Genomic DNA, 144,179 nt, shown 5'->3' with positions numbered 1-144,179 from the left:
CTGTGGGTGTCCGTTGGGGACTGTGAGTGGTCCCTGATGGGACTTAGACACCCACGTATGGCATCTAGTTTGTCTGCCATGCGGTCAAAGCGCACCCGCACCTGTTCAGCCAGCTGCTCCTGGCATCCCAACACACGGCGTTGGAAGGCCATGTGTTCGTCGTGGGGGTCCTGGGAGGCAGCCGTGGTGGTGGGTGCTGGCTGCTGTGTGGTCTGTGCAGGGGGTGGGGTGTCCCTGTTGCAGCTGGGCTGCCCTGCTCCTGGAGGTGGGCTGCTGAGACTGTCAATGAACTCTTGGAGAGCGTCGGAGTCGAAGCTGTGGTGGTCCTCTTCGTCATCAGAGAAGAGAGGTTCGGGCTGCTCTGCTCGAGGTGTTGATTGTCCCTCTGCAATGTGAAGGGGAGATGGAGTTTGAGAATGTGTTCACGTGTGTTGTAGGATTGTACATGTTCACATACAGACTGCATGACTGTGTACATCGTGGCTATTTTGGAGGGGCTGCCTATTTGTTGCGGGACTGTGGACATTTCGACAATTTCACGGATGTGTGTTTGAAGTTGTACATTGTCGACTCACATTTCCCTGCAATGCCACTTGTGATTGGCCAGTGTCTACACCCAGTATGCACCTGTTGTGTCCTGTGTTCTGTTGTGGGCATGTTGCGGTTTGTGCCACTTTGTTGTCAGTGGTGATGTGCTCTGCATGTTATGTGTGTGTGCTGCATTGGGGGAGTGGCCCCAGCTGCTCTGTTTTGCTGCCCCTTATCCCTTTCATGTGGTGTGCCTTTGACTTCTGTGCTTGTACAGTGCTGACATGTAGCATGCTTGGGTACCTTGTTCTCTTGGTGGGAGTTGGGGTCTGGGGCATGGTTTGTCCACAGTTGTGCTATGCTTAATTGTGCATGTGTGCCATTGTGCCCTTCTCCCCCGTACCCCTAATCCCTGTTCGTTACTCACCCTGTTGCTGTTGTGTCCGGTCCTGTTGAGCAGTGTCTGGGCCCCCAACTCCTGCTACCGTCTTCCCACTGATGACTGTGGACACCATTTCCTCCATGTCGTCCAGCTCCTCCTGTGGCGCTGGACTGCCACCTCCAGTCTGCATTGCTGCCTTCCGGTTGTTGGCGAGTTTCAGCTTGTTTTTTTGCTTGACATCGTTCCAGCGCCTCTTGACCTCGTCCATTGTCCTCTTCAGCACTCCGACTGCATTCACCTTGTCCACGATGGACTGCCATAGTCCATTTTTTGTTGCTAATGACACAATGGAGGTGACGAACAGTTGTTGATGGTGTTTGACCACCTTCGTTATCAGGATCCTGTTTTCCTGTGGACTGAAGCGCTTCTTCCTACTCTTCTTCTCCTTGGCCTTCCCTGACCCCGAGGTCCCAGGCAGGTCCTCCGGGGGGCTGTTTCAGGCAGGTCGCTCCCCCACGCCGCACAGCACCACCTGTGCGTCCCTGCCCTGTGCTTGCTGCCGCTGAAAGTTCGAGGCCCCTGTCTCAGCTGTGTCTCTCTGCCTCCCCCGCGCCCCCTGTGCCCCGTTGTTGCCCTGCTTATTTTCTGTGCCCCACTGTTGTGACTATTTTTTCTTTCGTTTTTGTGCCCCTTTGTTGCCTTGCTTATTTTCTGTGCCCCACTTTTGTGAATTCTTCGCTTCTGTGCCCACTGCTGCCCTTGTCTCTGTGCCTCATTGTCTCCCGCCTCCTCCGCTCTCTGCCCGTTTCCCGCCGCTGTGTCCCCTGCGGCCCCGCCCCCCCTGCTTGCCCATTCGCCACCCCGCTCCCGCCTCCCAGCTGCTCCTCCCTCCCACCTTCCCTTATATGGTGTCCGCTGCGCGTCCGCGCCAGAGGTGCTCCTAATGCAAGCTTGTCTGTGCCCGTGCATGCCTGGACCACGTCCAGCGCCACGCCCTGTGGTCCCCGCGAACGCCACGACACCCAATGCCGCTACGACACCAGCACCCTCCACGCACTCAACACCAAACGAGCGCACACCTGCTTCCTGGCCGCCCCAAAGCACACCAAAGGACCCTTCTCCTGCCGGAGCTGCAGCTACACCAGCCTCCGAGCCACCAAACCGCCCAACGTGACAGGACGCAACCACCTCAGATGCATACTACTGAACACCCGCTCCGCACGCAAACACGCCGTCGAACTCTGGGACCTGCTCGACACATCCTCCCCGGACGTCGCCTTCCCGACAGAGACCTGGATGAACGGCTCCTCGGCACCCGACATCGCCATAGCCATCCCGGACAGCTACAAGATCACCTGCAGAGACCACACCAACGGAGTAGGAGGTGGCATCGCCATCATCCACAAGAACACCCTCAAGGTCTCGACCAACTCCGACGACACCCTCAGCACCGCCGAACACCTGCACTTTCAGATCCACACTGATTCCAACACCACCCTGAGAGGAACTCTGATCTACAGACCCCCGGACCCCGGCGACTCCATCGCCGACTTCGTCAGCACGCACGCCCTCGCCTCCACGGAATACATCCTCCTCGGAGACCTGAACTTCCACCTCGAGAACAACAACGACACCAACTCCACCACTCTGATCGACAACCTCTCCAACCTCGGACTCAGACAGCTCGTTACAACGTCCACCCGCTCCGCCGGCCACACGCTCGACCCCATCTTCTCCGCAAGCTCCCGTGTCTCCTTCAGCCACACCACCGAACTCCAGTGGACCGACCACTGCTGCATCCACTTCACCTTCCAGAAACCCACCATGCACCACCGCACCCAACAGATCCCCCGCCGCAGCTGGAGCAAAATCACCGATGACCAGCTACACACCGCCCGAGCCCGAAGCCCACCCGCCAACCCCACCGACCCCAACACCGCCACCAGCAACCTCAGACGTTGGATCGACGACTGCACCAACACTCTCGCCCCGTTCAAGAAACCCTCCAACAGACGCACCAACAAGAATGCCAGCTGGTTCACCGCGGACCTCCAGACCTCCAAGCAAACCTTCCGAAAACTAGAGAAGAAATGGCAATGCGAACAGACACCAGAGAACCACGCAGCCCACAAGAACGCCATTCGCCAACACCATCTCCTCATCAGATACGCCAAAAGGACCTCCTTCAAAGACCGCCTCGACAACAACGCACACAACAGCAAAGAGCTCTTCAACATCGTGAAGGAACTCTCCAACCCGAGTTCCAACACCGACTTCCCACCATCGCAAGACCTGTGCGACTCCCTCACCACCTTCTTCCACCGCAAGATCGCAGACATCCATGACCGCTGCGACAACCCGACCACTCCAGCAGCCACCAACACCTCAGACCCCACGACCACCATCGACATTGACCCCCTGCTCACCTGCACGAACATCAATGACGACGGCACCATCAAAATCATGAACACCATCCACTCCGGCGCTCCGTCAGACCCGAGCCCACACCACATCTTCAACAAAGCCAGCGCCACCATCGCACCCCATCTCCGCAAGGCCATCAACTTCTCCTTTGTGACCGCGACCTTCCTGGAGAGCTGGAAGCACCCCAAGATAAACGCCTAGCTCAAGAAACCCAAGGCGGATCCGAGGAACCTCAAGAACTTCCGGCCCATCTCCCTGCTCCCGTTCCCGGCAAAGGTCATCGAGAAAACAGTCAACAAACAGCTGACCCGATACCTCGAGGAGAACAAAATCCTGGACCCAATCCGGGTTCCGCAGCAACCACAGCACCGAAACTGCCCTCATCGCCATCACCAATGACATCAGGGCCCTGCTGGACAACGGCGAAACAGCGACCCTCATCCTCCGGGACCTATCAGCCGCCTTCGACACTGTCTGCCACCGCACCCTACGCATACGCCTCCGCAACGCAGGAATCCGAGACAAGGCTCTGGAATGGACCACCTCCTTCCTCTTCGGGAGAACCCAAAGAGTCCGCCTCCCCCCTTTCCGTTTCGAAGCCTCCGAAATCATCTGCGGCGTGCTCCAAGGATCATCCCTCAGCCGAACATTGTTCAACGTCTACATGGCCCGCTCACCCACATCGCCAGACTGCACGACCTCAACATCATCTCCTACGCCGATGACAAACAGCTGATCTTCTCCCTCACCAAGGACCCCCTCACCGCCAAAACCAACCTCCACGAAGGAATGAAAACCTTCGCCGAATGGATGAAGAACAGCCGCCTGAAACTGAACTCGGAAATGACGGAAGTCCTCATCCTCGGCTCCACCCCCTCAGCCTGGGACAACTCCTGGTGGCCGACCGCCCTGGGAACAGCACCGACCACGCACGCAACCTGGGGTTCATCCCCGACTCAACGCTCTCCATGGCCAAGCAAGACAACGCCGTCTCGTCCTCCTGCTTCGCAAGATATACAGGTGGACCCCCACCGAAACAAGAAGAACGGGCACCCAGGCCCTCATCAGCAGCAGGTTGGACTATGGAAACACCCTCTACGCAGGAGCCCCGGCCAAACTCCTGAAACGACTGCAATGCATGCAGAACGCCTCCGCCTGCCTGATCCTCGACATCCCTCGACACAGCCACATCACACCCCACCTGAGAGAACTTCACTGGCTCCCCGTCAACAAGAGGATCACCTTCAAGCTCCTCACACACACACACAAGACACTCCACGACACTGGACCAGCATACATCAACAGACGACTCACCTTCTACACCCCGAACCGCCAGCTCCGCTCGGCCGACCCTGCCCTCGCTACCGTCCCCTGCATCCGAAGAGCGACCTCCGGCGGCAGATCGTTCTCCCACCTCACCCAAGACCTACTAACCTTCAGGAAGCTACTCAAGACCTGGCTATTCGAACAGTAGCAGCACCCCTCACCCCTAGCGCCTTAAGACCCTCTGTGAGAAGTTGGCCTGGTATATGCTGTCCACTAGTTATAGTGGGCACACTGTATCCAGTCCAAACAACCCCTTATTAGTTATAGGTTATAGGTTAAAGACAACCTTTATGAAAGCCTTCAGGCTAAGACTTGAAGGAATGTAAAGCAGCTTGTTTTACCAGTCTATAATCTCTTGAGTGCCTAAATGAAAGACAATCACACCAGGTATATATATACAATATATGTATTTATTTCTAAACACACCCTCCTAGACTCTTTATGAGACTAGAGGTCAAAACTCATAAGTTACACTTCAAATATGACAGTAATAAGCACAAATACAGGTCAGGCCCTAGGGGCGAGCCAAACCATATACTAAAATAGTGGTATAAGAACCACAACTTAACTAGACACAAGGCCTAGAGCCTGTATAATCGCTGGGACCCCAAGGAACCACCCAAGGTAGTGACACAGGGGACCCACGGGGCTGTGTGGTGTGTGTGAACACAGCTGCGAGCTCCCGTTAGGTTCTATGGGGAAAGTCGCGGTTAGATTTTTAAACATTAGGGACACTTAGAATTGAGTCAGGACCAAACCCTTTGGGACTTAAGAAGTTCTAGGGCCAACATCCACGGGAGCACCGGAGTACTCGTGTTACCTCACCCAGGGAAGCCGGGTGCATAGGTGTCAAATGGTGTTGGGTCGCGTCATCGTTTTCAATGGGAGCTGGCAAAGAAGTGCTGCTGCCGGGAAGATGCGACGTGTCTGAAGAGATCCAAGCCTGGATCGAAGATGAGAAGAACCTGAAAGCAGAGGGGACAGAGTCTGGGTCACTAGCCAGTGACCAGGAAGGCAATAGGCAGATGCCCACCGATGTCGAGTGATTTCAGGTGAAGCTTGACTCTTCAGCCATGAGGACCAGGAGGCGTCAAGGACAACCAGGAGCTGGATTCGAGCTATTCCACAAAGGATGTCGAGTACTGCAGTATCGGTGCCCGGATTGGACACAACAAGCCTTGGCAACATCAACCCACGCAGAAACAAGAAAGATGCTTCAGTGCAGACCAGCGAGACGAAACACAAAATGGCGGCCCACAGGTCACTCGGGGGGGGGGGTCTAGGCCGACAATCTTCAGAAGATTCTGTGCTCGAGGTGGGGCTACAAGTAGGCCCAAGCACAACTTCTAGAGACGACGAGGAGTTAATGCACTTGCAAAAGTGCACGGTGACCAGGAGTTCCGGTTCCACGCTACTCACGAGGGCTGCGGGTCTCAGCTCTGCTGGGGACTCGGGTCGGCCTGTGAGATGTCTGGAAATCCTCTTCCTGGGCTGCAAATACTCCAGAGTCCGGCGGGAGCTTCGGAAATGCAGACTGGCAAATTGCTTTGTTGGTGCCTGCCAAGCAGGGGAGTCACTCCTTGACCCCAAGGAAGATTTCTTCAGTCCTCTAGTCTTGAGTAGAGCGTCGAAGTTCCAGGATTCAGCTTAAGAGTTTCGTCTAGGGATATCTAAATTTCTGGTTACAAAGGTTCCTTACTTATACCTAAGGAAGGGGTTGGACTAGCTCTGGGGACCCACCTATGGGAGGGTTTGGAAAGAGGGGTGGCTACACCCATTTCCTTTGTCCAGTTTCGTGCCAGAGCAGGGGCTGGAAGCCCCTGAACCGTTATGAGCTGGACTATGCACAGGGACACCAATGTACCCCCAGTGCAGGACTTCGAAGCACTCTGAGAGTGCTCCCACCCAGCCCCAATACACATCATCCTGTCTGGGAGGTGGTTACACCTCCCTGTGACAGGAAACCTATTGTCCAGGCCTCCCCTGCCGGAGTTTCGGTCAGCAGCAGGAGGCCAGACCTGTGTCTGTGGCTGCAGCATCCATTTTGTTATGCCAGGGCTCTGTTATGTTTCTACCGGGTATACCAGTACTGCCATGTCTCTCCCTCTAGAAGGGTGGGATCATACTCCCACACCAGTTACTGGTGTGGGGGTATGATTCCAAGGTGTTTGACACCAAACACGACATGTTTCCGTGCAGCCAGTCCAAAGTTAGCATTTATCGTTTGGTTATAATGCACTTAAGAGTATATGGTCAGGCTGCACCACTGACAGCCCCGGAGAAGAGATTACGAAGGCTGCAGAGGGGCTCAGCTCATGCCTGGGCACCCTCTCACATATAACCAAGCACCCTGCCTTCGGGATTGATAAGGCCTGCCATAGGAGTGACTGATAGGTTTGTATGGGCAGTGTTAGGTGAGGTATAGTGAACCTATACCTCAGTAAGGGGTGCATGTGCCACCTTACCCAGGCTGCAGTAGCAAACCTGTGGTGTCATTTTGGGTGGCTTTCCAGGGGTGGCGTAATACATGCTTCAGCCCCTGGTAGGCCTCTGGGGTGCCTATGCCCTGGGTACATAGTATACCATATACTAAGGACTCACAAGGGTACCTCAGGATCCCATCTGTGGTGTACCTAAAGTACATGCAATCAATTTAGAGAGGAAGCAGCTAGGCTGGGGCCCTGAATAGCAGGGTTCCAGCCAGACTAAAGTCGAAAAACAGTGAAACACCAGCAAAAAGTGGGGGTAAACATATGAAGCAGATCCTACTCTCCTACACCCTCAGGGGTGAGTAGTGCGCTCTACAAATTTCTGATTGATTGATTGATTGATTGATTGTGGGGTTCTGGTTCTCCTCCGTACTTGCTCCGGCAACATCCATTGTGCTTGGCTGTTTGGCATTTGTTTGTCGTTTTTTAGGTCTCGCCTTGCTATCGCGTAAGCGATCGCCAAGCGAGACTAAAGGGGCTTTTAAAAGTGCTCCCAAAAAGCGGATTGCATTGCTAGCACGCGCACAATCACGCGCTTGGTGCCGCCATGCACTCCGCTTTTTGGGAGCACTTCAAAGGGTTTGCTCCCCTGCCCCCAAGCGCGCGCGCGCCACGCTCCGCCGGGTTTCTTTTTTTTTGTTTGTTTTTTTTTTAACTTTAAGCGCGATGCACGCGTGCGGCCAATGCTTGTTTGGGTAGGTGCGTTGTTAAGGTCCACTGAACACCAAAAGCGAGCAGTTGAAACACAAGCACAAGCAAGCGATAATGCACACGTGGGCATGCAGGTAAAAGTTTTTTCTACTAGGTATTCATTAAATAAAGAGCGTTTTGAATGCTTATGTAAAGAAACTTTGGTTTTTTTAATGTTTCCAATATACTTTTCAAAATTGTTAATCCACGTCTTTTTATGTTAAATCTGCGGGCATTGTCTGTTTCGCGATAGTTGCGTGGTCAACGGTAGGAAAGGACGTGCTGCTGACTCTTTACGGCAAGCGTAACTTCATTGGGATGCTTTTTTTTCGGTTTGTATTTTGTTTGCGATTTTTCTGTAGGACATTAATTAATCAGTCTGTTTTTCTCTATTCCGCCTGCATTTTACTTTCAATCGTATTTGCTTTTCCACGGACTACAGTAAGCGAGCAAGAGGTACACGTGCAGACCGAGGTGCAAGTACCTTTTGGTTAACTATTATGTTTTTTTTTTCATTTTCATTTTAACCTTGTTTTTCGTATTACGCGTTTGCCTTAAACAATGGCGGACGTGCTTTTTATTTCAGCAGCAGCAGCAGTGATAACTTTATTTCGGCCAAGAGACCATAAAAGTACACATAAGTACATCAATAAGTACAATAAAACAATAAATAATTTTACAATTTAAAAAGAATTAAACAGCACGTTATCATGTGAAAAGTAGATACAAAAATTAATTTAAAAAGATTCGTCTCCTGCGCCACATGCCATATAAATAGCGAGATACGGCAAATACAATAGGGGGGTGGGTATCATAAGTTAGAGACCTAAGGGCCTGCTTAAAGTGACGGAATCCCAAATTCCTGCAAATGGGAATTAACCAACATTTTCTAATTGCAGAGTATACAGGGCAGAAGAACAACACATGTGAAACGGTCTCCAATTTGTAGTTACATGCGGGACAACTTTCCTGATTCTGTGTCTGCCACTTAACTGAAAAGGACCTGACTGGTAAAGTACCGTGTCTTAGCTGAATGTATAATTTTCGAGCAAGTGGGGGTTCGATTTGATCCATGAATTGCTCAAATTTTGAGTCAGATTTAACTGTGAGAAACTCAGAAGTCAGTCTACCCACTGTTATAGAGCTCGAAAGTATTTGGAGATTCCGTATGCATATCAGTGAGGATAATTCTTTCTTTGTTATTCCGGTACAAAAAGTTTCTGGGGAATCCCAGAGTTCCGGGAGTCCTAGACAGGTGCTGGCAGCTTTGATATGTTGGAGCCAGGGGATCTTTTTAGATTTAAGGAGAGGCCAGATCGCAATGAATTCAGTTCTGTATGAGGCCAGTTCAGGAACCGACCACAACCTTTTCCAATACAAGATTGGTCTGGCACTTACAATCTCATCTATTGAGACTAGGCCAAAATCAAATTTCAAGGGAGTCAGAGGCGTGCTAGAGGGGAGCCCTACAAGTGTTCTTAAGAAGGACTGCTCAACCTTAGTGAGGGTATCTATTTGCTTATGTCCCCACAAATCAGCCCCGTAAATTACGGCCGCTCTGGCCTGTCGACAAAAAATCTCCAAAACAGGTGACACTGGTTTATAGGTCGATTTTTTTTAAACTTTATTGAGACCCCCCACCAACTGGGAAAGCTTAAGCGTCGACTTGGCTATCTGCTTATCCCAGTTAAATTTCTCAGTCAGAGTGAGGCCTAGGTAAACAAAAGTTTTAACCCTTTCAAGGGGAGTGCCGTATAAAATTGGGTTTGGACGTACCCGCTTAGGGGGGTTGAAAATCATAAATTTTGTTTTCCCCAGGTTGATTTCCAGTCCCCGCTGCTCACAGAACTTTACAAAACCATTGAGTGTGTTTTGAATGCCCGATGATGTTCTAGACAACAACAGGGTGTCGTCTGCGAACATCAGAGCGGGCACTCGTCCTGTTGCCAGTTTTGGGGCATCGTTGTTTTCCACACAATTCAAATGGTCGACAAGGCCATTGATGTAAAGGCTAAATAGTGTGGGAGCCAACACACACCCTTGGCGGACACCTTTGTGAACAGGAAATCGATCGGTAAGGTCACCATGCTTGCCACATCTCACCTGGGCAAAGTTATTTTCATGGAGCATGAATAAGACTGCTAACAAATAGTGCGGAAGGCCCAAATCAGCTAGAACCTGCCACAATTTAGTTCGTGGAACTAAGTCGAAGGCTGCCCGCAGGTCCACAAACACAAGGTAGAGGCTGCCACCCTCCGCCTTGGCTGTTTTCCAATACAGGACCTGCAGGCGAAAAATCTGATCGACAGTAGAAATACCAGCCCTAAAACCTGCCTGGAAGATAGAAAGGATCCCTTTCTCTTCAATCCACTCCAAGACCCTATCCAGCAGAATCCTCCCCATTAATTTTTGGGAAGTATCAATTAGGCTAATGGGTCTGTAGTTGGAAGGGGTCAAGGGGCAACCCTTTTTTAGGATAGGGACAATTTCAGCTCCAAGCCAAGTTGGAGGCACATTGTCCCCCTGTAAAATGCAGTTAAATAGGGTAACCAAGTAGGGGGCCCATATCTTTGGTTGTGCCCTGAACAAGTCTCCAGGCAATTATGTTGGGGAGCATCTTTCCTATCGCTGTTTCCACTTCAATCAGAGTAAAAAGATCAGCTGAATCACAGCAACCGGGTGGTGGTAAAAATTCAGGAGTAGCAATAGTTAAACCGTCCTGATCGGGCATACCGTATAAGTCACCAAAATGACTTTCCCAGATTGAGGAGGCAATATTAGGTGCAGGAGCATGGTGTTGTCCACCAACTCCAGTTTCTACAATGGACCAAAAAGATTTGGCGTCATTTCGGCTAAGTGCCAAACCCAGTTCTTCCCACATTACAACCTCCCGTTCCTTCTTCGCGTCACTAATTGCTTTTTTGTACTGGGAGCGATTTACCCTGATGACTTCTCTGTCGTTGGTTTTAATGGCCAGCAACAGAGCCTTTTTGGCCATACGACAGGTCGTGTTAAACCAGCGAACAGTTGTGGTCTGAAACTGGGTAACCTTCTTTACCGGAAACAATGTGTCTTTTAGAGCCATAACCAGTTGGCCATGTATATCAATTGGGCTGGGCGATAGGCCAATTTTCCCCATCTCTTCGAGAAATGGTATGCTAGTCTCGTAAAGTTCCGCAAGTTTACTATCAGACGTTAGGAATTCAGGCCATTTGACCCTCCTTCTGCAATTTGTAATGACCAGTGAACTAGTTACTTTATTTAAGTTCGGTGAGGGATTTTTTAAGCCAAAGCTCCCCGGTTTGAGTGTCAATGCTAAGGCATTGTGGTCACTATCAAACCTCTCAATGACCTCAAATTTACAAATCCTGTCCCAATACCTAGCTTCCAAAAAGATATAATCAATTATTGAAGTATGATTTGGTCGGTTAAATGTTGCCTTCCCAGGTCTATCTGGATTCACCCTGCCATTGCAAGCTCGTAGTGATGCCGCTAGGACCAGCGACTGCAATTGCAAAACAGGGGGAGTCCAGACTTTAACCAATGGCATCAACGGATCAGGGATATTCCATAATAAATCTACTTCATCTACATCTCCTAAATTTGGGTCCCAAAGGGGCTCAAAATGACAATTAAAATCCCCGCCCAGTAATATCACAGTGGAGGGGTCGAGTGACTGCATAAGTTTAGACAGTTCAACAATAGTCTCAGAATCATGGCCCCGCTTGTTTGGCCTTGCATAAACATTAATCAATGCAATTTTGGGGCCATTTACTGGATCCAATAAAACGAGTTGTACATCCCGAGAGTTGGTTTGAATTTCCACTGCCTTTACTCCTAGGCATGTACCAACCCATATGGACAGGCCACCCGAAGGTCTACCCCTAGTGCCCATACTTGCCAAGATATCATATGTTGCAAAGCCCAAAAACACACTCTCATTAAGCAGCCAAGTTTCCTGGAACAAACAGATATCAAAAGTGGCAATGAACGCACCCCACTCAGCAATACGAAGCTTGTTTTGTAGACCCGCCACATTCCACGAAAGGATTCTAACATGGTCAGCAGCCATAGCATTCTTAAGTAATACAGGGTCCAGAGAACCATTAGAATTGCTCAACGTAGGTGAACCAACACCAACCCCTTTGACAGGTATAGAATTTATGGGGAGACAAAAAGTAGAAAAAGGGATAGGATGGAATTCAACGAAGGGTTCTAAAATCTGGGACCCATACACTGCACAGAACGTTCAATTAGGTCAGGTTTGCCAATATCCAATGGGCTGAAGATGTCATTTGGATTAGATTGGGCAAGAACAGGGGGTGAATTAGTCAGTGACCACGTATGTCAGTCACATCCGTCGAGGCCAGAAAGAGCTTCATATCTATTTGCAGCCTCGAACGGCATGAATGGCATCAGGTGGTCCATCCTCCTGCTTCTATTCCCATAGTTCCTAGGCGGTATAGTATCCCACCTTGGGGCATTATCCAAAGCTTTTGGAACATAGTTTGGTTCTACTAATGTATAGCCATCATCAGGAGGTGCACGTAGGTTAAACTGGGGGGAATCACAAACTACAGGGTACCCAACTCTAGTCCCTTGAGTTCTGGGATAGAAGTATGTAAGTTCAAGGGGGACAATAAAATTACCAGGGTTCCCTGCTGGCCAGTTTAGGATGTGTCTAACAGCCTTGGGATCTCTAAAATTTATAACGATTAGGTCCCCCTTGATATCCTTCACCCTGCTTCCTAGCCAAGAAAGTCGGCGTACATGGAGGATCTCACCATTGATGTTATAAGGAAGGGGACGATTCTGTCTTAACCAGTGTACTGTTTTATTTTTAAGTTGAAAGAACCCTTCCCTCTTGCCTTCTGGTAGTTTAGGAACTCCCGCTAGTACAACTACGTAAGGGACGGATTCTGGAGGTAGTTCCACTTGGGGCTCCTTACATTTTATATCCTTAACAGTACTAGAACTCCTATCGACACCCATATTTCCCGCACCCTGATTTTTTTCCGCCCTAGATGTCGTGCTGGGAGCAGGTGGGACCGAATGCCTTACAGGTTTGGGAGATATAGGCCTCTGTTGCCTGGAATCTGGAGTCGTACTACCTGCAGTTGGGCATTCACTTAAGGCAGGAGTAGAGGAAGGCGTAATAACTATAGGAGGATGGGCTAGAACCGATAGGTCCTTAGCCTGTCCTACTTTACTACAGGTTGCCAACTCCAGATTCCGTAGCCTTTCCTCAACCCTCTTTAGCCTCTCAATGATTGGAAGAATGAATGACCTTATGAGATGTTCAATATTTGCCAACTGGTCAATATGCTGTATTTCCTTAGGTGGACAAAGTGGGATAGCGACCAATTCCACTGGTAACGGAGCTGTGTTAGAGGCAACCTTTGGGGTAGGTGTATTTACTATAGGGGCCTTAAGAGTAGATGCATCCAAATTAATGGCATTAATTTTTTTTTTCCCAAAGTCACTATGGCTAATCCTAAGTCTGCTTGAGTCTCCCCCCTTTTTCCTTCTTTTAATTGGTGGTGGACCAGGAACTTTGGAAGACACTAATTTCCTAGTCTTCTTTTTAGCTATCACCGCGTTTGGCAAAGGAGAGTTATCTATCTCTTCTATGTCCACTAAAGAATTAACGTGAGTGGAAATGGAGTTCGTATAGACAATATCATGCGGGTTGGGTGGAAGACTTCGGGGAGATAGCTCCCGCAAGAGTACAGGAACGCTATCTGTAGACAACAAGTCATCGCTTTCATTAAAAGGGCTGGCATCAGGCAGGGTAACTTGTTGAATTAAATCTGTGAAGGGCCTATTCTTCATGTATTCCACTGACTGGCGACGCTCAGCCCGTCGCTCGGCTAGAGTGTCTTCCTTCCCTCCATCTATGAGAACCTTACTAAAATAACAATCTAATGTACCTTTCGTGGGACCCCCTGCCTTACTTAATGTCACAGTATCGTGACTCTCAGCCATAATTGATAAGCGAAGGAGGAAAAGAATAAAGTAGGGAAGATAATTAATAGGAGGGAAGAGGACCAGGTGCAGTAAATCAGTCAAACAACAAAGCGCCCTGGTCCTCGCAGTCCCGCGATAGCAAATAATACAAATCTATCCCTATTAGCTCCTCAAACGGTCCAAATCCTCGAACGGCGCCCGCAGAGCGGGGGCCGGGAGGCGCTTTATGCAGGCAAAGGGAAAAGTCGGGAAGAGGACCAGGTGCGACAAATCAGTCAAACAGCAAAGCGCCCTAGTCCTCGCAGTCCCGCGGTAGCAAATGATGCAAGTCTATCCCTTTAGCTCCTCAAACGGGAAGAAGGTTCACCGCATCTGCCCCGAACAGAAAGAGTCACGGTCCAAATCCTCGAGTTGGAATAGGAGTACAGCAGTAATGCAAGGGGGTAACAATGTCAGTTACAGAAAAATATAGAAAGTAAGTGGTGCTCACCAGACAAGTGACCTCTGGCTGTCCTTAGTTGTTAGGGGTCTCCAGGGAAGCCGGGAAATGAAGTTCCGGTGCGCCGTTCCCCTCACGGCGATGGCGGAGGCGTCCGCGAGCAGACCAGAGGCAAGAGAGGAGAAATATCCCCGCTGAACTGGCCGTTCCCCTCACGGCAGGTAGGTCAACGAGGCAGCAGGCAGGTCGAAGTTGTTTCTCCCCTTATACTCCCCCCCCCCACCCCGTCGTCCTCCCCACCGCTACCCGCCCCCTTTTCAGTGCTGGTTTACTTTATTTCGGAGCGCAGCGCCAGATTTAGGGTCACCACGCTCCGTTTATTTATTTAACTTTTTTTTAGAGTGCTTGTTAACTCCTGTCCTGAAGCTGTTGGGCTGTCACTTGTACCTTCGCTCCCACCACTTGCCACGGAAGTAGAATAGCCCCCCTGCCGCCTGCAGTGGTAGTTGTCAGTCTGTGCCACTGCTCCGTCACAAAGCTACAAGTGAAAGAAAGTATTCATGGGGCACATCGTAGCCACTCCCGTGGCTCACCCGCCCCTTTTATTCTCATTTGGATCACTATCTTCAGTGTGCTATCCGTCCCGAAGTGCTGCAAGCAGCTGAGCGCTTATCTCGTACATTGGCTTAACACATAAATTGTTCTCGGTGCGAATGGTTGATCACACGTCCCATGTAGGATGTTGCCGAAAAAATGCTATAGTGCGCAGCTCTCTTTTAACCTGGCTTAAAGTGTTACAATCGACCCATACAAGGAAAACTAAGCCACATTCTTAAATTTTAAGTAACAGTAGAGGGCCTTGTATACATCTCCCTCTTTCTCTGACGTTTTTTGCAACAGGAACTGACACCAAGATCAATAAGCCATATCATTTATTTCAGCTTTAAGGAGTTGCCTTATAATGAAGTATTATCCAGAGTGTGGCTGCAAGTATTTTAACGTGTTGGAGCGAGGTCTTGTACAATTTTAGCTTTCCTCCGGTCTCCGGACATTACTTAAATGACAATCCGACGCTATTCAGCCCCTGCTGTTAGAACGCTGAATTTTATATTGTTTATTAATTCAGTTTTAATAATGACGTATGGAACGTCTCTAAGTTGCTATGGTTTTCAATATTTTGTTTCAGAAAAACAAAATGGTTTTAATTAACTGAAACAAACTTACTAAGCAAACTGTTAGAATTGCGCTCGTCGTGCCTTACTCTTTTTCGGAGAGTTCCAGTGGCAGAATGTAATGCTTCCAGCACCGGGGTCTTTTATTACTAACAAGGCAGTGTGAAAAGAAAAACAATCACCGTTAAATACCTGCCAAGCTCTGACCTAACGATGATAATGTAGTAATTCATGATCATATATATTTTTTTGGTAGTGTGGGTGCAGAAGGTTTTCTTTTAGCCTTACTGTGCTTGGTTTTTTTTTAAACTTAAAGCGCGAGGCGCGCGTGCGGCCAATGCTTGTTATTGTTGCCTCGAAAACTGCAGGACGCATAAGGAACTCTGCAGCAGGTGCTTTTCAATGGAGTTCTAAACACGGCGCCCGCTTTCCCCATCCCCCAAACTGAGCAGGGCCGATGGTGCACACTGTGCGTGTGGGAGCCGTTTGGTCCAGGTGTAGGGAATTGGAAGCCTCAAGTGCTGTGGGGGCTGGGGCCGCAACGGACGCTGTGATACAAAATGCCGGGTTTGCTCAACACTAGTTTTTTTTTTTTAAATAGCTTGAGGCATTTTGAATGTTTATGCAGTGTGCTCGTTCCACTTTCACTATTTAGAAAGGTGAACTTCCCAATTTATTACAAAACACCATCTCACTTTCTCCCGCCAAATCTACTTCTTGGGTATTCTAAACGGGTGGCATGCAAAACGTACTTTGACTGGTGAGAATATCGCAGTTTGAACATGGCGCACCATGAAATAGCAACCCGAGGCCTTGCTGCCTTTGTTGAGAAGAGTGCGCCTTTCTCTTTGAATTGCTTCAGCTCTAATGGAAGTGACAAGTTCTTGACTCTGTCTACACTCTTGGCGCCATGTTGCTTTGGTCTGAAGGGATTGATGACGTGGCTTTGATGGACTCCAGCCTGCTTCTTCACACTTGGCAGTGTGATTGGCGTTAGCTCTGTATGTTGTGAATAGCATCCACTGTCTTCAGCACTGCGAGCGAGACAGCAGCTTCCACTTCAAAGGAAGGTGACACAAAATGCACCTCCCTTTAAAAGGGGTATTTGAGGGGGAGTTAGAAGACACAGGGGACTCGCCTCTTTGAGACACCAGGCTTAGACTGACCCCCACTGTGCCGTCTGCTTGCATCAAATAAACAGAAAAAACATGCTCCCAAAACTACACATTGACTTCAGGTTGGTTAGAATTTTCTTTTAGGACCGAATGCATACGTATTTTTGTTTTCTCAAACTAAAGAATAATAAGCTATATAATATTTCTAAATGCACCTAGTAGCTGCAGAATTACCTAAAATTAGAAAATGTTTCTCAGACAGAAATGTCAGGTCACCCAGTAAAATTCCGAACCCTTTTTCTCATCTGAGCATCAGCAGTCGTTTTTAGGTCGAGCCTAGAACAGCGCATGCGCTGTTGCTCGAATTTTTGTAAGGGGATTTTCAAAGTGCTGTAGCCGCTGGCCTAAAGCCTGCGTGCATGTGCGCGTGAACGCGCGCAGCCGCCATATGTCTCCGTCACGGGTACTTCATGAAGGCGCTTTTGCTATAATCGGGCACCGGCGCTTTACTTTTAATGTTAACAAGCATTTGCAATGCATTAGGTCTCGCATTTACGTGAGTTTAAGTTATTGGCATTGTAAATAACAATGCCTTTTTTTTTTTTTTAAACGGAAACAAAAATAAAAGGCATTGTCATTTGCAATGTCAATAGCTCAAACTCACGTAAATGCGAGACCTATTGCATTGCAAATGCTTGTTTCAACTTTTATGGTGATTTTTCACACCTGACGCGTGTGAATTGCAGGCCTGTAGCTGATTTTCACAGATTTTTGTATCGCGATTGGCCTCATCGCCGCTTTTTTGTGTTCGCGTTTTGCATTTTTGCGGCGTGGTGTTGATTTTAACGCGATCAGTTGACACTTTATCTGGGGAATATCACATGATGCCGCCATGTTGAGAATGCTCTGTTAACACGGTGTAATTTTCCCGCGATAGACTGCGATGTTGAAGGTTGTGTTAAGTAACTTTTGTGATGGTTATCACACGTTCTTGTGAATATCCCCCAAAATTCATTAATCCGCTGGGGAGATATTTTTGATTTACAAGGAGTCGCAACACGACGGGGCTGATTTAGGCTTTCATCCATCCCTGATAAAATGTTTAGAGGAACTGTAATCTATTATATATTTTTTCACGCTATTAATAAGCTGGAATGCATACCATGCTGCACTCTGTTACAGACATCCGCCTCCCTGCTAAGGTAGAGCTCTTCTCTCGTTTCAATGTGTGTCCTCTGGTACGAATGTAGAAAGAAAAAATGTAACTTAAAAAATGAATTGCCAATATTTTGACTCGCTAAACGACACCTTTTTAAGTACTTTAATTATATTGGCTTGCTTCCGTCTGCAGCCACATCTGATTCTGTCCACAGAAGAATTTTAGAAACTGCTTAACAAAGAAATTTTATTACCTCATTAATCAAACCGGTGTCCCAACCAGTCTTATCTAAAAGGAATCCAAACATTCCCTTTCTCTAGTCAGAGAAAGAAGGCACAGAAACACTTTCATAACAGCAAGTGATTTCAAGCTATGCCAGAGCAGGAATTCGGGAGAAGTTCAGTGGGTTTATTTGAAAATGATTGTGTGGAATCTGGATATTTAAACAGTCGTCAGTTCATCTGACCTCCTTAGAATACTCTGTATTTTCTTTAATGCTGATTTTTGCTCCTGTGTGCCCCCAAACACTTGTAATATCAATAGCATTCGAAGTGCACTAAAGAGAGGGGAATATATTTGTTATTGTATTTTTTTCTCGTGATAATTAATTTAAGATATTACTTTGGCAGGCCATGATTATTTTTTAGTTACGATATTGCAAGGAGTATGACAGATATTTTCATAAAACATGTTTATTTATTTGAAAGGATACCTCATTGCCATAAAATAGCATGGAGATTTGGGGAAGTGTCGCATGCTCCGTTTTTTGTAACATTTATTAAGGAAACAGCTTCATGATGACCTCATACAGAATGTTATAGCTCTGTTGACTTGCATCGAGGCACTTGTCTTTGTGCTTTAAAGTGCATTAGAATGTGTCCATAAATGTTTACTAATGCAAGCATAGATTTCTAAATCAGACTATATGAACTAGTGTGTAACAGTTGTATAGCTCTTCAATTCCTGGCTGCACAACACCCAGGATAATGTCCTGCATGGCTAAACAATTACAAGGTCCCAAAAGCGAGACCTATTGGCTATGCCAATGCTTGTTTTTTCAGGGGCTGCTTCCCTTGAGAATTCACGGCCTCCATTTGAACTATATATTAAAAAGCCAATGGAATAACTTTTTTTTAAGCTACAACTTTCTGTGTGTTAATCATGATGATGTGTTTAACTATAATGTAGTGGGATGTGTTTGTGATACTTTGAGACTGTAGTGCTGTAGGTCCATCATCCCCTTTGGTTTTGCTTTGAATGAAGAGCAATGCAGTGTTCTGAGGTAGTTGCAAGGTGCTGTGTGCTGTAAGGACAACGATCGGAAGGTAGGGCAATGTTTAGGTGGTGTGTCTGTTTTGCTTTAGTGAAATAATGTTTGGATGGTAATATATTGTGTAGAGATCACACAGTGTTGTTGTGAAGTACTGCTGTGGTGGGTGGTGAAGGCAGTGGAGATGATGATAAGGTGGTGTATGTGTACACAGAGTGGTGCAGGAACAATGACAGTGCAGCACCTGCTGTGGCAGTATGGAGCTGGGGTGGTAGTGCAGAGCTGGGATTTACCCTTCAAACGCAACATAATTCCACATTCACTAATTGTGGGTATTAATATTGTGGGAAGATATATGTGGCTAGAAAGGGTTAAATTATACAGATAATGGACTGTAATTCTGTGTTGTCTGCAAACTCAGTTTGCGGTTCTCTGTTGACCCAAAATGTAACACAAATGCAGATTTGATTGAGCGAGGAAGCTTTATTCCCCCCTTAGACATTTCAGAGGAGCCCATTCTGCCCTTTGAGGATCTGCAGAGCCCCTCTCAAGAGAGCCTTTTGAAATAGCAGAGCTCTCCCGTGCCAAAGTAAACCACAGCCATCTTCGTTTCCTGACTGACCTCTGCATTACTTTGGGTATGACCCCTCATCTGGGGCATAGCTGGAGCAAACTAGTATCAGGTGTGGCAGCATGGCTGTAATACTTGGACACAAACTGATAATGCCAGGATATTGCAGGTCCCCTCAAACCCCAGGATTAGAGGAGCAACCAAGAATATAAAACAAAAACTGCAGCACCTCTGATTACCCTGAACTGATGTTAGATTCGTTCTGAAGGCCTCCATCCAACGTGATGTATTACATGTTTTCATCGACCAAGCAGTGTGTGCTCACCAGTGCAGACGATAGAATATCTGCTTCGGTAGTGGAACACTATTTGGTGCCATTCGTTCTGAAGAGGACTGGAAGTAAGACTGAGGAAGGCCCTGGGAGCTCGGATATTGCAGATCGGCTTGGAGAGGAAGACCTGCCACACTGTAAGCCGCTTCACTGTCCGCAAGAAAGAGAGACGAACTCCCAGTAACGAACAGTGTCCAGCTGTCGATAGTGATCTGTGTGAGACAGCCTGACAGGCTGCGTCTGCCCCGGTGACACCTGGTCACCTCCAGCCAGCCGGCGTGGAAGAAAGATGTGTAACAAAAGATCAGCTAAACTTTTGGGACGCTCAAAGCTTTCCAGCCAACACTCCGATCTGTTTTATCTCACGATCATTCCTCACTCCATAGGAAGCATGTATCGACCTCCCCCCCCCCCCCCGCAGGTTTCCTCTCAAGAACTTTTTTTTTTACTTGGTCCATTGAGGTTGACTGTCTTGACTTAAAAACTATAAGAATTATCACTCTAGCTGAAACAATTCAGAGGTATTGGCCTTTGATCCCCGAGCCAGCACCCTGGAGAATGCCCCGCCACCTGAAAACCATGACCGATGTACTCTAAGGTACAGGTCCCCCAGCTGACCATTACTTTGAGGTACATTCAGGATGAACTGCACCCTGACCATCCACCACCTGCAGCTACTAGTCAGTCCATAGTCTGTTGGACATGCACTCAAGGGACTGTTTCGTGTACCCTTTTGCTCCGCCGTTGCATCACTTTTTGTGACACAGCAGCAGCGCAAACATTGCGCCACATTGTGGCACATTTACAATGTGATGCATCTAGGGAGATGCATTGCGTTGTATAGCCCTGCGTCACATTATACCTGCGTCAGGTATAATGTATGCAGCGTTGGAGTTCCCACATGGGAAAGCCTCGCAGAAGTGATGCAGTGAAATCTAAGATTTCACTGCGCCACTTCTAGGACGCCACTGAGTCAAAACCCTACGCCTGCTTGGAGTCGGCATAAGGAGTGACGCAGTGTATGAGGTATAGGCCTCGCCATTCATTGCTGGAGTCGCGTCCTGCTTGCAACACAACTCCAGTAATGCGTGACTTTTGCACCGACAAATGCGTCAGAATTTCTTAGGCATCTGTCAATCCTTGCGCCATGGTGTACCGTATTCTAAATACGGTGCATCCATGGTGGCGCAAGGGTTTAGCAGGCTGGCGCTGGGAAACTGATGCAGCTCTACAGATGCGTCAGTTTCTTGTAAATATGCCCCTAGGTTGCCACCATCACACCACAAGATGCCTCTAAAGAAATGCTTTTCATACAGTAAGGAGGGCTCTTCTTTCCTCTGGAAGGGAATTTTAGTGAGCATCTTGAATATATGTAACAAGCATATCAGGTGCTTTCCTAACCGAGTACTCCTCCTGAGATTACTGCTGACATATTCTCAGTTTCCTAGAGTAAGTGCCATGTATGCAAGAATCTGTGTGAATCAAATCCACAATTAGGTCAATCATGAATTAAGCACAGTCTCTTTACTAATATAAGGTAAACACGGACCTATTCTAAATATAAATTTAAGGCAACCTGATATCAGTTATACAGCATGTGTTAGTCAAGACACTGGCACATGTTTCTGACAATAGCGCCTCTTTTTCACATCTTCTATGGCCAATGTTTCAGAGCCTATCTCTTTATGGGAGAGTTAGCCGAGTCCTTCCACATGGTGTTTTGTGGATGGTTAGCACCTTCAGTTCACAAGCGCTATTTCTTGAATGAGGTTTAGCCAAAGGCACAAACAATTCCTACGTTTCCTTGAGAACTATGGACAGGGTCTCTTGCCTCCCAACTACTTACATTCCACAAAGGCCCAAGGCAGCCATTTTGAATCTCAAGTACATTTATTTCATTATAACATATTGGTCTGAATTAAGTGTCAGAAGAAGCATCAATATTACCTTTTCAGAAGCAAGATCTTCTAGTTTCTAAAAGTTTTCAGCAATGGCTTTCTTTACTTCCCACTGCAGGCCTGAGTTCCCCTTATTCTTACAAAACTGCAAAAAGCCATAACATCAGTTTCACATTTTTCCACTGAAAACTATGCACATCACTTTGATAAAGGGCACTTGTAGTAGCAATAGACCATACCCTGAGCTAAGGATTCAAGAATATAAAGTATATGGACATGTTTTCAGCACCATCTTCTCAAGGTAGGGTAAGGTGAAGATTGGCTCCTGGATACATGCTACCAGGACCTAGATCAGGCCAGGGTGGTTGCTGAGAGACTGGGCCAGGGCTTCATAAGGCTGTTTGGTCAGTGGTGTGCAGGTGAAGCGGGCTGGTGTAGCAAGTGGAAAGAAACTCAACCGTGTGTTGCGGTCAATCTTGTGATCACACAATTGTACTCCACACCCTACTACTGGCAAATCACAATGAGAATGTTGGGCGTGTGACATGTTGAACCAGGACCGGATGGTCTAACAAAGGAGGTATTCAGATGAGGCAGCTAGAGGACAGAGTAGTGTCCACCGAGGAATCCTAGGAAGCGTTATGAGAGTGAATGATGGTGGTAATGCTGATGGTGAGGAAGCATTAGACAATGTGAGAGTGGGATAGGATTAAAACTCCTGAACATTACAGGTTTGACAAGCATGATAAGCTAGTGAGGGGGAACTCCTTGCAGTAACCATGAAGTCAGGTTGCCAAGGAGACATGATAGTTTCATAATCCAGTTCTTAACATTATGTTATACAAGCTTTTACTTGTAAGGCGGTTTTCATTGTTCTTGGTGTAAGATTTGCTCGCTGATTTTCTGTTTTTTCATTTCTGCATTTTTTGTTTGTTCATAGTTCTTTGTTCACTGGTTATTTTGGGTCTTGTGTGAAGGAAGGCAGGCAGGTGAGTTGAGTCCTGTTCCTAGTCCGCCGTTATGGAATCTGGGGATGGCCTGGCTTTTTGTTTTAGGCTTTTAGCAGTTGCCCTCGGACCCAATGTGGTTTCGAGGCACCGCCAATCTTATTCTGTGACTCGTCAATTTAATTGGGGGACATTCATCGGTCCCTGTCCTGTCTCCCTGTCCTGTCGGAAGGGTGGGTGAATGTTGTCAAAAATATGCGAACTGCATTTTGTCTGCTTTTTTAGGTATCGCTGCCTCTACGAGGCATCAAGTAAATAGTATGTTAGGTGAAATTCCGTGTTATTTCTGTTGCTGCTTGCCATTTGTTAAAGTGTGTCATTGATTTTGTTAGATGTTTTTTTATTGGCTGTTGATGCGATGCTGACTTCCGTTTAGTCTGGAAGCAGCAGCGCCTAACTACTATTTTTGTCTGCCAGATCGCACTCTGTTTTGCAGCTGCCTCCTGCTTTTGAAGCGTAGGCTTTCACTTTTAAAATACGGGCACGCACTTTTGGCGCCCGTGCTCGTTTTAAAATCCCGGTACTTCTCCATAAATGCTTCACATTGCCCCTCTCCCTGCACACCACACACTAAATGGAAAGTCATGCATTATAGCCACAACTTCGCTGTCAAAGCGGGAGTGCTTCTAATGCACCTTACTAGTGTGGAGCCGCGCTGTAACTGGCGAGGAGTGCTCTGGCAGGCTTGGCACTTGGCTCAGCTGCTGTTACAATGTAACAAGTTACACGTGGGCACGGCGCACTGCACGCACCTCGGGATTTTGCATACTTTATTTAGGCGGGTCGGTTCCTCCCTCCTGCCGCCCGAGGCACAGTCAGCACAGTTCCCAAGAAAAGCTTTGGCGCACCGTTGTGGGAAATTTATTAATCACAGAGTCAAACGCACGCTGGCAGCTGAGTGAACCTGGTCGCTGGAGTGGTTCCTCAGCTGCAGCCTCAGCCTGTACAGAGCACACCGAAGCCCGTAGCTTTAAAGCTTGCACTAAAGCTGTGTTGTCGTAGGCGGGCCGCCTGGGAGAGTCTGAGTTGTGGGCATCGGCTACCAGAAGGCATGTTGCAGCTGAAAAGAAGTAAGTGCTGCTTGCAGTGCGTGTTCCTAATTCATCAAATGAAACGCTGTGTGATGACTAACCTCCGAAACAAGTGTTAATTATCTTTGAGGCCGCTTGTGAATGTCTTCTCTGTACCTACGTTTTGCAAGGTGCTTTTAGCAGAAACTGCTGTTGCGCTGCTGTCTCTGAAGGGTTCTGTTTCTGTAAAAAATTAATTTTTTTCCTGTTGGAACAGGATCATTAATCAAGTAAAGTTGTTGTGGGTGAGGGGAGTAAAGCTCGTAACGAATGGTCCAAACACCCTAGTATACAGTTCCCAGCAATGTAAGGCTGGGGGGGGGGGGGGGGTTGCGCAGCGGCCCGCCCCTTTGAGGGCGGCCGCCTTAGTGCCACAGGAAGGCACAGGGGTGGGAGGTCGTGTCCCTGGGATAGACCAAGGGAGACCCCAGCAGATAGCTGCTTCCGGCGGGGAGGAGCCAGGGGGGTACATATTCTGTCTCCGCCCCCTCCTCGCCCTCTTGTCCGCTCGTTCGCCTTAGCGTGTCCACTGGAAGACCGACGGCGCCCCGCTATCCGACAGGCGGTTGTGGGTCTGAGCAACCGGGGGCTGCCATGTATGCTCCGCCCACCCATCACGGGGGGGCGTGTGAAGCAAGTGGACTGGTGGTCCACGGATGGGAGGGGGGGACCCTCCCAACATTTGGTAGACACCAATTGGCGTTGCCATGGTGTCTCTAGGCTTATCAGACGGGCAGGCGGCATAGGGGCTGGCCTGCCCTGGGATCGCCCGTAAAATAACCCACCATGTTTGCATATTGCTTATGCTAATAAACCGCCAGCAATATTTCTCCACTTGCATTCAGTGTCGTGTGTTTTATTTATGTACTTATGTGTTTTGTGATAACTGTTGCCGATATTGGCACTAACTCTATGGCTTTTGAGTTCAGCAGGTTGCTCAAATTACATTAATTTGGAAAGTGCCTGTGAGCCCTCCAGACTACCTTATGCTGCAGTTACACTTTGCCGGGCTGCCTTCTCCGCCCTCCCTCTCTCTCACACATGTGCCTGCCCTGGACTTTTCTTTTAATAATCAGCACTGTCGCTTTGTTCAGTTGGACCAGCCAATCCGGACCGGTCAGCACTACATACAGCTCCTGGAATACATTACGCAGTTAATGAAAGTGAGTCGAGCAGTGCTGGTTACACGGTGTTACCTGGCAGGAAATATTCAAATGTTTATTGTTAAGGCCTAAATATAGTGCTTCAGTTTATTCAGCCTCTGCGGGGGGGGGGGGGGGAGGGGAGCTGCGGTGCAGCTGCGGTGCGTGTGTGTGTGTTAATTAGCAAATTCCTTTTTGGCAGAGCGTGATCAGGCAGCTGGTGCTGGTTGCACAGTGTGTCAGATTGTAACACATACAGTTCAATTCAATTCAAGAATCTTTATTCGGTGATTAAAAAACACCATAAAAGCACACATACATATACATAGATAAAACGGCATTAAATATTAGTCAAGATCCTTGTGCATAAATAACAATAAAATACTAACATACAAGGCTGTAAATTTAAAACAGGGAGTCACAAGTCTTTTAATCCTCTCCCCTCGTCTTCCTTAGTCGGACCGCAACCTTGATAAAATTCATAACACAACACAAGGTTAGCGGGTCAGAAGCTTTTTGCAAGTAGATTAGTGCATCTCTGGCATGTTCCAGGTGGGCCTTTTTTAGGATGTCTACTAGGAATCTGCGCCTGGGCATTGAATAATAGGGACAGAGCAAAGTAAAATGAAGGGAGTCCTGCGGAGACCGATTGTCGCAGCCGCAGGGTCCCTTCTGCTCGATTGACATGGTAAAACCTGCTGGCGAGGCCAACATAAAAGGAAGTAGGCTCAGTCTGAAACGGCACATAAGAAATCTGTCCTGTGTATTGTGTACAAGATACAGGTAGGGCTCCATACCCTCCACACTCTTCACCAAAGTATGAGCCCTTATTGACTTTTTTTCCCCTTCAGCCAGAGCACGGCATTGGGTTTTCCGCTCTAGGAAAATTTCCCCTACTTGTTTCTTGTGCTGTGCTGAAATGGTGGTGGGGTTCTTGAAGAGGTTTCCAAACCCTAGTTCCTCAAGAGTGTTTCTCACATATTTGAGCCATGGGATGCGCATGCAGTGGGTCCTACCTAGGCAGTCCAGTAAGATTTTTCTACTTAGATGCGCGTCTGGATTTACCCAGATTTTTAGCCACGCCACAATTGGCCTAAGTTTTAATAAATCGACCAGATATGGCCTCCCTAGCTCCCTGTGAGCTATGAGTCCAGCAGTGCTGGGTGGTACCCTCAGGATAGATTTCAGATGTTTGTTCTCTTCCTGGTCAATTCTAGAGGTATTCACGAAGCCCCAAACTTCTGACCCATAGCTTACTTTAGCGCATGTTATGGAGCCGTACAGGTTCATCACCTGTTCCGGACTCCATCTGCCCAACCTCCTGCCATATCCGGCTATTGCCCCGTTAGAGGCAATAATTTTATTACAGCGCTCTTCCACCAAGGAGTTAAATTGAAGAGCACCATCAAAGGTTACTCCGAGATAGGAGAACGTTTTAACCTCCTCTAAACAATGGGAGCCTATTGTGTAAGAAAATTTTGAGGAAGGTTTTTTGCCTGCCAGGAGCACGTAAGATTTGCTTAGGTTGACAGATAAGTCCAGATCGCTCATAAACTTGACGAACCCATCTATCAGAATCTGTAGGCTTCGTGGTGTACGCGCCAGCAAGACCGCGTCGTCTGCGTAAAGCAGGACAGGGATTTGCCGCGTCCCAACCCTTGGGGAATCTGCCTTTAAGCCCAAAAGAAACTGTTCCAAATTATTAATGTAAAGGGAGAACAAAAAAGGGGCAAGAATACAACCTTGTCTGACTCCACTTTTGCATGGAAAGGAGTCCGTCAAACCTCCCTCCCTGTTAAATCTAACTCTAGCCGTGGTGTCGCTATGCAGCTCTCTTAGTATGGTAATTAGGCCGCTCTCGATCCCCATCCCTGCCATCATGTCCCACAACTTCCCTCTGTTGACGTGATCGAATGCTGCTGCCAGGTCCATGAATCCCATATAAATGGGTTCCTTACTGGCCAGAGTATATTTGGCAGTCAGCATATATAGGTTCAGGCATTGGTCGCTGGTGGACCTCCCTGACCTGAACCCATATTGAGCGTCCGAGAAGATGTTGTTCTCTTCGGTCCACTCGGACAATCTATTCAGGAGTGCCCTTCCCAGAAGTTTAGCCGAGACGTCAATCAGGGAAATAGGCCGATAACACTTGGGGTCGTCCTTGTTGCCCTTTTTAAAGATTGGCACAATGATCGCTTTAGACCATGATGGAGGGAGACCGCAGGTGATAGCAGTGTTTAGGACCCTGGTCATCAGTGGGGCCCAAAGATCTATATTACTAAGAAAAAGGTCAGGGGGAATTCCATCTGGGCCCGGGGCTTTATTCTTAGTTAGACTCTCCATCCCTGCCGTGATCTCCTTAAGGGTAAATACTACCGGAGGAGCCTGACTTGGGGTTACTGATGACTCTACGTGGGGACCCGATTCATGGTTATACAGGCTCCTAAAGTGTGTGACCCACTGCTCCGGGAGGATGTTAGCCCCTATCTCCGGAGAATCATTTTCTTGAAAGGTCGGTTTATTGATGATTCTCCAGAACCCCGCTAGGTCCCTTCTTTCCCCTGCCTCTCTCAGATCTGCCCAAGCTTCTGCCTTCAGGGTGAGTTTCCTCCTTTTGGTCTCTTTTTTATATTTTTCTCTGCATGCCCCGATTACTTGTGGATCTCGTGGTTTTGACTTAAGGGAGCATTTCAGTTCCCTCAGTGCCTTGGAACAATCTTTATCAAACCACCGGGGATTGACCAGATTACGCGTGGGCGCACTGGACCTTAATAATCCGTCTATCAGGTTGGCAATGTGGTTAAATGCTTCTAATAACCTTGGTCCCTGGACTTCCAGATCCAAACATTCATTTATGGCCAGCAGACCCTTATCGCTCAGGTTTTTATAGAACTTTGCCCCATCTATTTTGGACCATTTCAGTCTCCTGCCTTGATCGGTGACCCTCTCCACGATTGAACGATGGGCATTGGAGCCAATACCCGCCCTATATGCGAGCATTAAAACAAGCGGGTTATGGTCGCTGAAAGTGTTCCAGTCTATCCCTACACTGACTACTTTATTAACCAGGGATCTCGAGACCAGAATATAATCTATAATAGACGAGCAGCCCCTGCCCTTAAAAGTTGGTGGGAGTGTACCATCCGACTGTGGGTCTACCATATTAATGGTGTGCTCTAGGTCGTACTTAAGCCGAAGCAACCTAAGAGCCGACCCAGTAGGCGAGTGAGAAAAATGCGGTCCCTTCTCAATTGGGCATTGCGCCCAATCTGTGTTCTTTTTGACCAGTGCCGGACAAAGGTGACAATTAAAATCCCCCACCACAAGCAGTCCACCAGACGGTCCCTTATTCTGGGATATGATTTCTTTTCCTAACCTTTGGTCGAGTTCAGTTAATACCGGGGTGTGGCTATTTTCTAACTCGGTGCTATATATGTTAAAAACAGAGAAACGTAACCCCTTTCCCTGGAACCGAACCGCCTGTATCCCATATGAGAACCAGTCTGGAAAGGACCAGGTGCCTGGCAGGTCTAAATCTACATAGATGGACAAACCGCCCATTGCTCTCCCTGAGCTAGATTTTCGGGCGGGAACAAAAAAACACTTGTACCCCTGCAGATGGTAGTTATTCTCCACAGCCCATGTCTCCTGTACACATATAATGTGAAATGTTCTAATGAAGTCCACCCATTCCTTATTGTTGAATTTACCCGCTATATTCCATGAGATAAGTCTCACACCCTCTCCACTCCATTCAGCACCCCCCTGGGCCCTTGGTCTTCTTTCCCACAATGATCTTTGCATTCCCTGCCCATGTCCCCCTCCTGTCTTGTCTACAGCTATTTCCTTTGGCACAACGCAGTTTGGTTCCCCCTCGCCAACCACCAGGATTTGCTGAGCCTTGGATCTTTGCTCCTCCAGTCTTTCTACCGTACCTCCAATTTCTATACAACCCTGGGGGGCATTGTCTGTCTGTCAATCGACCCCTTCAAGGCCATTTAGGCAATGGAACCGGTTATAGGAAAAAAAGGGTTGTTCAGGTCGGCCAAAAAACGGCCTAGGGTTAAAGGCCTGGTGACTCCCCCTCCTGCCAACCCTCTCCCAGTTGTCATGAGTTTGGGGTTGCTGAGATAGGACTGGGATGATGGGAAAAAAGAACGACACATGGAGGGTTTGGATGGTGGATTCCCTAGATCTGTTTTTCCCTTGACATATATGGGACACCGTTCCTGTGTCCCTAAAACTCACCAGTATGCAGTCCCCTTTAATGGATTTTTGTGTTCTTCCCACCCATGGTACCCTTCTTACCATTATAATTTCGTTATTAAAATGTGTCGGGAGGGGTCTATTTATGTTTAACCACTTGATTACCCTACTTTTTAGGGCACAAAAGTCCTCCGTTTCACCTTCCTCAAGTGGGGGGACACCTGCCATAACGACAGTAAAAGCATTGGTCTCTGGAGGTAAATTGGGTCTGCGTGGTCTCAGGGTGAGCTTCATTAAAGGGGTCGGGGTGCTCTTGTCTACCGGCTGTGCCGGGGGTACAGATCCTAAAGGAGGGTTGGGCATATAGGTGTTAGGGGGCTTAGCTGTTGCAGGATTTGGCCTTGCGGGTTGTTGCGAGGGTGCCACATTCACAGCTTGTGGAGGGACTGGATTGGCGACACTATTTGCCGACTACTTAGGGGCTACAGTGGAGGGAGTGGACTCGGATTGCCTTCCCTGTCTGCCAGCTGGAGTTTTCAGACTGCCCAATGTGGCCTCTAAAATGGTTAGTCTGATCTCAATCTTTTTAATACTCTCGCTGATCGGTAATAACAGGGACCTTAGCAAAAATTCTAGGTTTCCCAGCGGGACAACAGACAAGGGAATATTAGCAATACCAACTCCTGTGTCTTTTATCATAGTAGGAGCTGGATCCTCATGAGCAATGGGTTTAGGGTGTAAATCGACCAATGGTTTCTCTACTAATGTGGGGGTTTTTAAAAACTTCCCAAAATCCGAGTGTGGAACCTTGGGTTTGCTCTTTCCTTGAACTCCCCTCGATTTCCTCCTGCGTTTATTTGGAGGAGGTCCAAAGGCTACTTGTGTGTTAGTTGGCTTAGATTTAGTTTTCCTAATCTTCGAGGCTGGAGGGGCCGGAGGGGGTTGGGACACTAAATCAATGGTCACCCTTGGGGGGCTAGAACTAATTTCTGGGGCTATACTCAAGGCTTCAACTGGTGACATGTTAGTGCAATCCCTCAGCAATAGTGGGACATCATCAATTCGGGACAACTCCTCCCTTGGTAAAATAAGTTGGTCTCCGAGGGGCGTGTTTTTCATATTATCTATTGAGCGTCTCCGTTCTGCCCTTAACCTGGACAGATTACACTCTTTGTCCCCCTCCCCCACTGCCCGGGAGAAATAATTCTCTAGAGTCCTATTCTTTGCTCCACCCGGTTTTAGTGGGGTGCTCTCCCTTGCAGGGGACGGCATAATGTTCACAATAAATTAAACTCGGCGGGCGACTCCACCGAGTGTAAGAGACCAGGGGTCGGAAGCACAATCCAAGAGGGTAGGCCCAGCCCGGCCACCTTCGGCCCCGGACGGCCACAGACGGTCCCGCCCTTGTCCCGGGCTTCTCCCGGGCTTCTCCCGGCGCCCTCCCGCGCGCTCACAGGTCAGTCAATGTCTCCCAAAGAGCTAGGGACAAGCAGGCTCTTTTCAGCTGTGCTTAGGGGGCGTGGCCAGCAGGGAGAGCGTCCAGGTGCAGGAAATGATGGCAGCACAGGGACTCCTGGGCAATGGAGTCCCTGATCCTCACCTGGCGCTCGCAGCCCTGCTCCCCGAGATTCAGGCAGCTCCCCTGTCAGGAATCAGCAACGATGCGCCCAGGCACACGGGCGAAGCGGGACCCGCAGAGCGGGTTCCGCGAGGTGCAGCAGCAGAACAAACAGCCCAACAGGAAGGACCTCGCAGGACAGAGCTCGCGCTCACAGGTCAGTCAATGTCTCCCAAAGAGCTAGGGACAAGCAGGCTCTTTTCAGCTGTGCTTAGGGGGCCTGGCCAGCAGGGAGAGCGTCCAGGTGCAGGAAATGATGGCAGCACAGGGACTCCTGGGCAATGGAGTCCCTGATCCTCACCTGGCGCTCACAGCCCTGCTCCCCGAGATTCAGGCAGCTCCCCTGTCAGGAATCAGCAACGATGCGCCCAGGCACACGGGCGAAGCGGGACCCGCGGAGCGGGTTCCGCGAGGTGCAGCAGCAGAACAAACAGCCCAACAGGAAGGACCTCGCAGGACAGAGCTCGCGCTCACAGGTCAGTCAATGTCTCCCAAAGAGCTAGGGACAAGCAGGCTCTTTTCAGCTGTGCTTAGGGGGCCTGGCCAGCAGGGAGAGCGTCCAGGTGCAGGAAATGATGGCAGCACAGGGACTCCTGGGCAATGGAGTCCCTGATCCTCACCTGGCGCTCGCAGCCCTGCTCCCCGAGATTCAGGCAGCTCCCCTGTCAGGAATCAGCAACGATGCGCCCAGGCACACGGGCGAAGCGGGACCCGCGGAGCGGGTTCCGCGAGGTGCAGCAGCAGAACAAACAGCCCAACAGGAAGGACCTCGCAGGACAGAGCTCGCGCTCACAGGTCAGTCAATGTCTCCTGTTTTGTGATAACTGTTGCCGATATTGGCACTAACTCTATGGCTTTTGAGTTCAGCAGGTTGCTCAAATTACATTAATTTGGAAAGCGCCTGTGAGCCCTCCAGACTACCTTATGCTGCAGTTACACTTTGCCGGGCTGCCTTCTCCGCCCTCCCTCTCTCTCACACATGTGCCTGCCCTGGACTTTTCTTTTAATAATCAGCACTGTCGCTTTGTTCAGTTGGACCAGCCAATCCGGACCGGTCAGCACTACATACAGCTCCTGGAATACATTACGCAGTTAATGAAAGTGAGTCGAGCAGTGCTGGTTACACGGTGTTACCTGGCAGGAAATATTCAAATGTTTATTGTTAAGGCCTAAATATAGTGCTTCAGTTTATTCAGCCTCTGCGGGGGGGGGGGGGGGGGAGCTGCGGTGCAGCTGCGGTGCGTGTGTGTGTGTTAATTAGCAAATTCCTTTTTGGCAGAGCGTGATCAGGCAGCTGGTGCTGGTTGCACAGTGTGTCAGATTGTAACACATACAGTTACTTACTGTGCTATGGTGAATCAGGCCAGTCTCAGACCTACGTTTCCCCGTGCAGGAAGAGTGTGTGTCAAGATCTACTGTTGCACTGACTTGCTATGCTATAAAAATATCTTTTTACTGAAGCAGTCACGTTACTCAAATGGGTGTAATTTCAGATATTTGTTTCCCTCATCTTATCTGCTTGATTTCTCTCGTGAGAAAGTGTCACTCCTTGTCGGTGAAATGTCACTTATAATTACTCTGAAGTTATAGAAATGTCACACATAGCAATCTGAAACCTTGGCAACTATGCTGTACTCTTCACGCCATACTCAGCCCTGCTCACTACCAAGGTACAGCATTACCAGATTGTGGCATGTCACTGGCATACTCGGTTTTCAGTACTGGCTTCTTTATGATAAATCAGTAAATTCTGGCAACTGTACTTCTGGTTCCGTTTAATTAAACCAATTTGATGAACGAACGTGACACCTACTTGTAAAATGAAGACATAGGACTGTTTCGAGGCGTCGTTGAGTGGTCTGGTAGTTCTACACACCGGCTACAACAAACATTTCCTTGCACAGTGAGGCTGACAGTGTCACCTGTCAGGCTTGAAGCTAGTCGGGCTGGGGCAGAGTCAGTCTCATGTCAGGCAGCAGGGCCCTCTTAGAGCTGTGCTAACAGAAATAACTGCGGATTTCGGAAGAAATGTTTAATCGGTAGAACTTGGAGGATTTGGTTAGCACCACCTCCAGTCAGAGCTCGTTTCTTACAGATCGTTCTGGCTGGTTAAGGGTCAGCCTCATGCCACACGGGGTGTGAAATGCCAGTCAGGTTTCGGAGGGGTCAACCACACACTGGCCGCCCCCTGCCGGCCTTTCAGAGACTGCAGCCTCGCAAGGACCATCTCCCAGCTGCTGGCAGGAGAGGCCAGTCCGTCTCGGTGCCCCAGGGCATCTCTCCAGAGGGCGCCTTGATGTGGCAGCGCTATTTATAATCTACAAGCAGACCATTTTTAGAATAAAACTGCAGGGCACGAGAAAGTGTGGTTAAAAGCTATCCTCCCGTAACCACCCTGAGGTCTGTGGTGAGTGGGTCTATGCCAATGGCAGGCTCGACTGGCAGATCTGTACCGCAGACGGAAGGCGCTGCCTTGTGGATACGGAGAAGGGGGAAGCACTTGATAGCAAGCATTTGCAATGCAATAGGTGTCGCATTTTCGAAACTTTGACCTACTAGTATTGTAAATGACAATGCCTTCTATTATTGCAGGTTTTTTAATCACACAAATAAAAGGCATTGTCATTTAAAATGCCAATAGCTCAAAATCTCACAATTGTGAGACCTATTGCATTGTAAATGCTTGTTCTCTGCCGGTTGAAGATACATTGTGCAAACGTGTACACGTTTCGTGCAGTATACACAGTTCCTCCTATAACTGCATGAATGCTGCAGCGCTGAAGCATGCATGCTGTCTTTAAGATCCGTAGAAGGCGACCTTGCGTACGTGGCATTAGCTCCCACAGCACCAATTGTTATGCGCTTAAAGACTCTTTTCCTTGTGAGTGAGGATGAACACTTTTTTTTATCCACGTTTGCGGAAGGAAATCACAGTGGACTCCCGCAGTCCACCACGACTGGGTCCACGCGGTGCGCTTCAGGCTTGCCTGCTGAGGAGCAGCAGGTGCGCTTTGCGACACCCGAGCTCCGGCAGAACCAATAAGGGGCACCACACTGACAGCCTAGCAACCACAGGGTCATTCTAGGGCTTGGTTTCTACACACCAGTATGACGAAAAATATAGTTTTTTTCTGGAATTTGTATGTTACATAATAGTTAGATGGCGACTGGCACTAAGGAACGTGTGTTGGCCAGTTCCTTCTACCCTCATTCCCCGTGGGTAACTGAGCATCTAGGAAGCTAAGTGACAGAAAACTGCCGCCCATCCCAAGGCCTGGACGGAGACGCAGGCAGAGAGAGGCCTAGATCCTGCCAGCAAGTGAGAATCCGAAGGCAGGTTTAGGCTCCAGCAAACCCGATGCACTGTGCACAGGAAGTGACGTAACTTTCACCACTGTTCACCACCATGTAGCAGATGGTGCACTTGGGGTGCCACAGGTAGGCATGCAGACTTGTAACCCAGAACTCTACACTGACCCTCCGTCCAGGATAGAAAGATCTGCACCTTCCTGGGGAGGGGCACAACAAACTCTGATTCTGACACCCACACAGAGTCCCCCGCAGCCTCATTTCCTCTTAGGCACAGTTCCAAACATGAGACCCCAACGACTGATGGGCTTGTCATGCCACCAAATGTTAAGAAGGGACCACAAGGATCTTGTGCCAAGGAGCGTGCTTAATATAAGTGTTGTATGACGCTACAACGCAGGGTAATACTCTCCCTATATATCCCATTTTTAACCCTGCATTTTTTTAGCGCGCATATGCTTTTACAACGTATGCCTTTACTACGCATTGTTATATATATATATATATATATATATATATATATATATATATATATATATATATATATATATATAACAATGTATTTGTGGGGAGAGCAACTCCGCACCCCTGAACTTATCTTAAATGCATGGTAAAGGCATGCGTTGTAAAGGCATAAGCGTTGTAAACACATGCGTGGTAAAAAATGCAAAGTAAGGGCACAACATGGTAAAACCCTCGTTGTAAAGGCTTTTTCCCAATATAAGAGTACAAGGGTACGCAAGAGAAATCACCCAGCTGCTGAGTGTTCAACCTGCTACAGGGAGATCACCCAGACACCCGCCAGCAGTGTTTGTTTGCTGAAGATCCTATAGGCTGCAAGTATACCCATGGTTGCCATGCATCTTCAATGCATGGGGCAACACAAGACCAGCAGCAAGACCACAGAGGGTCAGGGAACGCTCATGTGATGAGGCCAAGAACTAGGCTGGTGCAACATCTCGTACCAGACACAAGCCGCGACAGCCAAACTTGCAAAGTTTGCAATGATTTTAAACCATGTTACTCCAGTTCATCCTTTTTTATTCCATTTCATTCCAATTTTTAAACCTGGTTACCACGTTTTACACAGAGGCTGCGTGATTCCATACTTTCACTGCTGCAAAAATGCCCATCCAGGCCTTTGTTTGCAGCCCGTTAGAATGCACGTGATTCCTGAGTATGAATCATGTTGTCAAAATCACTCAAAAACTAACGTAAAAACATTATGGTGTGCATTTTATCAATCTTCATGATAGCTTTTGCAAATACTGTCCCACTTGATAATTTGCACCCTCAAGACAAGTATCATCACAAATCATTGCAAACTTTGCAAGTTTGGCTGTTGCGGCTTGTGTCTGGTATGAGATGTTGCACCACCCAAGTTATGGAATTCTACAGCCGTGCTAAAAGGACAGAGCGCGCTAACAAGCCTGCACGCCAGCATTTGAATCATGTTGTCAAAATCACTGAAAAACGAACATAAAAACATTATGGTGTGCATTTTATCAATCTTCATGATAGCCGAGGCCAAGAACTAGGCCACAGCCACCACATCCAACCTGCATATGCGGGCCATGTCCCTCTGGGTGTAAAGTAGTTCTTGTGCATCCTTTATTCCTGAATTCAGACTTGCCTACGACGAGTGAGGCACAATATTGGTCTGTGGAGGACAGCGGGAAACAGCAGCTCCTAGAAGTGTCAGTGCAAGACACAGATCCAAGGAGTAAACCGAGGAGACACAGCAGAGAAGAACAAAACTGCTAGCTCCAGGTGATCTTGTAAAGCGCGACAAAACCCTTCTTGAAGCTCTAACTCATTACCATACAGTAAATTTAGGGAACGGCTAGATCTTTAGCTTCCTCTGAATCATTACAATAGTGCCTTCTATCCTCAGTTCCATGGATGGAATACAACAGAGATTAGCTGCACTTAATGATAGTAATCTAACACCAAATGTGTCAGCCCAGGAGCTTTCATTTCAACAACGCAAACCTAAGGCACAACCCATGCCTTGTAACCCATGTGCCAGCCATCTACTCCCAGTGCTGAGGGCATGTTAATGACACATTGTTAAATGGTAGCGGCAGTTTCAGTCGATAATCTTTCAAGTATTTGCCCGGCGGTAATCGCCTCTCATACCACTCGATAATTTACCAATAAAAGAGGCAGGCGCCGGAGACTGGAAGGCAGGAAACAAAGTTTTATTCCGTCGGAGCAGAACACATCAGATCAGACAGCAAGGTATCGTCACGAGGTGCTCTAACTGCATCTCTGAGACCTGGTCTCTTATACACTGGTTTATTGCTTTATTACACACAGTATATTCTTGAGATTCCCTTGATGCCTGAAAGAACATCCCCTGAAGCCCCGGCTCAGATCCGATCCCACACATAGATACAGTAGAAGTTCCCACCCTACCCGCAGTGGGAGATGGCTATCGCGCAGCAGGGAATTCCGCTAATTCCCGGGGGTGTGTGCAACCGGCCGGGTCTCAGGGGGTAGGGGCTTTGATTCTACTGTAATCCCTTTGATGTGGGGTGTTTCCCTTACAGTAGGGGCAATAAACTGCATCCGCAGGGCTAGGCGATGGCCTGGGACCAGTTCAGACAATGGGGCGCAGAGGAAGAGGGTTATCAAAGGAGAGGCATGACCATGTATGGGTTGTCGGTCGGAAGTGGTTCCGTAGCAGGGTCGCGCAGAAGGAGAGGGTTTATGGCCTGTATGAGAGAGCGGGGGTGGCCAGCGCGCGGGGGATGCTTGCAGCGCCAGGGGAAAGCGCTGGCGGTCGAGAGTGAGCGGGGAGAGAGTGGGGTGCCTAAAATGGCGGCCGTGCATTCGCTGTGCGTGGCGCTGGGGAGAGGCAAGATGGCGCAGATAATGTTCAGTTTGCACGCTAAATTTCCACAGTCCTCCCTTTTAACATGTCTCGCCAGCTTGCCTAGTTTGGATCTATCCCCATAATACCCCGTACCTCCACCTCATTCAGAGCTTTCATCCGCTCAGTTTCAAAGTCCAAAGTCTTAGGGCAGATGCAGTTCATGAAAAGCGAACATAAAGGTGGCAGACACTGAATCCCCAAGCAACATCCACATAGTATCATGATTGGTATGAGGATGAATGAAAACAGCCTCCATCCCCAACCTTTAATAGCGTCCCAAAACCAACTCCCCAGTGACCATTCCTCTTGTTCTTGATGGACCTCTGTGGACAGTCTGTGGAGGTGTTCAATTGCTTTGTAGACTGAGGGTGAGTTATCCGGTACGTAGGTGCAACAGCTGGACCCAATGATGCGGCATGCTCCTCCGCGGTCAGCCAGAACCACATCTAGAACAAGGCGGTTCTGGAGAGCCACCAGGCGGACGGCCTGAAGCTCAGCGGTGTTGTTGGCGAGGGCGCCAGCTGTAATGTTCATTGCTGTTTCGACTGCCTGGGTTAAGTGGCGGATGGCACGGCTGTTTGCCATCGGACCCCAGAGCGGAACAAGACCCTTTACTGCGTCCATGAACTGTGCTCTGGTGGAGTCGGTTTGTACAATGTCTTTGGCACGTTTCTGTCGGTGATGGTTTGCTGGAGCCACATACGTCGGAGGAAGGACAAAGGCGATGTAGCAGGTGCCTCCCCAACCTTTCGGGAGCCAGGTGTAGGCCTTAGTACCACACACGAAGTACATATTCGGGGAGGCAACAAAGGAAGGTGGGTCAACTGAGTCCAATGTTCGGGTGATGAGGCAGGAGCTGTGGCCCACCAGCTGTGCCCCCAGGCCTTCGAGGCATACAGATCCAGTGATGTTGATGACGGACAGGGCCACTGTTAGGGTGGCGGCCGTCCGTTTTCGGAGGTAAGAGAAGGTGGGTCTGGCTGGATTGTTGAACACTTGCATTTCAACTCGTTCTTTGGCAGGGATGTCCATGTGAAAGGAAGTGTTCGATCTCAGAGGGCAGAAGAGGGCGGAAGTTCTACCAGTTTTGTTCAGCCAGAACCCATGGTAGAAGTGTGACATGGTTCTGCCGGAAGTGGCATTGTCCTTGTAGCTCTCCTGCAGGAGGATCAGCCAGGCGAGGCAGGAACCATGGACAGAAAAAGGTGAAGGGATGAAAGGGATTGAGTGCCCAGTGGCATGTGGTAGCAATCCACAGATCCAGCAGTTAGTGGCGTTGGTGGCAAGATTGTGTTGGTGGAGTAACTGCACAAAAGAGTTATTCCAGAACTCCTTACGCCTTTCTCGGAGTTGGGGTGAAAGTGAGATCAGATGGTGTTCTTTCGTGGTGGTAGGTTGAACGGTAGTCAGCAATGTCTTATGAGCGGGTGTGCTCTCCTCCATGATCCAGAAGGTAACCACGAGGAGAAGGCAAAAGAGAAGGGAAATGAAAAGTGCTATTGTCTTAAAGCTGTGCATTCGGTCAGTCTTTGGGTTTTTGAAGTGGATCTTCGGACGTCCAGTTGCTTCCATCATCTTCATGTCGGGCGCTTCCATCACCTTCAAGAGACTCGGTAGCGGGCAGAACCACAGACTTTGTTTTAGTTTCTCTCCTGGTGGCCTTTGAGGTGACTAGGCTACCGTTCTGAGATTTCCACTTAGCCTGTGGTCTGCTTAGCCGAAGTTCTCTCCTTTCGTCGCAAGTTATACCCTTCTTTGGATGGCACAGTGGGATCGGGATATTCAATCAACTCAAGTGTCTCTGTATCCGGGCAGCGGCTCAGGGATGGTCGGTCTTTGTCCAGTAGTTCCTCTTGGGCGGTGATGTTGTCCGTGGTTGTCAGGGTCGGTGATACCTTCTTGCAGTGGTGTGCATGCAGCCAATTGCGTTTCCCCTCCACTCGAAGAGCTGTTCGGGTGGTGATCAGGACTTGCAGGGGGCCCGTCCACCGGGGCTCCAGACTCTTGGTGCGCTGGAAGTTACGCACTAAGACGAAGTCACCGGGTTGGATGTCGTGTCCCGGGCCCCTGGAAACATCGGGAATGGCGTGCAGCACCTGCTGATGGATAACAGACAATGTCTTAGTTAGGTTATACAAATAGTCAGACATGAGGACGTCCGGGACGTCGTGGATGGATGATGGTTTTGGTGCAGTCCAAAGGTTCATGGGCCGCCCAAAGACGACCTCGTAGGGGGTTAAGTGGTGTTTGGTGGGGGTGGAACGCATTGATAGCAATGCTAGTGGGAGAGCGTCTGGCCATCTTAGTCCTGTGGTGGCGACTATTTTTGCTATCTTAAGCTTCAATGTGGCATTGTGTCGCTCAACTAGGCCTGCAGATTGGGGATGGAAGACCGCATGGAACTTCTGTTTTACACCCAACCCTTTTAAGATGAGTTGGATAACTTCGGCTACGAAGTGGGGGCCATTGTCGCTCCACAAAATTCGACAAAGGCCGTATCGGGGGAAGAACTCCTTCAGTAGTACTTTTGCGGTAGTCATAGCGGTGTTATCATGGGTCGGGTAGGCTTCCACCCACTTGCTGAAGGCACACACAACGACAAGCACATACTTTAAACCTTGGCACCTTTCTAGCTGGACGTAGTCCATTTGTAGGACTTCAAAGGGGTGATTGGGGACCCCAAACCCTCCCCGGGGTACAGCAGTTCCTTTCCCAGGGTTGTGTTGGAGGCATACTAGGCATTGTTGGACCAGACGTTTGGCTGAGTCTGGTATTCTGTCGTTGTGCCAGACTTTGGAGATGAGTTCGATCATGGGGGCAGACCCTATGTGTGCGGGGGAGTGTGCCATGGTCAGCATGGGGATCAAGTATGAGTCGGGTAGCAACCATTTGTTCGAGTCTTTAGTTCGCCAACAACCGTCATCGTCCTTCAATCCTACCCGGGCCCATTCAGTTAATTCGTGTGGTGTGCTGGCTAGTTGGATATCCCTAATCGTTTCCCTAGCATCCTTCCATTTCTCAGTTTGTGACCTGGTCACGTACATGCGGGTCGTGGACCTATTCTCGGCTGTGGTTCGGGCAGTAATGTCAGCTAGTGCATTTCCCTGACCTATAATGTCTGTCACCTTCTTGTGTGCCTGGCATTTGATCACAGCTATCCGTGTGGGGAGGAGGACTGCTTCGGTCAGGGCAGAGACTAGATCTCCATGCAGGATGGGCGTGCCATGAGAAGTCAAGAATCCCCTCTCTTTCCATAAGAGCCCGAAGTGGTGAACTACCCCAAAGGCATACTGACTGTCTGTGTAAATGTTTGCGGTTGTCCCTGCTGCCAGGATGCAGGCTCGTGTGAGGGCAATTAGTTCAGCCGCCTGTGCGGATCGCTGTGTGATGCGGGCTGTCTCAACAACTGTTCGAGCTGTGGTGACTGCATAGGCAGCTGAGGTGGTGCCATCAGGGAGCTTGATGCATGAGCCATCCACCCACAGTTCTCCGTCAGGGTCCGGGAAGGCAGTATCCCGGAGGTCAACCCTACTCTTGGTTTGTTCGTCGGTGAGGGTCACGCAGTCATGTATAGGGGATGCATTGGGGTCAGTGTCAGGGAGAGGTAGTAGAGTAGCTGGATTCAGAGTGGTGCATCGTTTCAATGTGATATGGGGTGCAAGCAGAGTCAGTTCATACCCAGTCAGTCGTGCGCTAGTCAGGTGCTGAGTCTTGGTTTGGTTCAGGAGGGTATCAACAGCATGGGGTACCAATACTGTGAGGGGGTTCGAGAGCACGATCCCCTCACTTTGTCGGATAGAGACAGCAGCGGCGGCTACTGCTCGAAGGCAGGCGGGCAAGGCTCTGGCTACGGGGTCGAGAGTGGCAGAGAAGTAGGCACAAGGGCGTTGCTTAGGGCCTATGGACTGGGTTAGGACAGACAACGCACATCCCTCCCTTTCGTGGGTGTAGAGGGAGAAAGGTTTAGTGTAGTCTGGGGTTCCTAGGACTGGGGCCGAGCAGAGGGCGTCTCGTAATTCTTTGAAGGAGGATTGGCATTCGGGTGTCCAGGGGAGGGGGAAGGGGACATCCTTAGCCAGCAGGGAAAGCAGAGGCTTTATGGTGAGACTGAAGTTTGGCAACCACTGTCGACAAAAGGAGGTGAGGCCCACTAGGGATCGTACTTGCTTCTGAGTTTTGGGAACAGGGGTTTCTAGGATGGTTTGAATTCGGTCAGGGGTAAGTTTCCTCCCGTCTTTGGATAGTAGGTGGCCTAGATAAGTTACCTGGGGCTGGCAGAATTGCAATTTCTTTCTGGAGACCTTGTGACCGTTCTCCGCAAGGAAGCGGAGGAGGTGAATGGTGGCTGTGACGGCAAGAGGAGTGGTGTCGGCCGCCAAAAGAATGTCATCGACGTACTGTATCAATACCACTCCATCGGGTAGTTGGACTGCATCCAGTTGCCTCTTGAGGGCTTGGCTGTAAATACTGGGACTCTCAGTGTAGCCTTGGGGTGCCCTGCAGAATCTGTACGAACGGGCTTTTAAAGTGAAGCCGAACAGGTAGCGGCTGTCTGGGTGGATGGGGATGGAAAAGAATGCGTTCTTGAGGTCAATAACAGTAAAGATGGTGGCAGTGGATGGAATCAGGGTGAGGATGGTGGTGATGTCTGAGACTACGGGGTACTGGGGTATGACTACTTTGTTAACCTCTCGCAAGTCAACAATGAAACGGTAGGCTTTCTCATCCCCCTCGCCTTGCTTCTTTACAATGGGTAGGATAGGGCTGTTGCAAACATTACTCACTACTTCTTCTACCACTCCTGCCTCGACCAGGGACTCGATGATTTCCACCAATGCCTTCTCGCCGTCGGGTGATATCCGATACTGTGGAAGCTTTGGGAGCACTGCGTCCAGTCGGACGGTTATGTGTACCGGGTCGATCACCATGCGCCCTACATCTGAGTCGGTTTTAGCCCATAGATGTGAAGGTAATGTGTCGAGTAGGGACATATCAGCATCGGTTATAGAGAGCATACGCCGTGTGTGACAGGGTCTGGACAGATCTGGGTTATCGTGTAGGATGACTCGAACTCCGTCTGGGGAGCATCTGATAGTGGCTCGAAAATGTTTTAGCAAATCAAGTCCCATAATAGCATCGGGGGTGTTGGAGGAGAGCAGAAAGGTCGTGTCAGTGGTGTTATCTTCTAAGTCAAAGGAGATTGGTGCTGATAAGGGGTTAGTGGAGGGCGTTCCGTCAAAGCCTATTGAGGTTACGTGTGAGCCAGACAAGGGTGCCCTAGGAATCAGTCGTTTAGATAACGCACTACGTGTCGCCCCAGTATCTACCAGGAATGGAGATTTTGTGCCCAAGACCTTAGCGGTGACGTAAGGACCTTGCTGGTCAACACGGAGTTCGACTGGATCCCTCCCTTGCCCCTGGCGGTCCTATGCGAAGTCATGAGTGCTCTCATAGTCGGACTGCTGACACTGGTTTTGGCGGGGGCGATCAAAGGTGTTTGGTCTGCCTGGCCTGTCGTTGATGGTGTTGTTCGTGTGCCCTCGTCCCTGTCCTCTATTTCTGGGGTCATATGCTGTGTCTCTGGGGTCCCTATTCTTGTTTATTTCCAGAAGGACCGGGCACTGGGATTTCCAGTGTCCGAACCCTCTACAGAACGCACATTGATTTCCATCTAAGTCTCTCCGTCCGTTGTAGGGTGTAGGTGTATGGTCTCTAGGGGGTAGCTTTCTAGGGGCGGTTGGTTGGTAATTCTCTTTTGGGGGTTCCCTTCCTATGGTCACCCCTTGCAACTGTGCTATCATCACCCTCTCCTTTAATTCCTTTTTCTTCTTCTCTGACGCCCTATCGTTCTCGTTCTTCTGGTTTTCGTAGTATTGGGCCATCTGGAGAATTGCTGCGGGTTTGGAGGCTGCCCAACTGCTCTCGCTGGTCTGTAGCTTCTGGGAAACTTCTTGAGACAGACCCTTTACATAATTCTGGACAAAGAGGTGGTGTCCGGTTGCGGTGGTCATGTCTTGGCCACTGTAATCGGAAAACACAGTCTCGAATCGGGAGAAGTATTCAGACACATCCTCCTGGGGTTTCTGGCGGCAAGCCGTCACTATCGACCAGTCTACCTTTCTTTCTGGGATTAGAGTCTTCAGCTTTTGTACAATCTTGTCTGGGAGCTCTAAGATGGCTTTCGGGGGTTTCTGTCCAGGTTCTCGCTGCTTGTCTATGGTATCGAGTTGTATCCAGGTATATCCGAACGGCTCAGCGTGGTCAACTTTCCGGATTTGTTTCCACACATCAGCCGGCAGGCATAGCCCAAAGAACAAGTCGATATCTGCCAACGTCATTATCGTTGAGCCTAAGGCTGTACCCAATTCAGTGTAGAAGGCAGTCGGGTTCTTTCTCAAGTCGGGTAGAGTCTTTCTAAAGGTCAAAATATCTTGCCGGTCCCACGGCTGGTAGACCCAGTTATATACAACCCTTCCCTTCGCATCTTGGTGGTTGATGTCGTCGTGTGTTCCCTGACCCCGTGGGGGGACCCAGTAGGGGGCAGCTTCTTTAATGGGCATCATGGCATCGGCCCTTCCTCCCTGGGGTTTAGTTGCTATGGGGGTTTCTGTTTTGGTGGTCTGTCCATGTTCTTTAAGGTGTCGGTAGACCTCGAGTGTACGAGTGAAGAGGTTCGTTACATCGCCCTCTCCTTCTTCCCCAATGTCTACCTTCCTATATAGGGCCGCTAAGCCTTCGGGACCTTTATCGTGGTATCTGTCCTCATATGCATTCAGGGCGTGATAACAGAGCCGTACGACGAAGTGTCGTCTGCGGCTGTCGGCATACGAGCTATACACGTCTGTTATGTACTCCTCACTTTCTTTTCGCTCCACCAGCGTCCCTACTATCCTATCGATTCCTGATCTTTCATCCTTAGTTAATCGATTCATTCTGGTGGACTCTTTCTTTCCCATCTCATGGTCATCTAACGTTGTAGTCGACATCGGGTTCAGTACAAGAGGCTCAGCCGGCGCGGAGGCCGTGAGGGCCGAGGCCCCTGTACTGCTTTCGCTCGTGTTCGGGGGTTGTGGGTGTTGCACTACTGATTGGGAGGGTGCATACGGAGGGGGCATGTAAATGATCGGGGGACCTAACAGTAATTCGTCATTCGTTCGCTGCTTGGAGGACAACTCAGGGTAGAGCAAAGAAGGGGTCCTAACAGCGTACTGGCCTGAGGTTTCGGGCTCCTGTCTTAGTTTAGTTTCCCTTCTCTCTTTTATGTCTTCTTCTAACTTTTTAGCGGCAAGGTGAGCTGCCTTTCGTAATTCCTTTTCTGCTTTTACTTCTTCCCTCTTTTTCCGTTGTCGCTTCTTTGCGCCACATGCCAATACTGTCAAGCATAGTAGGCGTCGTCTTATTGTTACGCAGAGCTACTTCTAGCGCTTCTATCTTGCGGTCGTCGAAGGATCCCATCAGTGGCCACTGACTTTCGGGGTCCTTCTTGGTATATTTATGCCACAGCTTGCTATAAGCTACGGCGACTAGTCCATATTTAGTGAACATGTCCTTATTAGGGGTGCCTTCCAGTGGAGCCGGGTGGTTCACCTCTAATAAGCGGTCCGGGCAGAACCAACTACCAATCAGTGGGGAGAAGATAGGCATGACGGGTTTCAACGGGGACAAAAGTCAGCACTACCTATCTTTTCACTGCTTGCAAAGACTAGACAGAATATCTCTATTCCTCGTTATTTGTAAGCAGAGAATACCTCCAAAGAACCAATATCGAACAACTAGTGTTCGGACAATCAATCAATCAATCAATGGGGAGATAAAGATAGGCACGACGGGTTTCAACGGGGACAAAAGTCTGCGTTACCTACCCTTCACTATTTGCAAAGACTAGACAGAATATTCCTATTCTACGTTATTTGCAAACAGAGAATATCTCAAAAAGCACTATTCTTCAAAACAATCAATGTTCGGACAATCAATCAATGGGGAGATAAAGATAGGCACGACGGGTTTCAACGGGGACAAAAGTCTGCGTTACCTACCCTTCACTATCTGCAAAGGGAGAGAGAGAGAGAGTATTTCTACTCCTCCCCGTTTGTAGACAGCGAATATCTCAAAGAGAACAATCAATGAGCAATACTAGTATTCAAACAATCAATCAATTATTTCGCACTTTTGTTGTATTTCACGACCTTACCCGGACCGCGTGGACAGTTTCTCGTCTTCCGCCTCCAGCGCCCGATCGTCCTCTATTCTCCGTATTTGCCGCGGCACTCCTGATGGTTCCCAGTCAGGACCGTAGATCACTCGAGAGAGGTCTGCTCGGAACCAGTGAAGTTCGGATGATCGGCTGCCAGACGAGGGTCTATTGGGCAGGAGCTCTCCCGATCGTTGCAGTCGTTCACTCTGTCGTCGGGACCTCTCCCACTGGATCCACGTGTCGCTGATGGGCCCCACGTTTGGGACGCCAATTGTTAAATGGTAGCGGCAGTTTCAGTCGATAATCTTTCAAGTATTTGCCCGGCGGTAATCGCCTCTCATACCACTCGATAATTTACCAATAAAAGAGGCAGGCGCCGGAGACTGGAAGGCAGGAAACAAAGTTTTATTCCGTCGGAGCAGAACACATCAGATCAGACAGCAAGGTATCGTCACGAGGTGCTCTAACTGCATCTCTGAGACCTGGTCTCTTATACACTGGTTTATTGCTTTATTACACACAGTATATTCTTGAGATTCCCTTGATGCCTGAAAGAACATCCCCTGAAGCCCCGGCTCAGATCCGATCCCACACATAGATACAGTTGAAGTTCCCACCCTACCCGCAGTGGGAGATGGCTATCGCGCAGCAGGGAATTCCGCTAATTCCCGGGGGTGTGTGCAACCGGCCGGGTCTCAGGGGGTAGGGGCTTTGATTCTACTGTAATCCCTTTGATGTGGGGTGTTTCCCTTACAGTAGGGGCAATAAACTGCATCCGCAGGGCTAGGCGATGGCCTGGGACCAGTTCAGACAATGGGGCGCAGAGGAAGAGGGTTATCAAAGGAGAGGCATGACCATGTATGGGTTGTCGGTCGGAAGTGGTCCGTAGCAGGGTCGCGCAGAAGGAGAGGGTTTATGGCCTGTATGAGAGAGCGGGGGTGGCCAGCGCGCGGGGGATGCTTGCAGCGCCAGGGGAAAGCGCTGGCGGTCGAGAGTGAGCGGGGAGAGAGTGGGGTGCCTAAAATGGCGGCCGTGCATTCGCTGTGCGTGGCGCTGGGGAGAGGCAAGATGGCGCAGATAATGTTCAGTTTGCACGCTAAATTTCCACAACACCCTTTAGTTAATGCTTCTGCTTCTATGGGAACCCAGCAAGGTCAGAGAAAGAGAACTGGCACAGGGACAGTCTGTCCATTCTTAGGGAACAGGGAACTTGTGCTTACTGCTCCGAGGGGGAGGGATGGGAGTGCTTCTCACTAATGTACTCCATCCAGCACCCTATGCTGACTGAGCAGGGCTGAGAGACAAGTTAAGGTAGAATAAAAGAGAAGTGATCCATATTTATAACAATCTGGAATCGTATCAAGAGCTCCTTCCTTCTATTCAGTGCTCAGTCGCCCTCCAGCTAGGCTTGCGCTACGTAAATAAAGTGGGTACATCAGTTTCTCTTTGCACCATGGTGGTGTCAGATTGTAGACAGATATCCTAAGTACCTTTTGGTCAGAGGCATAGTCTAGAGAGCATTGCAAGAGGGTGGAGGCCAGACACTGCTGGACAGCAGCTTCTCCCTGGATCACTACTAATATAGAGGGGTGGGCGTATTCAAAGTTTGTGATGAGTGAAGGATATTAACCACATACCATGTGACAGACCAGCACACTGCTGGTGGTGTTATACTCTCCCCCTACATAAGAGGGAAGCTTACAAATACAGCTATGAGCTAACTAGCTCTGCTCCCCCGTCGGTTTGGTCTCCCCCTACGGAGCTTACAAATACAGCTAAAATCTGCTTTGTTGGTTTGCACTCCCCCTACGGGGCTTACAAATAAACCTATAACCTGCTTTGTTGGTGCCTGGCCGTATGTCTATGCCTCCCCTAAAGCGTTGCTTCTATTTGTGCGTGCGCCTGACTTAAAACTCTTATGGCATGTGTAAAGTTGGCAAATATTTACTTTTTTAAGCAATAATTGTGAATCTATTTTCGTATGTAGCATATGCATACGGTAAAGGAAATTGTTTGTTTTCACCAATTCTTTGGTTTCTAAAGAATTTTTAGATTTTGACAAAATAAGTATTTTTTGTTAGAATAATACCACAATTTTTTTTAAATATATAAATGTGTGTGTGTGTGTGTGTGTATATATATATATATATATATATATATATATATATATATTACAATACTTAGAACAATGAGAAAGATGAATCCAGCAAAGTACAATTAATATGCTATTGATAAATTGATTACTCCTAGGTTTGTGCTCCACTGCCTTCAACCTATGCGCTCCAACAACTAAGGAGGGGGCTTTCAAATTGTGCAACTACATATCTAAATCATGATTGCATCTTCTGTTTTGTTGTCCCGCCCTTGACGCTCCCAGAAGCCTTCTTTTAAAACCCTTATATTTAACAAGCATTTGCAATGCAATAGGTCTCGCATTTGCGAGATTTTGAGCTATTGGCATTGTAAATGGCAATGCTTATTAATTATGTTTGAAAACCTACAAGCGGTGCATAAACATGCACTTTCTACTTATGGTCCTTGCTTACGAGAAGCAAAGCTGGCAGTAACTGCGCCTCTTTTACTGCCAGCATTGCTTCTTGTAAGCAAGGACTAGTAGGAAATGTGCATGTTTACGCACCGCTTGCAGGTTTTCAAAACATATAAATAAAAGGCATTGTTATTTACAATACTAATAGCTCAAACGCTAGCAAATGCGAGACCTATTGCATTGCAAATGCTTGTTTAGTGGAAGCACACAACTTCTGCCCAATCCGAACATGTACTCCTGTTACCAACATGTGGGCGGAGCCAGAGGCCCTCTCTAGTGATGCTCACATAATCGTCTGGTGACCGCTGCACTGTCCATCCAGACCATAATAAACCGGTTATTCTGAGCTTATGTCTGCAGCTGCGCTGAGCTGCAAACCACAGGCCTCTCAGAGACCTTGGGGGGCCAGAGTCCATTATTGGGGGCTGGCCCTCTAGGGGTTCACTCCTGGCAGGGCAGTCTCAGGGCACTGGACATGGTTATCAGTAAACTCCCCCCGTACTGGATATGATTTTTAGCAGGTCACAGGCTGGCAGTGGCTTGAATGGGAAGTTCATGGCCCGGGGGTATGGGGAGGTGGTCTCAGTACTGGAGGACTGCACGGCTGGGGTGGTAACACTCTACACTGCAGGGTCTGAATGAATGCGTGAATCGGGTATATCGACAAAGAAAGGGTGAATGAATGTTCTGCGCCTGTATTACACAGCGTTTACAGGGTGGTTGCGCATCGCCGATTACGTGTTTGCAGGACACCTCTTGTGTCGTGAGCAGCAGTGCACTATGGGTAGGTCGGCAGTCTCAGAAGCTGTCCCCCCACTCTGTGGACCCTGCTGTTCATGTCATGAACGCCACACCAGTAACTCCCCATCTCTACAGATGGAGGGCATCTCTCCTGGGGATCCCCGCTGTGACCTCCCTGTGACCCAGATGTTAGTCAGTGCTTCACACAGCCGAGCTATCCCTCCCTCCCTCACAGCGGCTCCTAAAGGCCTGTTTACCCAGGCGGGGCAAAGGGTACAGGGTCACCCATAGAAACCTGTACGATCACCCGCGAGGAGCTTGCAGTGGAGCACACAGTGCACTCGCAGCCATTTAAAGGAACCAAGAGCGCTGGGGCTCAGAGAGAGGTCACCCTGCTGTGTAAACAGTTCCACAACCCTGGGCTGTGTGGAGACGTCTGGGGGAGGTGAAGAGAGGGCGCTTAATTAGAGGGTTCCTCATCCCTTAACTCCTGTAGCGTGTGTGGGCCTCCGTCCGTCCACCTATCTACATATCTATCCATCCATCCAACATGTCTGTATGTATGTCTGTCTGTCTGTCTATCTATCTCTATCTATCTATCTATCTATCTGTCTGTCCGTCCGTTTACAACTCAAAACCTAAAACGACATCAAAGGTAAGTTAATATATTCACCATTGTACCTTTTCCCCTGCAGTGCGCACACAGCTCAAGACGTCGCATATTAGATCATCGACACCATCATTGATGACGCATATATATCTTTAGAAAAGTATGTAGCGCCAACTGAGCCGGCTGTCACAAGGCGCTTTACATCACACCAGTGTTGTCAAGGGGCCTATCACATTGGGGGGGGGGGGGGGGGAAGGGGGCGGGGGTCGGATCACTTTGAAACTCGCCGTGGCTGTAACAGGTTAGCTTTAAGTCCCAAGTGTTTTTTTACAGCGCCTCGTCCAGGAATTGTGGAGAAAGGTGATCCTTGGATTGTTTGAAAGGTTCAGTGGGAGGTCACTAGTCTGACAGTGGGGGGGGGGGGTTCTAGGTTGTCATGGCAGCCCAGGGAGGGAATGCTGCTGAACAGTTGATGTCTGAGTCGAGGGTTTAGGGTCACGGGGAAGAGTTTTATGGCTTCTTAGTCCCCGTGGTAGGAGGAGCAGCCCTCATGACTGGGTGTAAAATTTAAACTACAGTCAGTGAGCAGTGAGCGAATTACGGCGGTGCTTCTGTATCCAATAACACATGAATAAAATAACCTGCAGAAAATCCTGCCACATTTTAAAAGCCCTTCTCAAAGGGGAATGACATTTGTTTTTACAAAATATTCTAATTTCTACTTTTTCTCAGTCCATCTGCAGAAAGTGCAAATAAGCATATGCTGGGGGAAATGGGTTTCTCATACTTATGCATTTTTCTACCTAACGTTTCATATGCGTGACATTATATGGCATCTTTCAAGAGCAGAGGTTTTTTTTCCAATCAGGTTATCTAACAAATGCAAAGCATACAATCGCTGCTTCTGTGGCATATTACTTCAAATTGTATACCCATAAATATAATTTTATCTTCTGTACACACAGTTTAAAGCGCAGTGGAGTATGGGAACTTAAATTAATTTAAAAAAAGTTGCAATGGTTAGAGAACACAGGAGCAGCAACATGCGCCCTCGGAATGCCTGTGCGCCGTGCCTCTCTGCATCACAGCCCCTTGTCAAGACTTTTCTTATCTGCTTGTTAAATGAACAAGCAAATAAGGAAAGTCTTCACAACAGCCCTGAAGCACAAAGAGACCATCTGTTTTCATTCAGCCGCTTGTATTTGCGTCTGGGCTGAGTGAAAACAGATGTGCTTGTCACAAAGGGCGGGCTTAAAAAACTGCAAGGGTGGTAACACAAACGGCATCCAGCATATCGAAAGTGAGAAAATAACATAAATCACGACGCAAGCGAATCAGAAACGATTCGGACACAGGGGCGTGCATTGAAGTCCCCTTCTTCATACTGTTTACTAAAGCTCTCGCAGGCGAGGAGCGCATGCGCTCCAACGCCAGGCCAAGACCTAATAAGGGGCATCAGTACATCTTGTGAGGCATCTGCTCTCTGCTTTACTTAGCCAGATATTCTAGTGCTTGCAAGGTCTGGAAAATATGTGAGACTCCTGGACAATCTACTTTCACCCTCTTCTGTCTGCACCCTATCCGTTCCCACCCCCCCCCCCAAAAAAACTCATCACCGACTTTATTTGCACTTTGCCATAGCGTCTCTGTACCAAATTATTTTATCCTTGGTTTTGGAAACCAGTCACAAGATTACAATAGTAACTACAATACTGCCTCGTTACTAAAATGTGTATCAATTTAAATATTGATGGTTTGCTTTGTTTATGCTTTTCAACGTTGTAACAGCGCTATGATGTCACTTTATTGCATTGATTTTAATTAACTGTGCTAATTTAATAAACTAGAGTGCCATTAATTTGATCAATTGAAATTGTTTTTTTAAAGCACTTTATAAGTCTACCGTGAAGCACTATGTACAGATTGTAGCAGTTATATTTTAACCCCTTTGCTGCTAGGGCCTTTCCCAAGCCCCCCCCCCCCGTGCTCAGCTTTATTTTGTTTATTTGTGGTAGTTTGCACTTAGGACCATGTACATTTTTGTCCACATAAGGTTTTAATGTTAAATTTGTGCCCTTGTTCCCAACACCCTGATGTTTTTAAAGATACCAAGGGTTTGTGTATTACCCTGGAAAAGACCCAAACTTTCAAAAATACTTTTTAAAAAATTGCCTTTTTCTAAAAACAATTGTTATAAATTGCTGCAGTAGAAAGCGTGTGGTTTGTTTCTTTTAAATGGCATCAACAAAGTGTTTGTGGTGATGATATCATCATCATCTCAGATTTCTGGGGCAATTAGACTTTTGACAGTAAACCAACATTTTCTATGAAGTTTTTATTTTTTACTGTGACATACCTCCTTCCAGTTAGTGTTAGGAACTGGTTTCAAAACAATAATGGATCCCAGAAAACTATACATTTTTGAAAACTAGACAAAAATTCAGTAATGTGGGCATTTGTCTCAATCCTTTAACGATTTCCTATACAAATTTACATTTGACAATAGTAAATATTGCACTATATTATAAAAAAAATAGCCATTTGTGTTAACGTTTTCACCTGTCATTTTTGTAATTTTTCCAAATAATATAACATTGAATTGGCATGATCCTTCTGTTTTTGGGATATATAGGACTTATAGGTTCACCAAGAACCCGAGCAACCCAGATCCAAAAACTGAGCTGCGTCTTGCACTGGTTTTTCATTGTGTACTGTGTTTCTCGCAATTTATTTGGTAAATATAAACAGAGTAAAATAGGTACAAAGGAAAGCAATATACTTCTTAAACAAAATATTGAGTTTATAAGCAGTGTGTTTTGCATATCTCTAAAATTGTGGCTACCCATGCAAGCATGTGATTTAGATGTAATTTTTTTAATGACTTATTTCCCAATTTTTTACATTAGGAAGGCTTAACAGCAAGGAAAGTTAATTGGTAATAACAGTTCTTCTACTAATCTGTTTTCCCTGATTCTCCCTATAAAATGCTACCTTACTTATGTGTGTAAGCCTAGTGCCCGCCATAGGAATTGGCCCATAACGCAACGTGGACCCACCACATTTTTAAAATGAAAACTGCCCCTTTATTTGCCTAGCTATGGATTTTTTATTTTTTTTAAATAGTTTTTATTCGTCAATATACACATAAATTGCAGGCCCCTGAAATCCCCAGAGGTACCTGCTGAAGCATTACAAACCTAATATCGTAGACGTTTTACATTAAAGAAATAAATGAAGAGGCGCTTCATATGTAAAACAAACCCCCGACCCACCACCCCCACCAACTCCCGGATTCCCCCCTCCCCCCCCCGACCGCACCAAACCATGACCAACAAGAAACATCCTGCATGAGCATAGACTAGACAGTTCTGACACCGGGCCCAAACTAAGCCCTCCCTCCCCAGGGGAACTAAAGGGACCCCTCCTTCCGCTCCTCCGGGACTGGCTCCAGGGAGATACCTCTGTAATCTGCCCAACGCTTCCATATCTTATAGTGTTTACGTGGACACCCCCTGGCTGCAAATATGGGGAACTCCAAACCCATGCTAAAGTCCAGACCCCTCTTCCACACATTCAGAGAGGGAGCCACCGGAGCCTTCCATGCCCGGGCGACACCCCTCTTAGCCAGCGTGAGGCCCAACAGTAGCAGGTGCCTCTTGTATATGTTTCCTCTAATGTCAGCCATGGCGGGCAGGAGTGTCAGCTTAGGGTCGTCGGGAAGATCCCAGCCCGGCACCTCAGATAGGCAGGACAGCACCCCTCTCCAGAACCGGGATAATGAAACACCGAGCCCCACCGTGTGAATGAAGGAACCCTCCTCCCGCTCACATCGGAGGCACTCCGGAGATGCGATCAGCCCCGCCCGCCACAGCCTCCTACGAGTAAAATAAACCCTGTGCAAGTATTTAAATTGAATAAGGCATAGTCGAATGGCTATGGCTGCCCCCCGAGGCGAGGCCAGCGCCTCCATCCAGTCCATCTCATCGAGGGGACCAACATCACCCTCCCATTTCCCCCTTAGATACTGGAGCGAGGGGGAGCTGTGAATGACGAGCGTTTGGTATATCTTGGAAATTTTCCGCTCTTGGAGGTCCCCCATGAAGAGCTTCGCTTCCACGGGGCTAAACTCAGCTATGGAATCCAATCCCGCTAGGCTGGGGGAGAGTGCATGGCGGAATTGGAGGCATCTATAAAACTGTGTCTGGGGCATGCTGAATTCTTGTTGTAGATCTAGAAAGGACTTCAAAGTGCACCCCCGTACCACATCGCCTATGGTGGAGATGCCTATCCGATCCCACCCCTCAAACCCCGACAGGGCCGCCATCTGTGGTAATCGCCCATTGTGCCACAGGGGGGTTTCCCGCGTGTGTTCCACCACCCAATTTGTGTTAGCGCCTGGCGCCAAATCTGAAAAACTACCTGCGTCACCGGTGGCAGCAGTGCCCGATACGGGGCGGAATATAGCAGAGTATGTAGTGTATGTGGGGCTATAATTCGCCGTTCCACCGCGTAGGCCGGAACCCCCCTATCCCCATACCACCACTCGTTCAGGACCAACAGGTGGGAGGCCTGGTAGTAGGAAAGCATATCTGACGTGGCCAGCCCCCCCTCGTATGTTGATAGGAAGCACGTCCGCAGGGCCACCCGAACCGCCCCACCCTCCCACAGGAACTGACCCAAGGTCAAATTCACCCGACGGAACCAGCCCGGTGGAATAGTATAGGGATGATTCTGTAGCTGGTAGAGAAGACGGGGAAGGGCCACCATCTTAAAGATCGCGGACCGACCGAATATGGTGAGCGGTATGCTGGCCCACAATTTGATGTCTTGGCAGATACGATCCCATGCGGGCACCACATTACGCTCCCAGGAAACCGCCGGGGTAGCTGATAAGAACACCCCTAAATACTTATGTCCCCCCGCAGCTATCCGCACCGTGGAGGCCAACCCCTGCGACCGAGTTAGACCCCCCAATACCCACAGGGTGGACTTCTGGGGATTCATGAAAAGACCCGAAGTCTCTCCAAAGAGCTGCATAATACGGAGTAGCCGGGGCCCCGTGGGGTCAAGATTTGTTAGAAAAAATAATACATCGTCCGCATAGAGAGCTATGCGATCGGACAGTCCATTCTCCCACTCAAAGCCGGAGATTTGCGCGTCAATCCGCACCCAGGCTGCCAAGGGTTCCATGACCAGGGCAAATAAATAGGGGGACAGGGGACACCCCTGGTGTGTTCCACATTGTACAGGGAAAGTCATTGAGGTTGCCCCCGCTACCCTAACCGAAGCCGTAAGCTCAGTCTATAGAAGCGTCACATAGGATATTAACCGCGGACCAAAATTCAAGCGTTTCAGCCGCAGGAACAGATATCGCCAGCTAAGGGAGTCAAATGCACGATCCATATCCGCCAACAACAGGGCTGCTGGGGCCCCCAGCCGCTGCACTGCGGCGATCGCAACGTAGGCCCGCCGAATGTTACGCCGTGTTGCGTGGGATGGCATAAAACCCGCCTGGTCCGGGTGAACCAAAGAGGTAATATATGGCAAGAGGTGGTTGGCCAGGGCTTTTGCCAAAATTTTCGCCTCCACGTTAAGGAGGGAAATTGGACGATACGAGGCGTGTTCCCCCGGGGGTCTGCCTGACTTGTGGAACACCACAATTTCCGCATGCCTCCAGTCCCGAGGTAACAGCCCACAGTCCCGAGACTCCTCCACCACCGCCTTATAATGTGGACCTAAATGGAGGAAATGCTTCTTGAAGAACTCACTCGGGAACCAATTTGGGCCCGGGGCCTTGCCCGGGTTGAGGCCACCCAGCGCCTCCCCGAATTCCTCCACCGTAAACGGGAGATCCAGTTTAGTCCGCGCCGTCTCTGATAGAGCCGTGATGGGGTGATCACTTAAAAACCGCTCTATGTCCGTTTCTGTGAGACATTAACTGGGGCTATACAGGCCTGCACAGTACGTAGCGAAACTATTAGCGAGCGCACGTGGGTCCGCAAGGGGTGTGCCCTCCGAGTCTACGATCCCTGGGAGATCCTGGGCATGATATATGCCCTGGCACAACCTGTGCAGCATCGTGCCCGATTTATCCCCCCATTGGTATATTCGGCTCCTAGTGGCTAACCAGGCCTGACGTGCCTCATCGAGCAAGAGAGAACCGTACGTCTGCTGTGCGTAGAGTAGCTGCCGGCGAGTCACCTCTCCCCCATCCTCCCCGCCCCTACTCTCCAGTTCCGCGACTTCGGCCTCAGCTGTCGGCGGGCCGCTGCGCATTATGAGATCGTAGTGTCGGTTTCCACGCCTCCCACAACATGTCTGCCCTGGACACGGATCCCACATTTAGTGTCGAGTATTGATCTAATGCAGTAGTCATATGTGCCCTGTAGTCATCCTGTTGCAGGTGCCACACCGAAAGTCGCCAACGGAATGGCCGCCCGCGCCCCCCATCTGGAAGACAGCGGACACTGGGGAATGATCCGAAAGACCTCACGGAAGTATCTCCGCTTCCTCCAATCAGGACACCGCGGCCCCAGAGAGGAAAATGTAGTCAAGGCGGGCGAAGGAGCCATGTACTGCAGACAGGTAAGTGTATTCACGGGCATTGCTGTGGCGGCGCCGTCAGGCATCCACCCATGCCAGGCCACCGACCAATGCATTGAGTTTTGTAGGCCCACCGTCCCCTCGCCCCCGGACTGTCGGTCTCTTGAGAGATCCATCACATCGTTCCAGTCCCCTCCTATAATCCCCAGAACATCCGGGATGTCCGCCCAGAGCGCCATAAGTTGTTCAGCAAAGGTCCAGGACAAGGGGGGGGGGGGCGTACACACTACCAAAAACTACCTGATCGGCCCCTATCTGCCCCTGAGCGAAGATATATCTTTTATGTGTGTCTGTCCAAGTCCGATGATGCGTGTATAGGACCTGTTTGTGTACCAATATGCCTACACCCCTGGAGCCCTGAACTTACCCCGAGTGGAACACTTGTGTGTAGCCATAGCGCTGGAGGCACAGGGCTTTCGTCCCCAAAAGGTGCGTCTCCTGTAGGAGCAGTACATCAGCAGCGGCCCTCTTTGCATATTGCAGGATAGCCCCCCTCTTGATCTTGTCCAGGGCGCCCCGGACATTCCAGCTCAACACTTTTATTGTGGCCAATCGCCCACTACCCCCCCGGGAAGCAGCCGCCATGGGAGGTATGACAATAGTATGGTAGCAACGAAGAGACTCCGATGTCTGCCGCTGCTCATGCTCAGCTCTGTATAGAAGTGCGGTCAAAACCCAAACTGAAACCCCGACTAACAAACAAACCCCCCACCCCCATCCTCCCCCACCCCATACCTCACAAACACTGAAGTACCTGTCGCGGAGAGTGACATCCCAAGGCCCCAACCGTGGACCTCAGGAGTTCCCAACCAATGGATCCCCAACTTGGCTCCCACAACTAAAACACCGAATCCCCACCCGCAACCTGCTACGGTGGTATCTGCCCTTCACAACATTCTCCGGGGACAAGGCAACCCCACGCACAGAGGAAGATGAAACATCCGAAGGCTAGCACATGAGGCAAAGCAAACATAACTCAAACCCAGGTAACTCCTGGGCCCTCAGGACTCCGACGGCGGACGACAGGTCACCAAACCAACCCCATGCAGGGCCCCCCCGGACTTCCTGCGACGGTGGGATCTGGATCGCCATTGTCTCTTCGATAATCCCTGCGGATTATTTCCTGATGCCTCATTCTGGGACGAGTCCGACTCCCTACCAGGGGGTGTATGAGGGCGCAGCTTTACTGTCTCATCTGTCAATTTGAATACTTCCTCCGGCGAATCAAAGAACAACTCAGGCGAGCTGGATATAGAAGAGCGTATGAGAGATGGAGTTCTCGCAGCCGAGCCTTGGCTGCCAGGAAAGATTGGCGCTGCTGTTGGACAATGCGCGTGTAATCCGGGAAGACGAGGATGCGGGAGTTGTCAAACTGAAGAGGCTCCTTCTCTCTGGCTTGGCGGAAAATAACGTCCCTGTCATGATAGTTAAGGATTCTAGCGATGACTGGCCGCGGACGGGCACCCACCGGCGGCTTCTGGATAAGTGCCCAGTGTGCCCGCTCCACCACAAAACAGCGGGACAGTGACTCAGGCGGGAGCCAGCCCTCCAGTGATTGGGAAAGAAAGCGCTCCATATTGCTCCCCTCGCAGCCTTCCGGAAAACCCACAAAGCGCAAGTTGTTTCTGCAGGCCCGCCCTTCTGCATCCTCAACCCTGCCCGCTAGGCCCCGCTGGGTCGACTCCAAAGCCGCAACCTGCTTCCTCTGCGTCGCCACCTCATCCTCAACCCCTGACACCCTAGTTTCAGTCTCCGTGATACGGGCAACCACATTGCGCAGATCCTGGTGCAGCAGCATCACATCCGATCCAACTGCCCCAATCTTGGCATCCAGCATGTCTCGGGATTGCGTTATAGCTGGCAGGAGATCCGCATTGTCCGGCGTCGCGGCCGAGGAGACCCCCCACGGCTGCCCCCGCCAGACTGTGAATTTGTCTATCGGCCCCTGCTTCGCAGCACCTCCACCATGCCTGTCTTTGGTCATCGTCTCAGACCCTGCTCCAAGGCCACTGCCGTGCAAAACCAGATGGGCCCTAAGGTAAGTCTCCTCTGCCACCAACGACACCGCTGCCGGGATGCTGCCCCTGAGGAGAGTCAATATCGCCAACCGTCTGGTGGGAGCTATAGGGATCAGGGTCCTGGCCTCCCCGCCCCAGGCACCAGGCCGCCGTGGCCCGATCCGTGTGCCACAGTTCTTCACTGAACTAGGCCCAATCACCACCAGCAGGTTCCAGGCGCCACCTCTAGGAAAATGCCCCGGGGGGGCGCGCCGTCCGCACCTGCCTAGTAGGCCGACTGGGTCAGGCCACACCGTCTCAGGGGTCAAGAATGCTGCAGGCCACCCTGTCTGGGCCAGATCTCTGTCGGTCTGTCCCGGCAGCCCCCAACAGGTCCCCTCTTCCCCTGCGACCCGAATCGGCCGCCGAACCCCCCCTGGTCACTGGTGTAGGGGGGGGGGAAGACGGTGCACAAGGAGCCGGAGAGCGACGCTGACGCGGGGCCCACAGCCTGGCCGGGTCACTCACGGCACCTCTCCGCCTCTTATGCCCCTCCGGGCAAGGGCGCTCCAGGAAGCCACCACAGGACCCCTCCAGGTGGGGCTGTCTCTTCTGCCTCGGGGCGCCGCTCCGCCGCTCACACCCCGTCTGGCGACTGCTGGGCTCAATGCGGATCCCCGCCGCTGCTCAACGCGCGAGGGCCAAGCCCTGCCTCCCCGCTCACTGGAGGCCGCGGCTCACACCGCCGCACCAGGCCAGAAGCGCCATGCGACGTTCGGCGGCTCACAGGGGACCCCAGACCTCCAGGATCACTCAGACTGTCGCCGCTGCCAGTCACACCCCCACAGCCTATAATCAGGGCGCCTCCGCTCCGGAGAACAGGATAGATAGACGGATAAATGTACTGGGCGGGCGGGAGCCGGCTCAAAGCACGTCCACCATCTTGGCTCGCCAAGCCACGCCCCCCTAGCTATGGATTTTGAATCCTCGCTCTTCCGACACCTCGCGAAACCTTGCCAATCTATACAATTTTGAAAATTATACTCTAAGGGCCCCATGAGGATGGTGGGCAGACAACCCTAGTGGTGGTGTTACCGTCTGCCAGCTATGGGAGGTCCCACACTGCCAATTAGTATGCGACCACAACCGTGGCGGTCGCATCCCGCATCTTTGACTTTTGCTTCGTGCGCTGCTGTAAGTAGCACCCGCCACAAAGCCAAAGAGGCATGTCGTGCATTGCCATGGACAAAGTGGCAGGCACGGCACGGTGCCTGCCACCTTCTGGATGGCAATGAGGGGTGGTACCATAGGTACCTCCCAAGTGCAGCCCTCCAGCCCACTTGGGCAATGATTCCTGCCATCATTTCCATGGCTTTCCTTCACATCATACCATCCTAATATGGATGGCGGCGCCTGTTAGGCACCGCCACCATACTAGTTCCGCCCGACTGGCAATCGGAATGATTGATTGCCGGATGAAAAGTGGCGGACGCACTTTGCGTCCACTGTGAAACCCCCCGCCATTGCAATATGAAGGGAGGTTTCAATTGTTACGATGTGGTGGCACCTTTTGTTTTTGGCCCCGTGCTCAGTGGCCATCTATTGAAACCTACCAAACCTACACATTTCTGTAAACTAGACATCTTGGCCAGTGCATGGAGGTATGGCTTGCGTCTATCCCCTAAAAATGTTCCTACCCAGAATTCCCTGCAAACCTCATTTTTAGTTTTAAAAATCAAATTTTCCACATATTTTGTTTGGGATCACCATGCCACCTTAAATTTCCTACCACACACCGTCCTCCTAAGTCTCTCGAAGAAAATGACCCTTCACTTTGTTTAGTGTCCAATACATATTTGGCTCAAACTTTTTTTTGCCGCCTCGAAGCTAGACGGAATGGCCGTTTGAATTCCTTTACGACTGCTATTATGAAAATGAGGCACTCGTAAAGTAATCTTCTGCATATTACGATGCAGCTGTAAATGCTCTGATCAAGGGTCAGAGACTTTTACAGCTGCATCTTAATTAACCCCTTTAATAATCTTATATTTTAAAATATTATTATTTAATTTATAACTACAACCGGAAATCAAGTTTTATACATAATATTCTTTTTATACTTTCAATTTATTTCTTTAATTTTTTAACAGTTGTGTATATATTTTGTTAAAAATAATCAACAAATTAACCAAACTAGTTTGAATATATAGTAAAAAATGTATGTATATTATATTAATTACTATACACTGTATAATTTCCATAAACTATTTTATAATTTTTTTTAGAATTGAATATATTTTTGACACATATTTTTAGAATAAGATTATGTTATATTGACTTCAAAGGTACACATTATTTTTTTCAATTTTTATTTGGTGTCCAAGTAGATTTTTTTTCATCTAGCTCTGTTAATGTTTGGACGCTTTTGGGGAGAGAAGCTTGCATTTGTTAGCTACGGGTATCGGTTAAGGTAAATTTATTTAGAATTTTAAATTTCAGTTACTTTAATATTCGAGGGGAGGTAGTTAAGTTTTGTATATCAATTGTACTGTCTTTTGATGATTTTGATATGTTGTGTAATACATAGGTACAGTTATATGTTTACTACCATGCTAACTTTTATGGTTTAGCAATATGTAGTATATTAGGTGCTCATTATGATAGCCATCACATACAGATTTACCCACCGCCTTATTAGCATGGCGGAGGGTATAGTGGCACATGCAAAGTCCGTCCTCCGCTTTTCCGCTGGTGGCAATCGCACCTATTACCTGGAGGACGGCAAAGGGCCACTGATATGTTGGCGGTGCCTAGCAGGCACCGTCCGCCATATTAGTTTTTGTCCTGTAAGAGGCCTATCCATGGCGGTGGTGCCGCCATGAAAAGGCTGTCGGGAATTGGGCTTGGTTGCTAGTTGCTGGCCCCTCTTGTGGGGGGGGGGGGTGGTGGTAGCTGCACGGGGGGCTACCCATGGTACCCCCCCTGCATTTCCATGCACCAACTGTCAGGCATTTTGTGGTGCCTGCCACGTGGTGCAGGGAAATGCGGTGCAAGCACCTTTAACATTGCGGACGGCTCTGCAGCCCCCAGCACTGCCTGCAATGTTGAAGGCCCAGGATGCGCCCGCTATTCTGGTGGGCGCATCCTGATGGCAGTGGTGGGACCGCTGCATGTCTTGCGGGCCTTACCAATCACCACTACAGTGGCGGGTGGACACCCGTCCTCGTAATCAGCCACCTAAGTTATGTGCACATTAGTATGTGTAGAGTTATTTTATTTGTTTTAAGTCTAATATATTGGCCTTCATTATGATCTTTTTTTGAAAGTCTCCGACCTTAGGTCGGACGCTTTCTGACTCAAACCATAATTTTCACTTACGGCCGGCTGATCATAATACTGCCGGTCTGAAGTGAAACCGCCGGTTATTCACGCTGGCTTCCGACGGGCTCAAGGAACCTGTTGGCCAATCTGAACAGGCATGTAATTAAAATGTATGGCGATTTACGTTGTCTGGATTAGGATGCACTGTTTCTGGTAGTGTTTTTAATATCCTGCTTTCATACATGGAAATCATGTTTGAAACCTACTTCACCCTGTGGCCTATGGTTCGTGTTTAATGTGATACCTAGGATGCCCACTTGTTGATCCCTGCACCGTGTGGCAAGCACCCTGTATTCCCTGGTACACGGTGCATGGATGAACTCCACCTCCTATTTCCCTATGTGAGCTTGAGCTAAGGCCAGTTTACGGCTGTAGCACATGTTCCTATATTAGAATTTGAGAATGCAACTGCACCGCACCATGTGTGGTCTTATCGTAATCAGTTAGTCAGGACCGCCGTTTAGAGGTTGGTCGGTCATGTTTCCGCTATGGTGCCGTACACCATAATAAGTCTTCTAATGTTAATAATATATTTATGTGGAGGGGGTTTTTCATTTTTAGCTGGTGTAATTTTTCCTGATCTTCAGTTCCAAGGACGATGTGGTTACCATTTTTTTTTTTTATTAAATATGTATTTTTTCTTTATACATTAATAAATATTTTACATTTTCTTGTATTTTTTCTTTCCTGAAGCATTTCTTTCTTTTGATCGATTTTTTTTTTAAATTTTTTTATTTAAAAAAAAAAAAGAATTCTTTAGATGCTATGGATGAGTTAGATATTTAGCTTTAATTTTTTCTTAGTTGTATTTACCCTTATTTTTTGTTTGCAAATTACAAAATAAAATAACAGCGGAAATAGTGGGCACCCCTGCCTTGTGCTACAAAGGAGAGCAAAAAAGGTGGATGAGAAGCACACACCGGTGACTCAGGCCATAGTAGGACTTTATATTCACTATTCTTTAAGCAAAGTATGTGTCCCTTTTGTCCATGATCTCCATCATCCATAAAGGTATGTCCGCTTTATACGTTTAAACCCCTTGTTGCTTTCAAGAGCGACAACCACCTTCTCATCCTCATCGTTCTGCGTCTCCAACTGTAGATGGGAGTTTGTCCTAACATGATTCGCTGAAGTGTGATCATGTATTAACCCTAACTTTGGTGGTTAAATAATTATGTAATATAGACCTTCAGTTTATTGTGTAGAACCTTAACCATGATCTTTATATCTGCATTTATGATTGAGATTGGTTTGTATTTTGCTAATTGACGCGGGTCACAGCCAGGTTCGTTAAATTAAGTTGTTTTCAGACAGACATATGAGTTTTTAAATGTCGATCTACCGAAATATTGATTTTTAAATATCGTGACTCAGAAATCATGACGTTATGAATATTGTGTTTAAGAATCAGTTATAAAACAAGAAATATCATTTAAAATAATAGATTTTTGTAAATCTTTTTTTCAAAAATGTACTTATTTAAAAATTTTCTTTTTAAAATTAGTGTTATGTATTTTAGTATATATTTTAAATGTATGTGATTTTTGGGATTTCTATAATAATTGTTTGTTTTCTAACAAATGTGTTACATGTTTAGTAGTTATCATTTTTTTTTTTTAAAATTACATTTTGCGTTTTTTATTTCCATTGTGCGTAGTGGGTTTATAGTTGAGTAGTTTTGGAATTAATTTAATTTTTATAAATTCATGATTAGTTATTATTTTTTATTAATTACTTAATTTAGATTTGATAGTGTTAATTGTGTTAAGTAAATAAAAATTATTATGAATTGCTTGTTTTTCATTATTAATTATTTTCAAAGTAGTTTTTGTAATTGTCTAAATTTTTTGAATGCATGATTGTGTGGTTTCAAGGTGTACTGTGTGTGAAGCAATTTATTTTTAATTCATTAACAATACATTCTTAATATTAACTAATTAATTGCAAATTAAATTTGTAAATTGTGTAAGTTTTTTTAGGCGTTGGTTGTGGGGTTTATATGGGCTAAAGTAGGTAAGTATTTTAAGGTTTTTTAAATATTTAGTTTATTGTTATTAATTAATTGATATTTACAATCACTATTTGAATACTATTCGCTTTATTAATTAGAATGTTTTTAATTGTATTACTTTTTTTTTACATTTTAATTTTAGCTTAGATTTTTCACGTTTATAAAGTGTGCGAATTTTCATAACTTTGATTATTTTTTTAATAATTTTTTAATTCATAATATTTCTTTAATTGTTAATTACCTATGGCATCTTTTCTTTAATTTAGATGTAGGTTTTGAATTTCGTGGTGTTTATAGGGTAGGAAATAAAAATAAGTAAATTTACTTCATAATTAATGTCTTTTTTTCTAAAAAAATTGGAAAGCTAAAATAACAAATATTTAATATAATTTGTAGGTATGAGTCGTATGCATTGGTCATTAGGACATTTTTTGTTCAATGTTATGTTAAATATATTTAATTTGTATCATTTTTATTTTTATATACTTTTTTAAATCAGTTTCATGTTGTTTATATATTTTTATTTTTTACTTTTGTACTGACTGTAGTGAGAATCTTAATTCTATTAATTGATTTAATTTGGAATAGTAAATTTTACCCCTTTACTATCCAACACTTTCCCTACTGTTGCACTCTCTGGAGTTGGAACAATCATTTTTTCTCCTCTGCTAACAAACACTTTTACAACTTTTGCATTCATTTGAGTGGGAATATTCATTTTTACCTGTCCACTGTCCAAAACTTTCCCATCTGTTTCACTAATTGGATTTGTAATAGTAATTTTTAGCCCTCCGCTATACAACACTTTCACTACTGTTACACTCACTGGAGTGTCAAGATTAGTTTTTACCCCTCCGCTAGACAACACTTTCCCTACTGTTACAATGATTGGAGTGGAAATAGTGCAGTTTATCCCTAGCCTATAGAACATTTACACTACTGTTGCACTCATTCTAGTGTTAAATTGTAAATTTTACCCTGCCACTATCCAACACTTCCACCACTGTTGCACTAACTGTAGTGGGGATAGTAATTTGTTCTCTTCCGATATCCATCACTTTGCCAAATTTTGCACTTATTGGATTGTGAATAGGTATTTTTTACCTGTACGCTATCCAACGCTTTCCCTACTGTTACACTTACTGGAGTGGGAACAGTAATTTTTACACCTAGGCTATAGAACACTTTCACTAATGTTGCACTCACTGGAGTGGGAATAGTAATTTTAACTCCATCGCTATTCAACATTTTCCCTACTGTTGCACCGACTGGAGTACTATATTTAAGTTAAAAGATTTTTAAATAGTTCAATTTTTTGATTTTTAATAAAATGTTTATTTTTTTTTCGATTTTATGTTGCTATATATAAATATATATATATGTGTGTGTGTGTGTGTGTTTATATTTTAAAACATTTTTAAAAGCATCAAAGCAAACTTTGCACAAATCTTTTTTACATTTTTAAAGTGAAGATCTATATATTTTTTTATTATGTATGTTTGTTTAACTTTTTTATTACATTTATTTGGTATATTTCTTAAAATGTATACTACATTTACTTTTTCAGCAAAAAGTAATTTTATAATTTAATATATACAATTGATTTTACACACACACACACATATATTAATATAAATATATATTTATATATAGATTTTGTATAACTCTCTTTTTAACTTCGATTACCTTTTATTCTTAATTTTTTGGTATTGACCTGTTAAAGTATAGGTAATTAATATTTTTGCATTCTACATTTTTTTAACTATGTTACTTCCATATATATTTTTTAAATCAATATTTTGACAGTCAACAAAATAATGAAATAAGCCCCCTACTGAATAACACGAGAGGAGATGTGATGCTGGATATACACAGTATCAGTTTGTTTAAAAAAAGGCATTATGATGTTAATTGATTTTGTTGAATTCAATTGGAAAACTGTTGTCTCCCGGGGCCTTCACAGTTGTCATCTTGTAAATGACCTGTACAATTTTTTGAATCGCCTGTTTTGTGGAAGAATGTTCCGGCATATTTAAGGAGGCAAGTGCCTTGGTAAAATTTACATTATCCTGCAATATGTCATGCCGGCCAGTGACTGTGACATCACATGTGGATTTGATTGTCATTATCATTGCATGTGACTGTGCCTGACGCAAATGCGCATCAAATCAGCACCCAGCCTTTATCTTTTCTTTAAATGTCTTTGCTTTAAGAAAAAAAATGTTCTCTTACTTCTCCTTGTAATAAGTGATTATATTGATCATGATGAGGAGAAATAATATATATGTGAGGGGGTGTTGGTGAAGTGTTATGTGCATGAGTCAGGCAAATTATCATGCCCGTTAACCACTTGCATTGTTTCACCCAACAGCGCCTGAAGGCTGCTGAGTTTCTCAGCAAATTTCCTCTCACGGGTTACTTTCTGGTGCCGATCACAATCCGGTAAAAACCGGGTACGAACCGTCGGACGGAGCATATTCTCCGTCCGACGCGTACCCGGTCGTCAAAATATACAAACATGGAATTACGATTCGCACGGGTACACCATTACCGTACGAATCGTAAAAAAGACCGACCGAACAAAAAACACCTACCAATGCGATCCGGGAAAGCGCCGACCTGACGTCGGGACGCACGCAGCCAGCCATTCACGACCCAGGAATCACGATTCGCACCGACGTCACCCCGCACGGTGAATATTTTGCGGCAGCCAAAAACTGCCGGGAAATCAGGACGACGCGAACAAGGACCACCAGTACGCGACGGACAGACGACGACGCGAACAAGGAGGACCAGTACGTGACGGACAGACATGGACCCGAACCTACGAGTCATCCCTGCCCTCATAGCAGTCCACCTCCTCTACAGGTTACGACGCAGACGCCGCAGAAGGTCAGAATAACTAAGGGAGGGGGGAAAGTGGGGTGGGGTGGGGGTGGCACTACCAGGGCAGGCCACAAAACAACCACATGAGTGACACACTACACATGGCCTGGACATACCTGACTCCCATGCCCTGGTCACCACGAGGGGGTGGGGGCGTGTCCTGATAATCCAGCGACCGCCACAACGGAAGTCCGTCACCACGCGAACCGGCAACACAACCAGACAGGTACGTCCCGTACCCACGCCTGAAGAGCGTGGGTACGAGTCGGACCATGCCCACACACGTCACCCCAACAATGGCGGGACGGATCGCACCCACGTGGCAAAGGCCTGGGTACGGGCCGCACAAACATCACATAGCGTGGGGACGGATATGTACGGACCCTACCCCCACCCCGTATGCAAGGAGCGTACCCCCCACCCCAACAGTGAAAGTACGACCCGTACCCCCACCCGCGTATGCAAGGAGCGTACCCCCCTGCCCAACAGTGTAAGTACGACCCGTACCCCCACCCACGAATGCATGGAGCGTACCCCCCATGCCAACAGTGTAAGTACGACTCGAACCCCCACCCACGAATGCAAGGAGCGTACCCCCCAGCCCAACAGTGTAAGTACGATCCGTACCCCCACCCACGAATGCAAGGAGCGTACCCCCCACCCCAACAGTGTAAGTACGACCCGTACCCCCACCCGCGAATGCAAGGAGCGTACCCCCCTGCCCAACAGTGTAAGTACGACCCGTACCCACACCCGCGGACGTACGGAGCGTACCCCCAGCCCAACAGTGTAAGTACGACCCGTACCCCCACCCGCGGACGTACGGAGCGTACCCCCAGCCCAACAGTGTAAGTACGACCCGTACCCCCACCCGCGAATGCAAGGAGCGTACCCCCCTGCCCAACAGTGTAAGTACGACCCGTACCCCCACCGACGAATGCAAGGAGCGTACCCCCCACCCCAACAGTGTAAGTACGACCCGTACCCCCACCCGCGAATGCAAGGAGCGTACCCCCCTGCCCAACAGTGTAAGTACGACCCGTACCCACACCCGCGGACGTACGGAGCGTACCCCCAGCCCAACAGTGTAAGTACGACCCGTACCCCCACCCGCGGACGTACGGAGCGTACCCCCAGCCCAACAGTGTAAGTACGACCCGTACCCCCACCCGCGGACGTACGGAGCGTACCCCCAGCCCAACAGTGTAAGTACGACCCGTACCCCCACCCGCGAATGCAAGGAGCGTACCCCCCTGCCCAACAGTGTAAGTACGACCCGTACCCCCACCGGCGAATGCAAGGAGCGTACCCCCCTGCCCAACAGTGTAAGTACGACCCGTACCCACACCCGCGGACGTACGGAGCGTACCCCCACCACACCAGTGTCAGTAGACTCGTACCCTCACCTCTAATGCAGTGTGCGTAACCCCACCGTGTATGTGCCAAGCGCACATATCCAGAAATCGGAGGTGTGAGTGCAGAGTCCACCCAGCAGTGCCCTGAGACAGAAGTGGTGGGTGTGGAGTCCTCCCAGCAGTGCCCTGAGACAGGAGGGGTGGGTGCCCATCACTCCCAGCAGTGCCCAGAGACAGGAGGGGTGTGTGCAGAGTCCTCCCAGCAGTGCCCTGAGACAGGAGGGGTGGGTGCAGAGTCCTCCCAGCAGTGCCCTGAGACAGGAGGGGTGGGTGCCCATCACTCCCAGCAGTGCCCAGAGACAGGAGGGGTGTGTGCAGAGTTCTCCCAGCAGTGCCCAGAGACAGGAGGGGTGTGTGCAGAGTCCTCCCAGCAGTGCCCTGACACAGGAGGGGTGGGTGCAGAGTCCTCCCAGCAGTGCCCTGACACAGGAGGGGTGGGTGTGGAGTCCTCCCAGCAGTGCCCTGAGACAGGAGGGGTGGGTGTGGAGTCCTCCCAGCAGTGCCCTGACACAGGAGGGGTGGGTGCAGAGTCCTCCCAGCAGTGCCCTGACACAGGAGGGGTGGGTGTGGAGTCCTCCCAGCAGTGCCCTGAGACAGGAGGGGTGGGTGTGGAGTCCTCCCAGCAGTGCCCTGACACAGGAGGGGTGGGTGCAGAGTCCTCCCAGCAGTGCCCTGACACAGGAGGGGTGGGTGCAGAGTCCTCCCAGCAGTGCCCTGACACAGGAGGGGTGGGTGCAGAGTCCTCCCAGCAGTGCCCTGACACAGGAGGGGTGGGTGCAGAGTCCTCCCAGCAGTGCCCTGACACAGGAGGGGTGGGTGTGGAGTCCTCCCAGCAGTGCCCTGAGACAGGAGGGGTGGGTGCAGAGTCCTCCCAGCAGTGCCCTGAGACTGGAGGGGTGTAACACATGTGTGTGAGGCCAGAATTATCCACATGCATACTGGCTACAAGGGAACATGTCCCCATGAACTCATGTCAACAGACTCCACACACAAGTACAGTGATCACCAAGGATGCCACGATTGTCGCAGGTGGAGACATGGCCCTGCATGCATGGCCAAAGTAGAAGGGCTCCGTCACACACACAGCTCATGTAGACACAGCTCTGCGCTAAACATTGGGAACACCCTGCAGGGAAGAAAGCTGAGTACACAGAGGAAGGAATACACCCTTGGACAAGTGCACCATGCAGTAACTGCCTACATGAACAAAGAAAGTTAGCCAACACCTTGTGATGGCACACAGATCACAGGGTCCCACCAATGAGCAGTACACTACTACATATCCCACACACCCAAACCCTTACACACCACCCAAAACCATGTAGCAGCCCCACCAACACCAATACCAGCATAGCAGTAGTGTGATAATGAAAACAAAATTAAGCTTTATTCTGCAGGAGCACAATGTCCGTGGATCGCAGGCAGTTCAATCTTCACAAAGCCCATAGGGCAGTCAATGATTCTCAGCTGGATGGGGGACACAGTGGGATGCGTGTCCCCTACCTTGCCTGCACAGTCAAATGGCATCGTCTTCCACACTGGTGAGGGCATCAGGGGGGGGGGGGAGCAACAGGCACCGCAGGGACATCAGGGCAAAGGGGCGGCGTGGTGGGTGCAGGGATGGAGGAGTCCACCACAGGGGGTGGGTCAGTGCCAAAGGCGGAGGCCAGGATGGCACTACACACCTTTGCAAGGTCATCCAGGGAGTCCCCTGCACCCGAAGGGACCTCAGGCCCCAAGGAGGGGGGGGGGTCAGAGGGATGGGTCGCAGCGCCACCGGGGGAGGGTGGAGACAGGGGGGGAGACTCAACCACCCTGACCGGGGACCTCCGTGACCGCTTGCGTGGTGGTGTAACTGTGGGGCTCAGGGACAGAGCGGCCATGAAGGAGTCCTTGGGGGAGATGTGGCCAGGAGAGCTGAGGGGAGGGGATTTGGAGGGAGTGGACTGGGTGGAATGCGGACTCCCACTATGGCTGCGTGTCACACGTTTGCCCCCCGACCCAGTGGGTGTGCCTACCTCACCCTGTGTGTGCGTGTCAGGAGGAGTGCGGTGGACCTTCCCTGCTGGTGTGGTGCCCGTGTCCGTTGATGTGGGTGCATGCCGACGTCTGGGTGTACGTGTGACAGGCATGGGAGTGGGAAGTGTGGATGGGGCAGGGGTAGGTGGGGGGAGGTCGCGCTGCAGGAGACCCACTGCTGCAGTCAGTGTGGAGTCGATGGACCTCAGCAAGTTGCGTTGGTCAGCCTGCGATGAATGAATGCCCTCCAAGAAAGCCTCGATGTTGGTGAGGGTTTTGCCGTGGGCATGGAGGACATTAAGGATCGCAGCCTGACCAACCTGCAGTTGCCGCTGGATGTCCACAGACTCTGCATTGGCGGCAGCAGTGGAGACAGGGGCAGGGGGCGCGGTGCCTGGCAGGAAGGAGACATGCTGTGACCGGGCACGCTGGGAAGGGACACGAGCAAGTGGGAGGCGGCTGGTGGAAACTGAGGGGGCGGTGCGAGGTGTTGTTCCGCTGTCAGCTGCTGGTGCAGCCTCCGCCCACTCGGAGACATCGTCCCCGGACCTGTCAACTTCGTAGTCTGATGTGCCAGTCGACAGGTCCTCGGCCACACTCTCCTCCGCCTCTGTCCCACTCGATGTGCCAGCCCCGATGTCACGGCTGGCACTGGTGCTCGGTCCCTCCGCCTGGTCTGTGTCCATGTCTCCCTCTGTGTCCCCCGACGATGCTGTGGGCAGGGTGGAGAGACAGAAATTATTCAGACACCTGTACACATCTGTCACATGAGTCCAATCTACATAGGTAACATTGCATGGCCTGAAAAGGAAGATCCCTAACATCTACTGAACAGGGTACCGATGTAGGGCATGCAACACACAGTTGGTTGAGCCACCATGCCACTGAAATACCATGGAGAGCATGAGACAATAGCGAAACACAGGAAAAGGAGTCTGACATAGCACCCAGGTCCTGGGGACAATCCAGCACTGCATCTGCACCACACAGCGTTTGCGAAAATACCGATGACCAGGGACCATATCCATGAACTTGAGACACATGCTGCATAGGTAATGCTGAAAACATGCACAACATGACTCGGTCACTGCACATTGCGTGTGTGTCCAGGCACATCACACACTGCCCAGACCCAGCAAGTGGTAATCAGGATTTAACACATAGGCATTGCCCGCCCCAACAAGACCCTACACGAGGCAAATTGTGGAGACACAGGTGGCACCAACATCTCATGGTCTGGGTGATACACACAGGGGCAGGCAAAAAGCAAGATTGGACGCCAAACAGCCAAGGTGCGCCTGTACAAATAATGAGGTACCAGTGCCCATCCTCAGATGAGTATAACAAGACACACAGGCACTGGCAACTGTGAGTATGAAGAAGGACAATCAGGTCAGGCTGCACAGTGGACACCTGTACAAATTAGCACGTCTATATACATGGTGACAGGGGACAATGGCACAGAGCACAACTTACGCTGTAGACACTGACAGTGGCCACGTTCATGATGACACATACACCACTGAGGAAAAGGTGCCCCAGGGGACAGTAGTGGGCACGCAACTACATGCTACTGAATGGTAATGACAGCAACACACGTCACCATCCCTGCACTATGTGTATCGCACAGTCATGCACATCATGTCACAGGCCACTACATAGGACATGCGCGCTGTAAGGCATGACACATGAGAGACCAACTCCCATGTCTGGAGTCAGCATCAGTGCCAACTGACATGGAACCCACATGCAGTGAACTTGACAGTGCACAGGCAAGGTCCCACAACCTGTTACACACCACCCCCACACATGATGCTACAGACATTGTTCCCGTGGACAAAGCGCCAGCCTACATTACCCTGGGAAGGAGTGACTACACACAGACCAGGGAACACATTGCAAGGAGGGGAAGGGTGGCAGGGGCACAGCGCTATACTGGGCCAAACAGGATCTGCACAGCACCTTTAAACCCTGCCAGTGGATTCATGCTACTGTGCCCTTACAAATGCCGGTGACACACAACAAACACACATGTACCTACCCCCTTCCGGCTGCTGCATCGCCTGTAAGCGCCTCTCCAGGTCTGGAAAGACCACCGGCAGCACACGCCTGTGGAGGTGGCTCAGACGGCGGCGGCCGCGGTTCTTGTGGCTCTCAGGTGAGTCCCCCAGCAGGAGCCGTGCAATCCTCCGCGTCCAGCACCGGATATCCTGCCAGCGTTTCCTCACCTGGGCCAGGCGCCGCCTCCGACCATCCACACCCCTCACGGCACTGACGGCGGTCAGCCAGATCTGCTCCTTGGCAGTGGCGCCTACCTGTGAGGAGGAACAAGTGACACCACATCAATACACCAGCCACATGTCACAGAGAGACATATGGGTACAAATTAGCTGGTAACAACAAGGCATGTCATGCAGCCAACGCATTGCACCTTTGTCATAGGGACATCATCCCCTGGTGAGGGAAAAAGCAGTACGTGCCACAGTGGGTACACAGGTGGAATGATGGCAATGTCACAATCAATGATCTAGGCTCACACTGTGCATCACACCCACCCCTCCTGGCTCAGGGCACTGCTGTGAGGACTCCACACCCACCCCTCCTGTCTCAGGGCACTGCTGGGAGGACTCTGCACCCACCCCTCCTGTCTCAGGGCACTGCTGGGAGGACTCTGCACACACCCCTCCTGTCTCAGGGCACTGCTGTGAGTGATAGGCCCCCACCCCTCCTGTCTCAGGGCACTGCTGTGAGGACTCCACACCCACCCCTCCTGTCTCAGGGCACTGCTGTGAGGACTCCACACCCACCCCTCCTGTCTCAGGGCACTGCTGGGAGGACTCTGCACCCACCCCTCCTGTCTCAGGGCACTGCTGGGAGGACTCTGCACACACCCCTCCTGTCTCAGGGCACTGCTGGGAGGACTCTGCACACACCCCTCCTGTCTCAGGGCACTGCTGTGAGTGATAGGCCCCCACCCCTCCTGTCTCAGGGCACTGCTGTGAGGACTCCACACCCACCCCTCCTGTCTCAGGGCACTGCTGTGAGGACTCCACACCCACCCCTCCTGTCTCAGGGCACTGCTGGGAGGACTCTGCACCCACCCCTCCTGTCTCAGGGCACTGCTGGGAGGACTCTGCACACACCCCTCCTGTCTCAGGGCACTGCTGTGAGTGATAGGCCCCCACCCCTCCTGTCTCAGGGCACTGCTGGGAGACATCAGGCACCCCCCCCCTGGGACCCCCCCGACAGTACATGGCATGTGTGTTACACCTGGACGCAATGGCAGAAGTCACAGTCACCACATAGGGACAGTCTGTGGCAGTGGCCTATGCACTCACCTGATAACCTGGTCGCCCATACAGCATGGAGTACTGTGGGAGGATCACATCCAGCAGAGCCATGTTCTCCTCCAGGGTGAATGGCTGTGTCCTCTCCACAGCCCTTGACATGGTTCCAGGGAATCAGTAGCAGCAGCTGGGTCGACGAATGCAAAGATGTGCAGGCAAGTGCTCCCTCATGGGACCTGGCTGCCTTATATGTGCCCTTCTGCCCAGTCTCATGCACAGGAGTACAGAGAGATTGGTCACTCACATTTGCATCCTATGTTTCCACCAATCCCTTCAAACCTAGCAGTCTGTGGGTTCTCTATCGGTTTCATTCTCCTGCATGATGTCAGCCCCACAAACACATTGCAACAAAGTAGACAAATCCCAACTGACTTCTGCTGTGCACCTTCCAGAACAATTTCCAATTTTGAACTTGGTCTCCATGACAACCAGCATGCATGTAGGCCTTAATACTTGTCCCCCATGTAATTTGGAGCATCACACACAGGTACGGTGCGTGTGGGGGCCCTAGGGCACCCCAAATGCATGGCAACGGCCCGTACATGCATGCCTACGCTCTCCATCACTTTTGGTCTGCACGCGTATGCGTACTCGTAGTGGTACGGACCGTACACTCGCATCTACGCTCACTATCACTATGGGTCTGCACGCGTATGCGTACCCGTAGTGGTACGGACCGTACACTCGCATCTACGCTCACTATCACTATGGGTCTGCACGCGTATGCGTACCCGTAGTGGTACGGACCGTACACTCGCATCTACGCTCACTATCACTATGGGTCTGCACGCGTATGCGTACCCGTAGTGGTACGGACCGTACACTCGCATCTACGCTCGCCATCACGATGGGTACACATACGGCAGCACTCCCACAGTGATTTGGGAACATGCACAGGCCCTCTCAGCAGCAGTACGGCGGATTTTACACATCACTGTGGTGATAGGCGACACACATGTCGGAATAGGGCGGACATACTTGTCCATGGATGGACATACTTGTCCAGGAATGGACACCAAGGCATCGTCTGTGCATTACCACATGTGTTGGGCACAGGTGTCACAGGCTGTGATGTGGAACATGCCTCCTGAGTGGAGAAGGCACCAGATGTATGATGAGATGTGTACATGTGTACTGTGTGAGGGTGCAATGTGTGCCAGGCATGCCCTTGACTCCTTTGACATGTGTGCATGTGGGACTGCGCACTTGGGGTGAGCGTCACTGGCATGGCACGGACACCAACACACGGAAGTGTCCCATGATGCCCGGTACAGGGGTCATGACACATGACTCATCACTACCCACAGTGCACAATGTGACTATGCCATATATGTGTCCGGGATTTACATCGGGTTGATGTTGTTGCACCCTCAAAAGCTGCAGCCGTTGCAGCAACCAACATGTGGCTGTGTGTAGATTGTCATTGCACACTGTTCCCAACACCATGCCACATGTGTTACCGGATGTGAGGTGCACATGTATGCAAGGGACACGGAGTAGCGTGACAAGGCCATGTCAGCAAACTCACAAGGAATGTGTGGGGAGTCATGACATGTGCACCTTCATGGCAAGGTGTGTGGGCTGGACTAGTGTAATGTCATGTGACCTGTGGCTCAAGTGTTCCGCTGCCAGTCTCTGCAATCAGCATCACACTTCTGCTGATGTGTGGGTGTATGTCACTCCTGTCTTGCGTCGGGCAGTGCACTTGCACTGGGACACAGCTATTCCCATGGCGTGGCATGGGGAGGTTCTCAATCACCGTGTGTAGCTGGGTCTTGGAAGGAGTGTCACCTTGCATCCATACGTGTCCTGGGCATGTAGCACATGCCTGACTCCCTATGTGGCATGTGTGTATTGGCAGATTTACATGTGCTCAGTAGACATGAGTTGTTCTCGTAGTGCACTCACTCTTCCTTGTCACTTCCAAATTACTGCAGAGCGCCTCCTGTTGCCCGAAGAATTCCAGACTTGGCCACCATGCAGGAGAATGACAGGATCCGGCTCTACCGCTTCACCCAACCGTTGATTCTGGAGCTGACGGCGAGACTGGCACCACACCTGCAACCGCAGCACAGGTATCCTACGGCACTGACACCCCAGCTGAAGGTAATGGCTGCCCTACATTTCCTTGCCACGGGTACCTTCCAATATACCATAGCTCATGTTGGTGGCATGTCCCAGAGCATGTTCAGCGGTGTGCTGCATGATTTCTTGGAGGCCATGTTGATTCACCTGGATGACTTCATCAAGTTCCCAACCCCTGAACAGATGACTGAGGTCAAGCGTGGTTTCTATGCCCTGGGAGGGATGCCCCATGTCATTGGGTCCATAGATGGGACACATGTAGGTTTGGTACCACCACACGCACGGGAGGTGGCGTACCGCAATCGGAAGCACTACCACTCCATCAATGCCCTTGTGGTGTGTCTGTCCAACATGGTGATTTCACATGTCTGTGCTCGTTTTCCAGGATCAGCACACGATGCCTACATCATGAGGCGTAGCGGGATGCCTGATATGATGATGCAGCTGCGCAACGAACGTGCATGTGTTGTTGGTGGGTACAGTCTGTCTGTCCTGTATTCTGTTTGGCCGAGCAGCACTACCGCTTCGCCAGTTCTAACGATATCCATGTGCTTTCCATTTAGGGGACGCTGGCTATCCCAACATGCCTTGGCTGCTGACACCTCTCCGCAACCCCATCACGCCGGCCCAGCTCCGCTACAACACCGCCCATGGCCGGACAAGGCGAGTGATAGAGAGGACGTTTGGCATGCTGAAGAGCCGATTCCGGTGCCTCCACAAGACCGGCGGCGCACTCCCATATGCCCCGGCGAAGGTCTGCAAGATCTTCATGGTCTGCTGCATGCTGCACAACATGGCAGTTGAAAGAGCTGTGCCCCTCATCCTGGATCAAGATGACGAGGACCATCCACCCGTGGAGGACGAAGGGCTTGGCAATGGGGCTAGTGATGTGGAGGATGTGGAGCCGCAAGAGGACATCCGGACTCGGCTCATACGCGACTTCTTTGCTTAGTGGTGAGTACCAGGGTCTGAGTGTGCACGCATTGGTCCCCGTGTGGCATGCGTTGTGATGTGTGTCTCCACCTGCATGTATGGCACGTGGGTCAGAGGTGTGTGTGGGTGTGTCACTGGAGTGATGGTGGCAGTGATGGTAGTATTTCCCCAGGCATAATTGTGACCTAGCATGTTGTCATACATACATGTGTCGAGTAAATGCACATGCAAGTGGCTGTGCTTCTTGTGGCTGACTTCTTGTGTGTCTCTCTTCCCCAGGTACCTGCGCATGCCGTTTGCTGGTTGCATTGTTGTGGCACTGCTATTCCTCATGGACATGGCATCGTGGGCTGACTCAGCGTTACAGGCACGGACACGTTTGGAAGTCTCCATGGGGTAAGGGATGCATCTGGGGTGTATTGGGTGTGGCAGTTGTTCACGATGTGTGCACACTGCCCCGGTCGGGGTTTGGGTCCTCTGCAGACATGTGGCATCCCCATGGGACACGACATGCAGCTGGGTACACCTGAATAGATGGGCTGCCTGGTTGTCAGTCATCAGTGATGGGATGGTGGATTGTGATGAAGGCATCAATGTGTGTGACACTGCCCTCGGACACATACGGTTAACATTGTCTTGACATGGCGTGGGACTTCCACATCAGCGGATGTATGGTGTATGGCAGGCTCTCCGTGAGCAGCTGTGGGTATTTAGCTATTATCCGACACTTGTGTGCCAGTTCCATGGCTATCACGCATTTGTGCTGCAGAAGGGGGGTGCCAGTGTTGGAGCCACATGTTACTCCACATGATGTGTTCATGTGTACTTCAAGTTGCCTCTGCAATCCCAAACACATGACTATTAAAGGTGTCCCTATGCCTCCAAGGTGCCTCTTCTCAGTCAATGCTGGTGTGTTGGCACGGTGCATCCTGCATGTCTGGCATGGTATTCCCTGATTGTGGCTATGTGTCAATGTGTCGAGTGGCAAGATGCAAGCTGTGTGTGTGTGCTGAGACTGTGTAATGGGCATGATGTCCATGACTGTGTGGGTATTGTGACATGTGCCATCCCCATGCATCCAACGTTGTCCATGACCCCATTCTCTGCATCCACCGGACTCAAGCTTGCAGGACATGGTTCTGCCACCTGTCTACACGTACCTGGGTGCCCCCCAGGACACGGGCCAGGATCCCTGACCTCTGCGCATGAGTGTTGCTGTACTCAATGTGTCTGTCAGCACGGTTGTTCGGCCACCCCCTCAGCTGGTTCTGACCATCACGTGTGTGTATGGTGCTCCATGTCTGTCTTGCCTAGAAAACTGTGACCCATGTGTCCTGTGCCAGACTCAGGCCCCAGGGTGTGGATGGTTGAAGTGAACAGATGACTCAGGCATGTTTAGACTGTACAAGACACATGTTAGGTAATAATGCTACCAGCAGGCATCTACTCTTAATAGTGTGATTTATTATTGGGGGGGGGGGCCAAGTGAGGGCCTTTCCGGGATTAGGGAATCCAAAGTTCAGTAGGGGAGTTGGTGTCCTTGCCATTGGAAATCCTCAGAGTCCATGCCACAGTCTTTGTCAACATTGGTCAGCCAGTGACCAGCAGGGCCATGTGGCAGAGAATGTCTCTTGATGCTGTGATGCTGTTGCTCCAGTGGGCCAGGTGCCAGGCCAGGTGTCCTGGGAGATGGTGATGTAGCAGCCACCCTCACGGTCCTTTCCGTGGACGACCCGGCTTCCTGCGGGGAACCTCAGCAGCAGGCCGTGACGACGTCTGGGATGCTCCGTCGGATGTTTCCTCCTCCTCCTCATGATCCCTCCCTGTGGGTGGTGATGTTCTCCGCCTTCTGGCACAGGGAGGGTCGGCCATGGTGTCGGCCATCCGACGGAGTTCAGCGTGAATCCCCTGGGACGCCGTCACTTGCTGAGCCTGTCTGTCCTCCATCCTCCGTTGGTGTAGCTGTAGACAGGCTATTAGCTCCGCATGTTGCTGGGCCTGCTGGACCTTGATCCCCTCGAGGACGGACACAACCTGGGCCATGCCCGTGGTGTCCTGCCGGTATGAGTCCAGGATGTTACGGACATGGGAAAATACCGGATCCCCAGCCAACTGGTCAGGCTCGCGCCTCCGCCGCTCTCCACTCCCACCACCCCTGCCCACTTGCGTCTGGCCTGCACTTGTGGGCACATGGGGTCTCCGGGACCCCTGAGGGGTGGCATTGGCGTTGTCGCCTGCCTCCTCCTGGGTGCCCGGGACACCGTGTCCCTCCTGGCGAGCCTGGCTGCATTGTGGTGTTGGGGCAGGGATCCTGGGTGTCTCCTGGGATGTGGCAGGAGTGGGGGTGGTGGTTGGCACGGTTGTACCTGACGCAGGTGCTGCAGGTGGTTGGACACCAGAGGGGCCAGGTCGGTCGGGGTCGTCCGCAGAGTGGTGAGAGTGGTCGCTGCCGGTGGGATCGGTCTCCTGCAGATCCGGGTCCTGTGAGTGTTCCCCCCCAGTGTTGGGGGGTGCAGCACGACGTTGACCTGTGTGTGAGAGAGACAATGTTAATTTTGATCCATGCAACATCCATGTTTCATCCGTTACAAAGTTGGCACATTTCCTCTTGGAATTAGGATCTGTCTTGCATTCCACTCACAGTGCACTTGTGCATGTGTGTGTCCCTTGGGCACCAATTTGGCCCCTTTAACTATGTGTGGCACAGTCTTACTTGCTGCGTCAAGTGTGACTGCAGTCAGCAGTGGAGTGTGCATGTGTGCCGAGCTATGCGTTTGCGCCTTCCTTGTAGCACTGTACATGTGCACATGGAGTGGATCCACACACTCATATGATGCAGGTGGCTGTCCTTGTGCTCGTGTACAGGTTGTAACATGGCCCTGCGTTTTGCCATGATGAAGAGGGGGGGTTCTGGCACTGGGCACCCTTGTCTACATGCACGCAGTCCACCTGCTGACGAGCAGACATTCCCACACACCAAAGGACTGATTTGCTCTCCCTGTGTCTCCCTCCTTCTCTGTCCCCCTCTCCCTCCCTCTCTGTCCCCCTCTCCCTCCCTCCGTGTGTCAGCCTCCTCCCTCTGTCCCCCTCTCCCTCCCTCTCTGTCCCCCTCTCCCTCCCTCTCTGTCCCCCTCTCCCTCCCTCTCTGTCCCCCTCTCCCTCCCTCTGTGTCCCCCTCTCCCTCCCTCCGTGTGTCACCCTCTGTCACCTTGGCCCAGCTTCCTGGGCACACACTGTTAGCAGATCTTTGAGTGGCCCTTGGCCTGTTGATGTGAGTTTGTTTCTGATCTCCAGGCACCCATTTTGTCTGCTGTGTGTCTGTGCGCTGCTGCTGTGGTGGTGTGTGCTGCCACTCTTTCACACTGTTGGCTGTTCATTAGCTGCTGGCATGTGCAAAACAGTGCCTTCACCCCCATGTGTTGATGCAAGGCATCCGCCATTTGCTGGCAAGTCATTCCTGTGTTGGGACACAGTGTTTGTCTGGCTGTGACCTAGGCCATATGGGCAGAGGGCATTGTTGTCTGCTTTGGAGTCGCACGATGTGATTCTTGGTGCCCAGCCTCCCGCCATCCGGGTTACCGTGTCATGTGTTGTTGTCTTCTGTGGCCTGTGACTTGACATTGTCCAGCTGGGTGCATGGGGCATGGTGGCAGCAGTGGCATGTGCCTGCTCATGGAGTGTGGTTGAGTAATGCGATGGCTTGTGGTGGTTGCGTGCCTGTTATTGATTTTGGTTGTGGTTGCAGTTCCCCCCATGTGAGGTGCGTTGTTCGTGTACTCACCCGGGTCTCGGAGTCCTTCTACTCCTTCAACTGCCTCCACCGGCAGTATGGCCATCACCCTCTCCTCCCAGGGATGGTACTGTACGGCTCTGCGGGAGGGCCCTCCTCCGGTGGCGTTGGCCTGGTCGTGTTCCTCCTGCCTCTTGGCTCTGACCCTCCTCCGCAGATCGTACCACCTGTTCTGGCAATCCTGCTTGGTCCTCCTGGTGTCCGCAACAGCATTCACAGCATCGACGATGGTCTGCCACATGGCTGTTTTGGCTGCCTGGCTGGTGCTTCTGACCAATGTTCCAAAGATCTGTGGCTCGACTCTGAGGATTTGATCAACAAGGACCTCCAACTCTCGGTGACTGAACTTTGGATTCTTGGTAGTGGGCATGGTGAGGGGTGTGGGTGGGGATGGTGTGGGTGTGGGGGGGGGTGTGGATGTTGGGGGGGGGTGTGGATGGTTGTGTGTGTGTGTGAATGTGATGAGAGGGTGTTTGTGAGGGTGGTCGTTTGAAGGTGTGCAAGTGTAAGGTGTGGTGTAGCTTGTAGTCTGGTTCTGTGGTGTCTGGCAGCAGTGAGTCTGTTGGAAAGGCTCATGGTTTGTGTGTGTGGGCCCTTTTTATTGGTCCATGGGTGGGTGTGGCAGTTTTTGAATTTTGGGTGGGTGTGTTATAAGGAGTGGTGGTGTATTGGGCCTCTGTTTGTTTTTGGCAGTTGCAGGTCAGTGATTGTGTTATTTAAGTGGTTGTTGGCCATGTTTAGTGGCTGTGTGCCTTTCGACTGGTGTATTCTTGTGTTGTTTTATTTTGTCCTGGTTGTGTACGTGCGTTTTGAGCGTGTGTACGGTGTGTACATGGGCCATTTGGTTGTACGATTTTGTCCTTGTGTGTGGCTTTGTAAGACTCGTACATGCGGTTGTGATGTTGGGGCATGGGGTGCGCTCCGTACTTAGGAGGTTGTGTTGGGGGTGCGCCAGGAACGTACTGGGGTGGGGGTACGACTGGAACGTACTTGGGTGTAGGTACACGGGGGGTACGACACGTACAGGGGTGGGGGGTGTACATTGACGGTGGTACGACACGTACTGGGGTGGGGGTACGACTGGAACGTACTGGGGTGTAGGTACACGGGGGGTACGACACGTGCAGGGGTGGGGGGTGTACATTGACGGTGGTACGACACGTACTGGGGTGGGGGTACGACTGGAACGTACTGGGGTGTAGGTACACGGGGGGTACGACACGTCCTGGGGTGGGGGTACGACTCGAACGTACTTGGGTGTAGGTACACGGGGGGTACGACACGTCCAGGGGTGGGGGTACGACTGGAACGTACTTGGGTGTAGGTACACGGGGGGGTACGACACGTCCTGGGGTGGGGGTACGACTCGAACGTACTTGGGTGTAGGTACACGGGGGGTACGACACGTACTGGGGTGGGGGGTGTACATTGACGGTGGTACGACACGTCCTGGGGTGGGGGTACGACTGGAACGTACTTGGGTGTAGGTACACGGGGGGTACGACACGTCCAGGGGTGGGGGTACGACTGGAACGTACTTGGGTGTAGGTACACGGGGGGTACGACACGTCCAGGGGTGGGGGTACGACTGGAACGTACTGGGGTGGGGGTACACGGGGGGTACGACACGTACTGGGGTGGGGGGGTGTACATTGACGGTGGTACGACACGTACTGGGGTGGGGGTACGACTGGAACGTACTGGGGTGTAGGTACACGGGGGGTACGACACGTACTGGGGTGGGGGTACGACTGGAACGTACTGGGGTGTAGGTACACGGGGGGTACGACACGTGCAGGGGTGGGGGGTGTACATTGACGGTGGTACGACACGTACTGGGGTGGGGGTACGACTGGAACGTACTGGGGTGTAGGTACACGGGGGGTACGACACGTCCTGGGGTGGGGGTACGACTCGAACGTACTTGGGTGTAGGTACACGGGGGGTACGACACGTCCAGGGGTGGGGGTACGACTGGAACGTACTTGGGTGTAGGTACACGGGGGTTACGACACGTCCTGGGGTGGGGGTACGACTCGAACGTACTTGGGTGTAGGTACACGGGGGGTACGACACGTACTGGGGTGGGGGGTGTACATTGACGGTGGTACGACACGTCCTGGGGTGGGGGTACGACTGGAACGTACTTGGGTGTAGGTACACGGGGGGTACGACACGTCCAGGGGTGGGGGTACGACTGGAACGTACTGGGGTGGGGGTACACGGGGGTACGACACGTACAGGGGTGGGGGGGTGTACATTGACGGTGGTACGACACGTACTGGGGTGGGGGTACGACTGGAACGTACTGGGGTGTAGGTACACGGGGGGTACGACACGTACAGGGGTGGGGGGTGTACATTGACGGTGGTACGACACGTACTGGGGTGGGGGTACGACTGGAACGTACTGGGGTGTAGGTACACGGGGGGTATGACACGTACTGGGGTGGGGGTACGACTGGAATGTACTGGGGTGTACATAGACGGTGGTACGACACGTACAGGGGTGGGGGGGTGTACATTGACGGTGGTACGACACGTCCTGGGGTGGGGGTACGACTGGAACGTACTTGGGTGTAGGTACACGGGGGGTACGACACGTCCAGGGGTTGGGGTACGACTGGAACGTACTGGGGTGGGGGTACACGGGGGTACGACACGTACAGGGGTGGGGGGGTGTACATTGACGGGGGTATGACACGTACTGGGGTGGGGGTTCGACTGGAACGTACTGGGGTGTACCTAGACGGGTGGGGGTATACATACACGGGGGGTACGTGTCGGACGTACGGGGGCTGGGGGGAGTGTTGGGCGCGTATGCGGGCACATGTCTCCATGGTTGCTATGGGTGTTCGGTGCGGACGGTGTTTTTTCCATACGGTTGTACGCTCGGACGCACGGGATGGATCGTGATTCCTCGGTCGGACTTGGCTTTTCACGTTTGTAAGGTAAATCGTCCGAGGACGTGTCGGACACATTTTCCGACCCGAGGACGTGTGGGGAATGATTCCCAGTGCGGTTCGTATGGACTTTTTACCATGCGAATCGTGATTGCCAGTTCGTACGGCACTTGTACGATTCGTACGGTAAAAAGACCCGATACGAGTCGCACGGGGGAATTTTTTACCGGATTGTGATCGGCACCTCTGTCTGTCCACAGTACCTGTTCAGAGTTAACTGATACAGCATTCTCATAACAAATTGCATCTCAGCTAGTGGCACAACCGATGCTTCTCCTCAGGGACCTTGTACTGTGTTATGTTCATAAGCCAGGGCTCCTGGTGGTGTTGCAGGAGACGGAGGTCACGGTATAGCAACACATGGACTTTGTCAGATGTAAGCTTCAGTACAAACCAGGCAGTCATTAGATCTTGTTTTTCAGAGAAAATTTGTTACATTGAATACTGTCATGCATAAATATTGTGTATGCAATATTCTCACACAGATATAAGGTGTGCAACATTATCCGAATCAAGAATATCGATTTTGAGGTAATTAATACAGTTGTTAGTATTACTGAATTTATTACTATATTTTACAGAAATATCACAGTTAAGAACATTCTAGTTAAATTGGTTCTTTCTTTTTTAATATGTTATCTTATTTTATCTGTTATAAAATGTTTGTTTAATTTGGATCTCTTTTATTATTGTTTTTAAAATGTAATTTTTTTTAAAATAAAATGTGTATTTTTGTAAATATAGAATACCCTATTTGTTGTGCCTTTCATAAGCATTTACGGTGGTAATTAAATAAATTAAAAATCAGCAAACAATATATAATTCAGAAATATAACTAATAATTAATTGTTGATTCTATAATTAGATGTCTTTTCTGATGTAAGATTATGGAGCAGCATATGTTTTGTTGGTGTATAGACAGTGAAGGAAATAAATGAATTATAATTATTAGGTTTTGGTTATTACTTCTTTATTTGAGAAAGATGTAAGTCAATTGTAAATACAATTTTAGCACTAGGGGGGTCATTAGGCTTGCGATCGGATAATCACCCCGATCGGCATGGTAGCCGGAAAAGAACACCCGCAAGGGCCATGGCATAACCGCCGGTCCAATTAGTATTTTCCACTATCCAAAACCGACCGCGGCGGTACGATCACAGCCATTAACATTGCGGCGGTTGTTGCTGCCAGCAGCACCGTTGCGATGTCAAAAGGACCATGTCCTGCATTTCCCTGCACTGTGTGGCAGGCAGTGCCCAGTCCCTGCCACCTGGTACAGGGACATTTTGTGGGGCACCCACACCCCCCCCCCCCAACATATTGGGGGCCCGCGGAACCTGTCTCTGCCAGCCTTTCAATGGCGGTTACAACGCATGGGGAATCATAATTTGGTAGGCGTAGGCTGGCCCTGCACGTCTCTTTTTTCACTGACCAGGTCTGCCCAGCAGGCAAGCGTGAGTACTTCTACCGGCGGAAAAGTTGCGGGTGGGATTTCTCACCACCGTGGTCATCACCGCAATGCTAATGCGACCGGCGGTTTTCCTGGGTTCATTCGCAGACAGATGTCTGCCACTGGGCCGGCGGGTCCCACCGCCCTCTGGCGGCGGACATCCTTCCGCCATCCTACTAGACCCCTATGTTATAGCTGAGTTGTTTCTTTTGTGCAGTGGTATATGATGTGTAGTAAAATATTTGTGATTAAATAATTAATATTTGTTGTTTATTAATATTAATTTGACAATTAATTCCGTTTATTCTGTAATGCAATGTTATTTCTGGTTTGTCAGATTTTTATGTTTAAACCCTGTGAATGGATGTATTTTTATCATTAAATAGAATGTTAATCTGTAATAAATAATGAAATGTTAAACATTTATGCTTAATATGTACTTGAGATCATGTTTATTTGATATCATTGCTGTGACGTTTGGCATTTGAATGAATAAATTAATTTAAGTTAATTTTTTATAATTTATGTACTTAATCATTAATAAATAGTGTAACTGATAATTATCAAAAGAGCACAGAATATTATCTTAATTATGTGTGTATATATATATATATATTAGTTTTGGTCTGATTTATTATTCTATTCTTTATTGGTATATATGTGAATATTTAGAAATAGTGAGTTCAATTATTAGTTATTAATATGTTCATATATTTAAATTTAAAAAACGTGTACATTAGATTATTTGAATACTTTACTTGAGATTTTTTTCCTGTCATTTGTATAACTAAAGGGTATACATTTTTAGAAGTAATAATAAAATTATTAATAGTCATTTGATTGTTTACAAATTACTTTTTTTGTGTGTGTATTTTTTAATTGTGTTCTGCTTTTTGAATGTAACTAACATTTTGTTCTGATTAGGATTGCATTTGGAAGACTGTCCTATCGCCATTGTGGAAAGAATGTGACCGACTGACAGGTATTCAGTAGTCCCACTCACCAAATTTGTGATCTGACTACCTTTGAGTCACTTGTAAACATGTCTATTTTATAAAGGCTTGTGCTGCAGCCTGGAAAAGGCCCGCATCACAAGATTAAATCCTAAGAGGCATGTTTTTAAACATCCCTGGAGCCCATGGCAGGCACGGCATGCAAGTATGTTTAGGTGGTGCACCATGGAAGGATTTCACCATTGCGTAGGTCTATGGGTGGCAAGGCCCCTGATCGTGACCCAAACAAAAAAACTTTCTACCAGCTTTTTAAATTCAGAATACTCTACGTGAAATTTTTGGAGGAATGTTGCATCTTAATCCATTGTGGTGGAATGCAATCAGACCGAACATCGTGCTCCACGAGGATATTGGAAGATGTTGCTCGGTTGATCCTTTTTGCAATTCCAGCGGACCTAATTCAGCCTAATGTGGATCTGTCTGACCGCTTGTACAGATCTCAGTACTAAAGACACTTGGTCCCATTGTATTTATAGTTATAAAAAATATGTAAATTATCTTTTTTGAAATATTTATACTTATTTTTTAGTATTATTATTTGAATTAAATGCTTTTTTTTTTGTTATTCTAAATATTTAGGGGCTGATTAGCATGGTGGGTGGACTTTGTCCGCCCGCCATAGCACCAGAAAATGGGACCGCCCACAATGTATGTGGCGGTCCCGCACATACAATTAGGATGCGCCCCCCCACACTGGCGGGTGCATCCCGCATTTTTAACATTGCGGCGGCCGGTGCTGCCAGCAGCACCCACCGCAAGGTTAAAAATGCAAGTTGTGCATTTGAATGCACAACGTGACAGGCACTGCGCGGTACCTGCCACGTTGTACATGCAAATGCAGGGGTGTACCATAGGTACTCCCCATGTGCACCCCCACCCCCCAAAATACCTTGGGGCCCACTACGGGCCCCCAATGGACCGCATGCCTTTCCGTGGCGGCAACGCCACCACAGAAAGGCAAATCCCCCGCATGTGTCCTAATATGGGTGGCGCCCGCCACGGGGGGGGGGTGGTGATCAGCCCGCCATTGTAATCATCCCCTTAGTTTGAAATTATGTATTTACAAATATAACTTTTTGGGGTATTTATTATTTTCTAAAAACTGGTTTATTTTGTTTATGTAAATTAGTCTGTTTTCAATATTCCACTTAGGAGTCGATTCTGATCTGGGTCGGAATGTTCTCCGACCCAGCCGGGTCCGGAGTGTTTTCCGACCGAGCCGGAGTCCTGCAGTCCGACTCGGTTCTGTCGGACTCCCATAAAAGTCAATGGGAGCCAGTCGCACGACGCGTACATGGCTCCCATTGACTGAATTGGTACGTCTAGCACAATGGCGCCACCTACAGTGGGTACGCGTCGGTGCCATCTGCACCGTACATGCCTGTGTTGGGGAGACCCTTGGGTCTCCCCCTGTGTCCGAGTCAGAAGGCTGCGGGTGACAGGGGGTCCGACGCGGACCCCCAAAGACAACTTCCCGGACGTTTTGCGAGCCGAAAACTTTGGCTCGCACTGGCTGTCCGACGTGTGCATCGTACTGGCTCGGTCGTAAATCGCATCCATTGCACGGCACAGTTCACTTACAGACAAGACGTACGGAGCCGTTCGGACCCGGAAACAACTCGGTCGGTGAATTTCACGTTGCTCGCATCGTACTTGCTCGCTCGTACAGCTGGACGAGTCGGGCGGAAAACACGCGTACGGCTCGTACTTTTTCCGGCCGGATCGCGTTTGGTGCCCTTCAGAATAAGATCGGAATCGGCCCCTAAATGGAGTAATAATAAATAAATTTTACCCCTCTGCAATACAACTATTTCACTGTTGTTGCGCTTATTACAGTATCAGCACTTTATTTTTTACCCCTATGTCAAATAACACTTTCCCTAATTTTTACGCTGATTGTAATTGGAAAACTTAATTTTACCCCTCCAAAATCCAACTTTCTCACTAAAGTACTATTGTCTGGAGTGGCTGGAATGGCTATCGTACAATTTACACTTTGGTGCCGATTCCGATCCGTTAAACAAATTTACCGTCCGACTCGTATCCGTAATTTTTTACGTACGAATCGTACAAGTACCGTACAAACTGCGAAGTACGATTCGTACGTGAAAAATACATACGAATTACGTCGGGAAAATGGTCCGAGAGGAAGCCGTAAATTTTTACGTCCGATTAGCTTTGGGAAAAGTGTCCGATAGGGAGCCGGACATTTTTACGTGCAAATCGTAAAACAGAAGTACGATCCGTACCGGCCGTCCGACTACACAACCGCATGTAAAAGGCCCCGTACGGAGCGAACGCTGTAGCCTACATGTACACGGGTAAACTTGTGCCTGAATACGAGTCGTACAGCCCCCCTCACCCTGCACATGTCAGCACCGTACCCCCGTATGTCAGCACCGTACCCCCCCTCCGCACCGTACTCCAACACCATAGCACAGCCCACACCTGTACGCGCCACACCCCAACACCGTAGCACAGCCCCGCATCTGTACGCGCCGTACCCCAACACCATAGCACAGCCCGCACCTGTACGCGCCGCACCCCACACCGTAGCACAGCCCCGCACCTGTACGCGCCGTATCCCAACACCGTAGCAGAGCCCGCACCTGTACGCGCCGTACCCCAAAACCGTAGCCCAGCCCCATACCTGTACACACCGTAGCACAGCCTGCACCTGTACGTGCTGTACCCCAACACCGTAGCACAGCCCCGCACCTGTACGTGCTGTACCCCAACACCGTAGCACAGCCCGCACCTGTACACGCCGTACCCCAACACCGTAGCCCAGCCCCGTACCTGTTCGCACCGTACCCCAACACCATAGCACAGCCCGCACCTGTACGCCCCGCACCCCAACACCGTAGCACAGCCCCGCACCTGTACGCGCCGTACCCCAAAACCGTAGCACAGCCCGCACCTGTACGCGCCATACCCCAACACCGTAGCCCGGCCCCGTACCTCTACGCGCCGCACCCCAACACCGTAGCACAGCCCGCACCTGTACGCGCCGCACCCCAACACCGTAGCACAGCCCCGCACCTGTACGCGCTGTACCCCAACACCGTAGCCCAGCCCCGTACCTGTATGCGCCGCACCCCAACACCGTAGCACAGCCCGCACCTCTACGCGCCACACCCCAACACGTAGCACAGCCCGCACGTCTACGCGCCGCACCCCAACACGTAGCACAGCCCACACCTGTACGCGCCGCACCCCAACACCGTAGCACAGCACCCTCACCCAGCATCGCGTATGTACGGATGGTACCTACGCGAAAAAGACTCGTACAGAACCAGGACACTGTAAAACAGCACAAGGAGGGTCAATTCGACTCGCACAACACCACAAAACACGTTAACATGAAACATGACCAAATACATCTCTATGACTGACCTGCCACATCCAAACAGGCAAACAGAGGCCCAAATCACCACCACCTCTTATAACACACCCACCACAAATTCAAACACAGCCACACCCACAAATGGACCAATAAAAAGGACACACACACACAACCCATGAGCCATTGCAACAGACCAACTGCTCACAGACACCACAGACAAACAACTGCACCTTACTCACACCTAAACTACACCTTCACTTACACACCTTCACACAACCTCCTTCACAAACACCCCCTCTTCACATTCACACACACACACACCGTCACATTCACACCCACACACCCACAACCATCCACACCCACACCATGCCCACTGACAAGAATCCAAAGTTCACAACGGCGGAGCTGGAGCTCCTTGTCAACGAAGTCATCAGAGTCGAGCCACAGCTGTTTGGAACATTGATCAGACAGACCAGCATAGCCCAAAAAACCAGCCTGTGGCAGAGGATCGTCGATAAGGTGAAGGCTGTTGCGCCCATCCGAAGGACCAGGCATGAATGCCAAGCCAGGTGGTACGATCTGCGCAGGGCAGTCAAGAGGAAAATGAACGAGGAATACGCCCAGAGTAACATCACTGGAGGCGGGCTGCCCCGCAGACCCGTACATTACCATACCTGGGAGGAGAAGGTGATGGCCACGCTTCCGCCGGTGGGAGTACACTGAGTCGAAGGAGTCGCAGAGCCTGGTGAGTACACAAACAACTCACGTAACATGGGGGGAATGGCATCCTCACCCCAACTACAACAAATGCACTCACCTACCCCCAAGCCCTCACCGCACACAACCACACCCTAAAACCCACGCTCATGCCACTAACGTCTCCATGCCCCTAACGTCTCCATGCCCCATTCACAAATAAAGGCAATCCCAGGCCACACCAACCACAAACCCAAGACTGGATGTCCGGGATGCTGGGAGGGTGGGCCTCACACACCACATTGTGCAACTCAGAACCAGACACCAATGCCCACAGCCCATATGGCCTAGGTACATACCCATGCACCATGCCCAATGCACAGGGACTGGCAAAGTAATGACAAGGTAGCTGACACTTGGCCCTGCTGTAGGCAGCACAAGGCCCTCCCGTGACCACTGTACACTCAAACAACAACTCCACTAGCTCACATACCCAGAACAGGAACTCACACACACTGCCATGCCAGCATGCACCATGAGGGGACAGACACATCCCCTGGGAGACCCAATGACAAATCACACTACACACAACAGCAGGCCTGGTCACACCCCCCCCCTCACACAAGCACACACCCCCGGGGCAGGCAACGGATTTACCCACTCTCACAATGGACATGTGACACAACAAGACCAATCCATAGCCAAATAAGCATCCCAGCCAAAAATCGCCTGGCAAACACTCAGGAGCACATACCAATCTGTCCCCCGCAACATACCCATCCCCAAGTGAACATTGAGAGGAATGCTAGGCACATCCAACCACCTGGAGGAACTGTGACTACTTTAATATGCATGAAACATGGATGTGGCATGAAACAGCATTAACATTGTCTCTCTCTCACACACAGGGCAACGTCATCGGCCTCCCCCCAACAATGGGGGGGGGAACAATCACAGTCCCAGGCTCAGCGTGAAGATAACCCCACCGGCAGCGACGACTCTCACCACTCCGTGGATGACCCCGACCAACCTGGCCCATCTGGTGCTCAAGCCCCTGCAGCACCTGCGTCAGGTACATCTGTGCCAACCCCCACCCCCATTCCTGCCACATCCCAGGAGACACCCAGGAGCCCTGCTTGCACCGAACAACACAGCCAGTCTAACCAGGAGGGACAAGGTTCTCCGGGCACCCAGGAGGAGGCAGACGACCACGCTAATGCCGTCCCTCAGGTGTCCGTAGACCCGATGTGCTCACAACGGCAGGCCAGGCTCGTGTGGGCAGGGGTGGTGGGAGTGGAGGCAGGCGGAGGCGAGAACCTGACCAGCCAGCTGAGGGAACCGGTATGGCACACATGCGCCACATCCTGGACACATACCGGCGTGACACCAGGGGCATCAGCCAGGTTGTGTCGAGCCTCACAGACATCAAGGGGACCCTCGACGATATGAAGAACCTGCAGGCCGAGCAACATGCCAGTAAACAACAACACCAAGGACGGATGGAGTCAAGACTGGCTGAGCTCCTGGCGGTGCAAACGGACATGAGCCGTTCACTCCGTCGGATTGCCGACAACATGGGCAACCCTTCCTGTGACACCAGGCGAAGACCAGCACCAGCCAAAGGGAGGGAGAAGGAGGATTCGTCCAACGGAGCATCACAGACATCGTCAAGGCCTGCATCTGAGGGTCCCCGGAGGAAGGTGGGTCGTCCACGGAAAAGACCGTGAGAGTCAGCGGACCATCCACATCTCCCAGGTCACCTGGCCTGGCACCTGGCCCTCTGGCGCAACAGCACCACCTCACCCAATGACCCAATGACATTCTCTGTCACATGGACTTGCTGGTCACAGTCTGACCAATGATGACCAACACTGTGGTCTGGACTCTGATGACTCCAACTGACAAGGATGCCATTTCCCCCTGTCAACTTTGGATTCAATGCACCCGGTAGAGCACCTTACTTCATCCACCAAAAGACTTACCCCACCAAAAATAAATACTTAAGTTTGTCATGAGATGTTGCTGTCATTTGGCATTATTCACCAACATATGTGTGTGTAAATGTCAAACTATGCCTGAGTGTTGAACTAACTCCACACATCCATACCCTGGGAACGGAGTCTGGTACAGGACACACATGGGTCACAATGTATCATTCAATGCAGACATGGAGCACAATACTCACCTGTGATGGCCTCAAGCTGCTGAGGGGGTGCTAGGGAAACTGTGAGGACACACCTATTTGGAAGAGTAACATTAAGGCGTAGAGGTCATGCCTCATGTGGAGGTTCCCGGGGAGGGAGTCCCAGGTATGTGTTCCCATGTGGGAGAACTATGTCCTGCATGCAGGAGTACGGTGGATCAGAAGAATGGTGGCCAGGTCAAGGTTGGGTGCACGGAGATGGCACTACGGGTCTCGGATGACAGTGGTACAAGGTTGGTTTTGGGTCAGGGTTGTGGCCTGCCTCCTGAGTGTGGGTGAGGAGTCTGAAGGTCATCCTGCAGCACACAGTGATCCATTGCAGCTATCTCTGCTGGACGGTGATGTGGCTGGTGCGCGGGATGTTGACACTGAGGTGTGCAGATGCAGCCTGGATGTGGACAAGTGTCCCTGGATTATGGATGTGGCTGCTCCGTAGAGGGCAGGGCAGTATTTGACACGGATGTTGTCGTGGACCTGGGGGATGGTCCGTCTTACCTTGGAGTGGATCTATCTGGGGATCATGTGCATAATGCTGAGGGTGTTGCAGTGTGAGGTACAGATGCTGGTGATTACCATGGCAAATTAGAGCAAGCAATCCATGATGCACAGCATCTTGTGTGCGTGGACACTGGGTGCCTTTGCTGGGCTTCTGTGGGTGGGACACAAGCAGTTGAGCCAGCAGTAAGGGGACATTCCTCAGATGTTGACCTCAGTCCTGTACAAGTCCAGCCTCAGGTGGCTGCTGTTCTGCCATTCATCTATGGATCCCATGCAATCTTGAATATCGGAACTGGAAATGTCTGCGTCCTTGGTGAGGGTGAGGAGCGCCTGGCTGTCAATGGCATACGAGTTGATGATGAGGTCGTGTGCGCATGTGATGGTGGATAGGGGGTCCTGGACACATTGTAGATTGACACGCTGAAAGATGATAGCTGTGCCATGTGCCTCACGACGAAAGCATACTACATGCAGAAGCCTTGAATCCCACTCCCATGGCCTTGCAGGGGTACAGATCCGGTGGGGAGTAGGAGGGACATGACCTGGTGGGTGTGACAGGTCCTGGAAGGCGTGGCAGCGCTGTGAAGGCAGTCTGAGTTGCACACTCATCATGCAAAGGTGTTGTGTGTGCGCTCAGTGCATGCCTGAGAGCAGGCGGGAGATGTGTGGATGGACCTTGCTTGGAGGGTGGCTGCAACATCACACTGTAGTGTGATGTGGGTCATGCAAGGACCTGAGGGTCGTGCAATGTGCACGATGCATGTGCAGACGGTCCAGCCTTTGGTACCGCGTGGCCGCAACTGTGGCACAGACAAGCCGAAGACAGCCAAATTAATGTGTTGAGGGAGGAAGGGAGGAGCACCTTTGATGTGTGTGTGTTGCCAAATCTGGAAACTACGTGTGCCCTTGCTGCAGTGGCTGCAACAGCAGGCGGCATGTCCTGGGAATTATGCCACAATATCCACACAAAGACTAGGATGTCAGAAAGGACTACTGCAACAGGTGTCATGGAAGGAGTTACCGGTTTGCAATGGCACACCCAGAGACAAAGGATGCACAATCACCAAAGATGACTGACACCGGATCATGAAACTGAAGGCCGAGCTGCGCACAGGAAACACACCCCAGAAGGTGTTGACGGCCCGTGGGGGGGGACTAACATGCCAAAACACATACACAGCCATGGACATCATGCACAATAGAGAATCAAATACATGAAGAACAGCATGCAGGTTGCTAATCTACACATAGACTCATATGCACAATCCTTGACAACCATGCCAGAGATGCCGCATGCACAGTGGCAAGAGACCTGCATTGACAGAGATGAGGCACCTTGGAGGCTGAGGAACACCTTTATTACTCAGGCTCACATCTATGCAAAAGCATCAACATTAACAGACTCACAGGTCTATTGGATTAACATGTGGGACCTACACCGGACACCCCCTTTGCACCACAGATGCTGTAAATCCATTGTACTGGCACACAAGTGAAGGGGTTGAGCCAAACATCCCCTGCTGCACACGGAGAGGCTGCAATTCCCCATTGAGCATCATATGGGGATGTCCCGCAATATGTCTACCCGTAGCCTCCCGTATGTTTCAGAGGGTAGTTGTACACACATTGATGCCTTCATCACAAACCACAATCCCATAACAGATGACTGTCATGAAGTGTGACTATCAATTCATGTGAGTCATGCCACATGTCATGTGCCCCATGGTGAGTCGACATGTATGCATAGTAACATAACCTGCACAGGAGCAGTGCCCACACATTACAAGCAACTACCACACCCAAAAAGCCTTGCTGCAATCCTTACCCAAAGGAGACTTTTCACCATTTCCGTGCATGTAACGCTGATTCAGCACACGTTGCATTACTCATGAGGAATAGCAGGAGCACAACGATGCCACGAGCAGACAGCATGCGCAACTACCTGGGGATGAGAGACACACAAGAAGTCAGGAAAAACATAGTCATCCGCATGCATGGTCATGTACTCTACACGAATAAGGTTGACACCATGCCAGTTGTTAATTGAGTGTGTCAGCTAAAATGTGTGGAATGACATCAGCACTCGAGTGACACATCAGCACACACCTCAAAGTCACTTAGCATACAGTCAGCTGGACACACACATTGCAACAAATGCCACACAAGGCTCAAAGCGTGCACACTCAGACCCAGGGACTCACCATTATGAGAAGAAGTTGCATATGAGCTGACTCCGGATGTCCTCCTCACTTGCCTCGTGACCAAGGCCGTCATCCTCCACGGGTGGATGTTCCTGCTCATCGGGATCCAGGATGAGTGGCACAGCTTTCTCCACTGCCATGTTGTGCAGCATGCAGCACACGAGGAAGATTTTGCAGACCTTCACCGGTGCATATGGGAGGGACCCGCCGGTCTTGTGGAGGCACCGGAATCGGCTCTTCAGGAGGCCAAACATCCTCTCAATCACTCGCCTGGTCTGCCCATGGGCGTTGTAACGGCGATCTGCAGCTGTTCTCGGGTTGCGGAGAGGCGTCACCAGCCATGGCATGTTGGGATAGCCAGAGTCCCCTACATGGAAACATCATGTAAAGAAGTGGGTCAGGAGATGCCGGCACATACTAAGATACCGCAGAATACTGGACAAACAGAGTCTACTCGCCAACAAGACATGCTTGTTCGTTGTGCAGCTGCAGCATCATTTCTGGCACCCTGCTACGCCTCATGATATAGGCATCGTGTGCTGACCCTGGAAAGCGTGCACAGACATGGGAAATGACCATGTTAGCAAGACACACCACAAGGGCATTAATGGAGTGGTAATGTTTACGGTTACGGAAGGCTACCTCCTGTGCCTGTGGTGGTACCAAAGCCACATGTGTCCCATCAATGGACCCAATTACATGGGGCATCCCTCCCAGGGCATAGAACTCACCCTTGATACCTCTGCTCACGAGTTGGAAAATGGATGAATTCATCCAGGTGCTCCAACATGGCTTCTAAAACATCATGCAGGACACGGCTGAACATGGTCTGAGACATGCCACCCACATCAGCTATGGTCAATTGAAACGTACCGGTGGCAAAGAAATGTAGGGCTGACATCACCTTCATCTTGGGGGTCAGCGCAGTCTGATAACTGTGTCGCGGTTGGAGGTGTGGTGACAGCCTGTTTGTCAGGTCCACAATTAACCGTTGGGGGAATCGGTAGCGGCGTATGCAGTCACGTTCCCTCATGGCAGCCAAGTCTGGCATTGGTCGGGGGAGAGGCGGTGCCCTGCAGAAAATTGGAAGGAATGACGAAGATTGAGTACATTACTACACCAATGTCAATGAACTGAGCACATGTTCAACAGCTAATACACATATGCCACATACAGAGTCTGGTCTGTGCAATACATCCTGCACACGTATGCCAGCCAGGTGATACTCCTACCAAGAGCCAGCTACAAACATGGATTGTCAAGGTCTACATGACATGCCATGAAAGTAGCTGTGGGCCAGTGTGAGTGAACAGCCAGACACATTACAGGAGTGACATACATCCACATATGTGCATTTGAAGGATGTCATCTCATACAGACAGCTGCCGGCAAGCTAGACGCAGAGGTCACATGTCATGGAAAAAGGACAGACCACACACCTTGCCATGAAGGGGTACATGTCAAATATGATCACACAGACATTGAGACTACGCAGATATGTCCTAAGCTCGCAAGTCCCTGTTCGATGCATACAGACACACGTTACGTGTTATTCCACATGTGTCCTGGAGTGCGTAATAGTGTGACATGGGCATCTACACACAGACACATGTTGGATGCAGCTACAGCAGATGCCGTTGACGGAACACCAACAGCAAGATCATGGGAACACATGACACACACATGACATAGTCACATCGTGGCACGCTGGTAGTGAGATGTCAGGTGTCATCATCCGTGTACCTGGCATCAGGGGACATTTGCGGGTGTTGGGGACTGTGCCATGCCAGTGATACAGTGCTTGACAAGTTTGAAATACATGCACACATGTAAAAGGTGTGAAGGGGAAGTGCGCCCCATCACACATGACATGTGTACATAGGTCAACGCACAACTATTGGGTTAAAACATGAGGAGACATGTGCCAGCTGACTGCCTGACACAACTAGGCCCTACACATGATGCACTGCAATGACAATGACTTGATGTCCATCCTTGTGCGAGTCATACACCTCCATTCCTTTCCTGTGCGCCTCCTATCACCAGTGTAAGCTGTGAAACGCACCGTACACACGCTCTGAGGGCGTGTGTACGGTCGTATCACAATATGGGGTTTGGGTAGGAGTACGCGTGTGTGCAAGGACCGTACACATGTACGTGTACACACCGGTCCTATCCCCATGGTAGTGTTGGCGTAGGCGTACGCCATAGAGATACGGCTCGTACCCGCATATGTACGACCCGTAGTACTATGGCGTACGCCTACGGCAACACTACCATAGTGCTACGGGCCCTACACACGTGGGTACGGCCCATAGCATTAGGGTAGTGTTGGCGTAGGCGTACGCCCTAGAGATACGGGCCCTACACACGCGTGTACGGCCCGTATCACAATGGTGTACGCCTACGTCAACACTACCAAAGTGATACGGGCCCTACACACGCATGTACAGACCGTATCACTGGAGTAGTGGTGCCCTAGGGGTACGTGTTGAACGCACCGTACCTGTGTGTGGATAGTGAAATTACATAGGGGACACATGAGGGACAAGTATAAGGGCCTAAATGCATGCTGGTTGTCATGGAGACCGAGTTTCCAGTTCAAAATTTTGCATCAGGTGGCCAGCAAAAGTCGGTTGGAGACAATATACTATGTTGCAAAGTGGTTGTTGACTTGACATCATGCTCAAATTTTTAACCATGCAAAGGCCCTCACTGGGGTAGGTTTTAAAGGGATTGGAGGAAACGTAGGATGCAAATGAGATTGACCAATCACTCTGTACTCCTGTAAATGAAACAGGCCAGCAAGGGAGATATAAGGCAGCCAGGACCCATGAGAGAGCACTTGCCTGCACAATCTTTCATTCCACACCACTGCTGCTGCTCGTGATTCCTCTGGCACCATGTCCAGGTCTGTGGAGAGGGCCCAGCCTTTCACCCAAGAGGAGAATGAGGCGTTGCTGGACGTCATCCTCCCACAGTACCCCTGCCTGTATGGGAGACCAGGGGAGCAGGTGAGTGCTGACTCCACTAGCTGTGACTGTGCCCCTTTTTTGTGTCTGTCACTTCTGGCAGTGTGTCCAGGTGTGACAGACATGCAATGTTGTTCATGGTGGGTCCCAAGGGGGGGAATGCCTTATGTCTCCCATGCAGAGCCTGATGTGGTTCATATCTGCACTCCTCACTTGCATTGTGCTTACTGTGACAATCACAGCATGGTGCATGCCACATTCAGCCTTGGGAATGTTGTTTCCATAGTCCTGATGTGATTCTGTGGTCCCCCCAGTGTGACAGGTGACTGTACCCACAGATATGTGTGAGTTGAGTGTACCTGTGGTGATAGTGTGCAAATGATATGTACGGCCCCTGGACATTGGTGTGTGTGTAAGTCCCCTGTCATGTGGGTGAGTGTCTATGTGGAGTGTTGCACCCCAGCTGCATGGAGGATGCATATGCCCTACCCATCTGATGTGAGCAGGGAGCCGTGCTGTGTGTCTGACGTGCTGAGCTAGGCCCACACCTGTGACTCCCCCAGTCAAGTGGCACATGTGCAGAGTGATGTTTGTACCCACAGTTGCCAATGGCAGGTGATTGTCCTGTGCCTGTGTGTGTCTGTGTACTCCGCTGAGGTTGCATCAGTGGCCTGGGGCATGTGACTGCTTTGAGGTACTGTCCATTATCCTGGTGTTGCTTGTGATGCACAGTGTGAGCCATGATCATTGATTCTGTCGCACCCCTCATGCCACCTGTGTACTTTAAATGCCAAGTAGTGCATTTGGCCTTCCCCAGAGGATAATGTCCCTATGACAAAGGTGCAATGAGTTTGCTGCATACTATGCCCTGTTCAAACAAGCCCAATTGTTCTAATGTGTGTCTCTGTGACATGGAGCAGGTGTATTGATTTTGTCTCACTTTGTCATCTTCACAGGTAGCCGCCTACGCCAAGGGGGAGATTTGGAAGCGGGCCGTCAGGGCCGTGAGGTCGGTGGAGGGTCGCAGTGGCGCCTGGCCCAGGTGAGGAAATGTTAGCAGGATATCCGGTGCTGGACCAGGAGGATCGCCCGAGTCCTGCTGGAGGACTCACCTCCACGCAAACACTGCGGGCGCCGGCGCCTGACCCACCAAATGAAGCGTGTCCTGGCGGTGGTCTTCCCTGACATGGATAGGCGGTTACAGGAGAAGCAGCAGCAGGAAGGGGGTAGGTACATGTGTGTTTGTTGTGTCACCAGCTTTTGGAAGTGCTCAGTCGCCTGGATACACTGCCAGGGTTTATATGTGCAGTGCATATCCTGTTCCCCAAAGTCAACCGGTCCTGTTTTTCCTCCCTTCCCCTCCTTGACATGTGTTCCGTGGTCTGTGTGTAGTCACTCTTGCACAAGGTAATCTAGGCTGGCAGTTAATCCAAGTGCCCAATGCTTGCAGCATCATGTGTGGGGGTGGTCTGTGACATGTGTTGGGACCTTGCCTGTTCCCTGTCCAGTTCAGTCATTTGGGGGTCCATGATTGTTGGCACTGATGCAGAGTCTCAACATAGGAGTGTGAGGCTTAAAATGAACTGCCTTGCAGCATGCATGACCGATGTTGTGGCCTCAGACATGATGTGCATGAGGGGGAGATATGCATAGTGTGGGGACGGTTGCTCCTGTTGCAGTGAGATCTATCCAGGACCATGGAGCAGTGTGGCCACTACAGTCCCCTGAGACACCTTTTCCTAGGAATCATGTGTGTCATCCAACACTGTGGACATTCTCAGTGTCTTCAGCATAGGTCCGTCTCTGTGGCATTGTACGCTGGCCACATTTGTATTTACGTAAAGTGTGATACATGTGTACACTGTACAGGGTGACCCAATGTGGCTTGTGCATCCTCACACTGGCCAGTGCCTGTGTGTCTGTGTACAACTATCGGATGATGGTTGTTTGTCAAAATTATGTGTGGTCCGCCCCACGAGGGGTAGTTAGAGTGCAATTAGGCTTTAATGGAGCCCATTAATGTAATCCCTGATTAAGAGGTGTAAGTCCTTCCTCTGTCTCAATCACATTGTCTCAGGTAGGGGGGGGGTTTGTGCGGGCAAGGCCTACATGTCCAAAGCTTATGTCTCCTTGCCGGGTCTGGCCTGTGTGTGATGATTGTATTGACCCAGTCATGTTGTCCAGGGTTTAATGTTTGTGCATTGCAGCATGTGTCAAAAGTTAAAAGACAAGGTTCCTGCTCATCCATTTTTGGCAACGGTGTGTGGTCCAGATGCTGTGCTCGACTGTCCACAGACACTAGCTTCTCTGTATAATTCGATATCAAGTTATTTGCTGTTGTGTCATGCTCTCCATTGTTTCAAAGTGGCATGGTGGCTCAACCAACTGTGTGTAGTGCAGGGCCTACATATGTGCGTAGTATTGTAGATGTTACTCATGATGCTTTTCATGCTATGCACTGTGACCTATGTAGTTTGGACTCATGTGTCATATGTATACAGATGTCTGATTATTTCCTGTCTCTTCACCTTGCCCACAGCATCGTCGGGGGACAGCAAGGGAGACACCGGCATGGACGTGGAGGAGGGATCCAGCACCGGTGCTGGGGAGTCTGGCGCAGCAAGTGGCACGGAGGGCGAGGAGAGTCAGGCGGAGGACCTGTCCAGTCCCAACATCGACTATGACGCTGATGGGTCCGAGGCTGAGCTCCCAGAGGGGGCGGAGGCTGCTCCCACAGCTGAAAGCAGCAGTACATCTCTCGCCGCCCCCTCCATTTCCATCACTGCCCTCCCACTTGCTCGGGTCCCTTCTGTCCGTGCTAGGCGACCACATGTCTCCTTCGTGCCAGGCACCGCACCCCCTGCCCCTGTCTCCCCTGCTGCCGTCAATGCCGAGTCTGTGGACATCCTGCGGCAGTTGCAGGTTGGTCAGACATCGCTGCTTAATGTCCTCCATGGCCACACCAGACTGCTGACACAGATGGTGTCGTACATGGAGAGCATGTCATCAGCGATGTCTGACCAACGGATGTTGCTGAGGTCCATGGACTCGTCACTGACGGCAGCAGTGGGTCTCCTGCAGCGCTCCGTCCCCCCCTACCCCTGCCCCATCCACACTTCCCATTCCCATGCCTGTCCCAAGCACACCCAGACATCCCCATGCACGCACCCCACCAGACGCAGGCAGCACACCAACAGGGAAGGCCAAGCGCACACCTCCAGTCACGCACACACAGGGGGAAGTAGGCACACCCACTGGGTCGGGGGGCAAACGGCAGCCACAGTGGGAGTCCGCAGTCCTCACGACCCACTTCCTCCAAAACCACTCCCCTTAGCTCCCCTGCCCAACAGTCGGACAAAGAGTCCTTCATGGCCAGTCTGCCCCTCAGCCCCAGTGTGACACCACCCCGCATGCGGTCGAGGAAGTCCCCAGGCAGGGGAGTTGAGTTCCCCCCCCGTCCACACCCTCCCCCAATAGCGCTGCAATCCATCCCTCCGACCCCCCCCCCCCCCTCCTTGGGGCCTGTGGTTCCTTCTGGTGCAGCGGAGACGCTGGCAGACCTTGCAACCGTGTGCAGCGCCATCCTAACCACCACCTTTGGCGCTGCCCCACCCCCTGTGGTGGAGTCGTCCGTCCCTGCACCCACAACACCTACCCTTGCCCCTCCTGTCCCTGCGGTGCCTGGTCCTTCCCCCCCACATGATGCCCCCCCCCCCTGTGGATGGAAAGGAACTGTGAACTGTGCAGGCAAACTAGGGGAGACGCGTCCCAATGTGTCCCCCCCCTGCCCCCCCCCTCTGGAATTCGCATATGGACTGGCCTATGGGCCTTGTATATAGTGCACATTCCAAATCCACTCTTTTTTTATGCTGAATAAAGCATTTTGTTTTTCATTTGCACGCGAATGCTTTTCTGGTATTGCTGTTGGTGCTGCTGCTCCCTGAGTTGGGGTGGTGATAATGTGTTAGGTGTCTGGGAAATGTTGTAGTGTGCTGCTCATAGGGAGGACCCTGGTATCTGCGTGCCATCACAAGGTCTCTGCAAATAATCTTTGGTCATGTAAGCTCTTACTGTATGTTGACATTGTCCCAAGGAGTGTTCTTCCTCTGTGGCACCTGACTTCTTCCCTGCAGGGTGTTTCCCAATTGTTGTGCTGACCTGTGTCTACATTTCCTTGCTGTGTGAGGGATCCCTTCAACTTTGCCCATGCCTGCTCAGCAATGTCTCCGCCTGCATCGTCTGTGCCATCCTTGGTAGTCACTGTACTTGTGTATGGAGTATGTTGCCATGGCTTCATGTGGACATGGTCCCTTTTCCGCACTATGCATGTGTGTACTCCCAGCCTAGCACACATGTGTTACCCTGCAGAACAAGTATTTGGGCACCTGACTGACAATTGTGGGCATTGTATCTGTGGGTACTCCACCCTTTTCCTTCCATGGAAGACAAGAACTTGTTGGCTGCCCCAGCACCTGTACATTCCTATCAGTCCTGGAATGTGGGTGACAGTGTGTGTTCCCTTAGGCTCTGTTAGTTTAGTGGGGTTTCACATGAGGATACAGTCTTGTTGCATGATCTCAGTGTGTGTATTGTGCTGCCACCGCCAGGGGTGGGTATGCATGTGTAATTTGTCATCACACCCACATGTGGTGTGTCATGCAGTGGGGGAAGGACATCCATCCTCATGGGAGTGGGACACTGCTGTTAGTGATGTGTTGTCATGGCACTATCAACATAGTCGCACATTGTGGATGCCTTCATGCACCTATGGAGTTTTGCTAATGGGAGGATGATTTCCCCCCCCCCCCCCTCACCCCCCCATGTATCTGTCCACTGCTGGAAGGCCTCTGCACCCTCACCTCATTTGTCTGGGCACTGCTGGGAGTGATAGGCACACACCCCTCATATGTCTGGGCACTGCTGGGAGTCCTCTGCACCCAGCCCTCATATGTCTGGGCACTGCTGGGGGTCCTCTGCATCCACCCCTCATATGTCTGGGCACTGCTGGGAGTGATAGGCACCCACCCCTCATATCTCTGTGCACTGCTGGGAGTGATAGGCACCCACCCCTCATATGTCTGGGCACTGCTGGGAGTGATAGGCACCCACCCCTCATATGTCTGGGCACTGCTGGGAGTCCTCTGCACCCACCCCTCATATGTCTGGGCACTGCTGGGAGTCCTCTGCACCCACCCCTCATATGTCTGGGTACTGCTGGGAGTCCTCTGCACCCACCCCTCATATGTCTGGGCACTGCTGGGAGTGATAGGCACCCACTCCTATGTCTCTGTCCACTGATGTGGATCGTAGCACGACACCCACCCACCCGCCCACACGCTCTGAAGGCCTGGGTACGGGCCGTACCAACATTGTTGGGGTGACGTAGGGGTACGGCCCGTACCCAGGCCTACAGAGAGGGGGTACGGGTCGTACCACGCCTACCCCTACGTCACCCCAAGAATGGTGGTACGGCCCGTACCCACGCTCTTCAGGCCTGGGTGCGGGCCGTACTACCATTCTTGGGATGACGTAGGGGTACGTGTGGTGCGACCTGTACCCACGCTCTTAAGGCCTGGGTACGGGCCGTACCACCATTCTTGGGGTGACGTAGGGGTACGCGTGGTGCGACCCGTACCCACGCTCTTCAGGCCTGGATACGGGCCGTACCACCATTGTTGGGGTGACGTAGGGGTACGAGTGATGCGACCCGTACCCACGCTCTTCAGGCCTGGGTACGGGCCGTACCACCATTGTTGGGGTGCCGTAGGGGTACGGCCCGTACCCAGGCCTACAGAACGTGGGTACGGGCCGTACCACCATTGTTGGGGTGACGTAGGGGTAGGCGTGGTACGACCCGTACCCACGTTGTTCAGGCCTGGGTATGGGCCGTTCCCCCAATGTTGGGGTGACGTAGAGGTAGGCGTGGTACGACCCGTACCCACACTCTTCAGGCCTGGGTACTGGCCGTACCACCATTGTTGGGGTGCCGTAGGGGTACGCGTGGTACGACCCGTACCCACGTTGTTCAGGCCTGGGTACGGGCCGTTCCCCCAATGTTGGGGTGACGTAGAGGTAGGCGTGGTACGACCCGTACCCACGCTCTTAAGGCATGGGTACGGTGTGTACCACAATTGTTGTGGTGACGGGACGCGTCCACGTCCACTTCCGTTGTGGCGGGACACAGGCCTTGGTGGACACGCCCCCGCCCCCCCCGGAGTGACCAGTCCCTGGAGGTACGGTATGTACAGGGCAAGTATACATTTTGCCTTGGGTGGGGGTTATGTTTCCTGCCCCTGCCCCCCCCTTTGCCCCTGGGTGGTGTTCTGACCTTCTACGGCGTCTGCGTCGGTTCCTGTGCACCAGGTCGTAGGCTATGAGGGCCGGGATGACACGTAGGATGGGGTCCATGGCTGTCCGTCGCGTACAGGTGCTCCTTCCTCGTGTCGTCCTCAATTTCTCGGCAGTTTTTGGCTCCCGTAAAAAATGCTACGTGCGGAGTGACGTAGGCACGAATCGTACTTGCTGGTTCGTAAAACGCTGCCTGACTCCGTCCGGATGTCACGTACGCGGTGTCCCGGATCGGTATATTTTAGCTGGTCGGTGTTTTGTACGAATCGTACGGAAATGGTATTTCTGTACGAATCGTACTTGAGGGTTTGTAAGGTGGTTTTCCCGGGTACGAGTCGGACGGAGAAAACGCTCCATACGACGGTTCGTACCCGGGTTTTACAGGTTAGGAATCGGCACCTTTATAATTTCAACATTTTGCCTACTATTAAATAGATTTTATTGTGAATATAATATCAAAGAATAGAAATATTTTATACTCTGATCTACATATTTAAATTTATATGATTATTTTTATGATTACATAGAATTTGAAAATCTAAAATTCAATATATTTATTAGGTATTAATTTTTTACTAACGTGTTTCATTGTATTTAATAAACATTTTAATACCAAGCTAAATTGTTTAATTTTTAAACCTTTTTGCTTAGTGGAGATATATGTAGGACAGTTGAAACGTGTTAATTGGATACTATTCTACCATGGGATTTATAGTGATAATTATATATTTTTTTGCTTCGTTTGCTGAACGTATATATATATATATATATATATATATATATATATATATATATGTATCATTTGTGTTCTCATTTGACTTATTTAATTATTACTGTTGAGATTTTTATATTTAAAAAATATATATTTGTTTAAATGTTGTTAGTAATAACGAAAAATTGTCTTCAACGATACCTTGATTTTTATTGCTAGTATAGCATGATGAAGTTTCACATATAGTTATTTTTTTCTTAATATTTTAAGATGAGGATATTTTGCTGGTCGATATTTTTCTGTAAACTCTTAACTTACCAAGCAGTCTCACAAACAGCAAAAAGTAGTCAATATGGGAACGTGTGCCATGGATGCATAAGGTCAAAGGGTAGTCTTTGTCACTATGGTGTGTCAAGCACCAGGGATCTGTGATGGCATTAACAGCTGTAATGTCAGTTCCGCTGCAGTTGCACTATGAAATTACCATAGTTGTCAAGGTCCCTCCCCCCCAATACCCACAACCATGAGCACTCTAGCCATTGCAAATAGCCTTTGCATCAAAAAATTATGTTTGTTGATTTTGGCAAGGAAGTCCACTTTCTCACCTACTAAAGCAGAAAAATTAGCATACTTTCAAGACCTTAGTGCGTGTCCATATTTTTCCTAAGGCAAATCTACCCATTATTTATATCGATGTACACAATGTGCGGAGCCCCAGGGATTCCTTAAAACAGGATGGCCTTCCCACTCTTTATCGGTGCCATGTGGCTACTTGGGTCGTTGGGGTTTGTCTTACTGGCATGTATCACAGCACCCTCACACAAACCTGCCTGATTGGCCAATTCCGATGCCTGACAGACCGGAGCCCATCCTACATTGATTGTGAACTGGAACGGAATAACCTTTAGTCGTTGGTTACAGCTCCGCAAGTAGGTTGCTACTGAACCTTGTTTGCTCGCAATCCTATCATTTACAATGTGAGCATGCATTCAGAACGCAATGCATGATCTCATTCTAAAGAGCATGGGTGCAGTTCATCTCTGCACCTGGTGGCACGTACTTTAAGGTACCGTATACTGGATGCATGGATCTGAAGAGGTGAGCCATACGTATCCCCTAGGTTGCCATTCTGCGACCTTTCAACCATGGTGTCCATGCTGTGGGCCCCAAAAGATAGATTCACAATGCTTTTCTGTGTCAGAAAGGCCTCCACAGAATGGCAGTGGTAATCTGCCATTGTAATTTCTCTGTTGAAATAAAGCTGGGAGAGTGATTACTTCAGGCCTTCAACATGGCTGACTGCTCTCTATGCCCGTCGTAAGACATTCTGAAAAGTGAATCGGATTCCCTTCCAACCAACTACATTGAAATGGGTCTGTGTGGACGGTATTGGACAATACCATCATGATGGGGGCTGCAGGTCTTCGACCGATGTTCGCAGCCCTGACAGCCCTCATCGTAATTGGGCTCTGGGTTTGTCATTCTCTGTGTGGGACAGGTACCCTCTAGCAAATCCACATCATGGAGGTGCATTCGCAGAACTGGTAGCAGTTTCAACAAAGGACAGGTTATACCATGTTTTGAGGAGAAAATATGTAAGGCTTCTGTGAGAGGGAAAGGGTGGTATTACAAGGGAAGAAGGTACCTGACTTCAGTTACCTGCGGAGAACAAGTGACTATTCCAAATTCCTTTACCTAGTCCCCTTGCAGGTACTATTATAACTAAACTTTAACTCATTGAAGTGTAGTCCTACGGCCCTCTCTACCTCTAGTCGTAGCAAAAAAGCTTTAGACCCGGCAACTAGTAAAGTTGCTTATCTGCGGTCGTGTGCTCTGGTTCATAAATTGACAGGCAACATACAGAAGCGGTTCAACACCAGCAAACTTGCTGTCTAGTCAAAGGGGAACCATAAGTCATAAACACATGCCACTGTCCATTTCGTCCAAAACAAAGTAACCAATGTACATAATTCAGCTTGGAAGCCTAGCAAAAGAATTAACACTTATGACAAAGTTGAACACATGGATAATTGTATATCACAGTGCTTATGAAGCTGGTTGTCTACAACCAAAGATGAAAACATGGTGGTGCCAGCACCACGTATTCTGCTTTTGAAACCGTGGGTATAGTCACAGTAGAGACAGCCTCACATAATGAGAGTTGGTGTATGTACTTCCACTTGAGCTTGGACATGTACGACAGATCTAGAGGTAAGAAGTAGCTGACCTTGTCAATCATATGTTCAGTAATGTAACCTCCACTTCCCAACCAACAGAATTAGTTATAGGGGTGGAACACCACTGCTGGCCTCAAGGGGCACTAAAGCACTGATTCAGCAGGGTACATAAACCACTGTGCTTGCCCACAATCCAAGGAAGCAGGGCATGTGTGACAACCAAGTCTCAAGAGAAGAGTGGTTGACATTGACATTTGACTCTGTTTTGATTTCAGCATGGCAGAAGACTATAATACATACACTGTTGGTCACCATCTGTGGACTTTAAACAGTTGCTTCTAGAAATTCCCCTGGCATTGTGGCTGCACTGCTCTCGCCCTGTGCCACTGACCGTCAGCAGCAGCCTACCTGGGGTGATCCTTCCTGTGACAGGCACACTCTAATCCAGGCCTAACTGCTAATCAAATCTGCAAGACCTTTAGGGCAATGCAACATGTGGTGGCTGAAGAGAGGTAAACCTTATTCCTGCAGTCCCCATACATGTTGTTTCAGAGGGGGGTGGCCATTTAACAAGCCAAGCGGCTCCAGCTGCGGTCTACAACTGTCTTCAGAGCCCCTAGGCGCTCGACATGCTGTTTGAACACAATAGCTGGTGCCCCCAAGCAGAGGTCTTCACGTTTTCAGGTGCCCACAAATGCTTTAAAAAAAATTAATCCACATGGTTAAGGGTGGCCTGTCTAAATGTCTCCTAAGGCTCTTTATGAAATAGTTTGCCAAACAGATGTTGGAAATTAGATGCTGGCCCGTGTCCACGCCGCTCTCAGCAGACGGGTACTTGGTGTGCTTCTGGCCTTGCTCTTGGCTTAGAAGCCGGATCGCCTTGCACCTTCCTTTAGGAAGCTGGCTGTTTATATAGTCTATCATAAATAGATATCCTGTACAAATTGTCCTAGTATTCCCTTATAAATGGGCATGGGTCGCTTTACCAATCCAAAGGTTTATTTTACGTGGTAGTGTCGTTGAGTATCCTAATGCTTATAAGGAAGTAGTGTTAGACAACTGCAAACATACACAATATTCAATAATTGATTCACATGACTCAAGGAGATCTATACGAATGTATAAAAAACATGTACCCTTATATATATTTTTGCCCAAGAAGCAATAAGATCAGTTAAGTATGGTTTGCAAGATAAACATTTTTACATTTACAATGTCGAGAATGCAGTTTACAGAGTCTGCAAAGTTGTCCTATGGGAGGAGAAACAGATATGGCATATAAGGGCTTTGATGTAACTTACAACAGAAACCGCTTTCTTTAAGTTTAATATGGGCAAGTTCCATGGCAGCAACATCAGTTAACTTCCAGTGGCAGTAGGCCGCATGGAAGCACATTTTTCGAATCAAAATTTGCTTCACAATGCAAGTCAATGTGAATCCGTCTTGTCAAACGAGGCTGAAGGTTTCACTGTTAGGCAAAGCCAGGCTATAGGATGAACAGGAATTTTGTAACTCCTTTGGTTCCTGTTCTCCACAGTCCAGAGGTGACCAGTGCATAGTTGTCCTAAGGTGTTGGGATTTTCGTCAATGTGAATGCCCACGGTATAGTGGGCATGCAAACAGAAGCTGAAGGCAGCTTCGTGAAGCCAACAGCGTAGAAACACAAGTTGGGCCAGCAATTGGTAGGTTAACAAACTTTATGGAAAAAATATTGTGTGACATAAATATAGTGTTTTCAATATTGCAATGTGCAAATATTGTGGTATAAAATAACAAAGTAAAAATAATAAAAATTAAGTGCCTCATTACTATGTTGGTCTGAAAGCCTCTTACCTATACTCAGGTTCCCATTGCCTGAGTCCTAACCCAACTGCCCGAGTCGGTTGTAATTAAAGCAGCCAGATCCAATGACAATTATCGAGGTCTGAAGGGTAACTGTTTGCTCATTTCTAATCGGTCACGAATGGCAATTCAAGATACCAAGTTGGTCGGAGGCGATCCATACAGTTCTGCAGATACATTTTCCAACTGGCCCATTCCGATTTTGTATTCTGACAGCTTTTCTTACTCTGCCTGTCCAACATGTAAAAAGGCTGTTGGAAACTGCATTCCGGTGCTCCTATAAGGCCACTTTTCATGGTGAAAGGTTTTCCGCAGGAAATAAAATTTCCCCTATAGCAGTTTGTGTTTGTAGGAAGGTGGAATCTGACTAATGGTTGCCTCCAACTTTTTGCCTGGTATTTGAGTGGTTTTTGACTAGTCTGGCTGGGATCCTGCTATCCAGGACCCCAGCCTATCTGCGTTCTCCTTAAAACTGATGTGAGTACCCTAGGTACAAACCAATTGGATGCTGAGGATGCCCTGACAGTCCCTTGTAGATGGTACCCTAGGTACCCAGGGCATGGGTCCCTCAGTAGGCCTACCAGGGCTGCAGCACTTATTGTGCCACCCTGGGACAGCCATACAAACTGACACCACCAGACCACTACTGTAGTCTGGGTAAGGTGGTGCTAACACCCCTTACAGGGATATAGGTACCCTATATCCCACCCCATTACAACACATATACTCTCATAGGTCACCCCTTTAGCAGGCCTTGCTAATCCTACAAGGCAGGGTGCTGAGGTATGTGTGAGGAGGGACCCCTACATGAGTAGGGCCTCTCTGCAACCCTCGTAAAATCATTGCTGGGTTGTTTGTAGTGTAGCCATACCATATACTCTTAACCGCATTATAAGTCTATCGCGATAGCGTGATAACTTGAGAATGGCTACACAGAACCATATCGTGTTTGATGTCAAACATGTAGGAATCCTACCTCCAGTCATGGGCATGAGGGCACGATTCCCCCCTGCTAGAGGGGCGATATGGGAAAAGCGGCAGAATTCAGACACCAATTTAAAAGTGCTCACGTAGTACAAAATGGCTACTACCCGCCACCCACACGACTCTGGCTGGCTGTTGCTGAGGAAAATCCCAGCCTCGCCAGCTGGACAATAGGGCTCCTGTGGCAGGGAGGTGCTAGCATCTCCCCAGACAGGATATGTGGATTGGAACGGGGTGGGTGCACCAAAATTGCCTTACAAAGTTGCACGTAGGCAGCTCCAGCGCCTACATTCTACATACACCGCCTGGAACCGGTTCAGGGGCATCCTGCCCATCGCCCAGGTGGGAAACACACAAAGGGGAGAGGGTGTAGCCACCCTTTCCCGCCTCACCTCCCATTGGTGGACACCACTCTGGACACTCCCCTAATCTTGGGGATAAAGGTGAATAACGTGGCCCCAGAGCCTCAGATTAATCTTGGACTTCACAGACTTGACCTTCGACGAGCTGCTGCCCAGCTGACTGAAGAAATCTCCCTTGGGGTAAAGGAGTTACCCCCCTGCTTGGCAGGCACCTGAAACACTGCAAGTGACCCGGTTGGAACTTCGCTGCTCTCATGAACTTCGTCGACTTTCAGCAACCTCGAGGTGGGTTTCCTAAGCATCCCAGAGGCCAGTGAGTGTGCACAGCAAACCTGAGCACGGTGGACCGGGTGGGTGCCGCGATTCCCAATACCCCAGGACACCGGCCACCTCTTGCATAGCACACGACCCTGACCAGTGGGGAAGTTGTGCTTTGGCCCATTTTTGAGCCAACCACCAAGCAGCATTTGTGCCAAAGATCAGCGCCCTAGCCCCCTCCGGTGGCCCGTGGGCTCCCTTTTACGCACTCCATTTTGCTGCCTTCCGCGGTCCCTTGTCTCTCGACTTGTGGGCCCGAGCGGAGGACAATCTCGACATCTAAGAGTTCCCCTGGTTGCTCCAGGCCTGCTCTACAGTCTCTCCAAAGGAGACCTCTCACAGACCTCGTGGGTCTGCACCAGTAGCTGATTTGTTCATCTTGCGTGGGTTGAGGTTGCCAAGGCTTAGTGGATCCAATCCGGACACTAACACCGCAGCGACCCTCATCCGACGTGGGACAGTCGCCCTCCCGAAGCTGGCCTTGCTTGAAGCCTCCCGGAGCCCGTGGTTGCAGATCCAAGCTACACCTCTTTCCACTTGAAGCACCCGACATTGAAGGGCTCTTTGCTTTGAGCTCCCTGGTCACTGTGCCGTGACCCAGACTCTGTCCCCTCTGCTTTCAGGTTCTTCCCTACAAGATCTACGACTTCAATCTTCACAGCATCATCGACGCTTTTGGCTAGCAGCAGTTTTGAACATTTTCCCATTGAAAATCAGCCTGCGACCCGACATCGAAAACGACCTATGCACCCGGCTTCCCTGGGGCAGGTAACAGTGGTACCTTGGTACTCTCGTGGTAGTGGGCTCCTCAAAAGCTTAAGTCTAAAATGTTAACTTTGTACTCCTGCTAGAAGTGACTTTAATCTGTTTAAATCAAACTGCGACATTCTCCATAGGCTTTAATAGAGATCCCGATAGCAGCTATTTCCACTGCACGCGCCTCCCGTGGGTCCCCTTCCTTATAACCTGGGGTGGATTCTTAAGGGGCTAGCGATCCTAAATGCCCTAGGCATTGAATGTAGAATTGTCGTGGTTCTTATACCACTTTTTTAATATATGGTTTGGTCCCCCCCTGGGGCCCTATGATTTCAGTGCTATTTTATTGTATCTATCAATGCTTGTTTGAATTGTAACTTTGCCTCAGCCTCATAAAGAGACTTGTGGGATTCTGTTTAGAATAAATACATATATTTTATATATATACCTGTGTGGGCTACTCTTTCATTTGGTCATTCAAGAGGTTATCTATGGTAAAACAATAAGCTTAACACTCCTTCAAGACTTAGCCTGAAGGCTGCTCTTCACAGCTACCACTAGGATAGCTTTCTTTAAAGGTTGTCTTAAACCTATCATCAATAAGAGTCGAATTGGACTGGTGCAAGGTGTCCCCTATAACTAGGAGACAGCATATGCCAGGCCAACTTCTCACTGTGTTGTTGGTGCAAACACAGGCTCCCATAGCAGTGAATGGGAGTCCTTCCAAACAGTGTTTGGAAACATAGTATTCGGTCACATTCAAACGTCGAACACTAGTCGTTAAAATACCGAATAAGAAACGGTGTTGGGCGCAATATTTCTGACTGACATTGTAATGAACTCATAGTTGTTATGGGTAATATGTCTTTCAACAAATATTCTAAAATGAATTCTAGATTTTTAAATTTTAAAAAAGTTAGTGTTAATTTTGTTATGTTTTCTTATTTATGTTAAATTAATATAAATATATCATTTTTGGGTTTCTAATTTACATTTTGAAAAAGATTTAAATTGTACAATTATTTGGTTTTTCTAATGTTTAATGGTTTTTGAAAGCAACAATCTGTTGGGATTTAATGTTAATAAGTCTCGATATAAAATTTCAAAGCTTTTGAAAAGATGGAATAAGACACATACATTTACTATTGAAATTAATAACTGATTTGGAGAACATTTGTGCCGGGATTTGGGTTTCTAGTGGATCTGCATGGGTAGTAATTCAATAAATTATTAAAATTTATGTAAAGATGAACACATATTTCATTGGAAATTTTTACATTTATATAGTTTTTGATTAAATATCAGAGTGTGATGTTTGTTGTTTCATTAAATTTAAGTTGTAAAATTTGTTGCTTACAATTAAAATTTGGTGATATAATTCAATAATAGTTTTATTTTTTGCATAAATATATGTTTGAATTGTGCTAAATATTTTTTGGTTTTCGTTAAAATGTAGTTACATTATTTCGAGAATACTTTAAAAATTGTATTTTATGTTGTTACAAAATAATATTATTTAAAAATGTACAAAGGTACTTTTGGGTTTGAAGGTGTTATATTAATAGGTCTGAATAGTTGACATTAAGGGGCCGAATCCGATCCTGTAAAAAGGCTGTACGAATCGTTGTACGGAGCGTTTACCCCGTACGACTCGTACCCGGTAAACTTTCCGTACGACATAGGAAGTACGATTCGTACAGAAAGCCTATTTCCGTACGTTTCGTAAAAAAGCCCGTACAGGTAAAAAAAAAACTACGATTCTGATCCGGAACAGCTTGTACGCGACATCCGGACGTATTCAGGCAGCGGTTTCCGGCCCAGCAAGTACGATTCGTCCCTACGTCACTCCGTACGGGTCTTTTTTTACGGGAGTCAAACCCAGCCGGAAAAGCAGAGTCCGACGCGAACCGCTACGCAACGGAGCCCCGGTACGCGATGTACACGCCATGAACCCCGTCGTACGTGCGTTCATCCCGGTCCTCTTGGCCTACGTCCTGGTGCACCGCACCCGACGCACACGCCACAGAAGGTGAGAACACCCAGGGGCCAGGGTGGGGGTGAGGGGCAGGAAACAAACCCCATACTCAAAGCCAAACCTATAATATGGAAGCCATACATTACCACCAGGGTCTGGTCACTTGGGGGGGGGGGCGTGGCCAGCAAACCCTGCGTACCGCAACAACGGAAGTGGACGTTGCACACGTGGGTATGGTGTGTACCACACGTACCCCTACGGCACCATTAGAACAGTGATACGGACCGTACACGCAATGAATGCGTGGGTACGGTGCGTACCACACGTACCCCTACGGCACAGTAGAACTGTGATACGGACCGTACACATGCAAAGAATGCGTGGGTACGGTGCGTACCACACGTACCCCTACGGCACAGTAGAAGTGTGATACGGACCGTACACACGCAATGAATGCGTGGGTACGGTGCGTTTCACACGTACCCCTACGGCACCATTAGAAGAGTGATAACGGACCGTACACACGCAATGAATGCGTGGGTACGGAGCATACCACACGTACCCCTACGGCACAGTAGAACTGTGATACGGACCGTACACACGCAATGAATGCGTGGGTACGGAGCGTACCACACGTACCCCTATGGCACAGTAGAACTGTGATATGGACCGTACACACGCAATGAATGCATGGGTATGGTGCGTGTCACACGTACCCCGTTACGGCACCAGTACATTTGGGATACGAGGCGTACACACGCCAGGAATGTGGGCTTAGAGCACTGGCCCAGCATGTTACCTTCATATTGGTGTGTGTGTAGGTCCAGGCCAGCAGTGTACTGCTTCAAGGGGGTGGGTGCAGAGGACTCCCAGCAGTGTCCAGACATATGAGGGGTGGGTGCATATGACTACCAGCAGTGGCCTGCAATATGAGGGGTGGGTGCATATGACTCCCAGCAGTGGCCTGCAATATGAGGGGTGGGTGCATATGACTCCCAGCAGTGGCCTGCAATATGAGGGGTGGGTGTATATGACTCCCAGCAGTGGCCTGCAATAGAGGGGTGGGTGCATATGACTCCCAGCAGTGGCCTGCAATATGAGGGGTGGGTGCATATGACTACAAGCAGTGGACAGAGATATGGGGGTGGGTGCATATGAATCCCAGCAGTGGTCAGATATGAGGGGTGGGTGCATATGACCACCAGCAGTGGCCTGCAATATGAGGGGTGGGTGCATATGACTACAAGCAGAGGAAAGAGATATGGGGGTGGGTGCATATGACTCCCAGCAGTGGTCAGAGATATGAGGGGTGGGTGCATATGACTCCCAGCAGTGTCCAGACATATGAGGGGTGGGTGCATATGACTCCCAGCAGTGTCCAGACATATGAGGGGTGGGTGCATATTACTACCAGCAGTGGGCAGAGATATGGGGGGTGGGGAGCATATGACTCCCAGCAGCGGCCTGCAATATGAGGGGTGGGTGCATATGACTCCCAGCAGTGGCCTGCAATATGAGGGGTGGGTGCATATGACTACCAGCAGTGGACAGAGATATGGGGGTGGGTGCAGAGGACTCCCAGCAGTGGACAGAGATATGGGGGGGGGGTGTACATCATCATCATCAAATGACCACACCTACATGGTGGTATGGATGCATCCCTAACTTTGGACTATGATTTTAGTACTATTACAACACATCACTCCCAGGACGATGGATGTCTTTCACACACTGCATGACACACCACATGTGGGTGTGAGGACATATAACACATGCATACCCACCCATGGCGGATGCAGCACAATACACACCCTTATTTCATGTCAACAGACTGTATAGTCATGTAACTGCATACAAAACTAAGATAGCCAAAGGGAACACACACTGTCGCACACATCCCAGGACTGATAGGAATGTTCAGGTGCTGGTCCAGCCACCAAGATGTTGTCTCTCATGGAAGGAATAGGGTTCAATTCCACCAGATACAATGCCCACAATTGTGAGTCAGGTGCCCAAATACCCTGCATAACAAGTACCATTTGTGTGGTAGGATGTGATTACACACATGCATAGTGCTGAAAAGGGCCAATTTGTCCCTGAAGGCATTCCTACATACCCAAAACACAAGTACAGTGACTAGCAAGGATGGCACAGACGATTCAGCAGGAGACATCGGTGAGCAGGCATGGCCATTGTTGAAGGGATCCGTCACCAACAAAGGAAATGTGGACACAGCTCAGCACAACAATTGTGCAACTGTTTGCAGGGAAGATGTCAGGTGCCACAGAGGAAGGAACACTCCTTGGGACAATGTCTCCAAACTAAATGAACACACACTACCATTGATTCTTTGCAGAGACATTTTGATGGCACACAGATACCATGGTCCACCTCATGACCATCATACAAAAACATTTCTCAGAACCCTAACACATTACCAGAACACCAACTCCAGGAGCCTCATCACCAACATCAAGTACCTGAAATGCAATAGTGTTGAAAGTAAAAGAAAAGGCTTTATTCAGCACCAAAAATAAATACATTTAAAAGAGACTATGTACAAAGGCCAATGGCCAGTCCATCTCTCAAGTCCAAGGGTGGACGTAGGGGACCGCGTCCACCCCTACCTTGCCTGCACAAAGAAACCTCAAGGTTTTTCGACCGGGGGGAAGGGGCCATCATCTGTGGCAGGACCAGGCACCGCAGGGACATGAGGGTGATGGGTAGGTGTGGTGGGTGAGCTCGGCGCTGCACACTGCTGCTAGGACCTCCATCCTAACCCCTGCACCTGAAGATACCCCAGGGCCAACGGAGGGTGTGGTGGGCGAGGGATAGGGTGCAGCGCTCTTGGGGGAGGGGGTGGACATGGTGGGGGACTCAACTCCCGTGCCCGGGGCTTCCGTGCCCTCTTGTGGGGTGGGGGCGAGGCCCAGCTCAACCATATAGGTCTCCTTGGGTGAGAGTTTGGCAGGGGAGCTAAGGGGAGTGGTTTTGGAGGAACAGGGTTGTGAGGACTACGGACTGCGACTGTGGCTGCATGTATGTCGTCTGCCCCCAGACCCTGTGGGTGTGCCTACATCCCCCTGAGTGTGCGTGCCAGGAGGTGTGCGCTGTGCCTTACTTGGGGTTGTGCTGGATGTGTCTAGTGGGGTGCGTGCCCGTGACTGTCTGGGTGTGCGTTGGGCAGGCATGGGAGAGGGCAGTGTGGATGGGTCTGGGGTAGGGGGGGACGGAGCGCTGCAGGAGAGAAACTGCTGCCGTCAGGGAAGAGTCCATGGACCGAAGAAACCTGCGTTGGTCGACATCGTTGCTGACATTCCCTTCATGAATGACACCATCTGTGTGAGCAGTTTAGTGTGTCCATGGAGGACATTCAGCACCGATGCCTGCCCAACCTGCAACTGCCGCAGTATGCCCACAGACTCTTCACTGAGGGCAGCAGGGATGACAGGGGCAGGGGGTGCGGTGCCTGGGCCGAAGGAGACATGGTGGGACTCTGCACGGACAGAAGGGACGGGAGCAACTGGGAGGGCGGAGATGGTAACTGAGGAGGCGGGGACAGATGTGGGGATGCTGCCAGGTGGTGTTGCAGCCTCCGCGAGGAGGTCAGCGTCGGGACCCGTCGGTGTCGTAGCTGCTCTCTCCTCCAGACAGGTCCTCCGACTGACTCACCTCGCCCTCCGTGCCACTGGCTCCTTCTGACTCCCCAGCACTGGTGGCACTGTTGCTGGGTCCCTCCTCCAGGTCCATGCAGGTGTCTCCCTCGGTTGCGGATGATGATGCTGTGGGCAAGGAGAAGAAACCGAAATGCATCAGTCACCTGTATACATCTGACACATGAGCACAAGAACAATTGGTCACAGTGCATATCAGGCAATGCATCATGAGTAACAGCTAGATAACTCCGCACATATGTAAGCCCTGTACTGCCCAATTGGTAGACCCACTATGCCACTTGGACACCAGGAAAAAAAGAACACAAAAGGCCACAACTTGAATGAGAAATACACTGAGAAGCTAGTGTCTGTGAACCGGTGAGCACAGCAATACAATGAAGTCATGCCACCTCTTGTTTACCCTGAAAGAAACAGTAGTGGTGCACCCAACGTAAACTGACACACCTCAGTACTTAAGGTGTCACCACACTCCGAGACCTGTAAGTACTTTGGAACACAAAAAGAATAAATGTTGCTACCTTGGGACTCACAATACCTTACACAATCTACATGTTTTGAATTTGCCAATTCGCCATTTCGTGAAAAGAACACTCATGTGCCTGCATGAAATATGTCGCACAAGGCAGTGCACACAAAAGTACATTTACACTGTCATTGAAGAAGCTGGCACCTTTTCTAAGAAGCCACTGTTAGAAATTAATGGTGTTGCAGAAAGTACCTATACATGGGCCCACGGAGGTCTTGGATGTCTTGAGACTCGTCAGTTTGTATCACCAGCAACAAAGGAGTCTCACAAAAGCAAGAGCACTGTGGGAACATGTATATGGAGAATCTGCAACACCATTTAATTCTAACAGTGGCTTCTTAGAATATGTGCCAGTGTGTTCCATGAAAGTGGAAATGTCCTTTGGTGTGCACTTCCTTGGGAGACTTTTTTCATGCAGGCACATCAGTGTTAACACAAATCATCAAATTTCCACATTTAAAACATGAAGAACTGTTGACAAGTGCTGTGAGTGCCAAGGTACAATTTTTTCAGAGTAACAACTTGAATTATGTCAGTTGTCACATGGCCATCCGTCACCTGATTACACAGTTGGCTACACATATGACCTACTGCCTGTCATCTTGAGTGGCACACATGTCCACACCCAGGACAATGCATAAGCTAATGGGCCTGCAATTGGCATGAAAAAAAGCCTAGCTGTACTGTGGGGACACCCTCATGGCAAGCCAGAATGTGTACACAGATGTCATCACACAAAGTCCAAACAGCGTTGCATCTGAACCACACACAGGTGCTAAAAATGTATGAGCAGGAATCATGTTTTTAAAAAACTGACACAGGCTGCAAAGCACGAACATTAAGCACTGGCCAGCATCACAGGGGCACTGCACACTGATTCTTTGTATAGCCAAGTCTCACACACAAGTCAGACCTGGCAATGAAAAATCTGGGTTGCACATGTATGCCTCTCTCGCACACCCCACCCCATGCCTGAGTCAATGTGATTGATACAGATCAAGAAGTGACACCTCTTATTCAGGGTTACAATAACTGTGCTGGAAAAATAGCTTCATTTACACAACATCACCTCGTGGGGCTGGCAACACATGTTTGTGACAAACCACCATCAACAGATTGTTGTGAATAGCCACACAGGCACTGCCCAGTGTGAGTATGCACAAGCAAAATGGTGTATCCCTGTCCAGTGGACACATGTAGCACACATTTGAAAAATACAAACTAGGCCAGGGAACAATGCCACATAGGCAGACCTATGCTGAACCCACAGACAATGTGCACAGTGTTGGATGACACACATGATTAGGAGGCCAGGGTGTCTCAGGGGTCTGTAGTGGGCACACTGCTCCGTGGTCCTGGAATGAGCTGACTGTACCATGTTCAACCGTCATGGTAATATGCACATCTCCCACTCATGCACATCATGTCTGAGGCCACAACATTGGTCATGCATGCTGCAAGGGTGTTCAGTTGAAAGCTCACACTCCTATGTTGAGAATCATCATCAGTGACAACAAATATGAACCCCCAACATAGTGAACAGGTCATGGCACAGGCAAGGTACCAACACAAGTCACAGACCACCCTCCCACATGATGCAGAAAGCAATGTGCACTTAGATTTCCTGCACCCTAGATGACCAAGTGCAAATGTGATTACACACAGACCAGGGGACACATGTCAAGGAGGGGAAGGGATGAAAAAGAGCACCTGGTGACATTTTGGAACCGAAAATGCACTGCATATATAAAGTCTGGGAGTGTATCCAGGCTACAGAGCACTTCCAAAAGCTGGCGACACATAACACGACAAACAGCCATGTACCTACCCCCTCCTTGCTGCAGTCTCTCCTGTAACTGCCTATCGAGCTCAGGGAATACCACCGCCAGGACATGTTTCATGTGGGGGGTCAGGCGTCGGCGGCCGCCGTGGGGGCGAGGACTGTCGAGCCCCAGCTGGACCCAGGCGATCCGCCGGGTCCAGCACCGGATGTCCTGCTACCTCTTGCGGACCTGTGGCAGCTGCCGACTACGCTCCCCCTCAGATCTCACGGCCCTGACGATGTCTTTCCATATCACCCCCTTCTCGTAGGCAGTTACCTGTCAGGATGACAAAATGACACAACATCAATACACCTGCTCCATGTCCCAGAGACACACATTTGAACATCATTAAAATGTTGAACAGGGCATAGGATGCAGACCGGAATTACATCATACACATTAAGAAATTGGCTTGTGTGCAAGCCCCAATGCACTACATGGCATTGAAAGTCAACAGGTTGGCATGAGGGGTGCGACACACTCACTGATCATGCCACACACTGTGCAGCACATGCAACAGCAGGCTGAAGGCCAGCACGTGCCACGCAGTCACATGTCCCACTCCACTGACGCACCATCAGCATACTAGAAAGACACACCCAAGCACAGATCACTCGCCTGTCATTGACAACAGCGGATACAACCCTCACTCTGCACATGTGCCACTTGCCAGTGGGGTGTCAGAGGTGTCATGCTAGCTCTCCAAGTCAGACACACAGCACGGCTTACTTGTCACATCAGATGGGTTGATCTGTTGCCTCCTCCATGCAGCTGTGGTGCAACACTTCACATAGACACTCACCCACATGACAAGGAACATTCACACACATCACTGTCCATGAGGTCGTACACATCATTTGGACACTCTCACCACAGGGACACTCAACTCATACACATCTGTGGGTACAGTCACCTGTCACACCGGGGGGACCACTGAATCACCTCAGGACAATAGGAAAAAAAAACACCAAGGATTTGCCAGGCTGAAAGAGTCATGCACTATGCAGTGAAAGTCACAGTAAGTACAATGCAAGTGAGGAGTGCACACAGGAACTACATCATGTTCTGCATGAGAGACATCCGCATGTCGCCCCCCCCCCCCGGGACCCACTCTAAACAACATTGCATGTCTGTCCCACCTGGACACAGTATTGACAGTCACACAACAGGTGCATAGGCAAAGGTAGTGGACTCAGCACTCACCTGCTCCCCTGGCCTCCCATACAGCTTGGTGTACTGTGGGAGGATGACGTCCAGCAAGGCCTCATTCTCCTCCTGGGTGAATGGCTGGGCCCTCTCCAAAGTACTCAACATGGTCCAGAGAAAGCAAAGACAGCAGCAGTGTGGTCGACTGGAAAGTTGTGCAGGCAAGTGCCCACTCATGGGTTCTGGCTGCATTATATCTGTCTTGCTGAGGGGCATTCATTTAGAGGAGTACATAGTGATTGGTCAGACTCATTCGCATCCTACGTTTACTCCTATTCCTTTAAACATACACCAATGACAGCATTCGCATCGTTCAAATTTTGAGCATCATGTCAAGTCAACAACCACTTTGCAACATTGTATTTTGTGGCCAATTGACTGTTCCAGGACACATGATCGACACTTTTCAACTGAAAACTCTGTCTCCATGACAACCAGCATGCATTTAGGGCCTAATACTTGTCCCTTATGTGTCCCCTATGTAATTTTGAAATCCACACACAGGTACGGTGCGTTTCACACGTACCCCTACAGCACAAGTACAATGGTGAAACGAAGCGTACACACGCGATGATAGCGGGTGTACGGTGCGTTTCACACGTACCCCTACGGCACAAGTACAATGGTGAAACGAAGCATACACACGCGATGATAGCGGGTGTACGGTGCGTTTCACACGTACGGGTACGTACTAGTTCACACGTACGGGTACGCACTAGTAGTACAGTGTGTTTGACACCTATGGGTACGCACTGGTTCACACGTACGGGTACGCACTAGTAGTACAGTGCGTTTGACACCTACGGGTATGCACTGGTTCACACGTACGGGTACGCACTAGTAGTACAGTGCATTTGACACCTACTGGTACGTACTAGTTCACACGTACGGGTACGCACTAGTAGTAAAGTGCGTTTGACACCTACGGGTACGCACTGGTTCACATGTACGGGTACGCACTAGTAGTACAGTGCGTTTGACACCTACGGGTACGCACTGGTTCACACGTACGGGTACGCATTTTATCACGCTTACAATGGTAATACAGGCGCACACAAGCCAGGAATGGAGGGCTACGAGTCGCACAAGGATGGCCATCAAGTACTTGTCATTGCATACTGTTATGTGCAGGCCCTAGGTGTGGCAGACAGTGATATTGCACAGGTCATCTCATCTAGTTGCACAATTGATGTGTGATTACCTGTGGACACATGTCATGTGTGATGGGGCACTATGTGGCACACATCACCTTGACACTTGCCACGTGTGTCTGTAGTCCAACTGTGTCATGCACAGCAGCAGTGGGATGGCACAGTCCTCACCACCCGCACCTGTATCCTGATGCCAGGGACAGGGACACTCTATCAACTGACATGTCACGATCTGCGTGCCCCTTTGTGACTATGTCAGGTGTGTCATGTGTTCCCATGAGCTTGATGTCAGTGTTCCGTCAACTGCATCTGCTGTTGGTGCACCCAACATGGGTCTGTGTGGAGATGGGCATGGGACACATCTACGCACACCATGCCACATGTGGATTCCCAGTGTTGTAGGGTCTGTGTGCATCGGACATCATATTTTCCCAGTCATACATGTCTGCGTTGTCTCAATGGCTGTGTCTTTCCCTTGTCACGTGTACCCCTTCATCGCAATGTGTTTGATATGTACATTTGACATTCCTTGTGACCTGTGCCTTGCAGTCATCTGTGTGGATGAGATGACACCCTTCCAATGCAGCTATGTGGTTGTGTGTCACTCCGGTGATATCTGTGGCTCTTCACTCAGACTGGCCACCAACTCATTTCAGGGCATGTCATGTAGACTTGACAATCAACAGGTGTATCTGGCTTTTTGTAGGGGTGCCAGCAAGCTGGCATATGTGTCCTGTATGTATTGCACACACCCGACTCCATAGTTACCTGATGTGTATTAGCAGTGTAGCATGTGCTATGTTCATTGACATTGATATTGGCAGACTCTCAATCTTCATTCTTACAAACAATGTCTTGCAGGGCACAGCCTGTCCCAAGAACAATGCCAGACTTGGGTGCCATGAGGGAACGTGCCTGCATCCGACGTTACAGATTCACTCAACAGTTGATTGAGGACTTGACCGACAGGCTGGCACCACACCTCCAACCGCGACACAGGTATCCTACTGCGCTGACCCCAAAGATGAAGGTGATGGCAGCCCTACATTTTTTTGCCACAGGTACGTTTCAATTCACCATAGCTGATGTTGGTGGCATGTCACAGACAATGTTCAGCCGTGTCCTGCGTGATGTTTTAGCAGCCATGTTGGAGCACCTTGATGAATTCATCACATTTCCTACTCCTGAGGAGTTGACAGATGTCAAGGGTGATTTCTATGCCCTGGGAGGGATGCCCCATGTCATTGGGTCCATTGATGGGACACATGTGGCTTTGGTACCACCACAGGAACAAGCCTATCGCAATAGAAAACATTACCACTCGATAAATGCCCTTGTGGTGTGTCTTGCTAACATGCTGATTTGCCATGTCTGTGCACGTTTTCCAGGATCGGCATGTTTTCCAGGATCAGCACACGATGCCTACATCATGAGGCGTAGCAGGGTGCCGCGAATGATGCTGCAGTTGCACAACGAACGAGTATGTCTTGTTGGTGGGTATACTCTGTTTGTCCTGTGTGTTGCGGTATCTTTGGCTCTTACGGCATCTCCTGACCCACTTTTTTACATGATGTTTCCATGTAGGGGACTCCGGCTATCCCAACATGCCATGGCTGCTGACACTTCTCCGCAACCCAAGAACAGCTGCAGATCACCAGTACAACAATGCACACGGGCAGACCAGGCGAGTGATTGAGAGGACGTTTGGACTCCTGAAGAGCCGATTCCGGTGCCTGGACAAGACAAGCGGGTCCCTCCCTTATGAAGGTCTGCCGAATCTTCCTCGTGTGCTGCATTCTGCACAACATGGCAGTTGAGAAGGCAGTGCCACTCATCCTGGATCCGGCTAAGCAGGAACATCAACCCGTGGAGAATCAAGGGCTTGCTCAAGAGGCTAGTGATGAGGAGGAGGAGGATGATAACCGGCGTCAGCTCATACGCAACTTCTTCTCATAACGGTGAGTCACTGGGTATGAGTGTGCAAGCTTGTAGCATTGAGTGGCATGTGTTGCAATGTGTGTGTCCAGCTGACTGAATGCAAAGTGACTTTGATGTGTGTTCTGATGTGTCACTCGAGTGATGATGTCATGCCACACAGTTTTGCAGAGACTTTCTTTGAAATTTACATGTGTCCAACATTGTTCATGTTTTGTAAATGTCCATGTGTGCGGCGAGAATTGTTTTAGGTGACTTCTTGTGTGTCTGTCATTCCCAGGTTTTTGCGCCTGTTGACTGCTCGTGTCATCTTTGTCTTCCTGCTATTCCTCATGAGGATTGCAACGTGTGCTGAATCAGTGTTCCATGCACGGACATGTGGAAATGTCAGTTTGGGTAAGGATAGCAGCAAGGCTTTTTGGTGGTGGTACGGGTTGGGAATGTGTGGGCCTGCCTCTGTGCATGTTGTGGTACCATGCATACATGTCTTCTCACCATGGAGCATATAACATGTAGCATCACTCCCATGACATGATAGTCGCCCTTCTTAACTGTCATCTGTAGTGGAGTGTGGCGTCTGATGAAGGCAACAATGTGTGTAAACCTTGCCTCTGAAGCATTGCGGATACTACGGGTGGACATAGTGTGGGACATCACAACAACAGGCTCTATGGGGAATTGCAGCCTCTCCGTGTGCAGCAGGATGTGTTTGGCTCATCCCCTTGACTTGTGTGCCAGTTCGTTGGGATTGACATCATCCGTGTCGTGAAGGGGGGGTCCAGCGTATATCCCACATGTTCTGTCAACTGACCTGTGAGTCTGTTCACATGGATGCATTTCCCTTTGTGTGTTGTGTATGTGAAATAAAGGTGGTCAGCACAATCCAAAGTGCCTCATCTCTGTCACTGCAGCTCTCTTGCCAGTCTGCATGCGTCATCTATGGCATACTTGTCAAATATTGAGCATATGTGTATGTGTACTTCGGCAATATGCATGCAGTTCTTCATGGCTAATAATATCTATTGTGCATGAAGTCCCTGGTTGTGTATGTATTTGTGCAGGTTGCTCCCCACAACGGGACATGAACACATGCTGATGGTGTGTCTCCTGTGCGCAGCTCCGCATTTTGTTGCCTGACCCTGTGACCGTCCTTGTTGGTGATTGGTCATACATTTTCTCGTAGTGACCCATGAGTTACCTGACACTCCTTCCTTTACATACACCTGTTGCACTGTGCCTTTCTGACCTCCTTGTCTTTGTGTGTTACTTTTTGCCTAGTTTCTCACCCCTTCCGCCTGCTGCTGCGTCACCTGCGGCACCACCCCGCCGAGTGCCCTGATTCTGCAACCCACACGCCTTGAAAATGATCCTCCCTTCCCCCTCCACCCATTCTTAATGCAGCCAGCAGCTTGTCTGTGCCACTGTTGCGCCAACGCCGTGCCAAAGGCAGGACCGTCTGCAACATGCACAGTGCCCGAGCCTCTGGTCTTTGCATGACCCATGTCACACAACAGGCTCATGCTGCAGCCAACCCCCAAGCAATGTCCTCCACACAATCATCCGCCTGCTATCAGGCAACCCCTAAGCGCACACACGACACCTTCGCATGCTGGGTGTGCAACTCCAACTGCCTACACAGCGCTGCCCAGCCTACCAGACCCTGTCAGAACAACCAGGTCATGTGCCCCCTACTCCACACCCACTCCGTCCACCAGCACACCATTGGACTCTGTTACCTCCTCCACACAACAGGCCCACACATCACCTTCATGACAGTAACCTGGACATAAGCATCCTCAGCACACAACTTCTTCATTGCCATCTCAGACGGATACAAGATCACCCGCAGGGATGGCACCAACAATCCCGGAGGATGAATTGCAATTTATTCACAAATACACCCTCAGAGTCACAAATACGGGTTTGCAGCAACTCCCTGGCAACCCTCAGAGTAACACTCTACAGATATCCAGGCCTACATCCACAATTGCGCTAAGCCATCAACACGTACATCTGCACGCACGCCCCCACCTCCACATGCTACATGTGGCTGGGGGCCAGTAACTTCTGGCTGGAGGAGAACCACACCACCATCCATCCTTGGTCCATCAACATTTTAATCGACGTCTCCGACAAGCAACACACTGCCCTACACCCTGCTAACGATCCCCCAAAGATGCTTGATGTAAGTCACCACAGACAAGCTGTGTGGGACACTCAGAACAACACCAACGCAACACCCTGAAACCTCACGCACTGGATCAGCAACTGATCCAACAATCTTGCCACATTGACGGACTTTCCTGTGAAGCACAACAACAGTTAAGGCACCTGGGACAAGGCAGATCTACTGGACTCCTACAGACCTAGCCGGACTCTTGTGCACACCTTGCAACACAAAGAGCCATCATTTACCTTACAGGCCTGGAAAAGACCACACACAGACATCACCATATCATCAGCAAGGACAAGTGGAGATCCTTCAGATAGTGCAGAGACACCAAAACACACGACATCAAGGAGCTCATCAGCATTGTGAGTGAACTGACAGCAGATCTCCATCCAAGACATCCCACCCTTGCAAGGCAGATAACATCCCTTGCAACTTTGTACCACTGGTAGCTCATGGCCATACACAACAGCCTTGGCACACAGAGGCAGACAGCACTATTATCCGCAGGACAAACCCCCCTCAGGTTCTGGCCTCCCGTCAGCAGCAAGTACACCACCTGGCTCATGTGCACCATCCACTCTGACTCTCCATCAGGCCCCTTCCCACACAACATCTCAACCACATCATTCCCCATCCTTGAAGCCCACGTCCAGCGCGTCCTGAATGTCTCCTTTGAGTTAGCCACATTCCATGGGTGCTGGAGGCATGCAGAGACCCAGGCCCTTCTTAAACAACGGACGGCAGTACCGGAGGATCTCCTGGTACATTACCCTGCTTCCCTACCCAGCAAATGTCATCCGGAAGACACTCAACAAGCAACTGACAAATTTAATCCACGCAACCAGCTCCAGGCAACCGGCACCAGTCCATATTCCACAGTAATCACACCACTACAACCGTCATCATTGCCGCCACCACCAACGACAACTTTGCCCTGCTCAACAATGGTGAGCTCACCCCCCTTGACCTCTCAACGGCATTCTACACCATGTGCTACCACACTGTCAGCTCACACATCTCCAGCACTGGTATCCAGAGGAGGGCCCAGGATTAAATAAACAAGTAGCTCACCAACAAGGCCCAGGGAGTCGGCCTCCATCCTGCAGCATGTAGTACACTGGGGTCATGTGGCCCATGCCCCAGGGCTAACCTCTCAGCGTGACGATCTTCAATGTCTCCATGACCCCCTCTCCACTATCACATGCGCACATGACCTCATCATCATCATCATCTCGTATACCATTGACACCCAGCTGCTCCTCTACCTCCCCAAAGGCCCAGCCATTGCCAGATCCAACCTTCAAGAAGGCATGAGATCCGTTGACGAATGGCTGAACATCAGCCACCTGAGGCTGGACTGGACAGGACTGAGGTCATCATCTGAGGATTGTCCCCTTACGGCTGGGTCAACTCCTTGTGTCCCACTGGTCTGTGCACCGCAACAGCACCCAGTGGCCACGCACGCTAGCTGGTGTCTATCATGGACCCATCGCTCACAATTACCATGCAACTCACCACCATCTGTACCTCATGCTGTAACACCCTCCGCATGCTGCAAATGATCCACAGATAGATCCACTACAAGGCAAGAGAGACCGTCCCCCAGGTCCACGACACCAGCCGCCTCAACTACAGCACCGGCCTCTACGTAGAACAGCAGCAAAACTGCAGGAGAACTTGTCCACATCCAGGGTGCATCCGCACACCTCATCTTCAACATCCCCAGCCATATCACCGTCCACCTGAGATAGCTAGAATGGCTCACTGTCTGCTGCTGGATCACCTTTAGACTCCTCAACCACACTCAGGAGGCAGTCCACAACCCCAGACCCAAAACAAACCTTGGATGTCTGTCATCCAACACCCCGTTGGCCCAACTCCATGCAGCCCACCTTGCCCTGGCCACCATTCATCACATCCACATGAAAACTGCATGCAGGAGATAGTTCTCTCACCTTGCCAAACAGACCTGGGACTCCCTCCCCGGGCACATCAACATGACCCATGACCTCTACACCTTCATGATACTCTTCCAAATTGTTTTGTCTAAGCAGTTTTGCAAGCCTCCCCTCAGCAGCTTGAGGCCATCACGGGTGAGTATTGGGCTCCATGTCTGTATTTGGTGATGCATTGAGACACGTATGTCCTCGACCGGACTCAGATCCAAGTGTATGGATGGCTGGAGTTAGTTCCACACTCAGGCATACTTTGACATATCCCCACACGTATGTTGTGGACTCATGCTAAATGACTGCAACATAAAATTTCACGTATTAATTATAGCTCTGTGGCGTGATTTGTGCACTGAAAAAGGTGCACTGCAGGGACCATAGAATCCAAAGTTCACAGGGGGAGATGGGATCCTTGCTATTTGAAGTCATCAGAGTCCAGACCACAGTGTTTGGCATCATTAGTCAGACGGTGACCAGCAGGTCCATGTGGCAGCTGTCAGTCAATGAGGTGATGCTGTCGCACATGAAGGCCAGGTGCCAGGCCAGGTGACCTGGGAGATGTGGATGTGCCGCTGCCTCTCACGGTCTTTTCCGTGGACGACCCACCTTCCTCCGGGGACCCTGAGATGCAGGCCTTGACGATGCATGGGATGCTCCGTCTGACAAATCCTCTTCCTCCTCCCTCCCTGTGGCTGGTGGTGGTCTTCGCCTGGTGGCACAGGGAGGGTTGCCCATGTTGTCGGCGATCCGACGGAGTGAATGGCTTATGTCCATTTGCACCGCCAGGAGCTCAGCCAGTCTTGCCTTCATCCGTCCTTGGTGTTCTTGTTGACTGGCTTGTCGCCCTGCTGGTTCTTGATCTCTGTGAGGGTCACCACTACCTGGCTGAACTCCCTGGTGTCACTCCGGTATACCTCCATGATGTTGTGTATGTGTGACATACCGGTCCCTTCAGCTGGCTGGTCAGGTTCTCGCCTCCGCATGCCTCCACTCCCACCACCCCTGCCCACACGAGCCTGGCCTGCCGTTGTGGGCACATCGGGTCTACGGGACCCCTGAGGGATGGCAGTGGCGGTGTTGTCTGCCTCCTCCTGGGTGCCCGGCGCTTCTTGACCCTCCTGGTCAGACTGGCTCAGTTGTTCACTGCGGGCAGGGCTTCTCCGTGTCTCCTGGGATGTGGCAGGAATGGGGGTGGTGATTGGCACAGATGGTCCTGACCAGGTTCTGCAGGGGCTTGGACACCAGAAGGTCCAGGTCGGTCGGGGTCATCCGCGGAATGTTGTCCGGTTCCTCCCGGGCCAGGGACTGTGAATCTTCACCCCCATTTTTGGGGGTAGATTCATCACGTTGCCCTGTGTGTGAGAGACAGACAATGTTAATGCTGTTTCATGCAACATGCATATATCATACACATTCAAGTTGGCACTGTTCCTCCAGGTAGTTGTATGTGCCTAGCATTCTCCTCAATGTTCACTTGTGGATGGGTATGTTGCGGGGGACTGATTGATATGTTCTCCTGAGTCTTTGACATGTAGATTTTTGGCTTGGATGCTTCTTCGGCTATGTATTGGTGTTGTTGTGTTAGATGTCCATTGTGACAGTGGGTAAATCCATTGCCTGTCCCGGGGGTGTCTGCTTGTGTAAGGGGTGTGTGTGACAGGGCCTACTGGTGGGTGTGGTGTGATTTGGCAGTGGGGCTCCCAAGTGATGTAGCTGTCCCCCCATGGAGCATGCTGCCATGACAGTGAGTGTGAGTTCCTGTCCTAGATATCTGACCTTGTTGTCTTGGTGTTTGTGTTTGCACTGGTTACAGGAGGGCCTTGTGCTGCCTACACCTGGGCCGAGTGTGAGCTATCTTGTCAGTACTTTCCCAATCCCTGTGCATTGCGCGTTGTGCATGGGTATGTACCTGGGTCATATGGGATGAGGGCAATTGCGTCTGATTTGGAGTTCAACAATGTGTTTTGTGCCACCCACCCTCCCAGCATACCGGACATCCATTCTTGGGTTGCTGCTTCATGTAGCATGGGACATAGCATGGCCTTGCTGTCTCAATGGTGCATACACATGTTAGTGACATTCGCGTTATTTTTGACTGTGATTCTGGCCGGTGAGGGCTTGGGGGTAGTTGCGTGCATTTGGTGTAGTTGGGGTGTGAATGCCATTACCCCCATGTTACGTAAGTTGTTTGTGTACTCACCAGGCTCTGGAAGTCCTTGCAGTCCATGTACTCCCACCGGCGGAAGCAGGGCCATCACCTTCTCCTTCCAGGGATGGAAATGTACTGGTCTGTGGGGCGCACCACCTCCAGTGATGTTGCTCTGGGCGTAGTCATCATTCATTTTGCGCTTGACCGCCCTCCACAGATCATACCACCTGGTTTGGCATTCATTCCTGGTCCTTATGATGGGTGCAACAGCATTCACCCTATCGACGATCCTCTGCCACAGGCGTGATTTTTCAGCTATGCTGGTCTGTCTGACCAATGTTCCAAACAGCTGTGGCTCGACTCTGATGACTTCATTGACAAGGATCTCCAGCTCCTTCCTTGTGAACTTTGGATTCTTGTCTGTGGGCATGGTGTGGGGTGAGGGTGTGGATGGTTGTGGGTGTGTGGGTCTGAATGTGACGGTGTGGGTGTGAATGTGTAGAGGGGGTATGTGTGAAGGAGGTTGTGTGACGGTGTATATGTTAAGGTGGATGGGTGCAGTTGTTGGTGTGTGCTCTCTAGCTACAGTGAATCTGTTGCAAAGGCTCATGGTTTGTGTGTGTGGGCCCTTTTTATGGGTCCATTTGTGGGTGGGCCTCAGTTTGAATTTTAGGTGGGTGTGTTATAAGGGGTGGTTGACAGTTTGCCCCTCTGTTTGCCAGTTTGGATGTGTCCAGGTGAGTCAGTTCCATTTTTAGTGCACTGTAGACGTGTTTTGTGGTGTTGTGCGAGTCAAATAGACCCTCCTTGTGCTGTTTTACAGTGTCCGTGGTTCAGTACGGTACAGGGGTACGAGTCGTACAGGCACACCCCCCCATGCGTTGTGTATGTACGGTGCGTACACGGCCATTGCTATGTACGGTGCGTACACCGCCATTGCATATGTACGGTGCGTACACCGCCATCGCTATATACGGTGCGTACACAGCCATTGCTTATGTACGGTGCGTACACGGCCATTGCTTATGTACGGTGCGTACACTGCCATTGCTATGTACAGTGCGTACACTGCCATTGCTATGTACAGTGCGTACACCGCCATTGCTATGTACGGTGCATACACCGCCATTGCGTATGTACGGTCCATACACCGCCATTGCTATGTACGGTGCGTAACCGCCATTGCATATGTACGGTGCGTACACCGCCATTGCTATGTACGGTGCGTACACTGCCATTGCTATGTACGGTGCGTACACTGCCATTGCTATGTACGGTGCGTACACTGCCATTGCTATGTACGGTGCGTACACTGCCATTGCTATGTACGGTGCGTACACTGCCATTGCTATGTACGGTGCGTACACTGCCATTGCTATGTACGGTGCGTACACTGCCATTGCTATGTACGGTGCGTACACTGCCATTGCTATGTACGGTTCGTACACCGCCATTGCTATGTACGGTGCTTACTACAACATTTGTGCGTACAACAACATTGCGTATGTACGGTGCGTACACCGCCATTGCGTATGTACGGTGCGTAATACAACATTGGTGCGTACAACAACATTGCGTATGTACGGTGCGTACACCCACATTGCATATGTACATGACATTCCCCGTGTATGGGACGTTTTCCGTACGATTAGGAATGCCGGTCCGGATCGTACTTGTACGCTCAGACTGTATTTTTACGAATCGTACAGAAAAGTGTCCGGGTCCGTCTCGTACAACTTTTCCCGCTACGATTCGTACGGATCGGGCCGATCCGTATGTACTTTTTCCCGTACGAATCGTACTTCACGGGTCGGACGTGACTTGTACGATTTGTACAGAAAAAAATACGGATACGAGTCGTACGGGAAAAAAAAAATACAGGATCGGAATCGGCCCCTAAGTTTCTGTATATGACAGGTTGTTTAAATATTCTATTTAAAAAAAAAAAGTTGTTTTTACAAATATAAAGCCAAGGTACATTATTGTATGTTTATTATCTTCTAAAAAGAATGTATTTTTAATCAAATTTTGACACTAAGGGGTCGATTCCGATGTCACTAAAAATGCCTTCCCAATGCTAATCGTAGGCTTACCTACCGACCAACTCGCATCCGGACCTTTTCTCTCCAAAGCAGCAAGTACGATGCGTATAACCGGCAAAATTCCGACCAAACCGTCCGCTCCGAATGGTGCTCTATGTCAGCAGCGAACAGGCTCAGGAAACTCCGAAAACGAGTCGTACGGAGGCTCATCCGGCCCAATTTCCGGATACGCAAGTATGATGCGTACACAATACGCGTTGTACAGGGCGCCGCTTCCAGCACGTCACAGCATTCGGACGAGGCGTATGAAAGCTCCGAATCGCGCCAGAACACAATCAACGGAGACGAGATGGAGCAGACATGTACCCAATCGCGCATGTGTTCAGTATACTCTACGCCCATCGACACCGACGCACATGACGCAGAAGGTAAGTCAGACACCTACCACACACCATAATGTCACCAGTACACAAAAGGAGACACCCCATAGCGGGGGATGCCTCCCACTCCCAGTAATGTCCACCCCATAGGGGGAAGGATGCCTCCTACTCCCAGTACTGTCCACCCCATAGGGGGTGGATGCCTATCACTCCCAGTAATGTCCACCCCATAGGGGGGTGGATGCCTCCCACTCCCAGTAATGTCCACCCAATAGGGGGAAGGATGCCTCCTACTCCCAGTAATGTCCACCCCATAGGGGTAGATGCCTCCCACTCCCAGTAATGTCCACCCCATAGGGGGGGATGCCAATCAAAATGGCCATCACCAGTCATAGGTGGCAGGATGCACACACATCGGGTGAACCACCACCCCTATCATCTTATATACATAGCATGTTTGCATGTAAAAAATGCTCACCACACAGATTGAGGCAGTGATCATACAATGTGACTCACAACACATGTGTTTAACAAATCGCTATGTGTCACTAATATCCTGCATTTCATGGCCATTGTGGTAATGGGGTGTACACCCCCACTCACTACATTGACCAGAAGGTCATTGTCTTGTCCAAAAAAAGATGTATCTTATGCTCATTGTGGCAATGGGGTCTAACCCCCCCCCATCACCACAGTGATCAAAAGGTGATTGTGTTGTCCAAAAATGAAGCATCTTATGCTCATTGTGGCAATGGGGTCTAACCCCCCCATCACAGCTAAAGTAGCGTTCACTTATTAATTGTAATCATCAATCTTCACAGACACTGAGATATTCGCCAATAGGACATTATGATTTTGGAGAGCTGTGCTTTGCTGGGCATGTCCAGCTCTGTGCATCTATGAGCATGTATTGTAATACTTGTCTGTATTTATACTTGGTCAATTGTCACATTGTGCATGAGCCAGGTGATTTGTTGTGGCACACATCTGTGTTTACACAATGACAAACAGACTGTGACAACTCTGATGTTTTTCAGGACTTATGCATCTGTGCTTGGTTTTGTGAATGTTTGTCACTCTTACATTGCTGAGATTACATGCAAAGTCACTCTCCTGTATATGTATCAGCATTGTTAGTGTTTGCTTGTATGTATGTGTTGTTGATAACAATTGATGACATCACAGGTGTAACATCAGATGCCATAGCAACGCGTTTCTTCTTACACATACATTGTCACATGTCAGTCCTTGGAAAACCGGACATTACATTGATATGCAGTAGGGGAGTCACAAACATGAGGTGTGGTATTATGGGAAAGTGGGATGATCTTGCATACTGTGCTTTTGACTTGTGACGGGTAATAGTATGAGTTTGTACTCCTGCGCAGAACATACAGCAAACTTGTATGATGTTGGGCATTGTGCTGTTCTGCTATGTCACAACATGATTATTGTCATGTATGTGTGGTTTTTGCATTGTTTGTGAACGTATGCAATGTGATGAGACATATCTCTGTAGTAAATTTGCATCATTTTGCACACATGGTTATATCTTGCTGTGGTACATTTCGTTGAGACATACTTTGGCACATGATCACTTCATGTACATTCTACTTGTTATCCATGGACAGATGAGTGATACAGGGATGTTCTTTTTAATTTTGATGATGGCTGTGAGGTGCAGTGTGTTTGGTGCTTGAGTTAGGCTGTGTTTACTCCTAGGCCACTTTCCAATTGGGAACAGACCAACTCCCTCATCATTGTCATAGTATGAATGAGAGGGAGGGTATTAGTTTTCAAGGATGCTGACAACGCTGACTGATGTTGAATTACAATGCTGGACAGAACTATGGCTTGTGCATATGGAAAAAAGCTAGGTGTCATCCATCTTGCCTTATACCTCACATCTACTGTCTGTGTGAATTGTCCCGGGTGTGTGTTCATCTGTGTGCGTTTTGTGTTATGTGGTGTGATAGCTGGTTTAAGTGTCATGTTCTCTTCACACATTTCTGGCATTCATGGCATACACATTGTAGGCACATGTGACTGATCTTGACCGGTCAGTGTGTGTCATGTGAAGTTGAGGTATGGTGTGTTGTTGTGTGAGTAGGCCTCGAAATGACAGGATAATCAGATAATTTAGTACATATGTGCCTGTGTGGCTATCTTGAGAGGACATTGGCATTCACTCTCAGGGACATCATAGTGACAGGTGTGTTGTTGTGGGACTGGGTGTGAGTGTGTGACTAAGTTGTGCTGGTGGCAGTAGTCATTGCTTCCACTCCTCCTCCCACCCCTGACATATGGACCAGCATATTCAAGGCTTACATGTCAGTGAGTACAAAGTTACATCCAAGATATCTTGCTGAGATATCTGTGGACGTGTATTTAAGCTAACTTTCTACTATTTGTACATATACTCACCAGGTTCTGGGATTCCAGTCAATCCAGTTATGGACTCCTGTGGGAGCAGGTCCTGCACCTTCACCTCCCATGTTTTGAAACGCACCGGTTTATGTCGTCCACCGCCAGTCTTGGTGCTCAGGGCATGTTCTCTGGCAATGAGCTTCTTTACCCTCCTGCGAACATCATAATACCGGTTGAGGATATCCTCCATTGTGCGCAAGATAGGTCAATGGGCATTCACCTTGTTGACGATCTGGTCCCAGAGTTTGGCTTTCTGGGCATGTGAGTTCTTTTGGGCCATGCTGCCAAATAACTGTGGCTCAACTCGGATGATCTCATCTACCAACACTTCCAACTCAGCAGCTAGGAACTGTGGATTCTTCTTTAGGGGCATGGTGATGGTTGTTGGTGGTGTTGTATGTGTGGGTGAGGGTGAGTGTGTGTGTGTGTAGGTGTGTCTTTCAGTGGTGCTAGTTGTGTGGAAGTTGTGTGGTGGGTGAGTTGTGTGTGTTTGTAGTGTGTGGATGAGTTGTCTGTGTAGTAGTGTGGTCTGCTTGCATGTGTGTTTGATTAGCAAATGCTGTAGCAAATTGTCTGCTTGCCTTATATAGGTGGATTTGTGGGTGTGACTTAATATTTAAATGTGTTTGATTGGGATGACAATGCTTTTTCCTGTAGTCCTTTTTCTGTTTCAGATCTTTTTTTTGGTCAAATTATGTAAATTGTTTTGTCAGATGATGCTTGTTCTGGAGTGATTCGTTTTTGCCACTCTGTTCTCTTCATGCTAGGTTATGTGGCGTCGATCGCGTCCGAGTGGGTGGGTTTGTGTTGGTGGTTGCCTATGTTTGTGCTAGGTTATGTGGCGTCGGTCGCATCCGAATCGGTGGGCTCGTGTTGGTGGTTGCCTATGTTTGTGCTATATTATGTGGTGTTGGTCGCGTCCAAATTGGTGGGCTCGTGTTGGTGGTTGCCTATGTTTGTGCTTGTGTATGTGGCGTCGGTCGCGTCCAAGTCAGTGGGCTCATGTTGGTGGTTGCCTATGTTTGTGCTAGGTTATGTGGCTTCGGGCGGTCCGTGTTAATGCTTGTGTATGTAGCATCGTTTGCATCCGACTCGGGCGGTCCGTGTTGATGCTTGTATGTGGCATCTTTCGCGTCCGACTCGGGCGGATCTTGTTGATGCTTGGCTATATGGAGTTGTTGGCGTACGTTTCGGTTGCGTCGGGTTGATGCTTGGCTATGTTGAATCTTGTGCGTCCGAGTCTATCCCGTCCGGCTCCTTTCCTGCCGACTTGGCCGTAGGATTATATTTCTGGACGAATCGTTCGGAAAGTTAAGGCATCGCATCGTACTCAGCTATTCGGAAGGCGTGTGTACGATTCGGTCGGAAATCTTGACTGGTCCGTGTCGAGTAGCACGTTTTCCGGCCAAAATCTGAATTGACCCCTATAAGTGAAAACATTTTTTATATACTGACATACTTTTGGGAGGTGATTTCCCTTTTACTTCTTTGTCACAAATAAGTTTAATAAAATTATTTCGATTTATTGTGAGCACAATGTCTTCCCTTTACTATTTCAAAATAATATATGTTTGAATAAATATGTTACTTTTATTTAAACAATAGGTGATTACTGTTAGTCTTTTTTTCTTAGTTGGGTGATTATTACAATGTCGTGTGGACCTGACCACAATATGAACTGATCGGCATTTGTTGGTCACAACACTGTTATATGGATGCGAGTGCACATGGTGTGGTCGCAAACTACCATTTTCCCATATGGAAGCATGTGCTGCAGTTGGAAACAAACCGCAGCACTACCTCATATATAGAAATAAGAGTTTGCGTTAATCTCTGCACCGTGTGGCAGGCACCACACACATGCAGAGGGACATGGGAGAAGAGGGTGTTGAAAGGTGCCACCAAAGTTGCTCTTAATCAGCAAATCCATGTCTGTAATTCCTCCATGCATTTGCTGTTTAAAATCTAACATCGTAATCCCGAAAGTGGAAACCCCTTCTCTTATGGATCATGAGGCCTTTCAAACTGGACAACATGCTACTTGAGACCGTTGGATTCCATTAATATCTCTATCCCATTTTAAATTCCCACTTCCAAATTTGTAATGTGGCAGTTGAACTTTCAACATGCAATGTCGTTCAGAAAGCCTCCCCACCAGCGGGTGGAGACTTTACAACTGGCATTTTAGTCTGACCCTTTATTTAAAAAAATTATAATATATTACTTATTTGATCAAATTTTTAATAAGTTTAAACTTTATTATTCATACCCTGTGTACTACTTTTATTTTGATTAAATAATGAATATATATCTAAAATTACCATGTTTTGGGTACATTTACATACCTACTTATAATAGTTATGATCTGGAAGATGGTGTTTTATTAGTGTGTTTATTTTCTACAATTTTTAAAGATCGTTTTTAAAGGAATACTACTCTAACTGAGCTTATGTTTATTGAATGGGGAAATACATTTTTGGATTTGCTCTGTCATTTCCGAGAATTAGGTAAGGTTTCTGTTTGGAATATTGATTTTTTTTTTAATGTAGAATGTTAAACACTTTAAAAAAAATTAGGGGTCCATTAGGATGGAGGGCAGATGTCCTCCGCCGGGCGGGTGGTAGCAACTGCCTGGACCGGCGGCAGACATCCGCCCGCCATCGAAGCCCTGAACACCGCCGGTCCGATTAGCATTGCGGTCGTGACCGCAGCGGTCATGACCGCAGCGGTGTGATTTCCCGCCCACCACTTTTCTGCTGGTTGTAGTCCGCCCGCTTGCCTGGCGTGCAGAGCTGGACCGCTACAATTGTGGCGGATCAGGACCAAGCACCGCCAGCACGATTATGATGCCGGTGGTAGCCAGCTTTCCGCAGTGGTGGAACCGCCATGGAAAGGCATGCGGAGAATGTCTCCGGGGGTCCATTGCGGCCCCCAATGTGTTGGGGGGGGGTGTGTGGGTGCACTGGGGGGGTACCCATGGTACCCCCTACATGTCCCTGTACCAGGTGGCAACACAGTGCAGGGACATGCAGGACATGCTTGTTTGGACATCGCGGCTTTGCTGCTGGCAGCACCGCCCGCCACAATGTTAACCGCTGCTATCCGACCGCCGCAGTCTGATTTCCACTGCGGAGCATAATAATTGGACCGGCGGTTTTCCGATGGTCCTGGCGGGCGGTGTTTTCCCGCTACCATGGCGGTCGGGGTGCTTTTCCGCCCGTCATCCTAATGGACCTGTGTTTTATATCTATGTATTCGTTTTTGAATTTACTGCCTGCACGTTCACTGGTTTTAATTTTATTTGTCGTGGGAGCAGTATTTCTTTATGGACTGTACAGCACCTTCCCAGAGTAAGGTTATACTGTACAGAAAATAAAAAATGTTGTGTTGTGACTGGTCATCTTTTAAGTTACATTAATTAATGTATTGATTGCTGATTGCTAATGATTTTTCTTTACTGTCCGGCACCATCACTAAATGTATTTCTTTAGGAGTGGGAATAGTACAGTTTGTCATTTTTTTTGCACTGTACCTCTATTAATTTAAGTTTCAAATGAAAATTGGATATTTAAATTTTTTAGTGTCAAGCACCTTCCATGTCTTAAGGTTTGAGTTGGAATATTTAAATATTGATACAAAGTAGCAACACATTAAACTTAAATAATTAAATTGTGCAATTGGGTTAGTATATTTATCTGTTTTTCTTGTCCAGTAGCTTACAGGAATTAAGTTACATTGTAGTGGAAAGACTGAACTTGATATGTTCATTGTAAATAGTTTTGCATAGATTAATTTATTTAGCTATTGCAAATAAGTATTTTACAATGTTTACTGTTACACACCTTCCCTGATTTAATTTTTATTGTGTTTTAAATAGTAAAATTTGTATGTTTAATGATCAGCACTGTTACAGAATTTATTTTTCGCTTGGGAGTGGAAATATTACATTACTTTACTATGGGCCTAATTAGAATGTGACTCGGAAAGCGTCAGATAACAGATATGAGGACTTCCACGTTACATCATAGGTTTCACTGCCAGATTACAATGGAGGTGATCGAAAGTGAAACGGTCTGGCGATTCATGCTGGATTTTAACCTTCTCAAACAGCTCTTGCTTGGGCCAGTCAGAGTCCTTACCGTAATCGGTAAGCTAGATGTTGCCGCCGTTGTTTTTTCAATGTTTATCTTAGTTATGCTTTCTATGGTGGGCTTTCCTACATGTAAAGCCTGTTCGGAAGTTACTCTGGGTGCCACTACCTGGTCCACCTTCTCCATGCGGCCTCTTGTTGTGGGCCTCGTAATTCCTGCACCGTGTGGCAAGTACCCTGAGGTGCCTGCCACAATTCACTGGTTAAAATAAATTCCCATTTCATAATGGGAGCTTGTGCTACAGTCTGTTTACGGCCGAACCACAAGCTCCCATAGAGAAATGTGGCTATTCGACAACAACATGTGTGATAGCATTGTAATAGCAGTGTTGGGACATAGCGGGTTAACTGCCATAAAAGGGCAAGCAGCAAATGACATTATAATAGCTAAGGTGGTGACTGATCAGTCATTGCCAATGTTGTAGGGATTGCAGTCCCTCTGACGACCTCATTGATCCTGTCGGATGCATGGAGGTCGGTGTTTCTTCCCGCCCTCTCTACGCATGCCATCATAATAATTTTTACAATCCAGAAGGGTCAGAGGGAGGTGGTCCAGGCCGCAACAGGCTTACGGTGGCAGTCAAAACGGCATATTATTGAGCCACCATTTGCGGTTGCATCCTATTCCAGTGTGCGTAACCAGTGAAGGTGTCGTTGGAAGTCAACTGTAACGTGTATCCTAATGATGCCCTATTTGAAGTATTCAATTGCAGTGGGGTAAAATTAACTCACACACATCCTTTCTATGCAACAATAGAGTAAGGTGCCGATTACAATCCTGGAAATACCGGGTACGAACCGTCGGTCGGAGCGTTTTCTCCGTCCGACTCGTACCCGGTTGTAAAACTTTACAAACATGGAATTACGATTCGCACGGAAACACCATTTCCGTACGAATCGTAAAAAACCACCGACCGACGAAAATAAACGTACAAATGCGATCCGGGAAAGCGCCGACGTGACGTCGGGACGCACGCAGCCTGCCATTCACGAACCAGGAATCACGATTCGCACCGACGTCATCCCGCACGGTGAATATTTTCCGGCTGCCAAAAACTGCCGGGAAATCAGGACGACGCGAACAAGGAGGACCTGTACGCGACGGACAGACAGGACGACGTGAACAAGGAGTCGGACGGACAGACATGGACCCGAACCTACGTGTCATCCCGGCCCTCATAGCAGTCGACCTCCTCTACAGGTTCCGACGCAGATGTCGCAGAAGGTCAGAACAACAAAGGGAGGGAGGAAAGGGGGGGGTGGCAGGACCAGGGGCAGGCCACAAAACCCCCACCAAAGTCACACAGCACACATGCCCTGGACATACCTGACCCTCAGGCCCTGGTCACTACGAGGGGGTGGGGGCGTGTCCAGCTAAGCCAGCGACCGCCACAACGGAAGTTCTTGACGACGCGAACCGGCAACACAACAATACAGGTATGTCCCGTACCCACGCCTTAAGAGCGTGGGTACGAGTTGTACCACGCCCACACCTACGTCACCCCAACAATGGCGGGACGGCTCGTACCCACGTGGCAAAGGCCTGGGTACGGCCCGCACAAGCATTCCACAGTATGGGTACGGATATGTACGGACCGTACCCCCACCCGCGTATGCATGGAGCGTACCCCCACCCCAACAGTGTAAGTACGACCCGTACCCCCACCCGCGTACGTATGGAGCGTACCCCCCACCCCAACAGTGTAAGTACGACCCGTACCCTCACCCGCGTACGCAAAGAGCGTACCCCCCACCCCAACAGTGTAAGTACGACCCATACCCCCCCCCGCGTACGTATGGAGCGTACCCCCCACCCCAACAGTGTAAGTACGACCCGTAACCCCCCCGCGTACGTATGGAGCCTACCCCCCACCCCAACAGTGTAAGTACGACCTGTACCCTCACCCGCGTATGCATGGAGCGTACCCCCCACCCCAACAGTGTAAGTACGACCCGTACCCTCACCCACGTACGCATGGAGTGTACCCCCATGCCAACAGTGTACGTACGGACCGTAACCCCACCCGCGTATGCATGGAGCGTACCCCCACCCCAACCGTGTATGTATGACACGTACCCCCACCTCGTATGCATGGAGCGAACCCACACACGTGTATGTTCTAAGCGTACATATTGTGAAATAGGAGGGGTGTGTGCAGAGTCCTCCCAGCAGTGCCCAGAGACAGGAGGGGTGTGTGCAGAGTGCTCCCAGCAGTGCCCAGAGACAGGAGGGGTGTGTGCAGAGTCCTCCCAGCAGTGCCCAGAGACAGGAGGGGTGTGTGCAGAGTGCTCCCAGCAGTGCCCAGAGACAGGAGGGGTGTGTGCAGAGTCCTCCCAGCAGTGCCCAGACACAGGAGGGGTGTGTGCCTATCACTCCCAGCAGTGCCCAGACACAGGAGGGGTGGGTGCAGAGTCCTCCCAGCAGTGCCCAGAGACAGGAGGGGTGGGTGCAGAGTCCTCCCAGCAGTGCCCAGACACAGGAGGGGTGGGTGCCTAACACTCCCAGCAGTGCCCAGACACAGGAGGGGTGGGTGCAGAGTCCTCCCAGCAGTGCCCAGACACAGGAGGGGTGGGTGCAGAGTCCTCCCAGCAGTGCCCAGAGACAGGAGGGGTGTGTGCAGAGTCCTCCCAGCAGTGCCCAGAGACAGGAGGGGTGTGTGCAGAGTGCTCCCAGCAGTGCCCAGAGACAGGAGGGGTGTGTGCAGAGTCCTCCCAGCAGTGCCCAGAGACAGGAGGGGTGGGTGCAGAGTCCTCCCAGCAGTGCCCAGACACAGGAGGGGTGGGTGCCTAACCCTCCCAGCAGTGCCCAGACACAGGAGGGGTGGGTGCAGAGTCCTCCCAGCAGTGCCCAGACACAGGAGGGGTGGGTGCAGAGTCCTCCCAGCAGTGCCCAGACACAGGAGGGGTGGGTGCCTAACACTCCCAGCAGTGCCCATGGAACGCAAAGGGTGGAGTAGCCACAGATACCATGCCCACAAATGTCAGTCAGGTGCACAAAGACCCTGCAGTACATGTAGCACGTGTGCGAGGCTGGGAGTATACGCATGCATAGCGCCGAAAAGAAAACATGTCCACATGAAGTCATGTCAATCATCCACATACACAAGTACAATGACTACCAAGGATGCCACGAATGATGCAGGTGGAGGCATCGCTCAGCATGCATGTGCAAAGTTGAAGGAATCCGTCACACACCCAGCTAATGTACACACAGCTCAGCGCTAAATATTGGGAACACCCTGCAGGGAAGATGTCAGGGTACACAGAGGAAGGAATACACCTTTGGACAATTTCACCATGCAGCAACTGCTTACATGAACAGAGAAACCTAGCTAACACCGTGTGATGGCACACAGATCCCAGGGTCCCCCCTATGACCAGCACACTACAACATTTCCCACACACCCAACACATGAACACCACCCAAAACCATGTAGCAGCCCCACCAACAGCAATACCAGCAAATCAGTAGTGTTCCAAGGGAAAAAAATAAATTGCTTTATTCAGCATGATCCAATAAATCTTGTTTGTAGGAAGTTCAATATTTACAAAGCCCATAGGGCAGTCCAGAAGTCACAGCTGGATGGGGGACACAGTGGGATGCGTGTCCCCAAGCTTGCCTGCACAGTTAGATTCCGTCGTCTTCCACAGGGGTGAGGGCATCATGTGGGGGGGAAGAACCAGGCACCGCAGGGACAGGAGGGCGAAGGGTAGGCGTCGTGGGTGCAGGGATGGAGGACTCCACCACAGGGGGTGGGGCAGGGCCAAAGGCGGAGGCCAGGATCTCGCTGCACACCTTAGCAAGGTCCTCCAGGGAATCCCCTGCACCCGAAGGAACCACAGGCCCCAAGGAGGGGGTGGGGTCCGAGGGATGGGTCGCAGCGCCACTGGCGGAGGGCGGAGACGGGGGGGAATCAACCACCCTGACCGGGGACTCCCTTGACCGCTTGCGGGGTGGTGTCACTGTGGGGCTCAGGGACAGAGCGGCCATGAAGGAGTCTTTGTGTGATATGTGGCCAGGAGAGCTGAGGGGAGGGGATTTGGGGGGAGTGGATTAGGTGGAATGCGGACTCCCACTCTGGCTGCGTGTCTTACGTTTGCCCCCCGACCCAGTGGGTGTGCCTACTTCACCCTGTGTGTGCGTGCCAGGAGGTGTGCGGGTGACCTTCCCTGCTGGTGTGGTGCCTGTGTCCGTCGTGGTGGGTGCATGCTGACGTCTGGGTGTACGTGGGACAGGCATGGGAGTGGGAAGTGTGGATGGGGCAGGGGTAGGGGGTTGGATGAAGCGCTGCAGGAGACCCACTGCTGCAGTCAGTGTGGAGTCTATCGACCTCAGCAAGCTGCGTTGGTCAGCCTGCGATGAGTGAATGCCCTCCAAGTATGCCTCCATGTTGTTGAGGACCTCGCTGTGGCCATGGAGGACATTAAGGATCGCAGCCTGACCAATCTGCAACTGCCGCTGGATGTCCACAGACTCTGCATTGGCGGCAGCAGTGGAGACCGGGGCAGGGGGTGCGGTGCCTGGCAGGAAGGAGACATATGGTGACCGGGCACGTTGGGAAGGGACACGAGCAAGTGGGAGGCGGCTGATGGCAATGGAGGGGGCGGGGTGCGATGTTGTGCCGCTGTCAGCTGGTGGTGCAGCCTCTGCCCATCCTCGGACCCGTCCGCTTCATATTCGGTGGTGCCAGTGGACAGGTCCTCGGCCTCACTCTCCTCCGCCTCAGTACCACTCAATGTGCCAGCCACGATGTCAACGCTGGCACAGGTGCTCGGTCACTCCGCACCGTCTGTGCTCATGTCTCCCTCCGTGTCCCCCGACGATGCTGTTGGCAAGGTGAAGAGACCGCAATTAATCACACACCTGTATACATATGTCACATGAGTCCAATCTACATAGGTTACAGTGCATAGCCTGCAAAGAAAGATCAGTAACATCTACAAAACAAGGTACAGATGTAGGGCATGCAACACACAGTTGGTTCACCCACCATGCCAATGAAAACCCATGGAGAGCATGACACAATAGCAACTGACATGAAATGGAGTTTGACATAGGAGCCAGGCCCTGGGGACAATCCATCACTGCATCTGCACCACACAGCGTTGCCGACAATAGGGAAGAGGAGGGACCATATCCATGAACTTGAGGCACATGCTGCATAGGTAATACTGAAAACATGCCCACCATGACTGGCTCACTGCACCTTCAGTGTATGTCCAGACAAACATCACACACTGGCCAGACCTAGCAAGGAGAATTCTGGTTTTGACATGTAGGCTTGGCCCGCACCAACCACCCCCTACATGAGACAATTTGTTGAGACAGAGGTGGCACTTACATCTCTTAGTCTGGGTGAAATACACAGGGGCTGCAGAAATGCAAGATTGGACGCCAAATACCCAAGGTGCGCCTGTCCAAATAATCATGTACAAATGGGCATCATCAGAGGATTGTAACTAGACACACAGGCACTGGCCACTGTGACTATGAACAAGGAAAATCAGGTCAGGCTGTACAGTGGACACTTGTACTACATTTCACCTCAATATACATGGTGCCAGGGGACAATGGCACAGAGCACAACCTATGCTGTAGACACCGAGAGTGTCCACGTTTTGTGATGACACACATGACACCCAGGAAAATATGCCCCAGGGGACAGTAGTGGCAACACAACTCCATGGTCCTGAATGGGAATGACTGCAACACACCCAACATCCCTGCACTATGCGTATCGCACACTCATGCACATCATGTCACAGGCCACAACAGAGGATATGCGCGCTGTAAGGCATGACACTTGTGAGACTAACTCCCATGTCTGGACTCTGCATCAGTGCCAACTGACATGGAACCCACATGTACTGAACTGGACAGGGCACAGCCAAGGTCCCCAAACCTGTTACACCCCACCCTCACACATGATGCTACAGGCATAGTTCACGTGGAGAAAGCGCCAGCCTACATTACCTTGTGAAGGAGTGACTACACACAGACCAGGGAACACATTGCAAGGAGGGGAAGGGAGGCAGGAGAGCACAGCTATACTGTGGCTAACAGGATCTGCACAGCACCTTTAAACCCTGGCAGTGTATCCATGCAACTGTGCACTTACAAATGCTGTTGAAACACAACAAACGCACATGTACCTACCCCCTTCCTGCTGCTGCTTCTCCTGTAAGCGCCTCTCCAAGTCTGGAAATACCACCGACAGCACA

The sequence above is a fragment of the Triturus cristatus genome, chromosome 1_1 (assembly GCF_964204655.1).
Source record: "Triturus cristatus chromosome 1_1, aTriCri1.1, whole genome shotgun sequence".
Classification (NCBI taxonomy): domain Eukaryota; kingdom Metazoa; phylum Chordata; class Amphibia; order Caudata; family Salamandridae; genus Triturus; species Triturus cristatus.
Note: the sequence above shows the minus strand (reverse complement) of the source record.